General features: G+C 37.7%; 1 protein-coding gene across 1 annotated transcript; it reads right to left on the bottom strand.

Moving 5' to 3' along the window:
* Positions 1–98,031: 98,031 nt before the first annotated feature.
* On the bottom strand, positions 98,032–102,125 carry LOC108471377 (uncharacterized). The gene is made up of 4 exons (XM_017773006.1): positions 101,812–102,125; positions 100,967–101,110; positions 98,299–98,335; positions 98,032–98,193 (listed from the first exon to the last, which is right to left on the bottom strand). The coding sequence occupies exons 1-4, from the start codon at positions 102,123–102,125 to the stop codon at positions 98,032–98,034; spliced, it is 657 nt and encodes a 218-aa protein (XP_017628495.1).
* Between the last annotated feature and the right edge of the window lie 42,054 nt (positions 102,126–144,179).

Here is a 144,179-nt window from a genome sequence, read left to right as displayed (position 1 = left end):
TATCAAATAATAAGATTCAAAGCAAACAGAAAATAGTCAAACACCTATCTAGATAATCGCTAAAATTTAGCATCACTCTACCTAGGGTGAGCTCCTAGGGTTTACTAAATGAGGTGGGGTTCTAAAGAAAAGGGTACCTGAACCAGTAGATTCCTCAATCCTCACCTATTATATGCTCATATGGATCGAGTTCAATTCAGGGGAATACATTTCTCTATGACCATATGGAGATGAAAATCTCACGAAGACACGGTACCAAAAACCACACATAATATACAAAACAATATGGAAACTAGGAACCAATAAAACAGTTTAAAAACTATATGAAAAATTTGCAAATGAATAACTCATGCTAAAATTTGAAATAATTTACATATATAAAAAATAAAAACACCAATAATATATAAATGAGTATTAAAATAGGTATTATGAAAGAAGAAATTTGGAGTAAATAATGTACAAAATATTTTAAAAACAAGACATGTTTATTTAAAGTTGATAATACATATATAGTAAAAAAATTCATAAACAATATATAATAGGATAATAGTACATGAAAGAATTTTTAAATAACAAAAATATAATAAAATATGTTTTTAAAGCATAAACTATACACAATAGATTTAAAAGGAAATATATATATATATATATATATATATTTAAAAAGATTATGTATATAAAATAACATAGGATTAATAATGTATGTAGAATAAAACTGGCTTTATCATAAACTATATATATAATAATATATACGGGTAATTTAAATTAAATGTTATACAAAATTTTAAAACAATATGATATAGAAGAGAATTTTAAAATAATAATTTTATAATTTAAAAAAAACAAAACAAAGTAAAATTATCAAAATAATTCAAAATGTATAATTTTTTTAAAAGAAAAGATGAATGTTAAGTGAATTAGAAAATAAACTTTACAAATTGGAATAAAAACTCAAGTGAAATAAAATCCAATTAAAAGGATAATTAATAAATTAAATAAACTACTGAAATTATGATAATGACTAAAGTTTAATACGCATAAATGTACAAGGATCAAAACCGGAAATATTCTAGATCCCAAAACACAGCGTTTAGGCACGAACCAAATTGCGTTTATTTACAAATTACAGAGATAAATTAAAAAACGAAGAAAATACAAATAAGGCCCAATTGAATGATAGCACGAAAGGGAATGGTTTATTACGCAAATATTCTGTTTAAGCAAAATGCGTGGATCCTCATGGGTAACTGAGTTGGGTCGGATGTGGCCTATTTGACACCGTTCTGGAGCCACTGAAACAGGCTCAAAACGACACTGTTTTTGGTCCTTTATAAAGGCTAAACAAAGCCAAATAAACTATTCGGCCGAACCAAACCCTAGCCCCCATTTTGATTCTCCCTCAACCGATCCCAAACCCTTTCTCCTAAATGCCAAACCACCATCATCAACAGCGACCAGCAAGTTCAGGCTCCAAGGAATGACATTTTCGGCCATGAAATCCCATCTAAGCTCCAATCTCAACGAAGTAGACGAAATCTCACAGCTTATTTGTAAGGTAATTGTAACACCCCAAACCCGACCCAGACGTTATGGCCGAATCTGACGTGCCACATTGGAGTTGAAAACCCACGTTTCGTTTTAATGTTTTAAAAACCATATATTTTATTGAGTTAACAAAGTGTATGGAAGTCGGGCACCGTGTAGGTATCCGAGACAGAGGAGGTGAGCCATGAAGGCTGCTTAAGTACCAAGCTCTTTGATTGGAACCAATCCTAGACATGCCCACAACCATAGCCACACTTTGTTATATCGAGTTTAAATTTGTTTAAGTGGACGTCTTTGATAATCGATTAATCGTGATGTTGAGATATTTTAAAAACAAATATCGTTTTGAAAACACGTCCTAAGTCTAGCCCATTTGAATAATTATTAACCAATTTTTTTAAAGTTATTAAAATTAAAATAATCCCGAAAAAAAATGAAAGGAAAGTTAAAATTGGCCTTATTACAACCCAAAAGTAAATAATAATTAAAGTAATTAAAATGAAAACCAATACTTGTTTAAAAGCCCAAAGATGATCACCGTGGCCACTCCGAATCCTCTCCGGCCCAAGTCCTCACATCAAGGCTCACCTGCAAGGTTAAGGAAGGGGGGTGAGTTTGGAAACTCAGTGTGCAACAAGCCCCTTTCAGAGCCCAAAACAATAACGGCCTATTGGGTCTAAGCCCAAATCCAATCTCAATCATGCATCGGGTCAGTAGTCTTTTCGTATTTCATATTTCATAATACTGGGCCGAAGCCTTTTCATGTTTCATATTTCATAATACTGGGCCGAAGCCTTTTCATATTTCATATTACTGGGCCGAAGCCTTTTCATGTTTCATATTTCATAATACTGGGCCGAAGCCTTTACTGTAAACGGTATGGCCCTTAGGCCCATTTCAATGTCACATATAATTTCAATGAAAGAATGCAACCCATTTGGGGAGACTACTCAACCCACCATCCGCTACTCTCCACCCGTACCAACCAACACACCATGTGGGGATTAACTCGACCCACCCTCCAAACTCTCCATGGCGGCAAAGATGCTTTATCATATAACCGAGGCCTAGCCTCTTTTAATAATCAGGGCCAAAGCCCTTTCAATAATCGGGGCATAAGCCCTTTTATAATCAGGGCATAAGCCCTTTTCACTTCCTCCATCCATATAAAACCCAACCCAATGCATTTATGATTACCTCATGTGCATATCATACATATCATGTGCGTATCATACATTTCATGTGCATATCATACATACCATATTTATCAAAATCCCATGTATTAAAATCATACATAAACCCTAGGGGTATAATGGTCATTTTTACCTAGGGGCAAACGGTCATTTTCATATTATAAGGGTAATCTTGTAATTTTACCAAAATTAGGGTTTCCATGTTTATTAATGATTACTTAACAATTCATGGGTGCAACCAAATGATTCGGCCCATTTTTTTAAAACGAGTTATTGGGCTTAAAACCCTTAATGAGCCCTACTTAGCCAATTTCGTCATCTAGGCCCATTTAGCCTATATTCCATAATGGTTTTATCAGTCTCGATGCGCAATTTAACTAGTTTTCATATTCTACCAATTTTACCCAAATGGGCCCGAAAGCCCAATGGGCCCCACTTCGACCCCTCGAGGCCCAACTTACCAAGAACGCCAAAAATCACACTCTTACCGTTTCCATCGTTCTCGATCATTGTCTCATCGATTCTAACTAACTAGTGAGCGTTTGCTTGCTCACAAGTCCTCGAAATGCCAGAATTTCGGCATTTCAGCTTTTCGGCATTTATCGCTTTAAGCTATGAAAAAGGGTTCGTTACACACCTGATTTGCGATATTCCTTGACGAGATCTCCTACACGATTTCTCCTATAATCAATTGTTAAATAGATCAGCTCGCAATAATTGAACCAAAATAAGAACTTTCCAATATTAACACTTACACATTCGCCACCATCCATAATGGCCTTAGGCACCTTACCTTTGTCGCGATTGATGACTAGGCCTAGCTACTCCGTGATCCAAGCTACTCCAAAACGACACTACACCTTGCTGCTCCTTCAATAAATAAACCAAAAATATTAAAAGAAGACCCCATAAAGTCTATGCCCATATTCGCCATCTCCCTAAATTAGAGAGGTTTCGCTTTTCTTAAACTCCCTAATATTGAATTGATTAAAGCTACGAGCACTTACCAAGGTTCACTTACCCAAACGGTTTCAATCTCGTGTTAACTCCGATTCAACGCAATGCAGACTCTAAAACACTAGCGTAACCTGTACCACAAGGATCCTACGAATCGGCCACCAAGTCACCCAAGGGTACTGTGTTTTTGGCTTTTGGGTCTTTCAAGAAAAGTGGTTATGGACCAAAAGGGTGTTGACAAAAGAGTTGAAAGGCTTTTAAAATAACAAAAATCGCTAAAAAGAAAAAGAACAAGTGTATACCTTTATAGAGCAATCGACTTCCTTTGACTCCTTGGATTTGGCTTATTGATATTCGGTTAGAAACGAGAAGAATGATAGGTTCGGCTTTTACTATAAACGAAAGAGAGGAAGAATAAGAAGTAGAGAGTTTGTGGAAGAAATAACGAAAGAGAAAAGAGAGGATTAGCTTAAGAACAATCGGCAAGAGGAGAAAGAAAAGAGAAGAAGGCTACATACCAAAGAAGAAATCGGCACACTCGGACCCTAATGCCGAAATTAACTAGCCTCGATACCCTTCTCAGAAAATCCCTCTCAAATCTCCCTTCCAAACGGCTATGCTCTATCCTTCTCTCAAATCCCTAAAATCTCTCCCTTATCCCTCCTTAATTTATGCATTTGACTTGATCCAACTCTCCTCTTACGTAATCCACTTAGGTTCCAACACTTACCCTTCCCGCACATAAAAATAAATCCTCTTATTTGCCAACACAGGGAATCGAACCCAGGACTTCCCTTATGCTCCACACGCCACCTTTTTAGGAGCTTAGTGGCGTCACCCTTGCCACTTTACCAAAGCTCTTTTTTGTGATACATTTTACCCACAACTTAATATAAGGGCACCTAGCCAGAACCCCTAACTCCTAAGTCCAAAATTTTAAAAATTCTAGGGTTTTGGCCAACTCATGGGCCTTCCATAAGCCCATTAACATACCCACATTATGAATTCCATAATCACATACCAAATTTTAGAAATTTACTTAAAATATCAAGATTCGCGAAAACCCGAAAATCAGGATGTTACAACTCCACCCTCCTTAAAGAAATTTCGACCTCGAAATTTACCTGGTCCAAACAGTTGAGGGTATCACGACGATTGCCTCTTCGGTCTCCTAAGTAGCTTCTTCCTTGCCATGGTTCCTCCAAAGTACCTTCACCAACGGATCGGCCTCCTTCTCAACACCTTGACATCACGATCAAGTATTTGCACAGTTCCTCTTCAAAGGTCAAATCCGACTGCACCTCAATTTCTCGCAATCGGCACGATATGAGTTGGGTCGAACGATATCGCCTTAGCATGGACACATGGAAGACATCGTGAATGCGATCCATTTCGAGGTAACTCTAGTTGATAAGCCACCGCCCTATCCGCTTAATGATTCGATAAGGTCCAATAAACCGTGGGCTCAACTTACCCTTCTTTCCAAATCTCAAGATCTTCTTCCAAGGCGAAACTTTCAAAAAGACCATGTCTCCTACCGCATATTCAATATCCTTACGCTTCAGATCGGCATAAGACTTTTGTCGATCCGCCGCCTCTTTAACCGCTTCTCGATCACCTTAATCTTGTCTTCAATATCATCACCAACTCGCCCAAGTATTTGCCTTTCCCCAATTTCGCCCAACAAGTAGGCGGCGACACCTTCGCCTATATAGTGCCTCATATGGAGCCATCCGAATACTTGCTTGGTAGCTGTTGTTATACGCGAACTCCGCTAAGGGCAAATGGTCCTCCCACCGCCTTTAAACTCAATAGCACAACCCTCAACATATCCTCTAAAATCTGAATAACCCTCTCGATCGCCCATCCGATTGAGGGTGAAAAGCGTCTTGAAATCCAATCGCGTTCCCAATGCCTCATGCAACTTCGCCAAAACCGAGATGTAAACCTTGGGTCTCGATGCGAAATTATCGACTTGGCACACCATGCAATTGCACTATTTCCGCCACATACAATCCGCCAACTTCAAGTGAGTAATCGGTTCAGAAGGTATGAAATGAGCAGATTTCGTGAGTCTATCCACAATCACCCAAACCGAATCCTTCCTAGAAGGTGTCAACGGCAACCCACTTACAAAGTCCATAGTTACCCTTTCCCACTTCCAAAGTGGTATCTTTACCTTGTAACAATCCGAAGGTAGTTGATGCTCGGCCTTCACTTGTTGACATGTCAAACATCTCCCAACAAATTCGGTCACTTCGCTTAAGCCCGGGCCACCAATATTGTTCTCGCATGTCTCGATACAACTTACTCCCTCCCGGATGCATAGCACAAGGTCCATTATGTGCCTCTTTCAAAATCATCAATCTCAACTCGAGTCTTTCGGCATACAAATTCTTCCTCGAAAACAAAGAACTCCCTCACTATTTAACCCAAAGTCGATTCTCCCCTTCTCAACTTGTCAACCCGAGCAACCAACGACTCGTCCTCCAACTGCTGCTTTTTAATCTGTTCTACCCAAGTCGGTCTTACCAGAACTCCGCCAATAAACTTCCGTCATCATACAAACTTAGACGAGCAAACATCGCTTTAATTACGCCACCGTCCTTCGACTTAGCGATCATACCACACATTCGCCTTACGGATGATACTCGATCGAGCAGTCATAATCCTTTAACAACTCTATCCACCTTCACGCCTAAGATTCACTTCTTTTGAGTCGCAAGTACTTAAGACTCTTGTGATCCGTATAGATGATGCATTTCTCCCCATACGTAATGCCTCCATATCTTAAGTGCAAAGATTCTGCTGCCAATTCCAAGTCATGAGTAGGGTAGTTCACCTCATGTGGCTTAAGTCTGCCGTGAAGCATAAGCGACCACTTTACCCTCTTGCATCAACACGCACCCAAACCTACATGTGACGATCATTTACACAAGTGAAATCCTTACCAGACTGGTGAATCAAAAGCTGGCGCTAGTCAAAACCTTCTTGATCTCTCAAAGCCTCTTGTCGCTTATTTGTCCAAACAAAAGGTGCTCCCTTCCTTATAAGTTTAGATTAAGCGGTCGCCAACACGTAAAATCCTTCCATGAATCTCCAATAATAACGCCAACCCCGTAAAACTTGAATCTCCGTTATGACTTGGTGGCTTCCATTCCGAATTGCTTCAATCTTTCGAGGTCCACCTTGATCCCTCGGCAGACACAACATGCCCCAAGAAGGTAACTTCCTTCACCAAAACTCGCACTTACTAAACTTTGCATATAGTTGCTTCTCCCTTAACACTTGCAAGACTACACGAAGATGCTCATCATGCTTCTCTTCCGTTTCGAATACACCAAGATATCATCAATAAAACGACTACGAACCGATCCAAGTATGGTGGAATACCCGATTCATCAAATCCATGAATGCCGGTGCATTAGTCAACCCAAATGGCATTACCGTAAACTCGTAATGTCCGTATCGAGTCCCGAACGCCGTCTTATGAATATCCCCTCTTTAACTCTTAATTGATGATATCCGGATCGAAGGTCGATTTAGAAAACACCGAGGCTCCTTTTAGTTGGTCGAACGGATCATCAATTCTTGGTAACGGATACTTGTTCTTAATAGTCACTTATTCAACTGCCGATAGTCAATGCACATGCGCATAGTCCCATCTTTCTTCTTCTGAGCGAACAAGAATTGTACCCACGGGAAACACTTGGTCTTATAAACCCTCTATCCAAGAGCTCTTGAATCTGAGCTTTCAATTCTACCAACTCCTTTGGTGCCATCCGATAAGGTGCAATGGACACAGGAGCTGTTCCCGGTAGTAAGTCGATTCCAAACTCGACTTCTCTATTCGGGGGTAATCCAGGAAGTTCATCTGGGAATACATCCTGAAATTCCCTAATAGTCCTAACCGATTCCACCGTTATCTCCTCAAGTCCCGTTTGACTCACAAAGGCCAAGTACGCTTCACAACCTTTCCGGATCAACTTCTTGGCTCTTAACGACGAAACAACATTGGATAAATAATCCCTTCGTTCCCCTATGACCATTATCTCCTCATCTTCGGTAGTTCTTAGTACCATCCTCTTTGCCGCACAATCCAATGTCGCCTTGTGCTTAATTAACCAATCCATTCCCAGAATAAGATCAAAATCCCGAAATGGCAGCTCCATCAAATCTCCTTCAAAGATTTTATCTTGTGTCCCTAACTGATCGCCTAAAAATTTTATCTACCTTAACCGAATGTCCTAATGGACTTATTACTGATACCCCACTCACAGTCTTCTCAGGAAGCACATCCAAAGCCCCGATACATCACAAGCAACATACGAGTGGGTGGAACCCACATCAATCAAAGCGATGTAAGGCATGCTATGAATGAAGAACGTGCAGCTTATAACATCGAGCGTCACCCTCCTCACGACGTCGTGCGGCATAAACTAACGCCGGTTGTCGAGCTTTGAGAATGACCAGCACCTCTCGCCAGGGCCCCACGTCCTCGTCCATTACCATTGCCACCTCTACCTTGCCCACGACCCTCCGTGGTGGTGGTCCTCCTCGCCGTGGTTGGACATCCCTTTGCTCTGCCAGACTCCCGAGCTGTCCTCCGAGGACACTCTCTGAACTTATGCTCTTTTGACCCACATCGAAAACATGCTCCAGTTCGTTTCCAGCACTCCCCCATATGCACCCTACCACAGTCCCTGCAAGCCTGCGGTCTATAAGTATTTACTGGAACTGCTCGAACCGGTTCCTCCATCCTTGCTCTTTTAACACTTCGATTCGTGGCACTTGAGGGTCTGAAATCCCTCTTGAATCTGGGTCGATCCTTCTCACGATTCTGTCGCTCACTCAGCTTCACCTCCTCGGCTATCTTAGCCTTTTCTACCAACGCAGCAAAACCACGCTCCCTCTGTGGAGCTATCAATATCCTAAGCTCATCGCGGAGACCATCCTCAAAGCGGACACTGCGCTCATATTCGGTTGCCACTATACCACTAGCATATCGACTCAGCCTCAAAATTACGCCTCATACTGCTTCACAGTCTTATCACCTTGAGTCGATTCAAGAATTCCTTCGACGAGCATCCACATAGCTTGCTCTAACATACCTCCCTTTAAAGGCAGTTTTGAACAATTCCCAGGTTACTTGCTCAATTGGGGTACTCTCCCTTACGGTGATCCACCATCGAAATGCCTCGTCACGTAGCAGCGACACAGCTCCCCTCAGCTTTTGCTCCACTGAGCAGTCTAGGTCGTCCATGATCCGTTCTGTTGCCTCTAGCCAATATTCTGCCACATTCGGGGCCACTCCAGATACACCCCTAAATACCTCCGCTCCGTTGGCCCGGAGTCGCTCTGATATAGACCCCTTATTCACCGTCCCAGTACTAGCTCCAGCCACTCTTTCTAAAACCCTTAACATGGCTTGGGATAAAGCGTCATCCCCCATGACCGATCATAAGACCCGGTCTCCATTGCTTGCAGCACGGTGGCTCCTCGGCTAGCCTATGCCCCGAGGATGAAGATTCAACTTGCACCCTTCCGCGACCACGTCCGCGGCCTCGTCCACGAGCTCCTCTAGTACTCATATCGAATTATCTGATTTATGAATTTTATGAAATTAGTATAACGTTCCTTGTTTATTAAGAAAATGTCTTATGTAGATATAGCGTTCAAGGATTTTTCGTATCATCGTAGCCTAGCTACGGTCTCATTCCTACCGTTCTGACTCTACCCTAGCTAAAGTCTTATAGTAGGGTCTCAGCACTATTCATAATATCAATATCATATATTGTAAGGAAAATATACTTACAGACTTGGTGCCGAGGATTCAGTGCGCCACTTCTTTCTCCAATCCATTTAAAAAACATGTTTTTGATTATCGAAAATAGTAATTCGAAAACTTTGATTTGAAAACTCCCTTTATTTTGAACTCTTGATTTAAAACAGAAAAATTGGTACCCTTTTTACCTATATTTCTCCGCAACCATATTTAAAATGAACTTTTCAAAAATTATTTTCAAAAAAATACCCTTCTTAGGCCTAAGTTTTCGAAAACATTTTTGGACCCGATCCACAGCCGAGTTGTTGCAACCTAGGCTCTGATACCACTAAATGTAACACCCCAAACCCGGCCCAGACGTTATGGCCGAATCTGACGTGCCACATTGGAGTTGAAAACCCACGTTTCGTTTTAATGTTTTAAAAACCATATATTTTATTGAGTTAACAAAGTGTATGGAAGTGGGCACCGGTAGGTATCCGAGACAGAGGAGGTGAGCCATGAAGGTCGCTAAGTACCAAGCTCTTTGATTGGAACCAATCCTAGACATGCCCACAACCATAGCCACACTTTGGTATATCGAGTTTAAATTTGTTTAAGTGGGCGTCTTTGATAAATCGATTAATCGTGATGTTGAGATATTTTAAAACAAATATCGTTTTAAAAACACGTCCTAAGTCTAGCCCATTTGAATAATTATTAACCAATTTTTTAAAGTTATTAAAATTAAAATAATCCCGAAAAAAATGAAAGGAAAGTTAAAATTGGCCTTATTACAACCCAAAAGTAAATAATAATTAAAGTAATTAAAATGAAAACCAATACTTGTTTAAAAGCCCAAAGATGATCACCGTGGCCACTCAATCCTCTCGGCCCAAGTCCTCACATCAAGGCTCACTGCAAGGTTAAGGAAGGGGGTGAGTTTGGAAACTCATGTGCAACAAGCCCCTTTCAGAGCCCAAAACAATAACGACCTATTGGGTCTAAGCCCAAATCCAATCTCAATCATGCTTTGGTAGTAGCCTTTTTCAGTATTTCATATTTCATATCTTGGGCGAAGCCTTTTCATGTTTCATATTTCATAATACTGGGCCGAAGCCTTTTCATATTTCATATTACTGGGCCGAAGCCTTTTCATGATTCATATTTCATATCTTGGGTCGAAGCCTTTACTGTAAACGGTATGGCCCTTAGGCCCATTTCAATGTCACATATAATTTCAATGAAAGAATGCAACCCATTTGGGGAGACTACTCAACCCACCATCCACTACTCTCCACCCGTACCAACCAACACACCATGTGGGGATTAACGCGACCCACCCCTCCAAACTTTCCACTGGCAGCATAGCTGCTTTATCATATCTTGGAGGCCTAGCCTCTTTTTAATAATCAGGGCCAAAGCCCTTTCAATAAGCAGGGCATAAGCCCTTTTATAATGGGGCATAAGCCCTTTTCACTTCCTCCATCCATATAAAAACCCAACCCAATGCATTTATGATTACCTCATGTGCATATCATACATATCATGTGCGTATCATACATTTCATGTGCATATCATACATACCATATTTATCAAAATCCCATGTATTAAAATCATACATAAACCCTAGGGTATAATGGTCATTTTACCTAGGGGCAAAGCGGTCATTTTCATATTATAAGGGTAATCTTGTAATTTTACCAAAATTAGGGTTTCCATGTTTATTAATGATTACTTAACAATTCATGGGTGCAACCGATGATTCGGCCCATTTTTAGCGAAAACGAGTTATTGGGCCTAAAACCCTTAATGGGCCCTACTTAGCCAATTTCGTCATCTAGGCCCATTTAGCCTATATTCCATAATGGTTTTATCGGTCTCGATCTTAATTTAACTAGTTTTCATATTTTACCAATTTTACCCAAATGGGCTGAAAGCCCAATGGGCCCCACCGACCCTCGAGGCCCAACTTACCAAGAACGCCAAAATCACACTCTTACCGTTTCCATCGTTCTCGATCATCGTCTCATCGATTCTAACTAACTAGTGAGCGTTAAGCTTGCTCACAAGTCCTCGAAATGCGAATTTGGCATTTCGCTTTTAAGCATTTATCGCTTTAAGCTATGAAAAGGGTTCGTTACACACGATTTGCGATATTCCTTGACGAGATCTCCTACACGATTTCTCCTATAATCAATTGTTAAATAGATCAGCTCGCAATAATTGAACCAAAATAAGAACTTTCCAATATTAACACTTACACATTCGCCACCATCCATAATGGCCTTAGGCACCTTACCTTTGTCGCGATTGATGACTAGGCCTAGCTACTCCGTGATCCAAGCTACTCCAAAATGACACTACACCTTGCTGCTCTTTCAATAAATAAACCAAAAATATTAAAAGAAGACCCCATAAAGTCTATGCCCATATTCGCCATCTCCCTAAATTAGAGAGGTTTCGCTTTTCTTAAACTCCCTAATATTGAATTGATTAAAGCTACGAGCACTTACCAAGGTTCACTTACCCAAACGGTTTCAATCTCGTGTTAACTCCGATTCAACGCAATCATGACTCTAAAACACTAGCGAACCCGTACCACAAGGATCCTACGAATCGGCCACCAAGTCACCCAAGGGTCTTTGTGTTTTTGGCTTTTGGGTCTTGAAGAAAAAGTGGTTATGGACCAAAAGGGTGTTGACAAAAGAGTTGAAAGGCTTTTAAAATAACAAGAATCGGCTAAAAGAAAAGAACAAGTGTATACCTTTATAGAGCAATCGACTTCCTTTGACTCCTTGGATTTGGCTTATTGATATTCGGTTAGAAATGAGAAGAATGATAGGTTGGCTTTTACTATAAACGAAGAGAGGAAGAATAAGAAGTAGAGAGTTTGTGGAAGAAATAACGAAAGAGAAAAGAGAGGATTAGCTTAAGAACAATCGGCAAGAGGAGAAAGAAAGAGAAGAAGGCTACATACCAAAGAAGAAATCGGCACACTCAGGACCCTAATGCCAAAATTAACTAGCTTGATACCCTTCTGAAAATCCCTCTCAAATCTCCCTTCCAAACGGCTAAGCTCTATCCTTCTCTCAAATCCTAAAATCTCTCCCTTATCCCTCCTTAATTTATGCATTTGACTTGATCCAACTCTCCTCTTCTGTAATCCACTTAGGTTCCAACACTTACCCTTCCCGCACATAAAATAAATCCTCTTATTTGCCAACACAGGAATCGAACCGGGACTTCCCTTATGCTCCACACGCCACCTTTTAGGAGCTTAGTGGCGTCACCCTTGCCACTTTACCAAAGCTCTTTTTGGTGATACATTTTACCCACAACTTAATATAAGGGCACCTAGCGTAACCCCTAACTCCTAAGTCCAAAATTTTAAAAATTCTACAGGGTTTTGGCCAACTCATGGGCCTTCCATAAGCCCATTAACATACCCACATTATGAATTCCATAATCACATACCAAATTTTAGAAATTTACTTAAAATATCAAGATTCGCGAAAACCCGAAAATCAGGATGTTACAGTAATTCCTTTGTTTCTTTTTATTTTCAAATGCTTTAGAATTCTAATGAAAAAAAAAAGAAATAGAATCAAGAGAAAAACACCAAATCTAGAAAAGTTGAATCTAAAAATCACCTTTAAAAATCCTTTTGCACTCGATTCTTTCTATTGATGTTGGGCCTGTATCCGTATATCTATCCTCCTTTACATATTTCACTCGACCTATATTTATAGCCGATTTTCTAAAATAATAAAATAAATAAAAAAACTAATTTTGTAATACATTTACTGGCTATTCTGGTATTGCTTAGCTATTTTCCTCTCGCAGGTTCGATTGACGTGGATGTACGAAGGCTGTACGAAGGTAACACATGGGGTGTACGGCGTATGGAGGTGCTGGAGACTACTGCTGAAGAAGCTACAGCGCTGTCCTAGGGTTTCAACTTTTGAAACCACATTTTGGGCCATTTGGTCTCATTTTAAGATTGGGCCCGTAGATTTGGGTCAGATTGGCTTTTTTTTTGTAAAATTGGTTCTAAAATTTGGGTTGTAATTTGTACTTGGGCTAGTGAAGGTTGTAAATGGACTATTTGGACTATTTTAATTTGGACCTTATTTGGTTTTTATTTTAATTTATTTTTGGTTTATTTATTTGGCTTATTACAAACAAATTTAATGGGCCCAGGCAAATTGGGCTAATTACAATTTGTTTAACAATTTAAGATGGTACAAAAGATATATTTAATTTTTGTTGATGAAATGTTATTGAATTTTGATGTTTGGATCGAATTGAACTCAGGGAGAGTACAATCGAGATATGGTTTGTTATGGGGGTTTGGAATGGAGATTGTTGTGGAGACTATTTCTCGAGTGGATCGAGGTTCAAAATTTGTTGCGAACTCTCGTGTTATACTCCCTGTTTTGGTGTGTTTTGGTTGGACTAGCTCTTTTGAACATGGTGTGCTTCGAAGGGATTCACTCTTATAAGCATTTGTGTGTCTTTGAGGGATTATGTAACATCCTGATTTTTGGGTTTTTCGCGATTCCTGATATTTTAAGTAATTTTCTAAAAATTGGTATGTGATTATGGAATTCATAATTTGGGTGTGTAAATAGGCTTATGGAAGGCTTATGAGTTAGCCAAAACACAGTTGAATTTTTAAATTTTGGACTTAGGAGTTAGGGGTTACGGCTAGGTGCCCTTATATTAAGTTGTGGGTAAAGTGTATCACAAAAGAGCTTTGGTAGAGTGGCAAGGGTGACGCCACTAAGCTCCTAAAAGGTGGCGTGTGGAGCATAAGGAAGACACAGGATCGATTCCTGTGTTGGCAAATAAGAGTATTTATTTTATGTGCGGGAAGGGTAAGTGTTGGAACCTAAGTGGATTACGTAAGAGGAGAGTTGGATCAAGTCAAGCGCATGGATTAAGGAGGATAAGGGAGAGATTTTAGGATTTGAGAGAAGGATAGAGCTTAGCCGTTTGAAAGGGGTTAGAGAGGGGAATTCGGCAGAAGGGTATTAGGTTAGTAATTTCGGGATTAGGGTCTTAGCTGTGCCGTTTTCTCCTTTGTTTTAGTTTTTCTCTTCTTTTCTTCCCTAGCCGAATCTACCATCCTTCCTCTCATCTTTTCTCCCTTTTCTTTTTCAAAATCCAGCCTATTACTTTCCTCTACTCATTTATTATTTCTTTCTTTAATCTCTACTTCTGCCGAAATACCGCAAAAAGTCGAAATCAGTGAAGATAGGTGGGTGCCGATTCTTTGTGACCAGCAACCTTTTCTTTCCTTTTCAATAGTTGGCGTTCAATTCCTTTACCTTTTAGGCATCCGGATTCAAGAGGAGGAAGGCGTGGTAAGTGTTCAAACTCTAAACAATTCCTAGTGTAACTATGGCCAAAAGCCGAAACCCCTCTAGTTTAGGGAGGTGGCCGAATGTGGGTGTAGGCCTTATGGGGTCTTCTTTTAATATTTTTGGTTTATTTATTGAAGGAGCAGCAAGGTGTAGTGTCGACTTGGAGTAGCTTGGATCACCGGAGTGGCTAGACCTAGTCATCAATCGCGACAAAGGTAAGATTCCTAAGGCCATTATGGATGGTGGCCGAATGTGTAAGTATTAGTATTAGATGATTTGAGGTTTGGTTCAATTAATGGGAAGCTGATTTATTAACGATGGATTATAGGAGAAATCTTGTAGGAGATCTCGTCGAGGAATATCGCTAAACAGGTGTGTAACGAACCCTTTTTCATAGCTTAAAGCGATAAAATGCCGAAAAGCCGAAATGCCGAAATTCTGGCATTTCAAGGACTTGTGAGCAAGCGAACGCTCACTAGTTAGTTAGAATCAATGAGATGATGATTGGGAACAATGGAAACGGTAAGGACGTGATTTTGGCGTTCACAGGTAGGTTGGGCCTCGAGGGGCTGAATTAGGGCCCAATAAGCTTTCGGGCCCATTTGGGTAAATTTGGTAGAAAATGGGAAATCTGTTAAATTGCATGATAAGACTGTTAAAACCGTTATGGAATATAGGCTAAATGGGCCTAGATGACAGAATCGGCTAAGTAGGGCCTATTAGGGGTTTTAGGCCCAATAACTCGATTTCGCTTAAAATGGGCCAGGATCACTGTTTGCACCTATGAATTGTTTGTAACCATTAATGGACATGGAAACCCTAATTTTTGGTAAAATTACAAGATTACCCCTATAACATGAAAATGACCGTTTTGCCCCTAGGTAAAAATGACCATTATACCCCTAGGGTTTATGTATGATTTTAATACATGGTATGTATGATATGCACATGACATGTATGATATGCACATGATATGTATGATATGCACATGATGTAATCATAAATGCATTGGGTTGGGTTTTATATGAATGGAGGAAGTGAAAAGGGCTTATGCCCCGCTTATTAAAGGGCTTATGCCCAGCTTATCAAAAGGGCTTATACCCAGCTTATTAAAGGGCTTATGCCCTGATTATTAAAAGGGCTTTACTTGATTATTAAAAGAGGCTAGGCCTCAGATATATGATAAAGCAACTATCTTTGCCAAAGGAGAGTTATGGCGGGGTGGGTCGAGTTAATCCCCACATGGTGTCTTTGGTTGGTATGGGTGGAGAGTAGCGGAAGATGGGTTGAGTAGTCTCCCAAATGGGTTACATTCTTTCATTGACATTACATGTGTTATAAAAATGGGCCTTTGGGCCACACCGTTTACAGTAAAGGCTTCGGCCCAGTAATATGAAATATGAAAAGGCTTCGGCCCAGTGTTATGAATTATGAAATATGAAAAGGGCTATGACCCAATACATGTTTGAGATTGATTTTGGGCTTAGACCCAATAGGTCATTATTGTTTTGGGCTCGAAGGGCTTGTTGCACATCGAGTTTCCAAACTCACCCCTTTCCTTAACCTTGCGGTGAGCCTTGATGTGGGGACTTGGGCCGGAGGGGATTCAGTGTAGCCATGGTGATTGTCTTTGGACTTTTAAATAAGCGTTGGGTTTCATTAGATTTCCTTTGATTATTATTTATTTTGGGTTGTAATAAGGCCATTTTAACTTTCTTTTTATTTCTTTTCGGGATTATTTTAATTTTAATAACTTCAAACCTGGTTCATAATTATTCAAATGGGCTAGACTTAGGACGTGTTTTCAAAACGATACTTGTTTTCAAAAGAGTTCAACACCACGATTAATCGATTTATCAAAGTCGTTCACTTAAACAAATTTAAACTCGATATAACAAAGTGTGGCTATGGTTGTGGGCATGTCTAGGATTGGATCCAATCCAAGAGCTTGGTACTTAAGCAGCCTTCATGGCTCACCTCCTCTATCTCGGATACCTACCTGGTGCCCAACTTCCATACACTTTGTTAACTCAACAAAATATATGGTTTTTAAAACACTAAAATAGAACGTGAGTTTTCAACTCCAATGTGGCACGTCAAATTCGGCCATAACGTCTGGGCCGGGTTTAGGGTGTTACATTTAGTGGTATCAGAGCTAAGTTGCAACAACTCGACTGTGGATCGGGTCTAAAAATGTTTTCGAAAACTTAGGCCTAAATAGGGTATTTTTGAAAATGGTTTTTTTTTTAGATGTTTTGCGGGGAATATATGTTAAAAAGGTACAAGTTTTTCTGTTTTAAATCAAGAGTTCAAAATAAAGGGAGTTTTCAAATCAAAGTTTTTAAATTTCTATTTTTGGTGATTAAAAACATGGTTTTTCAAGTTCTGGATTGAAGAAAGAAGTGGCGCACTGAATCCCCGGCACCAAGTCTGTAAGTATATTTTCTTTATGATATATGATATGATATTATGAATAGTATTGAGACCCTACTATGATACTTTAGCTAGGGTAGAGCTGTAAACGGTAGGAATGAAACTATAGCTAGGCTACGATGATACGAAAACAATCCTTGAACTGCTATATCTCCATAAGACATTTTCTTAATAAGCGGTGGAGCGTTATACTAATTTCATAAAACTCGTAAATATAAAATTCGATATGAGTACAAGAGGAGCTCGTGGGCGAGGCCGCTGGACGTGGTCGCGAAGGGTGCAAGCTGAATCTTCATCCTCGTGGCATAGGCCGGTGAGGAGCCATCGTGCTACAAGCAACGAAGACTGGTCTTATGATCGGGTGCGGGGATGACGCTTTATCCCAAGCCATGTTAAGGGTTTTAGAAAGAGTGGTGGAGCTAATCTTGGGACGGTGAATAGGGGTCTATATCGGAGCGACTCAAGCCAACGGGCGTAAGTATTTAGGGGTGTATCTGGAGCACCCCAAATGTGGCGTAATATTGGCTAGAGGCAATGAGCGGATCATGGGCGATCTAGGCGCTCGATGGAGCAAAAAGTGAAGGAGCTGTGTCGCTGCTACGGGACGAGGCATACCGTTGGTGGATCACCGTAATGGAGAGTACCCCAATTGAGCAAGTAACCTGGGAATTGTTCAAAACGGCTTTTAAAGGGAGGTATGTTGGAGCAAGCTATGTGGATGCTCGTCGGAAAGAATTCTTGAATCTGACTCAAGGTGATAAGATTGTAGCAGAGTATGAAGCAGAATTTTTTAGGCTGAGTCGATATGCTAGTGGCATAGTGGCAACTGAATATGAGCGCAGTGTCTGATTTGAGGATGGTCTTCGCGACGAGCTTAGGATATTAATAGCTCCACAGAGGGAGCGTGGTTTTGCTACATTGGTAGAAAAGGCAAAAATAGCAGAGGAGGTGAAGCTGACTGAGCGACAGAATCGTGAGAAGGATCAACCCAGATTCAAGAGGGATTTTAGACCCTCAAGTGCCGCGAATCGAAATGTTAAAAGAGCAAGGATGGAGGAACCAGTTTGAGCAGTTCCAGTAAATACTTATAGACCGCAGGCTTGCAGGGACTGTGGTAAGGTGCATATGGGAGAGTGCTGGAAACGAACTGGAGCATGTTTTCGATGTGGGTCTAAGGAGCATAAGTTCAGAGAGTGTCCTCGGAGGACATTTCCAGAGCTAGCGGCAGAGCAAAGGGATGTCCAACCACGGCGAGGAGGACCACCACCACAGAGGGGTCGTGGGCAAGGTAGAGGTGGCAATGGTAATGGACGAGGAAGTGGGGCACCTGGCAGAGGTGCTGGACATACTGAAGCTCGACAACCGGCGTTGGTTTATACTGCACGACGTTATGAGGAGGGAGACGCTCCTGATGTTATAACGGGTATGTTCTTCATCCATAGCATGCCTTACACTGCTTTGATTGATGTGGGTTCCACCCACTCGTATGTTGCTTGTGATGTATCTGGGGCTTTGGATGTGCTTCCTGAGAAGACTGTGAGTAGGGTATCAGAGATAAGTCCATTGGGACATTCGGTTAAGGTAGATAAAATTTTTAGGGCGATGCAGTTAGTGACACAAGATAAAATCTTTGAAGGAGATTTGATGGAGCCGCCATTTTGGGATTTTGATCTTATCTTGGGAATGGATGGTTAACTAAGCACAAGGTGACGTTGGATTGTCTTTGCAAAAGGATGGTACTAAGAACGCCAAGATGAGGAGATAATGGTCATAGGGGAACGAAGGGACTATTTGTCCAATGTTGTTTCGGCTTTAAGAGCCGAGAAGTTGATTCGGAAAGGTTGTGAGGCGTACTTGGCCCTTATAAGTCAAATGGGACTTGAGGAGATAACGGTAGAGTCTGTTCCCAGATGAACTTCCTGGATTACCCCCGAGCAGAGAAGTCGAGTTTGGAATCGACTTACTACCTGGAACAGCTCCTGTGTCCATTGCATCTTATAGGATGGCACCAAAGGAGTTGGTAGAATTGAAAGCTCAAATTCAAGAGCTGTTGGATAGAGGGTTTATAAGACCAAGTGTTTCCCCGTGGGGAGCACCGGTACTGTTCGTAAAGAAGAAAGATGGGACTATGCGAATGTGTATTGACTATCGGCAGTTGAATAAACTGACTATCAAGAACAAGTATCCGTTACCAAGAATCGATGATTTGTTCGACCAATTAAAAGGAGCCTCGGTGTTTTCTAAGATTGACCTTGGTCGGGATATCATCAATTAAGAGTTAAAGAGGGGATATTTATAAGGCGACGTTCGGGACTCGATATGGTCATTACGAGTTTACGGTAATGCCTTTTGGGTTGACTAATACCGCAAACATTCATGGATTTGATGAATCGGGTATTCCAGCCATACTTGGATCGGTTCGTAGTCGTTTTTATTGACGATATCTTGGTGTATTCGGAAACGGAAGAGAAGCATGATGAGCATCTTCGTGTAGTGCTGCAAGTGTTGAGGGAGAAGCAACTTTATGCAAAGTTTAGTAAGTGCGAGTTTTGGCTGAAGGAAGTTACCTTCTTGGGGCATGTTATGTCTGCCGAGGGGATCAAGGTGGACCCTCGAAAGATTGAAGCAATTTTGGAATGGAAGACATCAAGTCGATATGAGAGGTTCGAAGTTTTACGGGGTTGGCGGTTATTATCGGAGATTCGTGGAAGGATTTTACGTGTTGGCAAAGACAGCTTCTGAAACTTATAAGGAAGGGAGCACCTTTTGTTTGGACAAATAAGCGACAAGAGGCTTTTGAGGGTTGAAGAAGGTTTTGACTAAGCGCCGATTTTGATTCACCGAGTCGGTAAGGATTTCACTGTGTCTGTGATGCATCACATGTAGGTTTGGGCTGCGTGTTGATGCAAGAGGGTAAAGTGGTCGTTTATGCTTCACGACAGCTTAAGCCGCATGAGGTGAACTACCCTACGCATGACTTGGAATTGGCAGCGGTAATCTTTGCACTTAAGATATAGAGGCATTACCTGTATGGAGAGAAATGCATCATCTATACGGATCACAAGAGTCTTAAGTACTTGCTGACTCAAAAGGAGCTGAATCTTAGGCAGCGAAGGTGGATAGAGTTGTTAAAGAACTATGACTATTCGATCGAGTATCATCCAGGTAAGGCAAATATCGTGGCTGATGCGCTAAGTCGGAGGGCTGTGGCGGAATTAAAGGCGATGTTTGCTCGTTTAAGTTTGCATGACGACGGAAGTTTATTGGCGGAGTTGCAAGTAAGACCGACTTGGGTAGAACAGATTAAGAAGCAACAGTTGGAGGACGAGTCGTTGGTTTCTCGATTTCAGCAAGTTGAGAAAGGGGAGAACCCTGACTTTGGGTTAAATGGTGAGGGAGTTCTTTGTTTTCGAGGAAGAATTTGTATGCCGAAAGACTCCGACTTGAGATTGATGATTTTGAAAGAGGTACATAATGGACCTTGTGCTATGCATCCAGGAGGGAGTAAGTTGTATCAAGACTTACGAGAGCAATATTGGTGGCCTGGGCTTAAGCGAGAAGTGACCGAATTTGTAGGGAGATGTTTGACATGTCAACAAGTGAAGGCCGAGCATCAACTACCTTCGGGATTGTTACAGCCAGTAAAGATACCACTTTGGAAGTGGGAAAGGGTAACTATGGACTTTGTGAGTGGGTTGCCGTTGACACCTTCTAAGAAGGATTTGGTTTGGGTGATTGTGGATAGGCTTACGAAATCTGCTCATTTCATACCTGTCCGAACCGATTACTCACTTCAGAAGTTGGCCAAATTGTATGTGGCGGAAATAGTACGGTTGCATGGTGTACCAGTATCGATAATTTCAGACCGAGACCCAAGGTTTACATCTCGATTTTGGTAGAAGTTGCATGAGGCATTGGGAACGCGATTGGATTTCAGTACGGCTTTTCACCCTCAGTCGGATGGGCAGTCGGAGAGGGTTATTCGGATTTTAGAGGATATGTTGAGGGGTTGTGCTATTGAGTTTAGAGGCAGCTGGGAGGACCATTTGCCATTAGCGGAGTTCGCGTATAATAACAGTTACCAAGCAAGTATTCAGATGGCTCCATATGAGGCACTATATGGGCGAAGGTGTCGTTCGCCTACTTGTTGGGAAGAATTGGGGGAAAGGAGAATACTTGGACCAGAGTTGGTAGCTGATACAGAAGACAAGATTAGGGTGATCAGGAAGAGGTTAAAAGAGGCGGTGGATCGACAAAAGTCTTATGCTGATCTGAAGCGTAAGGATATTGAATATGCGGTAGGGGACATGGTCTTTTTGAAAGTTTCGCCTTGGAAGAAGATTTTGAGATTTGGTAAGAAGGGTAAGTTGAGCCCACAGTTTATTGGGCCTTACCGAATCACTAAACGAATAGGGCCGATGGCTTATCAGCTAGAGTTACCTCTAGAACTGGATCGCATTCATGATGTCTTCCATGTGTCCATGCTAAGGCGATATCGTTCTGACCCAACTCATATCGTGCCAGTTGCAGAAGTTGAGGTACGGTCGGATTTGACCTTTGAAGAGGAACCTGTGCAAATACTTGATCGTGATGTCAAGGTGTTGAGAAGGAGGTCAGTCCCGTTGGTGAAGGTACTTTGGAGGAACCATGGCAAGGAAGAAGCTACTTGGGAGACCAAGAGGCAATGCGTCGTGATACCCTCAACTGTTTGGATTAGGTAAATTTCGAGGCGAAATTTCTTTAAGGAGGGTAGAGTTGTAACATCCCGATTTTCGGGTTTTAGCGATTCCCGATATTTTAAGTAATTTTCTAAAATTTGGTATGTGATTATGGAATTCATAATTTGGGTGTGTAAATGGGCTTATGGAAGGCTTATGAGTTAGCCAAAACCGGTTGAATTTTTAAATTTTGGACTTAGGAGTTAGGGGTTACTGCTAGGTGCCCTTATATTAAGTTGTGGGTAAAGTGTATCACAAAAGAGCTTTGGTAGAGTGGCAAGGGTGACGCCACTAAGCTCCTAAAAAGGTGGCGTGTGGAGCATAAGGGAAGACACAGGATCGATTTCTGTGTTGGCAAATAAGAGTATTTATTTTATGTGCGGGAAGGGTAAGTGTTGGAACCTAAGTGGATTCAGTAAGAGGAGAGTTGGATCAAGTCAAACGCATGGATTAAGGAGGGATAAGGGAGAGATTTTAAGGATTTGAGAGAAGGATAGAGCTTAGCCGTTTGGAAAGGGTTAGAGAGGGAATTGACGGAAGGGTATTAGGTTAGTAATTTGGGATTAGGGTCTTAGTGTGCTGTTTTCTCCTTTGTTTTAGTTTTCTCTTCTTTTCTTCCCTAGCCGAATCTACCATCCTTCCTCTCATCTTTTCTCCTTTTCTTTTCAAAATCCAGCCTATTACTTTCCTCTACTCATTTATTATTTCTTTCTTTAATCTCTACTTACTTAGAAATACCGCAAAAAGTGAAATCGGTGAAGATAGGTGGGTGCCGATTCTTTGTGACCAGCAACCTTTTCTTTCCTTTTCAATAGTTGGCGTTCAATTCCTTTACCTTTTAGGCATCCGGATTCAAGAGGAGGAAGGCGTAGTAAGTGTTCAAACTCTAAACAATTCCTAGTGTAACTATGGCCAAAAGCCAAACCCTCTAGTTTAGGGAGGTGGCGAATGTGGGTGTAGGCCTTATGGGGTCTTCTTTTAATATTTTTGGTTTATTTATTGAAGGAGCAGCAAGGTGTAGTGTCGACTTGGAGTAGCTTGGATCACCGGATTGGCTAGACCTAGTCATCAATCGCGACAAAGGTAAGATTCCTAAAGCCATTATGGATGGTGGCCGAATGTGTAAGTATTAGTATTAGATGATTTGAGGTTTGGTTCAATTAATGGGAAGTAGATTTATTAACGATGGATTATAGGAGAAATCTTGTAGGAGATCTCGACGAGGAATATCGCCAAGCAGTGTGTAACGAACCCTTTTTCATAGCTTAAAGCGATAAAATGCGAAAAGTTTAAATGCCAAATTTCGGCATTTCGAGGACTTGTGAGCAACAATGACGCTCACTAGTTAGTTAGAATCGATAAGATGATGATTGGGAACAATGGAAACGGTAAGGACGTGATTTTGGCGTTCACAAGTAGGTTGGGCCTCGAGGGGCTGAATTAGGGCCCAATAAGCTTTTGGGCCCATTTGGGTAAATTTGGTAGAAAATGGGAAATCTGTTAAATTGCATGATAAGACTGTTAAAACCGTTATGGAATATAGGCTAAATGGGCCTAGATGACAGAATCGGCTAAGTAGGGCCCATTAGGGGTTTTAGGCCCAATAACTCGATTTCGCTTAAAATGGGCCAGAATCACTGTTTGCACCTATGAATTGTTTGTAACCATTAATGGACATGGAAACCCTAATTTTTAGTAAAATTACAAGATTACCCCTATAACATGAAAATGACCGTTTTGCCCCTAGGTAAAAATAACCATTATACCCCTAGGGTTTATGTATGATTTTAATACATGGTATGTATGATATGCACATGACATGTATGATATGCACATGATATGTATGATATGCACATGATGTAATCATAAATGCATTGGGTTGGGTTTTATATGAATGGAGGAAGTGAAAAGGGCTTATACCCCAGCTTATTAAAGGGCTTATGCCCCGATTATCAAAAGGGCTTATGCCCAGCTTATCAAAAGGGCTTATACCCCGATTATTAAAGGGCTTATGCCCTGATTATTAAAAGGGCTTTTGCCCTGCTTATTAAAAGAGGCTAGGCCTCGGATATATGATAAAGACTATCTTGCCGGTGGAGAGTTATGGCGGGGTGGGTCGAGTTAATCCCACATGGTGTCTTTGGTTGGTATGGGTGGAGAGTAGCGGAAGGTGGGTTGAGTAGTCTCCCCAAATGGGTTACATTCTTTCATTGACATTACATGTGTTATAAAAAAGGGCCTTTGGGCCACACCGTTTACAGTAAAAGCTTCGACCCAGTAATATGAAATATGAAAAGGCTTCGGCCCAGTGTTATGAATTATGAAATATGAAAAGGGCTATGACCCAGTACATGTTTGAGATTGATTTTGGGCTTAGACCCAACAGGCTGTTATTGTTTTGGGCTCTGAAAGGGGCTTGTTGCACACTGAGTTTCCAAACTCACCCCCTTTCCTTAACCTTGCAGGTGAGCCTTGATGTGGGGACTTGGGCCGGAGGGGATTCAGTGTAGCCACGGTGATTGTCTTTGGACTTTTAAATAAGCGTTGGGTTTCATTAGATTTCCTTTGATTATTATTTATTTTTGGGTTGTAATAAGGCCATTTTAACTTTCTTTTTATTTCTTTTCGGGATTATTTTAATTTTAATAACTTCAAACCTGGTTCATAATTATTCAAATGGGCTAGACTTAGGACGTGTTTTCAAAACGATACTTGTTTTCAAAAGAGTTCAACACCACGATTAATCGATTTATCAAAGTCGTTCACTTAAACAAATTTAAACTCGATATAACAAAGTGTGGCTATGATTGTGGGCATGTCTAGGATTGGATCCAATCCAAGAGCTTGGTACTTAAGCAGCCTTCATGGCTCACCTCCTCTATCTCGGATACCTACCTGGTGCCCAACTTCCATACACTTTGTTAACTCAACAAAATATATGGTTTTTAAAACACTAAAACAGAATGTGGGTTTTCAACTCTAATGTGGCACGTCAAATTCGGCCATAACGTCTGGGCCGGGTTTGGGGTGTTACAGATTAGCTCTTATGAGCATTGGTGTGTTTTAGATGGATTGGCTTTTACAAGCCTCTGGTGTGTTTTGGGTGGTTTGTCGATGTACTCTTATTCGTAAGTTGTTTATCGGATTGAAAATCTCGGTAAGGTAACTTGTTGAGTAATTTTGATAGATTCATCATATATTTGAGTTTTGAATTGAACATTTATGATTTATCGATTGAGATTGTGGATGTCAGGGAACATTCTTGGTTGTATTATTACTTTTGAATTGTTATACTTGCTTCAGTAAGATATATTGTTATAATACCTCGAATTTACTAAGATTCTTTAAACTTGTTCTATTATATGTTCTTGTAGATACTTGGAAGGTTGGATGATCAGATCAACACTCAAGTCACACTATCCATAAATTTTGGTAGTTTTTTGGAATTTTTATTTCAGATTATATGGCATGTAATAGGTTTGTATGTCATTATAAATGTTTTGGATGCGTATAATGTTATGTATGACTTTTGTAGAAATTATTAACTTATAAGTTATATATGAGTGAGGTAGATGTTTCAATGCAATTAGGAATGGTATATGCTAATGATATGTTGTATTTGAGGTACCTATGATAGGTACATTGGGTTCGGTGTTTGATTTAATGAAGTGATAAATTGTGTTTGAGGTTTTATTTTTAGGTACAATTGTATATACTTGTGGTATCAATGAGGATACATTGGTTAGGCACTTAGGATGTTGATTTGTCATGTATTTTGGCATTTTTAATGTCACTTTGAATAGGTACTTTGGTTGGTAAATGGTTTACTTAGGGTCCAAGTCAATTTAAAATGGTAAACTTGTTGTTTAAAGCTTATCTTAGGTCTACACGGCTTGAGACACGGCCGTGTGACTCAGCCGTATGTGACACACGGCCTTGTGACACAGCCATGTGTCCCCTGTAGGTTTTAATGCATGCAAGTCAGGCAGTTACAAAGCCTAGCACACAGCTTGGCGCACGGGCATATGACATGGCCATGTGACCCTTCTCTGTGACTTACACGGGTGAGGACACAGGCTGGGACACGGTGTTGTGTCCCTAATACGATTATTACATGGCTAAAAACATGAGTGTGTGTCTCAACCGTGTGAGGCACACGGCTTGGCCACATGGTCGTGTGACCCCTACAGTCAAATTTTTCTAACTTTCTCTTGAACTTTCTAATTGCTTCCAATTTGGTCTCGAATTGTTTCTAAGGTGATTCTAGGGCCTCAAAGGCTCGATTAAGGGATGATACATATGGGAATGAATGTATTTTAATATGTTTGTAATGATGTATGAAATGTATGTTTAATGTTACGTTTGTATAGTAATACTCTGTAACCCTAATCTAACGATGGAATGGGTTAGGGGTGTTACATGAGGTTGCAGGCTTAAAAGTTAAGAGGATACTTTTCGATAAGGGCAGGGTGGTGAAAGTCCTGTCTTGGGGAGCATATAAGAAAATGGGCTAAAAGAGCAGTTCTTATCCCCAGTCATCCCTTTATGCGGCTTCGCAAACCACTTTGTTGAGGTAAAGGGCTCCATCACGTCGCTGGTCACTCTAGGTGAAGGAGATCATACGACTACGGAGTGTGTCAAATTCTATGTGGTAGACCATCTAATGGTAGATAACGCCATCTTTGGTAGACCAATCATGCGAATGGAAAAGATGGTGATGGCAACCTATTGTATGAGGATCAAGTTCCCGTCAAGTACCGACATCGACTTCTTGTGATATGACCAGCATATGTTGTCTGTCAGGCAGGGAAAGTAGCCTCTGACCAATAAGTAGACTTCACTAGGCCAAGCTATCGACTTGGACAATTTGGATGTAAGGAAAGAGCATAAAGATAAGAAACTAAAGGTAGCAAAGTACATCGAGACCTTGCAGCTATTCTACGACAATAAAAAAAGGATAGTTAAGATCTCATCGGTGCTGAGTGGGGAAGAGAAGAGGCTGCTAGTCGAATGCTTGAGGGGGAACTTGGACGTCTTTGCATGGTCTGTAATGGATATGCTAGGCGTGGATCCATGGGAAATAGTGCACAAATTGAACGTACTCCCAGAAGCGAAGCCTATAACAGTCCGGTTTAGACCCTAGAAGGAATTGTGGTTTTGGGACCACAAATTCGTGTCAAAAAATATTTAAATATTATTTTCTATGCTTAGTATATGTGAATTAGTATGTGTGAAAATTTCGTATGAAAATTTGATCATTTGTGTGCTCAATTTGTTAAAAGGACCTAATCGCATAAAATGTAAAAGTGGAATTTTGTTTGTTAAAGTGCTTATTTGTTATGTCTTTGTAAATAAGAGGTCTTTATGTTGTGAATAAACCATTTGAATAATGGATGGACATAAATTCCTATAGTTAATGGAATTTAAATGTTGTTTCATTAAGGGCAAAATAGTAAAATGTGTATTTATGTTAATTAAATTAAATAAACGCATGAAATTGGTTATTTGGTGTTTTTTCTTGCCGAAAATATCAAAGAAAAGAAAATAAAAATGTTTGCTAGGTTTCGGCACTTGATCACTTGATTAAGGTATGATTTTTGTTTGGTTTTTGATAATTTCTACGTTTTTGTGATCGTTGCTTAGTGTTCTATCAAGCCCATGTTTGAATTTTTGAAATTTTTGATGATTTTGAGTTATGCCATTATTGATAATGTGAGCTTTGTGAAGTTTGCTGATAGTATATGAAAGATATGTTTTGGGTTAACATATATTGCCTTTGAATTTTTGATGAATTTGAGTAAAATGGGCTAAATTGTTAAATTTGTAAATTGAGGGACTAAAATGTGAAATAAATGAAATGTGTAGATTTTTATGAGTACCATGAATATTCGGCTAAGTATAAGTATAAAGAAATTTTTGTATTTTGTGATTTTATGAATTAGGGACTAAATTGTCAAAATGTGAAAATGTGAGGTCTAATTTGTAAAATGCCCTAAATATCTGTTTGTGGATTGATTTGAATGATTTTTTGAATAAAAGGGTTAAATTTTAATTTATATAGATCAAGAATTAAAGAAAACCGAATTAGATCGAGAAAAGTCAAAAGTCGTAGAGTAGTCGATTCCGTCTATCCGAATCTGTACGAGGTAAGTCTATATACAAATAAATGCATTTTGAATTGAATTACTATTAATTATATGCTATTGTACTATGATGAATGAATATATGAGTTGAGAAAAATGAGACATCCGAGGAAGTATCGACAAAGTTCTGACGTCCGAAAAGCCCCGTACGAACCTTAGGAATAGTTAGGATTCATATGTCATGACATAGAATCCGATATGTGTTATCGTGTAATACCACATCTGGAATGTTGGCATCGACTTATGATTTACATGTAAGACCATGTCTGGGATGTTGGCATTGTATTTGATTTCGTGTAAGACCCTGTCTGGGACAGTGGCATCGATATTTGATTATATGTAAGACCACGTCTGGGACGTTGGCATTGTACGAGCTTTCTGAGATATCCATGTATCCTTCTGATTCCGAACGATTCAGCGAGTATTCTGAGAAATGAATGATAATATGAAATGTGTATCTGATTCAGGTATGTTTGAAGTTTTATATCATATTTGATGTTGAAAGGTAAATATATGTATCCTTATGATCAAGTGAGTATATGTGAAAAAAGTATAATAAAATATGCATTATCTGCAAATGAATGAGGAAAATGTGAAATGTATTTGAGCTATGTGTTTTGTGATAGCATGAGGTTAAAGATTATATGTATATTATGATGCTTATATGTTTATATTGTTAAGCTTATTTGTATATGGCTTACTAAGCTTTTGAAAGCTTACTCTGTGTGTTTTTCAACTATTTTTTGTTTAGATATCGAAGCTACTGGGAGCTCGGGGATCATCAAAGATTATCACCACACTATCGAACCTTATTTTTGATACCTTTTGAAAATGTATATATATTGAAGTATGGCATGTATAGGCTAGAAGTGTGTGATTATGTTTGGTAATGTATATATTTAGCGATGTGACTTTGCTTGGTTTTGGTTGTGTATTTGAATGTGTTTTGGTATGAATTATGTGATGTAATTATGCTAATATGATATGTTTTTGTATGGCCAAGAGAATAGGTTATTTGGCTAAGTTTGTGGTAAGTGTTTATTTTGGAGTTTGGTAAGTTTTGGCATGAGATTGAATGAAGTAAATTTAAGATTATGGATCATATGTTTTGGCATCATTTTTGGCTCATGATTTGGTATGATTTGGAATTGTGAATAAGCATGAATTTGATTGGTAATTATATGACATTATTAGTGTATATTTTGTTTGTGAAATGGTTGAGAATTTGGTTTAAAATGATGCTGTTTTGATGCTTGTAGGGAGGACCCTTTATGGGTGGCAATTTGGCCTTGCAAATGGCCTATTTTTGCCCACACAGGTAGGGACACGGGCGTGTGTCTCAGCCGTGCTACTCAAGGGCAATTTCAAATTGAGCCTGAGTAGACCACATGGTCGCACACACGGGTGTGTGCTAGGCCGTGTGGCCAAGTTAGTTTCGACCACGAGCGTGTGACTGGCCGTGTGATCCAAGTCAGTAGCCTTCTAAATTTTCACACGGCCTGGCACATGGACGTGTCTTGTGGTCGTTTGGACAAGTCAGTATGTATCCCTGTTTTGACACAGTCTAGGTACAGAAGCATGTCTAAAGTCATGTGAGGCACATGGCTTGTTCACATGTGCGTGTGACATGTAAGACTTTGAAAAATGTTTAAGTTTTGAAAAATTTAGTATGAGCTCGATTTAGTCTCAACCTTTTTCTAAAGCATGTTTAAGGTCTCGATGACCTAAATAAGGGATACTATATTGATATTTGGTCTTTGATGCTATGATGTTTGTGTAATGAATGCTAAATGTTCCGATATGCCAAGTAACGCCTTTAACCCTAGCCTGGCGACAGGTACGGATTAGGGGTGTTACATTTTATTGGTATCAAATTTACGGTTTAGTCGATTCTAGGACTAACGTAGCGTAAGTGAGTCTAGCTATACATCCCATATTTTTGAATTGCGATAGTGTGGTGAATCCTGACAATGAAAATTTGTTTTTATATAGCAAATGGATCCTGAACGAGCCGTAGCTGATGATGTCGAGAGTAATATGCCTGCTCCCGCACAAGGGACAACGCCATCTGACTCTAGACCGGCTACGAGTAGCCATGATGGAGAGGCTAGACAAGCTTTCTATCAAATGATGAATGGTTAGTTCACCCAATACATTAGAACTAATCCGGTTGTTCAACAACCTCCAACCTCGGCTAATCCTTCTCAAGTTCCTACTATGTCACCAGCTAATTCGAATCATTTGATTAAGCCTCCGATTGACAAAATTAGAAAATATGGGGCTGAAGAATTCAGTGCTACAACTAATGATGATGCTGAAAGGGTCGAGTTTTGGTTAGAGAATACAATATAAGTATTTGATGAATTGTCATTGAATTCTGATGAATGCCTAAAGTGTGCCGTTTCGCTTTTGAGAGATACGACCTATCATTGGTGGAAGGCTTTGATATTAGTGGTTTCGAGAGAGTGAGTCACCTGGGATTTCTTTCAAGCTGAATTTCAAAATAAATACATCAGTTAGAGATTTATCGACTAGAAACAAAAAGAGTTTCTTGAGCTTAAACAAGGCCGTATGTCTGTTACAGAATATGAGCGAGAATTTGTAAGACTGAGTCAGTATGCTCGAGAATGTGTATCTACTGAGGCAATAATATGCAAAGATTTGAAGATAGCTTGAACGAGGATATCTGTTTGTTAGTTGTGATTCTTGAGATCAAAGAATTCGTTGTGCTTGTTAAACGAGCATGCAAAGCCGAAGAACTTGGAAAAGAGAAAAGAAAAGCTGATTCAGAAGCTAGAGAAGTGAGAAAGAGATCATCGAGCAAGTCTGTAACATCCTGATTTTCGGGTTTTTCGCGAATCTTGATATTTTAAGTAAATTTCTAAAATTTGGTAGGTGATGATGGAATTCATAATTTGGGTGTGTAAATGGGCTTATGGAAGGCCCATGAGTTGGCCAAAACTTGGTGGAATTTTTAAATTTTGGACTTAGGAGTTAGGGGTTCTGGCTAGGTGCCCTTATATTAAGTTGTGGGTAAAGTGTATCCCAAAAAGATCCTCTCGCAAAGTGGCTAAGTGACGCCACTAGGGAGCTTTAAAGGTGGCGTGTAAGTGTTGGGGAAGACACAGGATCGATTCCTGTGTTGGCAAATAGGAGTATTTATTTTGTGCAGGAAGGGTAAGTGTTGGAACCCGAGTGGATTACGTAAGAGGAGAGAGTTGGATCAAGTCAAATGCATAAATTAAGGAGGGATAAGGGAGAGATTTTAGGGATGTGATATGGAGATAGAGTTGGCGAATAAGGGAGTTTGGAGAGGGATTTTCGGCAGAGGGTATTAGGTTAGTAATTTCGACATTAGGGTCTTAGTTGTGCCGATTTTGTTCCTTGGTGTGTAGTTTTCTCTCTTTCTTTTCCAGCGAATCTACCTCCCTTCTACTCAATTTTCTTCCTTTTCTTTCTTTCAAAATCAGCCCACTATTTCCTTTCATTCACCATTGTTTTCCTTATCTCTATTTTTGTCAAGTGGACCTAAAAAGCGAATCGATGAAGATAAGGGTGCCGATTCTTTGTGACCAGCAACCTTTTCTTCCTTCTCAATAGTTGGCGTTCGATTCCCTTACCTTTTAGGCATCTGGATTCAAGAGGAGAAAAGGCGTGGTAAGTTTTCAAACTCTAAACAATTCCTAGTGTAGCTTTGGTCAAAAGTCAAACTCCAAGTTTAGGAGATGGCGAATATGGGCATAGACTCTATGGGGTCTTCTTTTAATATTTTTGGTTTATTTATTAAAGGAGAAGCAAGGTGTAGTGTCGATTTGGAGTAGCTTGGCTTGTCGGAGTAGCTAGGCCTAGTCATCAATCGCGACAAAGGTAAGGTGCCTAAGGCCATTATGGATGGTGGCGAATGTGTAAGTGTTAATATTGGAAAGTTCTTGATTTGGTTCAATTATTGCGAGCTGATCTATTTAACAATTGATTATAGGAGAAATCGCATAGGAGATCTCGTCAAGGAATATCGCAAATCGGTGTGTAACGAACCCTTTCATATATTAAAGCGATAAAATGTCGAAAAAGAAATGCCAAATTACGGCATTTCGAGGACTTGTGAGCAAGTTTAACGCTCACTAGTTAGTTAGAATCGATGAGACGGTGATCGAGAACGATGGAAACGGTAAGAATGTGATTTTGGCGTTCTTGGTAAGTTGGGCCTCGAGGGGTAGAAGTGGGGCCCATTGGGCTTCGGGCCCATTTGGGTAAAATTGGTAGAAAATGGAAATCTGTTATATGGCATGATAAGACTATTAAAACCGTTATGGAATATAGGCTAAATGGGCCTAGATGACGAAATTGGCTAAGTAAGGCCCATTAGGGTTTTAGGCCCAATAACTCGATTTCGCTAAAATGGGCCGTAATCCTTGCTTGCACCCATGGATTGTTAGTAATCGTTAATGAACATGGAAACCCTAATTTTGGTAAAATTATGAGATTACCCTTATACCATGAAAATGACCGTTTTGCCCCTAGGTAAAAATGACCATTATACCCCTAGGGTTTATGTATGATTTTAATACATGGGATTTTGATAAATATGGTATGTATGAGATGCACATGACATGTATGAGATGCACATGATATGTATGATATGCACATGAGATGTTCATAAATGCATTGGGTTGGGTTTTTATATGGATGGAGGAAGTGCAAAAGGGCTTATGCCCCAGTTATCAAAAGGGCTTATGCCCCAGTTATCAAAAAGGGCTTATGCCCGCTTATAAAAGGGCTTATGCCCTGATTATTGAAAGGGCTTTTGCCCTAATTATTAAAAAGAGTCTAGGCCTCGGTTATATGATAAAGCTATCTATTGCCGATGGAGAGTATGGCGGGGTGGGTCGAGTTAATCCCACATGGTGTGTTGGTTGGTACGGGTGGAGAGTAGCGGATGGTGGGTTGAGTAGTCTCCCCAAATGGGTTGCATTCTTTCATTGAAATTATATGTGATATTGAAATGGGCCTAAGGGCCATACTGTTTCTGATAAAGGCTTCGCCTAGTAATATGAAATATGAAAAAGCTTGCCCAAAGATTATGAAATATGAAATATGAAAAGGCTACTGACCAAAGTGCATGATTGAGATTGGATTTGGGCTTAGACCCAACAGCCGTTATTGTTTTGGGCTCTGAAAGGGCTTGTTGCACTCTGAGTTTCCAAACTCACCCCCTTTCCTTAACCTTGTAGGTGAGCCTTGATGTGGGGACTTGGTAGGGAGGATTCAGTGGCCACGGTGATCGTCTTGGGCTTTAAATAAAGTGTTGGTTTCGTTTAATTTCCTTTAACTATTATTTATTTTTGGGTTGTAATAAGGCCAATTTTAACTTTTCTTTTATTTCTTTTCGGATTATTTTAATTTTAATAACTTTAAAATTGGTTAATTATTATTCAAATGGGCTAGACTTAGGGCGTGTTTTCAAAATGATACTTGTTTTCAAATTATCTCAACACCACGATTCATCGGTTAATCAAAGACGCCCACTTAAACGAATTTAAACTCGAAATGACAAAGTGTGGCTATGGTTGTGGGCATGTCTAGGATTGGATCCAATTAAAGAGCTTGGTACTTAGCGACCTTCATGGCTCACCTCCTGCCTCCGATACCTACGGTGCTTAGCTTCCATACACTTTGTTAACTCAACCAAAACATATGGCTTTTAAAAACTCTAAAACGAAACTCAGATTTTTAACTCCGATGTGGCACGTCAAATTTGGCCATAACGTCTGGGCCGGGTTTGTGGTGTTACATTTAGTGGTATCAGAGCCTAGGTTGCAACAACTCGGCTGTGGATTGGGTCCAAAAATGTTTTCGGAAACTTAGGCCTAAGAATGGTATTTTTGGAAATGGTTTCTGAAAAGTTCATTTTAAAGATGTTTTATGGAAAATATATGTTAAAAAGGTACCGATCTTTCTGCTTTTAATCAAGAGTTCAAAATAAAGGGAGTTTTCAAATCAAAGTTTTAATTTCTATTTTCGATAATCAAAAACATGGTTTTTGGAGAAAGAAGTGGCACTTGAATCCCCGACACCAAGTCTGTAAGTATATTTTCCTTACAATATATGATCTTGATATGATATTATGAATAGTCTTTGAGACCCTACTATGATACCTTAGCTAGGGTAGAGTCGTAAACAGTAGGAATGAGGCTGTAGCTAGGCTATGATGATACGAAAACAATCCTTGAACTGCTATATCTACATAAGACATTTTCTTAATAAGCGGTGGAGCGTTATACTAATTTCATAAAATTAAGTAAATCGATAATTCGATATGAGTACTAGAAGAGCTCGTGGGCGAGGTCGCGGACGTGGTCGCGAGCGTGGTGCGCGAAGCGCAAGAATCTTCATCCTCGGGGCATAGGCCGGTGAGGAGCCAGTGTGCCGCAAGCAACGGAGGCGGGTCTTATGATCGGGTCATGCGGGGATGACGCTTTATCCCAAGCCATGTTAAGGGTTTTAGAAAGAGTGGTGGAGCTAATCTTGGGACGGTGAATAGGGGTCTATATCGAGCGACTCGCCAACCGAGCGGAGGTATTTAGGGGTGTATCTGGAGTGGCCCGAATGTGGCGTAATATTGGCCGGAGGCTCTGAGCGGATCATGGACGATCTAGGCGCTCAAGAGAGCAAAAAGTGAAAGGAGTTGTGTCGCCGCTACGTGATTTAAGCATACCGATGGTGGATCACCGTAAGGAGAGTACCCCAATTGAGCAAGTAACACAGGAATTGTTCAAAGCGCCTTTAAAGGGAGGTATGTTGGAGCAAGCTATGTGGATGCTCATCGAAGGAATTATTGAATCGACTCAAGGTGATAAGACATGTAGCAGTATGAGGCGTAATTTTTGAATTTGAGTCGATATGCTAGTGGTATAGTGGTAAGCGAATCTGAAGCGATTAAGGTCCGCCGAGGATGGTCTCGCGATGAGCTTAGGATATTGATAGCTCCACGGAGGGAGCGTGGTTTCTTTGCTTTGGTAGAAAAGGCTAAGATAGGTGAGGAGGTGAAGGTGAGTGAGCGAGAATCGTGAGAAGGATCAACCCAGATTCAAGAGGATTTTAGACCCTCGAGTGCCACGAATCGAAGTGTTAAAGAGCAAGGATGGAGGAACCGTTCGGCAGTTCGATAAATACTTATAGACCACGTGCTTGCGGGACTGTGGTAGGGTGCATATGGGGAGTCTTTGAAGCGAACTGGAGCATGTTTTCCATGTGGGTCAAAGGAGCATAAGTTCGAGAGAGTGTCCCCGGAGGACAGCTCAAGAGCTAGCGGCAGAGCAAAGGGATGTCCAACCACGGCGAGGAGGACCACCACCACGGAGGGTCGTGGGCAAGGTAGAGGTGGCAATGGTAATGGACGAGGGCGTGGGGCACTGGCGAGAGGTCTTGGTCATCAAGCTCGACAACCGCGTTGGTTTATCTTTGCACGACGTCGTGAGGAGGGTGGCGCTCGATGTTATAACTGCACGTTCTTCATTCATAGCATGCCTTACATCGCTTTGATTGATGTGGGTTCCACCCACTCGTATGTTGCTTGTGATGTATCGGGGCTTTGGATGTGCTTCCGAGAAGACTGTGAGTGGGGTATCGATAATAAGTCCATTGGGACATTCGGTTAAGGTAGATAAAATTTTTAGGCGATCAGTTAGTGACACAAGATAAAATCTTTGAAGGAGATTTGATGGAGCCGCCATTTCGGATTTTGATCTTATTTTGGGAATGGATTGGTTAGCTAAGCACAAGGCGACGTTGGATTGTCTTTGCAAAGAGGATGGTACTAAGGCGTCGAAGATGAGGAGATAATGGTCATAGGGGAACGAGGGATTATTTATCCAATGTTGTTTTGGCGTTAGAGCCGAGAAGTTGATCCGGAAAGGTTGTAAGGCGTACTTGGCCTTTGTAAGTCAAACGGGACTTGAGGAGATAACGGTGGAGTCGGTTAGGACTATTAAGGAATTTCGGGATGTATTTCGGATGAACTTCCTAGATTACCCCGAACGAGAGAAGTCGAGTTTGGAATCGACTTACTACCGAACGACTCCGTGTCCATTACGCCTTATCGGATGGCACCAAAGGAGTTGGTAGAATTGAAAGCTCAGATTCAAGAGCTGTTGGATAGAGGGTTTATAAGACCAAGTGTTTCTCCGTGGGACTATGACTGTTCGATTGAGTACCACCCAGGTAAGGCGAATGTCGTGGCTGATGCGCTAAGTCGAAGAGCTGTGGCGGAATTAAAGGCGATGTTTGCTCGTCTAAGTTTGTATGCCGATAGGAGTTTGTTGGTAGAGTTCTGGTGAGACCGACTTGGGTAGAACAGATTAAACAGCAGTTGGAGGACGAGTCGTTGGTTGCTCGGTTTACGCAAGTTGAGAAGGGGAGAATCGACTTTGGGTTAAATAGTGAGGGAGTTCTTTGTTTTCGAGGAAGAATTTGTATGCCGAAAGACTCGACTTGAGATTGATGGTTTTGAAAGAGGCACATAATGGACCTTGTGCTATGCATCCGGGAGGAGTAAGTTGTATCGAGACTTGCGAGAGCAATATTGGTGGCCCGGGCTTAAGCGAAGTGACCGAATTTGTTGGGAGATGTTTGACATGTCAACAAGTGAAGGCCGAGCATCAACTACCTTCGGGATTGTTACAGTAGGTAAAGATACCACTTTGGAAGTGGGAAAGGGTAACTATGGACTTTGTAAGTGGGTTGCCGTTGACACCTTCTAAGAAGGATTTGGTTTGGGTGATTGTGGATAGACTCACGAAATCGCTCATTTCATACTGTCCGGACCGATTACTCACTTGAAGTTGGCGGATTGTATGTGGCGGAAATACTACGGTTGCATGGTGTGCGATGTCGATAATTTCGCATCGAGACCGAGGTTTACATCTCGATTTTGGCGTGAAGTTGCATGAGGCATTGGGAACGCGATTGATTTCGATCGGCTTTTCACCCTCGATCGGATGGGCGATCGAGAGGTTATTCAGATTTTAGAGGATATGTTGAGGGGTTGTGCTATTGAGTTTAAAGGCAGTTGGGAGGACCATTTGCCCTTAGCGGAGTTCGCGTATAACAACAGTTATCAAGCAAGTATTCAGATGGCTCCATATGAGGCACTATATGGGCGAAGGTGTCGCTCGCCTACTTGTTGGGCAGAATTGGGGGAAAGGCAAATACTTGGACCAGAGTTGGTAGCAGATACTGAAGACAAGATTAAGGTAATCAGGAAGAGGTTAAAAGAGGCGGCGGATCGAAAAAAGTCTTATGCCGATCTGAAGCGTAAGGATATTGAATATGCGGTAGGAGACATGGTCTTTTGAAAGTTTCGCCTTGGAAGAAGATCTTGAGATTTGGTAAGAAGGGTAAGTTGAGCCCACGGTTTATTGGGGCTATCGAATCATTAAGCGGATAGGGCGGTGGCTTATCGCCTAGAGTTACCTCGAGCTGGATCGCATTCACGATGTCTTCCATGTGTCCATGCTAAAGCGATATCGTTCGACCCAACTCATATCGTGCAGTTGAAGAAATTGAGGTACAATCGGATTTGACCTTTGAAGAGGAACTGTGCAAATACTTGATCGTGATGTCAAGGTGTTGAGAAGGAGGTCGATCCGTTGGTGAAGGTACTTTGGAGGAACCATGGCAAGGAAGAAGCTACTTGGGAGACCGAAGAGGCAATGCGTCGTGATACCCTCAACTATTTGGACGAGTAAATTTCGAGGCGAAATTTCTTTAAGGAGGGTAGAGTTGTAACATCCCGATTTTCGGGTTTTCGCGATTCTTGATATTTTAAGTAAATTTCTAAAATTTGGTAGGTGATGATGGAATTCATAATTTGGGTGTGTAAATGGGCTTATGGAAGGCCCATGAGTTGGCCAAAACACTGGTGGAATTTTAAATTTTGGACTTAGGAGTTAGGGGTTACGGCTAGGTGCCCTTATATTAAGTTGTGGGTAAAGTGTATCACAAAAGATCCTCCGCAAAGTGGCTAAGTGATGCCACTAGGGAGCTTTAAAGGTGGCGTGTAAGTGTTGGGGAAGACACAGGATCGATTCCTGTGTTGGCAAATAGGAGTATTTATTTTTGTGCGGGAAGGGTAAGTGTTGGAACTGAGTGGATTCTGTAAGGAGAGAGTTGGATCAAGTCAAATGCATAAATTAAGGAGGGATAAGGGAGAGATTTTAGGGATGTGATATGGAGATAGAGTTGGCGAATAAGGGAGTTTGGAGAGGGATTTTCAGCAGAGGGTATTAGGTTAGTAATTTCGGCATTAGGGTCTTAGTTGTGCCGATTTTGTTCCTTGGTGTGTAGTTTTCTCTCTTTCTTTTCCAGCAGAATCTACCTCCCTTCTACTCAATTTTCTTCCTTTTCTTTCTTTCAAAATCAGCCCACTATTTCTTTTCATTCACCATTGTTTTCCCTTATCTCTATTTTTGCCAAGTGGACGCAAAAGTCGAATCGATGAAGATAAGGGGTGCCGATTCTTTGTGACCAGCAACCTTTTTCTTCCTTCTCAATAGTTGGCGTTCGATTCCCTTACCTTTTAGGCATCTGGATTCAAGAGGAGAAAGACTGTGGTAAGTTTTCAAACTCTAAACAATTCCTAGTGTAGCTTTGGTCAAAAGCCGAAACTCCAAGTTTAGGGAGATGGCCGAATATGGGCATAGACTCTATGGGGTCTTCTTTTAATATTTTTGGTTTATTTATTGAAGGAGAAGCAAGGTGTAGTGTCGATTTGGAGTAGCTTGGCTCGTCGGAGTAGCTAGGCCTAGTCATCAATCGCGACAAAGGTAAGGTGCCTAAGGCCATTATGGATGGTGGCCGAATGTGTAAGTGTTAATATTGGAAAGTTTTTGATTTGGTTCAATTATTGCGAGCTGATCTATTTAACAATTGATTATAGGAGAAATCGCATAGGAGATCTCGTCAAGGAATATCGCAAATCAGGTGTGTAACGAACCCTTTCATAATATTAAAGCGATAAAATCTTGAAAAGCGAAATGCCAAATTCGGCATTTCGAGGACTTGTGAGCAATAACGCTCACTAGTTAGTTAGAATCGATGAGACGGTGATCGAGAACGATGGAAGCGGTAAGAATGTGATTTTGGCGTTCTTGGTAAGTTGGGCCTCGAGGGGAAGTGGGGCCCATTGGGCTTTCGGGCCCATTTGGGTAAAATTGGTAGAAAAGCGGAAATCTGTTATATGGCATGATAAGACCTATTAAAACCGTTATGGAATATAGGCTAAATGGGCCTAGATGACGAAATTTGCTAAGTAGGGCCCATTAGGGTTTTAGGCCCAATAACTCGATTTCGCTAAAATGGGCGAGAATCTTTGTTTGCACCCATGGATTGTTAGTAATCGTTAATGAACATGGAAACCCTAATTTTGGTAAAATTATGAGATTACCCTTATACCATGAAAATGACCGTTTTGCCCCTAGGTAAAATTGACCATTATACCCTAGGGTTTATGTATGATTTTAATACATGGGATTTTGATAAATATGGTATGTATGAGATGCACATGACATGTATGATATGCACATGATATGTATGATATGCACATGAGATGTTCATAAATGCATTGGGTTGGGTTTTATATGGATAGAGGAAGTGCAAAAGGGCTTATGCCCCGATTATCAAAAGGGCTTATGCTGATTATCAAAAAGGGCTTATGCCCCGCTTATAAAAGGGCTTATGCCCCTGATTATTGAAAGGGCTTTTGCCCGATTATTAAAAGAGGCTAGGCCTCGGTTATATGATAAAGACTATCTTGCCGATGGAGAGTATGGCGGGGTGGGTCGAGTTAATCCCCACATGGTGTGTTGGTTGGTACGGGTGGAGAGTAGGGATGGTGGGTTGAGTAGTCTCCCCAAATGGGTTGCATTCTTTCATTGAAATTATATGTGATATTGAAATGGGCCTAAGGGCCATACACATTTCTGATAAAGGCTTGACCCGATAATATGAAATATGAAAAGGCTTGACCCGATATTATGAAATATGAAATATGAAAGGCTACTGACCCGTGCATGATTGAGATTGGATTTGGGCTTAGACCCAACAGCCGTTATTGTTTTGGGCTCGAAAGGGCTTGTTGCTGTGAGTTTCCAAACTCACCCCTTTCCTTAACCTTGCGGTGAGCCTTGATGTGGGGACTTGGTAGGAGGGATTGAGTGGCCACAGTGATCGTCTTGGGCTTTAAATAAAGTGTTGGTTTCGTTTAATTTCCTTTAACTATTATTTATTTTTGGGTTGTAATAAGGCCAATTTTAACTTTTCTTTTATTTCTTTTGGGATTATTTTAATTTTAATAACTTTAAAATTGGTTAATTATTATTCAAATGGGCTAGACTTAGGACGTGTTTTCAAAATGATACTTGTTTTCAAATTATCTCAACACCACGATTCATCGGTTAATCAAAGACGCCCACTTAAGCAATTTAAACTCGAAATGACAAAGTGTGGCTATGGTTGTGGGCATGTCTAGGATTGGATCCAATTAAAGAGCTTGGTACTTAAGCGACCTTCATGGCTCACCTCCTCTGCCTCCGATACCTACGGTGCTTAGCTTCCATACACTTTGTTAACTCAAACAAAACATATGGCTTTCAAAAACTCTAAAACGAAACTCGATTTTTAACTCCGATGTGGCACGTCAAATTTGGCCATAACGTCTGGGCGGGTTTGTGGTGTTACATTTAGTGGTATCGAGCCTAGGTTGCAACAACTCTTTGTGGATTGGGTCCAAAAATGTTTTTGAAACTTAGGCCTAAGAAGGGTATTTTTGGAAATGGTTTCAAAAGTTCATTTTAAAGATGTTTTGAGGAAAATATATGTTAAAAAGGTACCGATCTTTCTGTTTTAATCAAGAGTTCAAAATAAAGGAGTTTTCAAATCAAAGTTTTAATTTCTATTTTCGATAATCAAAAACATGGTTTTTTAGAAAGAAGTGGCATGCTTGAATCCCCGGCACCAAGTCTGTAAGTATATTTTCCTTACAATATATGATCTTGATATGATATTATGAATAGTCTTTGAGACCCTACTATGATACCTTAGCTAGGGTAGAGCATGTAAGCAGTAGGAATGAGGCTGTAGCTAGGCTATGATGATCTGAAAACAATCCTTGAACTGCTATATCTACATAAGACATTTTCTTAATAAAGCGGTGGAGCGTTATACTAATTTCATAAAATTAAGTAAATCGATAATTCGATATGAGTACTAGAGGAGCTCGTGGACGAGGCGGCGTGGTCGCGGACGTGGTCGTGAAGGGTGCAAGTGAATCTTCATCCTCGGGGCATAGGCCGGTGAGGAGCCAGTGTGCCACAAGCAACGGAGGCGGGTCTTATGATCGGGTGCGGGGATGACGCTTTATCCCAAGCCATGTTAAGGGTTTTAGAAAGAGTGGCTGGAGCTAATCTTTGGGACGGTGAATAGGGGTCTATATCGGAGCGACCGCCAACCGAAAGCGGAGGTATTTAGGGTGTATCTGGAGTGGCCCGAATGTGGCGAGAATATTGGTGGAGGCTACTGAGCGGATCATGGACGATCTAGGCGCTCGATGAGAGCAAAAGTGAAAGGAGTTGTGTTGTCGCTACGTGTGAAGCATACCGATGGTGGATCACCGTAATGGAGAGTACCCCAATTGAGCAAGTAACACAGGAATTGTTCAAAGCGCCTTTAAAGGGAGGTATGTTGGAGCAAGCTATGTGGATGCTCATCGAAGGAATTCTTGAATCGACTCAAGGTGATAAGATTGTAGCAGAGTATGAGGCGAAATTTTGAAATTTGAGTCGATATGCTAGTGGTATAGTGGTAAGCGAATACGAAGCGTAGTGTCCGCTTCGAGGATGGTCTCGCGATGAGCTTAGGATATTGATAGCTCCACGGAGGGCGTGGTTTTCGCTTTGGTAGAAAAGGCTAAGATAGCCGAGGAGGTGAAGGTGAGTGAGCGATGAGAATCGTGAGAAGGATCAACCCGATTCAAGAGGGATTTTAGACCCTCGAGTGCCACGAATCAAGTGTTAAAAGAGCAAGGATGGAGGAACCGGTTCGGCGGTTCGATAAATACTTATAAACCACGAGGCTTGCGGGGACTGTGGTAGGGTGCATATGGGGAGTCTTTGAAGCGAATGGAGCATGTTTTCGATGTGGGTCAAAGGAGCATAAGTTCGAGAGAGTGTCCTCGGAGGACAGCTCAGAGCTAGCGGCGAGCAAAGGGATGTCCAACCACGGCGAGGAGGACCACCACCACGGAGGGTCGTGGGCAAGGTAGAGGTGGCAATGGTAATGGACGAGGACGTGGGGCACTGGCGGAGGTGCTGGTCATCTTGAAGCTCGACAACCGGCGTTGGTTTATGTTGCACGACGTCGTGAGGAGGGTGGCGCTCGATGTTATAACTGCACGTTCTTCATTCATAGCATGCCTTACATCTGTTTTGATTGATGTGGGTTCCACCCACTCGTATGTTGCTTGTGATGTATCGGGGCTTTGGATGTGCTTCACGAGAAGACTGTGAGTGGGGTATCGATAATAAGTCCATTGGGACATTCGGTTAAGGTAGATAAAATTTTAGGCGATCTGTTAGTGACACAAGATAAAATCTTTGAAGGAGATTTGATGGAGCCGCCATTTCGGATTTTGATCTTATTTTGGGAATGGATTGGTTAGCTAAGCACAAGGCGACGTTGGATTGTCTTTGAAAGAGGATGGTACTAAGAAGCGTCGAAGATGAGGAGATAATGGTCATAGGGGAACGAAGGGATTATTTATCCAATGTTGTTTCGGCGTTAAGAGCCGAGAAGTTAATCCGGAAAGGTTGTAAGGCGTACTTGGCCTTTGTAAGTCAAACGGGACTTGAGGAGATAACGGTGGAGTCGGTTAGGACTATTAAGGAATTTCAGGATGTATTCCCAGATGAACTTCCTGGATTACCCCCGAACAGAGAAGTCGAGTTTGGAATCGACTTACTAGCTGGAACAACTCCTGTGTCCATTACGCCTTATCGGATGGCACCAAAGGAGTTGGTAGAATTGAAAGCTTCGATTCAAGAGCTGTTGGATAGAGGTTTATAAGACCAAGTGTTTCTCCGTGGGTGGGATCTAAAGAAGAAAGATGGGACTATGATGTTCGATTGAGTACCACCTGTAAGGCGAATGTCGTGGCTGATCGCTAAGTCGAAGAGTCGTGGCGGAATTAAAAGCGATGTTTGCTCGTCTAATTTTGTATGCCGATGGGAGTTTGTTGGCGAGTTCTGAGTGAGACCGACTTGGGTAGAACAGTTAAAGTAATAGTTGGAGGACGAGTTGTTGGTTGCTCGGTTTACGCAAGTTGAGAAGGGGAGAATCGACTTTGGGTTAAATAGTGAGGGAGTTCTTTGTTTTCGAGGAAGAATTTGTATCTTAGAAAGACTCCGACTTGAGATTGATGATTTTGAAAGAGGCACATAATGGACCTTGTGCTATGCATCCGGGAGGGAGTAAGTTGTATCGAGACTTGCGAGAGTAATATTGGTGGCTTTGGGCATAGCGAGAAGTGACCTGAATTTGTTGGGAGATGTTTGACATGTCAACAAGTGAAGGCCGAGCATCAACTACCTTCGGGATTATTACGGTAGGTAAAGATACCACTTTGGAAGTGGGAAAGGGTAACTATGGACTTTGTAAGTGGGTTGCCGTTGACACCTTCTAAGAAGGATTCGGTTTGGGTGATTGTGGATAGACTCACGAAATCGCTCATTTCGAATATAGGCTAAATGGGCCTAGATGACGAAATTGGCTAAGTAGGGCCCATTAGGGTTTTAGGCCCAATAACTCGATTTCGCTAAAATGGGCCGAATCACTGCTTGCACCCATGGATTGTTAGTAATCGTTAATGAACATGGAAACCCTAATTTTGGTAAAATTATGAGATTACCCTTATACCATGAAAATGACCATTTTTCCCTAGGTAAAATGACCATTATACCCTAGGGTTTATGTATAATTTTAATACATGGGATTTTGATAAATATGGTATGTATGAGATGCACATGACATGTATGATATGCACATGATATGTATGATATGCACATGAGATGTTCATAAATGCATTGGGTTGGGTTTTATATGGATGGAGGAAGTGCAAAAGGGCTTATGCCCTGATTATCAAAAGGGCTTATGCCCCAATTATCAAAAAGGGCTTATGCCCTGATTATAAAGGGCTTATGCCCCAGCTTATTGAAAGGGCTTTTGCCCTGATTATTAAAAGAGGCTAGGCCTCGGTTATATGATAAAGCGACTATCTTGCCAAAGGGAAAGTATGGCGGGGTGGGTCGAGTTAATCCCACATGGTGTGTTGGTTGGTACGGGTGGAGAGTAGCGGATGGTGGGTTAAGTAGTCTCCCAAATGGGTTGCATTCTTTCATTGAAATTATATGTGATATTGAAATGGGCCTAAGGGCCATACCGTTTACATAAAAGAAAGGCTTCGCCCAAGAATATGAAATATGAAAAGGCTTCGCCCAAGATATGAAATATGAAATATGAAAAGGCTACTGCCCAAATGCATGATTGAGATTGGATTTGGGCTTAGACCCAACAGCCGTTATTGTTTTGGGCTCGAAAGGGCTTGTTGCACATCTTGAGTTTCCAAACTCACCCCTTTCCTTAACCTTGCGGTGAGCCTTGATGTGGGGACTTGGGTAGGAGGGGATTGAGTGGCCACGGTGATCGCCTTGGGCTTTAAATAAATGTTGGTTTCGTTTAATTTCCTTTAACTATTATTTATTTTGGGTTGTAATAAGGCCAATTTTAACTTTTCTTTTATTTCTTTTCGGATTATTTTAATTTTAATAACTTTAAAATTGGTTAATTATTATTCAAATGGGCTAGACTTAGGACGTGTTTTCAAAATGATACTTGTTTTCAAATTATCTCAACACCACGATTCATCGGTTAATCAAAGACGCCCACTTAAACGAATTTAAACTCGAAATGACAAAGTGTGGCTATGGTTGTGGGCATGTCTAAGATTGGATCCAATTAAAGAGCTTGGTACTTAAGCAGCCTTCATGGCTCACCTCCTCTGCCTCCGATACCTACGGTGCTTAGCTTCCATACACTTTGTTAACTCAAAGAAAACATATGGCTTTTAAAAACTCTAAAACGAAACTCAGATTTTTAACTCCGATGTGGCACGTCAAATTTGGCCATAACGTCTGGGCCGGGTTTGGGGTGTTACAAAGTCATTTCAATCTGTATCAAAGAAGTTTTGAGATGATTATAGTCGTTCAAAGGCTAATGTGGGACATTCGAGTAGAGATCGTACTAGATCACATTCGAGTTTCAGAGCTCCCGCTACATCTGTTGCCAGTGTTGGAAATGTTCAATTTGATCTCCCTGAGTGCAAACACTATGGTAAAAGACATCTCGGCAATTGTAGACTGTATGATCGGGTTTGTTTCAAATATGGATCATTAGACCATTTCATTCGTGATTGCCTCGAATCTATCGAGCAAGAGATTGTGTAAAATCTGAGGTCAAGTGGCAACGTATCTCGTGGTAGACCTCCCAAAAATACGGGAAATGTGAGTAGCAGTCAGAGAGGAACAAAAGACACTACTGTTAGATCCGAGGCTCGTGCATCTGCTAGAGCTTATGCCATTTGAGATCGTGGGGAAGCTTCATATCCAAATGTGATTATGAGTACTTTCACACTTTATGATACTTCTGTGATTGCTTTGATGGATCTTGGATCAACACATTCTTACATATGCATGAATTTAGTGAATAGTAAGACTTTGCTTGTAGAGACTAATGAATTTGTAATTAAAGTATTGAACCCCCAGGTAGATGTGTTTTGGTTGATAAAGTCTAAAAGAATTGTCAGTTAATGTTTTGAGACATTTGTTTTTTGGCTGATCTGATGTTATTACCATTTGATGAGTTTGATATAATTCTGGGTATGGATTGGTTAACATTGCATGACGCTGTTGTGAATTGCAAAGGGAAAACTATTGATTTGAGATGTAAGAATAATGAAATAGTTTGAATTGAATCCAGTGATTTAAAATGGATTAACGGCTGTGATGTCTTCGATGAAAGCTCTAAGTAATGTGAGAAAGGGTTGTGAAGCCTACTTTGCTTATGTGATTGATTCGAAAGTGTCAGAAAAGAAAGTTGAATCAGTGCCTGTTGTCTGTGAATTCCCTAATATGTTTCCTGAAGAACTTCTGGGATTACCTTCGATTCAAGAAGTTGAATTTGGTATTGAATTAATGACTGGAACTACTCCGATTTCGATAGCTCCGTATAAAATGGCTCCGTCTAAACTAAAAGAATTAAAGTCTCAGTTGCAAGAGTTGACCGATAAGGGATTTGCAAGACAAAGTTTCTCACTTTGGGGTGCACCAGTTCTATTTGTGAAAAAGAAAGATGGTACGATGAGAATGTGCATTGATTATCGTCAGTTGAATAAAGTGACTATCAAGAATAAATACCCTCTACCTTGAATTGATGATTTGTTCGATCAATTGAAAGGAGCTATCGTGTTTTCGAAGATAGATTTGAGATCAGGCTATTATCAGTTGCGAGTAAAAAACTCAGACATTCCAAAAACTACATTTAGAACGAGGTAAGGCCACTATGAATTATTAGTCATGCCTTTTGGATTAACAAATGCACCTGCTATCTTTATGGATTTGATGAACATAGTTTTTAGACCGTATTTAAATCGATTTGTTGTCGTATTCATTGATGACATATTGATTTATTCGCATGATGAATTTGAGCATGCCGAGCATCTGAGAATAGTATTATAGACTTTTCGTGATAAGAAACTATATGTGAAGTTTAGCAAATGTGAATTCTGGTTACAAGAAGTTAGTTTTATGGGCCATATTGTATCAGTATCAGATATCCGAGTTGATCCGAGCAAAATGTTTCTGAAGTCCACAGTTTTCTGGGACTTGCTGGCTATTACCGAAGATTTTTAAAAGGCTTTTCTATGATTGCAACTCCATTAATGAAACTGCTTCAGAAAGATGTGAAATTTGAGTGGTTGGAAAAGTGGCAGAAAAGCTTTGATCAATTGAAAGCCCTATTGACTGAAGTTCCGATATTAGTACAAACCGAATTGGGTAAAGAATCTGTGATTTATAGTGATGCTTTGTTAAATGGTCTGGGATGCGTTTTGATGAAGGAAGACAAAGTCATTGCTTATGTTTCGAGATAATTAAAGCCGCGTGAAAAGAACTATCTGACTCATGACCTTGAGTTAGCTGCAATCGTATTTTCTTTAAAGATTTGGCGTTACTATCTGTTTGGTGAGAAATGTCATGTATATTCTAACCATAAGAGTTTGAAATATCTAATGGCTCAGAAAGATCTGAATTTGTGACAAAGAAGGTGGTTAGAATTGCTAAAAGACTATGAGCTTGTGATTAATTATCATCCGAGAAAAGCAAACGTTGTTGCTAATGCTTTGAGTCGAAAATCACTGTTTGCTCTGCGTGCCATGAATGCTCATTTGGTTGTGTCTGATGATGGTTCGATTTTAACAGAATTGAAAGCCAGACTTTTATTCTTATAGTAGATTATTGATGCTTAAAAAGTTGATAATGAGATTTTAGCAAAACGAGCTCAAAGTGATTTAGATTCTGATTCAGAATTCAGAGTTGATAAAGATAATTGTTTGAGATTCTGATATCGAATTTGTGTTCCGAGAAATCTAGAGTTGATTCAGATGATTTTGAATGAAGCTCACAACAATCGGTTATCTGTACATCTGAGTAGTACGAAAATGTATAATGATTTAAGATAGCATTACTGGTGGATTGGAATGAAAAGAGGTATCTCTGACTTTGTTTTGGGTTTGCCTCTATCTCCGAGAAAGAAAGATGCTATCTAGGTCGTGGTAGACCGATTGATGAAATCAGATCATTTTATTCTGGTACAATTTGATTATTCACTTGATAAGTTAGCTGAGTTATATATTTCCAATATTGTGAGATTGCGTGGTGTGCCATTATCTATTGTGTCAGACAGAGATCCGAGATTCACATCGCAATTTTGGAAGAAATTACAATATGCTTTGGGTACGAAATTGCATTTTAGTAGTGCTTTTCACCTGCAAACGAATGGTCAATCCGAACAGATTATTCAGATTCTCGTGGATATGTTAAGATGTTGCATTCTTAAGTTTGAAGGTACGTGGGAACAGTATTTGCCTTTGATTGAATTCGCCTATAATAACATTTTTCAACCGAGCATTAAAATGGCACCATACGAAGCCTTATATGGTCGCAAATACCGTACACCTTTGTATTGGACTGAGCTTAGCGAGAATAAGATTTACAGGATTGACTTGATAAAAGAGACTGAACAGAAAGTAAAAGTGATTCGAGATAGTTTGAAGACAGCTTCTTATCGTCACAAATCATATGCAGATTTGAAACGAAAAGACATTGAATTTGAGATTGGAGACAAAGTGTTTTTAAAAGTCTCACCGTGGAAGAAAGTACTCCGATTTGGAAGAAAAAGCAAATTGAGTCTGAGGTTTATCGTGCGGTATGAGATTATCGAGCGTATCAGATCGGTTGCTTATAGATTGTTTTTGCCACCTAAGCTAGAAAAGATACACAATTTATTTCACGTATCGATGCTTCGATGATATAGATCTGATCCTTCGCATGTAATTCCTCTGTCTGAGATTGAGATTCAATCTGATATGACCTACGATGAAGAACCAATCCGTATCCTAGCTCGTGAGGTTAAAGAATTACGAAACAAGAAAATTTCATTAGTAAAAGTATTGTGGCATCGACATAGTGTCGAAGAGGCTAACTGAGAGCTTGAAGATGTTATGAGACAGCAATATCCGAATCTGTTTAACGGTAAGATTTTCAGGGAAAAAAATCCTTAAGGGGGAGAATTGTAATAGTCCGGTTTAGACTTCAAGTAAAAAAATATTTAAATATTATTTTCTGTGCTTATTATATGTGAATTAGTATGTGTGAAAATTTCGTACGAAAATTTGATCATTTGTGTGCTCAATTTGTTAAAAGGACCTAATCGTATAAAATGTAAAAGTGGTCTTCTATCTGTTAAAGTTCTTATTTGTTATGTCTTTATAAATAAGAGGTCCTTATGTTGTGAATAAACCATTTGAATAATGGATGGACATAAATGCCTATAGTTAAAGGAATTTAAATGTTGTTTCATTAAGGGCAAAATAGTAAAATGTGGATTTATGTTAATTAAATTAAATAAACGCATGAAATTGGTCATTTGGTGTTTGTTCTTGCTGAAAATATCAAAGAAAAGAAAAGAAAAAGGTTTGCTAGGGTTCGGCACTTGATCACTTGATTAAGGTATGGTTTTTGTTTGGTTTTTGATAATTTCTACGTTTTTGTGATCGTTGCTTAGTGTTCTATCAAGCTCATGTTTGAATTTTTGAAATTTTTGATGATTTTGAGTTATGCCATTATTGGTAAAGTGAGCTTTGTAAAGTTTGATGATAGTATATGAAAGATATGTTTTGGGTTAACATATATTGTCTTTGAATTTTGATGAATTTGAGTAAAATGGGCTAAATTGTGAAATTTGTAAATTGAGGGACTAAAATGTAAAATAAATGAAATGTGTGGACTTGTATGAGTACCATGAATATTCGGCTAAGTATAAGTATAAATAAATTTTGTGTATTTTGTGATTTTATGAATTAGGGTCTAAATTGTCAAAAAGTGAAAATTGAGGGCTAATTTATAAAATGCCCTAAATATCTGTTTGTGGATTGATTTGAATGATTTGGTGAATAAAAGCGTTAAATTGGAATTTATATAGATCAATAATTAAAGAAAATGGAATTAGATCGGGGAAAGTTAAAAGTCGTCGAGTAGCCGATACCATCTATCCGAATCTATACGAGGTAAGTCTATACACAAATAAATGTGTTTTGAATTGAATTACTATCAATTATATGCTATTGTATTATGATGAATGAATGTATGAGTTAAGAAAAATGAGACATCCGAGGAGGTATCGACAAAGTTCTGATGTCCGAAAAGCCCCGTACAAACCTTAGGAATAGTTAGGATACATATGTCATGACATAGGATCGGATATGTGTTATCGTGTAAGACCACATCTGGGACGTTGGCATCGACTTATGATTTACGTGTAAGACCACGTCTAGGACATTGGCATCGTATTTGATTTCGTGTAAGATCCTGTCTGGGATAGTGGCATCGATATTTGATTACATGTAAAACTACATCTGGGACGTTGGCATTGTACAGGCTTTCCAAGATATCCGCGTATCCTTATGATTCCAAACGGTTCAACAGGCATTCCGAGAAATGAATGATAATATGAAATGTGTATCCGATTCAGGTATGTTTGAAGTTTTATATCATATTTGATGTTGATAGGTAAATATATGTATCTTTATGATCAAGTGAGTATATATGACAGAAGTACAAGAAAATATGCATTATGTGCAAATGAATGAGGAAAATGTGAAATGTATTTGAACTATGCATTGTGTGATAGCATAAGGTTAAAGATTATATGTATATTATGATGCTTATATGTTTATATTGTTAAGTTTATTTGTATATGGCTTACTAAGCTTTTGAAAGCTTACTCTGTGTGTTTTTCAACACTTTTTTTTTAGATATTGAAGCTACTGGGAGCTTGGGGATCATCGAAGATCATCACCACATTATGTAGACAACATGCTTGTAAAAAGTGAATCCATGAAACATGTGCGTAACCTCTATGACACATTCACAATATTGAGGGAACATAGCATGATCTCGGTTCATAGGCGTATGTGCACGCACCACCACCCATGGTGGCCAAAATTGGGGCTGAATTTTAAAACTGTTTGAGATCTGATTAAATTATGGAAAAATACCTTTAAAATTATTTAAATTCCTCCAAATTCTAGATCTAGAAATTTAGGTTTTGAATCGACAAGATTAATTAAGAAATTGAAGAGAGAAGAGAACTTACCCAAGCTAGTCGAGAGAAATTACAATGGCACTTTCTTGGCAATGTTCAAGATCGATCTTGGAGTTCAAGATTTCATATTAGGGGCTGATTTTAATGAGAAAAAATGAAAGCAATAGGGTGGAGAATATGTTAAAAAATCTTCTGGAAAAAAGAAAAAGAAGAAAGAGATGGTAAAACTAGGTGTAGGCGACGAAAACAATGGGAAGAAGAAAGAAAATTGAAGAGAAATGAAGAGAGGAAGAGGGTAAACGACTTGGGTAGGTGAAAGTTGAATTAAAGGCTGAAAAATAAAATCAAAATTTATATTTATACTTATAGTTCAAGGGTATGATGGCACACACATTAAAAAAATAAGGGATTTTGTTAATTATTTCGCAAGGGAAGAGATTCAAACTTGGGACCTCATTTAATTTCCATGCTTTCTCATATTTATTTTAACCATTAGGATTTTTTCTCATTCTTGAAATAATTTTGCAATATTTATTTTAAAAAACAAGGATCAGCTCTTATGAGCTTCTGTTAAGCTCTTATGAGCTTCTATTAAGCTCTTTTGAGCTTTTGTTCAACTCTTATGAGCTTCTTTTCAGCTCTTATAAGCTTTTGTTCAGCTCTTATGAGCTTCTGTTGGCGTGTTTGGGAGCACTAGCTCTTATGAGCTTTTGTTGATGATGTACTCTTCTTACCCGTAAGTCATTCATCGAATCGAAAATGTCGGTAAGGTAATTTGTTTAATGAATTTGAAAGATATGTTTTTTATTTCACATTGATCTGAACATGGATGAATGCATCGATTGAAGTTGAGAATGACAAAGAGTTCTCTTGGATGATTATTATTGTTTGAATTATTATAATTAGTTCGGTAAGATTTATCATTTAATACGTCAAACTTACTATGCTTCAGTAAGTAATGATCACAAAACTAACTAAAATTTATGACAAAGGTAAGCGCACCTATCGAATAATAGTATAGCTATGGTGAGTCAGGAATATCGTATCCATGAGGACTAAAAGTACTAGTAATTGCTAGCTTTCTAGTATCTAGCCGATAAATTGAAGGAATTATTTTTAATTTAAAATTAACTAAACTAATTACTAAGATTGCAACAGAGAATGAATTAAGAAAATAATCGAATAAACCAATGAGATAAACAATACCCAAGAAAGAATCCACCTAGACTTCACTTATTATTCTGAATCTGAATTAAATGATTTATTCACTTGCTCCTTGATCCGTAGAAATCCCTGAATTTTGTTAATATCTCTTTAAAGAATAAGAACAACTGACTCTGGGTTGATTAACTGAAATCTCTTTCTAATTAAAAATCCTATTTTCGCATTAACTCGATCTATGGATTCCCCTATTAGATTTGACTCTAATCCAGTAGATTTATCTCATCCTATTTCTAGGATTGCATGCAACTCCACCCAATTATACTAGATCTACTCTTAAATAGGGACTTTTGCTCCACTGAATAAGCACATTTAACATGAATCAATATCCTGAAAATATCAAAACACGAAATAAGCATACATAATTGAGAACAAGAAATCAAATGTTTATCATGTAAATCAGAAATTAAATAACAAGATCCATCATAGATTTCATCTTTTTTAGGTATCTAGGGAATTTAGTTCATAATCTGGGGTGGAAACATCTCAAAATTAGAATAACAACAAGACATAAAGAAACCCAATAAAACTTCTGAAGAAATTGAATGGAGATCTTCAATCTTGAAGGAGATCTACTTCTGAGTTGATTCCAATGGTGTTCTTCGAGTAATTCCTTCGTTCTTCTCTGCGTGTTCACTTTAGTCCTATAGTAATATGTATTTATAAACTTTAAAATGCTCAGAAACCCTAAAAATTGGGTTTTTTCGTGTATAAGACAAGTAGGGTTCGAAACTGACATGGGCTGGCACATGGGTGTGTGGCCAGCCCACACAGGCGTGTACCCAGCCTGTGTGGCTCACACGAGCATATGCCCAGCCCGTGTGGCTCACACAAGCGTATCCCCAGCCCGTGTGGAAATGTCCAACCTGTGTGATTCCTAAAAATAATTTTTGGTCTAATTTTAGCTCGTTTTTCGCTCCTTTCACTTTCCTATGCTCACCTAAATATAGAAACATAAATTTAAAGGATTAGGAGCATCAAATTTATTAATTTACCTAATAAATTATCCAAAAATGCATCAAGAATGGGACTAAAACATGTTACTTTTATGGCTTATCAGTAAGCTTACTTGTGTTTTTAATGTCATTGTAGATTCTCGGAAGGTTGGACAACCAGATTGACACTCAAGTCACACTATCCAACACATCTCGATAGGTTTTGGAACATTTACTCTAAATTATATGGCATATAATAGGTTTGAATGTTAATATTCATGTTTTGGTTATGGAAATAGTTAAGTATGAATTTGGTCATGTAAGTTGTTTGGACGACACCACTTTGTTACTTTTGATATCTTAAAAAATATGTGTTAAGTGGTTATGTGATGCATGTTAAGGTTACAAGTTAGTATGTTATAAAGTGAACTTAGTATAGCTAAGATATGGTATTGAATCTATAATGGTTTAGTTAGAAATAAGTTAGCTGATGAATGGTTAAGAATGTGTATGTTTTGGTATATTTATTGGTTATATTTGAGGTGCCAAAATGGAATATTGGCTGTATGGATTATTAGTTTAATGTATAGATCATTTTATGTAGGTTTTAAGCATGTTTTGAAGCTTTGATCATGTGTACAAGTGTACTTAGGTTGGTGCTTAAGAAAGGTGAGAGAAATTGCTTAATTTTGGCCGTTTTATTGTCTATATAGCCTAAGACACGGGTGTGTGTCTCAGCCGGGTGTGGCCCATGGCCATGCGACATGGCCGTGTGTCCCTTGTAGGTCCAAGGCATACCAGTCAGGCAGTTACATGGCCTAGCACACGGCCTGGCACATGGGCATGTGAGGCCATTTCGAGGGTGACATGACTTGGCACATGGGCTTGTAGGTTCAAGGCATACCAATCAGGCAGTTACACGGCCTAGCAAAAGGCTTGGTACACAAACGTGTAAGGCCATTTTGAGGTTGACACAGACTAGTACACAGGCCTGTAGGTTCAAGGCATACCAGTCAGGCAGTTACACGGCCTAGCACACAGGTAGGCACACAAGCGTGTAAGGCCATTTCGAGGGTGACACGGCCTGGCACACGAGTGTGTGGCTTAGCCATGTAACCTAAGTCAGTGAGTTACATGGGTATGGACACGGCCTGGGACATGGCCGTGTGTCCCTATTTTGAATGTCCACACGGCCTGAGACACAGGCATGTGTCTCAGCCATGTGACCCCTACAGACCAAAATTTTCAACTTTTTCCTAAAATTTTCAAATATTTCTGATTTAGTCCCGAATTGTTTCTATAGCATTTTTAAGGCCTCGAGGGCTCGATTAAGGGACATTATGATTGTATTTGATTATAATTAGATTATGTTCACATTGATGTATGAATTGAATGATTTATTATTCCATTTGTTCGGTAATGCTCCGTAACCTTGTTTTAGCGACGGATACGGGTTAGGGGTGTTATATTTTTAGTTATGAATGAGATAAGTATCAATTAGTCTAAGTTTATATGTACCATGTAGGTTGAATCTGAGTTATTTGGTATCCGCCATATCTGAACAATATCATGTTTTCTTCTGAAATATTATGGAATCTAAATCATCATATTTCTGAGTATTTAGGTTCTATAATAAAATTGTGTGGAATTCGTTTGGATGATTTGTATAATTCATTATCTGAGTGAGCTTGTAAGGTTTCAAACAAGAATATGATTTGACTAGTTAACTGATAGTATTCAAATCTGCGTGAGTATCTGGCAATTGTGTATGTATGAACTAGTGAACAATATCTATGATCAACCATTTTGAAATTAGTGTATGTATAAAGATATGGTCTTTATGTAATGGGCTCTGAAGAGATATTCTTTTAAAATTACTTTTCTGGTTCTAAGAAAAAAAAGAGATTAAGGTAATGTCTGGAAAGATCTTAAGTTAGTCAGGTAGTTAAGAAGTAATTAGTACGATTAAGAGTATAGTAGTTGGCATGTCGGTGTAAGCATGAAATTGTGATAGTATCCACCCAACAGAAGTAAGTGGTTAAGAAGGGTAGCTGGCATACAGATGTTTTTAAAATATTATAAAAGAATCTGCTAAGGTATTCTGTATTTATTCTCACTAAGTTCTCTTGAACTTACAGTGTTTGTTATTATTTCAAGTGATGTGGTAAGAGAATGCGTCAAGAGGGACTACGCTAGGAGTATGCCAAGGTAGCAACGAAGTAGGTTGTTATGCATACAATAGAAAAGTGTCGTATTGTAGTATCATACTCTAAGAGTTAGACTTTAGTAAATGTTTGTATTGTAATAAGTTGCAATTGTTTTGATGTAATATTTTATTTCTATAATACATTCATTAAGTCTTTAAATGAAATGATAATGAAAATTGTTTTTAAGCAATGAGTGCTTGTCTACTGTTCAAAAAATTTGTTAACTATTATGTGATTTAACACCCAAGATCTGGACCCGATGAATCAGGTCGGGTTGAGAGCATTACAATACTAATATTGAAAACAAGTTATTGATAAATATTTTTTTCTTAATATAGGTTGTTATATCTAGTTGATGTTGGTTACACAAATTGTGAGGGACTTCTTGCACCTTTTAGTGAACAAAGATATCATTTGAATGAATGGCGCCAAGGTCACAAACCAAGTACTCCAGAAGAAATTTTCAGTATGAAACATGCATCAACGCATAATGTTATTGAAATATGTTTTGGTTTATTAAAACTTTGATGGGGTATACTTAGGAGTTCGTCATTTTATCCTATGAGGGTGCACGATTGAATCATTATTGCCTGTTGCTTGCTTGATAATTATATTCGAACTGAAACGAGTCTTGATCTTATTAAAGCAGCGTTGAGAGAAGGTTTAAATAGTAATGTGATAGAGGATGATGAACCTAATATAATCAATATTGATCCAATTGATGCATGTGCAAATTGGGGGGCAGAACTAGAAAATCAAATGTTCAATAAAGGACAAGCATCTAGAAATTAATAGGGCTAAAAGTGTTGTTTGAAAGAATTTATGTTATTTTATTTATCTTTGATGTTGTGTTTATGGTAATTTTGTATTGTATTAGACTTGTATTAATTGATTGTTTTTATCTATTAATTGATTTTGTGCAATTTTCTTTAAAAATATGTTAGACTTTTCACAATCAACTGCAACTTCTTCCTAAAATTATAGAGGAACCAAAAGGAAATGGGTTCCAAAAGAAGATGTTGCATTGATTTCATTTATGGTATACTTGCACAATGTTGAAAATTTTAATGCAAATACAGGATTCAAGCTAGTTATTTACCTGAATTGGAAAGAATGATGGAAAAAGTTTTACCTCATGCAATACTAAAGGCTAAACCTAATCCTGAATCAAGGATTAGGACATTGAAAAGGGATTAGACAATCATTTACAACATGTTCAAAGGAAAAGAAAATAGTGGATTTGGTTGGGACGAGCATAGGCAAATTTGTTGTTACTGAAGATGCAGTGTGGGACTCATATAACTGTAAGAAATTTTTTTGTATTTCTTTTCCAGTTTTGACTTACTTATATCGATATAGTATATAACGCTTATGAAATCATTTTTTTTAATAAAGTCATAAAGAATTTGGGCAATTTAGAACTTGAAGTTTTTTTTATTATGAGCAACTTAATTTCATATATGCAAAAGATCGAGCCATAAGTAAAGATGCTTGAATAATTATTGATATTGTTAAAGAATTACATGTTGAGGATGTTGCTAATGAAAGGAATCCTGAAGAAGGAAGCAATTACAATGGATGCGAAGTTGATATTTCATTAGATGAGATAGATGTCTCGGCTACACAATCACAACCGTCTAATCCAAACAAAGTTAATTCTACATTTGTAAAGAAGAAGAAAAATAGTTCTGAAACTAGTGAACCAATTTCTTCTACTTCACTTATTAATGATGCCATGTTATTGGGGGATAATATTAGGACAGTTGTCCTTGAATTAAGTAGGAGCATTGCCTCCAAAATGCTCATTCAAGATAAGTTAGAAATGATCATTCGAAAAAAGGTACAAACTCTATATGTGTCTTTAGGTGAAATAGAAGGTTTAACAGATAATGAGCAAGATGATGCATTGATCAAAATTCCTAATCATCCAACGCAAATGCTCATTTTTCTAAGTGTACCACCTTCTATGTGGTTAGCATAAAGGTAAAAAACCTCTATGTGTCTTTAGGTGAAATAGAAGGTTTAACAGATAATAAGTGAGATGATGCATTGATCAAAATTCCTAATCATCCAATGCAAATGCTCATTTTCCTGAGTCTACCACCTTCTAAGTGATTAGCATGGGTGAAAAAAATTATTTTTACCCATTAAAGATGTGGTTGTGGTGGTAGATGAATATAAATTTTCTATGTCATAGAGGGTTGTCACTTTTTGCATGTGTAAATTGGTATGGTGGTGAACTAATATAGTTTTTTGTATGTAATTGTAGATTGTCACTTTTTGTATATGTAAATGGGTGTGGTGGTCGACTAATATCACTTTTTGTACGTAATTGTAGGTTGTTACTTTTCGTATGTGTAATTGGGTGTGGTGATGGAGTAATATAATTTTTTTGTATGTAATTGTAGGATGATATAATGACATGGAAGTATGTAATACTAATATTGTCACTTTATGTATATATGTAAATAAGTTTTGTTGTAACACCCCTCACCTGTATCCAACACCGGGACAGGGCTCAAGGCATTACTAAAGCTTTAACATTCATAAACATTCAAAACTAGGTCACCAATTTTGCCCAAAATTTAAAACTTCTGGAACATAAGCATATCGTCCCTTATACAGGCTGTCGAGGCCTATAACCTACATTAAGGCAGTTCGGTACAAAACAGAAAACATTCGGTAAACTTTGGGCGACTTAGTAAATTTCTAGCTTTGGAATGTCACACGCCCGTGTAGGTGGGCCGTCTGGACTCACACGCTTGTGTGACCTAGGACACGCCTATGCCTTTAACCCGCCGGTAACACTAACTTTTGGGCACGACCAAGACACACGCCCGTGGGCTCACCCCGTGTCCAAAACTTGAGCATTTTGTTAAAATAACATGGCCCAGACACACGCCCGTGTGTCCTACTCGTGTGCTAATTTGACTTAAAGTTTTAGGTACAGGGGACACACGGCCTAGACACACGCCCGTGTGTCTAACCCTGTGGACCTTAATAGGCTATTTCCCAAGCCTTTGGTCACCCCTTTCTACTACTCGTACCTAATGGTTACCAGGTTTGAGAGAAACCATAATTATACACTTGTAAATAATCTCAATGAAAATAGTTGTATGGAAACCTCATATCATTGGTTTCATACATAAATGGTTATTTCCTATTTAATATCATGGGTTCCCATATTACATTAATCCATCTGAAATTGGCTCATTCATGTGATTCATTGCCAATTGATAGCAACCCATTATTTGTAATTAAAACCATGCATAAAATCATAAGTCATGGCCTACTTAAATTAAGCCAATTTTCATGGCCATATACAAAGAGATAAACATAATTTTTACATGCCTTTACTGGGCAAATCAAATGACACATATAAAAAAATACTCAAAATACTATACATGCCATTGAACAAAATAAACAGAGTCTTTATACCAAAGCTTGTTTAGTTAATAGTGTGTTGCTTCTCCAACCGTCTTCCAATCCTTATGAGTCCTCGAGCTCTATAAAACAGGGAAAAAGAGAGGGGTAAGCATTTTCATACTTAGTAAACTCAAATAACCGAAGAGTAAACTTACTGAGTAATTAGCATACATCCATACTTAAATCATGAAATCATCCAATATGAAATGATTTCCTATCACATGCACTCAATCAATGAGTTAGTCACATAATCATGTATCATGTAATTTAACTAGATGAGCTCATCAATCAACATTTCATTCATACATGTATCCTACGTTAATCTCGTTGTGTTTCTAGGAAATCTCGATGGAATACCCAATATCCGTGAATTCATTCAAATGATCTTCCCATATATGTACCCCCGCGAACCTCATATCATATGGCGGGATTATCAGTCCAGGCTAAATCCCCCATTGTATGGACTCATAAGGTAATGTCGGGATTGCCAGTCCAGGCTAAATCCATTATAGATATACACCCTTATTGAGCTCAGATCTGAATTACCAGTCCAAGCTAAATTCAGATCCTAATCGGATTACCTATCCGGGCTAAATCCACAATGCACTCATATTCTTTGAGAGGCATGATCATTCAATGAACACCAGTCCAGGCTAGATCCTTTTCATACTTGAGATCACGGATTACCCGTCCGGGCTAAATCCTTACTCCAACACATGCAGGATCTCCTTCTACATGTAAAACATGGTTTATCCATCGAATTTCATTTTAACCTCAACCGAAACGGTTATCATCAAGTCATTATCAAAGACGCATTTCATGCATTTCCATTAATAATGCATCATCATGCATTCATAAATCATACAATCATGCATATTAAGGGTTTACTTTAAGTTATCCGAACTTACCTGGTAACAGTTTTAGAGTTATGTTTCGGTTATTCCGAAACCTTGCGTTTACCTCGATCGACCTCCGAAATTTGTTCCTAGGGGTCTATAACAATAAAATTAGCTCATTAATACTCCACATAATACATTTCAAGTTTAATATCTACCCTCGGTCCAAATGACCGTTTTGCCCCTAACCTTTGGCATTTTCATGATTTAGTCCCTAGGCTCATATAATGAAACACATGCAATTTCTAACTTACCCAAGCCTAACTGAACATTTTCCTCTCTTATGGCAGCCCAAAATTTTCATTATTTTTCCCATTTCTACCACACATTTACATCTTTTGCAAAATAGTCCCTATAAGGGTTTCTCATGAAAACCAACTTGGAAAAGATTGTTTAACACACATTTATCTTTCATATTCCTCCATAATCCATCAAAATACCAATAAATCATGCATGGGTAATTTTTTAAACATGAACCCTAGCATGAAATATGGGTAGAAATGGAGAGAACAAGCTACCGGGATTTCAAAAATACAAAGAAACCCTAGCTATGATGTCCTCCAAATTTTAGCAGCTATGGGAAGAAGATGAGCATATTTTTGCTCCATTTTTCCCTTTTTATTTTATTAAAATGACAAATGACCAAAATGCCCTTATACCCTTTCTTTAAAATTTTATTCATGCAAGCCCATTTTTGTCCAAAAATTTAAAAATTGGGCAAATTATCTCCAAGACCTTCTAGTTCATAATCTATAGCAATTTCATACAAATTGCTTCTAGAATCCAAGTTTTGTAATTTATTCAATTTAGTCCCTAATTTTCAATTGGACACCTTATACTTAGAATTTCTTCATAAAACTTTAACACATGCATATAATCATATTCTAGGCTTCATAATAACCATAAAAAAAATATTTTGATGTCAAATTTGTGGTCCCGAAACCACTATTCTGACTAGGCCCTAATTCGAGATGTTACATTTCTCCCCCTTAGGGACTTACCAGAAAACATATTCGGATATTGACTTCTCATGGTTTCTTCCGGCTCCCATGTGGCTTCTTCTACACCATGTCGATGCCAAAAGACTTTTACAAAGCCACATCTTTATTTCTCAACTGTTTAACTTCACGAGCCAATCTCTTAACCAGTTCCTCTCCATAGGTCATGTCTGGTCGAATTTCAATCTCAGTCAGTGAAATTACATGAGAGGGGTCTGATCGGTATCTCCTTAACATGGATACATGGAACACATCGTGAATATTTTCCAGTTCGGGTGACAATGCCAAACGATAAGCTAACGGTCCAACTCTTTCAGTGACCTCGTATGGTCCGATAAATCGTGGACTCAGTTTACCTTTCCGACCAAATCTCAATACCTTTTTCCATGGAGATACTTTCAAGAATACTTTATCTCGAACTTGGAACTCAATTTCCTTTTTTTTCAGATCAGTATAAGACTTTTTTCTATCTGATGCCGCTTTTAAACAATCTCGTATCATCTTAACTTTATCTTCAGTTTCTTTAATCAGATCAACTCCATGAATCTGATTTTCCTTGAGTTCTGTCCAGTACAATGGAGTTCGACATTTCCTACCATACAAGGCCTCATAAGGCACCATCTTCAAACTTTTTTGGAAACTATTGTTGTAGGCAAACTCTACCAATGGCAGGTATTTTTCCAAACTACCCTAAAATTCAAGGATGCAACAACGCAACATGTCCTCGAGAATCTGAATCATCCGCTCAGACTGACCATCAGTCTGAGGGTGAAAAGCTGTGCTAAAGCTCAACTTTGTACCCAAGGCTTCTTGTAACCTCTTCCAGAATCTCGAAGTGAAGCTCGAGTCTCTGTCTGAAATAATCAATAGTGGTACTCTGTGCAATCTTACTATCTCAAAAATGTACAAATCATCCAATCTATCAAGGGAATAATCTGTCCTTATTGGGATAAAATGAGCCTACTTTGTCATTTTGTCCACTATAACCCATATGGCATCTTTCTTTTTTGGAGTCAAAGGTAATCTTGTCACGAAATCCATGGTAACTTTGTCCCACTTCCATTTGGGGACCGTTACAGGCTGTAACAGACCTGAAGGCACTTGATGTTCAGCTTTAACTTGTTGACATACCAGGCATTTCGATACAAATTTGGAAACATCTCTTTTCATGCCGCTCCACTAGTACATCTTCTTTAAATTGTTGTACATCTTGGTACTTCCCGGGTGAACTGAAAAATGACTGTTATGTGATTCTTGTAAAATCTTCCGAATAAGTTCATCGTCTTTGGGTACACAAACCCTATCTTTGAACATCAAACATCCATCAAGACTAATTCAGAAATCGGTCTCAATACCAAACTCACATTGAGCCCTTTCTACTTGCAAGTCATCATTAAACTGAGCCTCATAAATTTCCTACAGAAATGTCGGCCTAGCCTCTAGCTCGGCCAAAACTGAACCATCACCAAGCAATGTCAAACGAGTATCCATGGCTCTCAAGGCATACAGGGATTTTCTACTCAATGCATCGACGACCACATTCGCCTTTCCCGGGTGATAGTCGATAATCAAATCATAATCTTTAATTAATTCTAACCATCTCCGCTGTCTCAAATTTAATTCTTTCTAAGTCATCAAGTATTTCAAACTCCTGTGGTCTGTGAATATACGGCAAGTCTCACCATACAAATAATGTCTCTAAATTTTTAAGGCAAAAAAAATGGTAGCAAGCTCTAGGTCGTGGGTTGGATAATTCTTCTCATGAGGCTTCAATTGCCGTGAAGCATAGGCTACCACCTTGTCATCTTGTATAAGCACACAACCCAATCCATTTAAGGATGCATCACTATAGACCACAAATTGTTTTCCTGGTTCAGGTAGCACTAAAATAGGAGCTTCGGTCAGCAATGTCTTTAACTTTTCAAAACTTTGCTGACACTTCTCCGTCCATTCAAACTTAACGTCTTTCTGTAGTAACTTCGTCATCGGAGTTTCTATCATGGAAAATCCTTTTACAAACCTTCGATAGTAACCGGCTAAGCCCAAAAGCTTCTAACCTCGGTTACATTCTTAGGCAATTTCCATTCAACAATTGCAGAAATTTTACTTGGATCAACTTAGATGCCTTCACCCGAAACTATATGACCCAAAAATCCAACTTCCTGGAGCCAAAATTCACTCTTGCTAAACTTAGCATACAGTTTCTTTTCTCACAAGGTCTACAACAAAATTTTCAGATGCTTCGCATGCTCTGTCTCATCTCTAGAGTAGATCAAAATGTCGTCAATAAACACAACGACAAACTTATCCAAATATGGCTGAAAGATCCTATTCATTAGATCCACAAACACGGCCAGTGCATTCTTTAGCCCAAACGGCATGACAAGAAATTCATAATGGCCATACCTCGTTCTGAAAGCTATCTTGGGTAATTCGAGTCTTTAACTCGCAACTGATAATAGCAGGACCTTAAGTCTATCTTGGAGAATATGATGGCTCCTCTCAATTGGTCAAACAAATCATTGATCCTTGGCAAAGGATACTTATTCTTGATAGTCACCTTATTCAGTTGCCGATAATCGATACATAACCTCATCAATCCATCTTTCTTCTTCACGAACAACACGGGGGCACCCCAAGGTGAAAAACTTGGCCTTGCGAATCCTTTATCCATCAGCTCTTGCAATTGTGCCTTCAACTCTTTCAACTCGTTGGTGCCATTTTGTACGGAACAATAGAAATAGGAGTCGTCCCTGGCATCAACTCAATACCAAACTCTATCTCCCTTTCAGAAGGTAGTCCAGGTAATTCTTCTGAAAATACATCTGGATACTCACATACTATCGGCACAGACTCAATCTTTAATGCAATTTCCTTAATGTTCATCACTAAAGCAAGGTAGGCTTCTTATCCTTTCCTCATATATCTCTGAGCAACCATTGCTGTGATTACAACTAGCAACAAACCCAATTCTCTTGATTCGACTTGTAGAACCTTACCATCCGGGCATCTTAACTTAATATACTTACCACCATAATTCACAGTTACATCATGAAGGGCTAACCAATTCATACCAAGTATTACATCAAATTCATCAAATGGTAACAAAATAAGGTTAGCCGGGAAACAACGACCTTGAATCGTCAAAGGACAATTCTTACAGAATTTATCAACTAGGACTGATCTACCTAGTGGATTAGACACTCTAATAATATCTTCCGTGTGTTCAACAGGTATGTTCATACTAGACGCCAATCTCATGCAGATATATGAATGCATCGACCCCTGGTCAATTAAAGCAACAACACTTATATTAAAAAGAAAGAAAGTACCCGTAATAACATCAGGAGCAGTGGCTTCCTCTCGAGCACGTATCGCATACGTTCTTGCAGTGTCTTCAGTTATGACTCGACTGCCACTAGCACTCCCAGGGTATCTCGGACATCTACCTCAAAGAATAGGAACGCTCAATTTTGGGGTTACATCCACTTCTTTTTCAACTCGCTCTAGGCAGTCCTTGAGGAAGTAATCAAGAGAACCACATCTAAAACATGCACCGCTCTTCATTCGGCACTCTCTGAAGTGAAATTTATTGCAGCTCTTACACTTTAATTTTTGATCATCTACACTCCCCACACTAGTTACCATCAGGGAGGAAGACTTTTGACCTCGTCGCTTAGAGCTTCTTGATCTACCCGAATATCCCACTGACGAGGTGGAGCGTTAATGCAAGCTCCTGGCCTTCTTCGTGGAGAAGGAGAGTGTTTTACCACTAGACCTCTTGCTCGCAACTCTAGCCTCTCTCTTAGCTTGTTTTCTTTCATTATTAAGTTCTTCGGCCTTCTTGGCTCGATCGGCCAATGTGGCGAACTCCCATATTTCCAAGATCCCAATCAACAACTTGATATCCTCATTCAGACCTTCCTCGAAGCGTTTACACATTTCCAATTCCGTTTGGACCCATTCGGTTGCGTACTGACTTAGTCGTATGAACTCTCTCTTGTATTTCGCTATAGTCTTGTTACCTTGTTCGAGTTCCAGGAACTCCTTTTGCTTCGAGTCCAAAAACTGTTGGCTAATATATTTCTTCGTAAACTCTACTTGGAAGAAATCCCAAGTAATATTTTCCTTTGGCACTACCGAGGATACGGTTTTCCACCAATTGTATGCAGTGTCCTTCAAAAGGGACACAACACACTTCAAACATTCCTCGGGTGTGCATGACAAATCATCTAACACCCGTGTAGTATTTTCGAGCCAGAACTCGGCTCTTTCAGCGTCATCATCAACTTTAGCTCTGAATTCTTTAGCCCCATACTTTCTGAACTTATCTACAGGGGCTTAACCGATTCTCACCAGTGCCATACCTCGTGGCACATCCTCATCAGGTTGGTTAGGGGGCAGGGGGTGGTCTTGGTATATTGGGTCGATTTCTTAGATAATCCTTAAACCAGTCATCCATCATATCAAAGAAGGCAACTCGGGCCTCTTCTCGGCCTTCTAACATCAGCCTTCTACTACTACTAGATACAGCTCATTGTACAGAAGCTGGAGCATGGCTCTCGGCTCCCTCGGACTCATCTTGTGCTTGATTGGAAGACATTTACTATATTCAAAACAATTTAAACAATTAGGAGACGTCACACTATCAACATTCGAGTAATGGCATGTATAGCGAACCTTTAACATCCTCTACAGTAGTCTTAGAACCGACTAAACTGTAGCTCTGATACCAATAAATGTAACACCCCTCATCCATATCCAACATCGGGACAGCGCTCGAGGCATTACCAAAACTTTAACATTCATAAACATACAAAACCAGGTCACCAATTTTGCCCAAAATTTAAAACTTCTAGAACATAAGCATACCGTCCCTTATACAGGCCGTCAAGACTTATAACCTACATTAAGGTGGTTCGGTACAAAACCAAAAATATTCAGTAAACTTTGGGCAACTTAGTAAATTTCTAGCTTTGGAATATCACACGCCTGTGTAGGTGGGCTGTGTGGACTCACACGCTCGTGTGACCTAGGACACGCCAATGCCTTTAACCCGTGGGAAACACTGACTTTTGGGTACGACCAAGACGCACGCCCGTGGGCTCACCCCGTGCCCAAAACTTGAGCATTCTGTTAAAATAACACAGCCCAGACACACATCCGTGTGCTAATTTGACTTAAAGTTTTAGGTGCAGGGGACACACGGCCTAGACACACGCCCGTGTGTCTAACCATGTGAACCTTAATAGGCTATTTCCCAAGCCTTTGGTCACCCCTTTCTACTATTCGTGCCTAATGGTTACCAAGTTTGAGAGAAAGCATGATTATACACTTGTAAATAATCTTAATAAAAATAGTTGTATGGAAACCTCATATCATTGGTTTCATACATAAATGGTTATTTCCTATTTAATATCATGGGTTCCCATATTACATTAATCCATCTGAAATTGGCTCATTCATGTGATTCATTGTCAATTGATAGCAACCCATCATTTGTAATTAAAACCATGCATAAAATTGTAGGTCATGGCCTACTTAAATTAAGCCAATTTTCATAGCCATATACAAAGAGATAAACATAATTTTTACATGGCTTTACTGGGCAAATCAAATGACACATATAACAAAATACTCAAAAATACTATACATGCCATTGAACAAAATAAATAGAGTCTTTATACCAAAGCTTGTTTGGTTATTAGTGTGTTGCTTCTCCAACCGTCTTCCAATCCTTATGAGTCCTCGAGCTCTGTAAAACAGGGAAAAAGAGAGGGGTAAGCATTTTCATGCTTAGTAAGCTCAAAAAACCAAAGAGTAAACTTGCCGAATAATTAGCATACATCCATACTTAAATCATGAAATCATCCAATATGAAATGATTTCCTATCACATGCACTCAATCAATGAGTTAGTCACATAATCATGTATCATGTAATTTAACTAGATGAGCTCATCAATCAACATTTCATTCATACATGTATCCTACGTTAATCTCGTTGAGTTTCTAGGAAATCTCTATGGAATACCCAATATTCGTCAATTCATTCAAATGATCTTTCCATATATGCACTCCCACGAACTTCACATCATATGGCGGGACTATCAGTCCAAGCTAAATCCCCCATTGTATGGACTCATAAGGTGATGTCGGGATTGCCAGTCCAGGCTAAATCCATTATAGACATACACCCTTATTGAGCTCAGATCTGAATTACCAGTCTAGGCTAAATTCATATCCTAATCGGATTACCCGTCCAGGCTAACTCCACAATGCACTCATATTCTTCGGGAGGCTTGATCATTCAAGGAACACCCTTCCAGGATAGATCCTTTTCATACTTGAGATCACGAATTACCCGTCCAGGCTAAATCCTTACTGCAACACATGCAGGATCTCCTTCCACATGTAAAACATGGTTTATCCATTGAATTTCCTTTTAACCTCAACCGAGACAGTTATCATCAAGTCATTATCAAAGATGCATTTCATGCATTTTCATGCCATTAATAATGCAATCATCATGAATTCATAAATCATACAATCATGCATATTAAGGGTTTACTTTAAGTTATCCGAACTTACTTGGTAACAGTTTCAGAGTTATATTTCGGTTATTCCGAAACCTTGCGTTTACCTCGATCGCTCTCTGAAATTTATTTCTCTGGGCCTATAACAATAAAATTAGCTCATTAATACCCCACATAATAAATTTCAAGTTTAATATCTCCCCCGGTCCAAATGACCGTTTTGCCCTTAACCTTTGGCATTTTCACGATTTAGTCCCTAGGCTCGTATAATGAAACACATGCAATTTCTATCTTACCCAAGCCTAACCGAACATTTTTCTCTCTTATGGCAACCCATATTTTTCTTTATTTTCCTCATTTCTACCACACATTTACATCTTTTGCAAAATAGTCCCTATAAGGGTTTCTCATGAAAACCAACTTGGAAAGGATTGTTTAACACGCATTTATCTTTCATATTCCATCAAAATACCAATAACTCATGCATGGGTAAATTTTTGAACATGAACCCTAGCATGAAAAATGGGTAGAAATGGAGAGAACAAGCTATAGGATTTCTGTAACACCCCGAATTTGGGCCTAGAAGTATTGGGCCTTGAGTGGGGGTCCGTAAGGAGGTTGTATATAGGTATTTAATTGTGCAATGAAATGAAACAATTAAATGTTTGCTATTAGTGGTTAATGGCTTTGAGAAGTGTTGGAGAAATCTTGGGTTCAAACTTGGGCTTTAGCAAAAATTTTGGTATTAAGTGAAAAAAAAAACCTGGATGCTTGGATGAGGGTTTTTAAATTATTGTGTTAAATAAATGACACAAGGAAGCTTGTAGTCTAGTGGTTGTGGTGTCATTAAGGTTGTATGGGAGCCTGGGTTCAAGCCTTGGCTCTTGCAATTTATTTTGTTTTTTTTAAAGGGAACCTAGACTTTGGCCTTTAGACCTTATAATTAATTGGGGATAAAATATGACACAAAAAGCCTTGTGGCTTAAGGGCAAGTAGCGTGTGGAGCATTTAAGGGGAGGCATAGGTTCGAATCCCATGGCAAGCAAAGAGCATTTATTTTGCTAAAAGGGGGCGGCAAGAGTTGGTGTTGAATTTAAACTCTGATGTTGGAGGGATCCCACATCGGGAAGCTAACATAAGAGTGGATACAAAGCTGGCTTTAAATAGAGGGAACCATGAGGAGAGTAAATGTACCTTTCTTGGTGATCCTTTCATTTGTATGGCGTGCTCATTTGGGTTGGGCGTCGGCTAAAAGTGCTCGGAGCGTGGATTAACTCCAGTCTCCTATCAAGTGTGTATTTCTCACTACTCTAGCTGTAGGATGGCTACTTCGGGCCTTGATGGGCCGAAAGGGGCCATGTAGGCCCAATGGGCCTATAGGCCCAATTGGATAAGTTGTTTGATTGTGTAGTAAATATTGGACTAGGCTAGGTGAATCGCATATCTGTGGCTAGGTTTGGGCTAAAAGGGCCACACGAGCGTGTGGGCCCATTTGGGCCGAGAATAGGCTTTAGGCCCATTCGTATTGTTATCCATGTTTAGAATACTTTAGTTTACCAATTACTGAAATGCCCTCGACTTGTAAAATTACCAAAGTACTCCCGATTTACAGAATTACCGTTTTACCCTCAGGTTATAGAATTACTGTTTTACCCTCGATTTGTAAAATTACCGTTTTACCCTCGATTTACAGAATTACTGTTTTACCCTCAGTTTACAGAATTACTATTTTACCCTCGATTCTGAATTACTGTTTTACCCCAATTTACATAATTATCGTTTTACCCCGATTTACATAATTATCGTTTTACCCTCGATTCTGAATTACCGTTTTACCCTCGATTTCTGAATTACCATTTTACCTCGATTTATAAATTCTTGTTTCACCCTTGATTTCTGAAATTCTTGTTTTACCCTCGATTTACAAAATTACTAAAATACCCTTGGTTTGTAAAATTACGAAATACCTCAATTTGTAAAATTACCAAAACACCCTTGTAGGATGAAATGACTAAAATACCCTATTAGGTAAAAAGATAGTAAAGCCCTCAGTAGGGTAAAGTGACCGTAATACCCTAGTATGGTAAAATGACGAATATGCCCTTATGTTCCGTATGGTGATGTGCTTAGGATTTACATATATTGATATTGGAATAGTTGAGTTTGAGTGATGTGGTGGTTATCGTAGGTGATTGATTATGGAAGCGTTTCAACTTCAACCCGTAATGTGTGTACTAACCTCGTAATAGCTTAGATTAATATTTGATGAAAAGCGAAAGCTTCATATTTTAGTGATTCAGAATTAATATTTAGATCTATTTTCTACGCACGTTTAAGTTGGATTCACAATGGATATGGGGTAGGAAGGTATTTGGAACGTTCTTCAACGAGTAGATCTCTTGGTAAGTATTGAACCTTCTTTCCATTTGTATCTTGTGGTTTAAGAAAAGTGAAAACCCTCTCGTCGACTAAGGCTAAAAGGGTTTTTGGTGTTATTTGGTTTGTTGGTGCTAGTAAGGATTAAAGGCTACCGATCGAGGAGTGTGTGAAAAGCTTGGATCATCGGAGTGACTAAATCTAGTCATCAACTTGCAAAGGTATGAACCCAAGGGCCATTGTGGATGGTGGCGAATGTGTAAGTGATGATAATAGGTAGTTTTCGATTTGGTTTAATATTAACATGGTCTAATCTATAAGTGGTTGATTATAGGAGAAATCGCATAGGAGATCTCGTCAAGGAATATCGCAACTCGGTGTGTAACGAACCCTTTTCATAGCTTAAAGCGATAAAATGCGAAAAGTCGAAATCCAAATTCGGCATTTCGAGGACTTGTGAACAATGACGCTCACTAGTTAGTTAGAATCTATGAGACGATGATCGAGAATGATGGAAAGCGGTAAGAATGTGATTTTTGGCGTTCTTGGTAAGTTGGGCCTCGAGGGCCAAAGTGGGGCCCATTGGGCTTCGGGCCCATTTGGGTAAAATTGGAAGAAAACGAAATATGTTAAATTGCATGTTAAGACTATTATCTTGTTATGGATATATGCTAAATGGGCCTAGATGACAAAATCAGCTGAGTAGGGCCCATCAAGGGTTTTTTGGCCCAATAACTCGTTTTCGCTAAAAGTGGGCCAGAATCACTGTATGCACCCATGAATTGTTTGTAACTGTTAATGAACATGGAAACCCTAATTTTTGGTAAAATTAAAAGATTACCCTTATAATATGAAAATGACCATTATACCCCTAGGGTTTATATATGAACTTAATGCATGGGATTTTGATAAACATGATATGTATGATATGCACATGACATGTATGATATGCACATGATATATGTGATATGCACACGAGATGTTCATAAATGCATTGGGTTGGGTTTTTTATATGAATGGAGGAAGTGAAAAAGGGCTTATGCCCCGATTATTAAAGGGCTTATGCCTCAGTTATCAAAAGGGCTTATGCCCGATTATCAAAAGGGCTTACGCCCGATTATTAAAGGGCTTATGTCCCGATTATCAAAAGGGCTTATGCCCCGATTATAAAAAGGGCTTTTGCCCGATTATTAAAAGAGGCTAGGCCTCGGTTATATGATAAAGCAACTAAGCCGCGGTGGAGAGTTATGGCGGGGTGGGTCGAGTTAATCCCACATGGTGTGTTGGTTGGTACGGTGGAGAGTAGCGGATGGTGGGTTGAGTAGTCTCCCAGATGGGTTTGCATTCTTTCATTGACATTATATGTGATATTGAAATGGGCCTATGGGCCATACCGTTTCATCGTAAAGGCTTCGCCCAAGAATATGAAATTTGAAAAGGCTTGCCCGGTGTTATGAAATATGAAATATGAAAAGGGCTATGGCCCAGTACATGTTTGAGATTGGATTTGGGCCTAGACCCAACAGGCTGTCATTGTTTTGGGCTCTGAAAGGGGCTTGTTGCACACTGAGTTTCCAAACTCACCCCCTTTCCTTAACCTTGCAGGTGAGCCTTGATGTGGGGACTTGGGCCGGAGGGGATTCAGAGTAGCCACGGTGATTGTCTTTAACCTGGTTGATAATTATTCAAATGGGCTAGACTTAGGACGTGTTTTCAAAACGATACTTGTTTTCAAAAGAGTTCAACACCACGATTAATCGATTTATCAAAGTCGTTCACTTAAACAAATTTAAACTCGATATAACAAAGTGTGGCAATGGTTGTGAGCATGTCTAGGATTGGATCCAATCAAGGAGCTTGGTACTTAAGCAGCCTTCATGGCTCACCTCCTCTGTCTCGGATACCTACCTGGTGCCCAGCTTCTATACACTTTGTTAACTCAACAAAATATATGGTTTTAAAACACTAAAACGGAACATGGGTTTTCAACTCCAATGTGGCACGTCAGATTCGGCCATAACGTCTGGGCCGGGTTTGGGTTGTTACAATTTCAGAAATACAAAGAACATGAAAAACGGGGCTTGGGAGCACTTACTATTGAGCTTGAAAATTGAAGAAACCCTAGCTATGGTGTCCTCCAAATTTCAGCAGCTATGGGAAGAAGATGAGCATATTTTTGCTCCATTTTTCCCTTTTTATTTTATTAAAATGACAAATGACCAAAATGTCCTTATGCCTTTTCTTTAAAATTTCATTCATGCAAGCCCATTTTTGTCCAAAAATTTAGAATTTGGGAAAATTATCTCCAAGACCTTCTAATTCATAATCTATAGCAATTTCATACAAATTGCTTCTAGAATCCAAGTTTTGCAATTTATTCAATTTAGTCCTTAATTTCCAATTGGACACCTTATACTTAGAATTTCTTCATAAAACTTTAACACATGCATATACTCATATTCTAGGCCTCATAATAACCATAAAATAAATATTTTGATGTCAGATTTGTGGTCCTGAAACCACTATTCCTACTAGGCCCTAATTCAGGATGTTACATTTGTACTGTAATTGGACTCCTAAAAGCCGACCATGGTTTATTATGTTATTTAGATGCTGAGATGATTGTTTGATTATGTTGGTGCTACTTCTTTAATAATATTTTTATTTTGATAGTAGCACTGTTTGACAATACTAGTGGTGTTACTAAAATGAAATATAATGTTATTATAATGGAATATAATGTTGGATATTTGGTAAACATATTTAAGTGGTATAATTGAATCTTCAATTTATAAAACATAAGATTATGTGAAAATACAAAAATAATAGTATACAATAAAGTATATTAGTTTCACTTTTTTTTGCATTTTAAAAAATTATTAAATGGTATATTAGTCATTTGATTTTTTATGATCTCTACATTTTTATAAAAAAATTAAAGGGTATATTGGTCATTTCAACATTTAAAGCTTTTGGTTTTAAAATTTTTACAAAAATAAAAACATAATTTAATTTATTAAAGGGCATATTTGTCATTTGAGTATTTGTTTTTTGCTATTACATATTTATTTCTTTCAACCAAACGCATGAATACTATTATAGTACCCATTCCATTCCATCCAACCAAACCATTGTTATATCTATTCAATTCTATTACAGTCCTATTTCATTCTCACAGAATGACTATTTCATAACAACTCTATTCCATTCCAATGAACCAAATGTGCCGTAAGTATTGTACCAATAAGCGTATTATTTATTGGTGCATGGGGATAAAAATAAACTTATGAAAAATTTAATGAATGCTTCAAGAAGTGAATCAATGCTACTTTTTTTAAGGTTCTATTCACTCTCTCCTTTTTTATGGTGTGCAAAAGAGTAATGAACTTCAGGGATATAATGAAACCCAATAACTGTCTACGTTTTGCATAGTCCACTAAGCACTGAATGGAGCATGACAAAGATATTAATTTCTTTAAAGTATTTCTGCAATAATTCTTTATAGAACAATCCAAGAATATAAAAGATGGTGACAAAATAGAAAGGAACTTTGTATCTATATATTTTTTTGTGTCATGCAAATGAAAATTCACTCTTATTTATAAGAGGTCTCATGTCTCTTTATAGGGACATAACTACCCAAAATGGGTAGTCATATCTTTAGCAATAAATATAATTATTCAATAGATGTATCCTTGAAAAATCATGATTAATTATTAATAATAAAGTGATATCATTTTGAATTTAAGAGATATAACTCATCATTATAAATAGTGACAATTTTTGGTTAATAACTAAGTAACATAACTTTTAGTTACTTATAATTTTCCATTTGCAACTATTGGAACACTATATATATATTTTAAAATATTCCAACATTATTTTTGTGTATATACCGATATAGGTGTATTTCAATGTACTATTTCGCGTTTATGAAATGACTCATGTGTACATGCAATAAGTCTATAGTTGCAACAAGTTATTCTTAAAATAGCATCTTAACCATTGCTCTTAACAAACATATTTATTATAACAGCTCGATTTTAGCTAAATCGGAACAGTGATTTCGGAACCACAAATTCAAGGTTGTAAAATTCTTTTAATATTACTTTTGGTGTTTATAGCATGTGATTATATATGTGTGAAAGTTTCGTGAAATAATTTTATCGTTTAAATGGTTAATTTGAGAAAAAGGATTAAATCGTGTAAAATGCAAAAGTAGAATGCTATAAGTTAAAAGTGTCTAATTTCTATGGTTTGTTAAATTTGAGGTCCTTGTGATGTAATTAGACCATTGATAGTGGGAATGAACATAAATGGTTATTATTTGATGAATGAATGGTTTAATAACCAAGGTTGAATTAGTAAATTGGTTATTAATGTATAATAATTAAAACAAAAGCCATATCATCTTTATTTCTTCATCTTAGCCGAATTTGAAGAAGAAAAATAAAGCTTTCATGCTTCCTTAGGGTTTGGCACTTGTGAGCTTCATTTGGTAAGTGCTTTGAGCTCGATTTTTAATGATTTTTACATTTTTGTGATCGTTACTTTGAGTACTAGCTAGCCCGTACCCTAATTTCTGAATTTTTTTTGGTGATTTTGAAAAATTCCATTGATGAATCCATGAGTTTTATGATGTTTGATGATGAATTATGCAAGCTTGGTGTTTGATATACATGTTTTGTAAAGTGATTTTTGACAAAAATGTCAATTAGGGATTAATTTGAGAAAAGTGTAAATTGATGGCTTAAATTGTCAAATAAATGAAAAGTATGGGCTGCTAAGGACCTATAGAGAATTCGGCCAAGCATGGGTCTTATTGAATTTTGAGTAATTTGTGTTTTTATGAAATAGGGACTAAATTGTTAAAATGTAAAAGTTTAGGGCCAAAGTGTAAATTGGCTAAAATTATGTGTTTGTGGATTAAATTGAATGAATTGGCGATTAAATGGGTTAATTTTGAATACATATAGATCAAGAAAGAAAGAACTGGGATATAGATCAGGGAAAATCGAAGGTTATCTAATAATCGATCCGATTCGTTAATTCCGAGTATGAGGTAAGTTCTTACGTGATAAACATTGTTACAACTATGTTTTTAATACTTTAATATTTTTTAAATTGTATATGTGCAGCTACAATTGTATGCTACGACAAATCGGCTATATTTGGCACTTAGTGTATCGAGATAGCTTCAGCTATATAAAGCACTTAGTGTGCGAATCAGAATAGCTTCGGCTACATATGACACTTAGTGTGCGAGATGAGATAGCTTCGACTATGAAAAGCACTTAGTGTCTGGGACTGTGACAGCTTCGACTATGAAAGGCACTAAGTGTGAGGGATTACAATAGTTTCGACTATGCTTTGGCACTTAGTGTGCGAGATATTGAGTATTCAACAATATCATGTAAAGGTATGAGTTCGAATTTGTACAGGTATGTACATTTAAAGCATGAAATCTAAATAGAAAAAGTTATGAACTTGTTCATAAACTCTTGAGCAAGTATAAGAAAGGTTTGTTGGTTAGCATAAATTAGATATCAATTTGTACGATTTGATGATTTGTTTATTTTGAACTGTTGAGTATAATAAGTACGAACTTACTAAGCTGTGAAGCTTACTGTGTGTTTTTTTGTTTATGTTTTATATATTATCGAAGCTAGCTTGGACTCGGGGATCGTCAGGAAATGTCATCACACTATCGATCATATTGTTGGTACTTTTGGAAGCTTTATATATGGTATATGGCATGTATAGGCTAGTGTCATTTTGGTATGTTTTGAATTATGAATTTAGCCATGTGAGTTGGCTTGTAAATGGTTATATTGATGGGTTGATGAATAAGTATTTATTAAAGTGTTAATGATTTCTTGTGTTTTGAGAAATGGTAAGCTTTGGTATAATTGAAGATGATGTTTGGATGCCATTTTGGTTTAGAAAATGTTTGATGATTTGGGTTATGTCTAAATGTGGATATTAGTTAAAGTATCAAATTGATTTGGCATGTTTTTGGTTGTGGAATTAAGTAGTGAAAAGGGTAATGTATAAATGGCATGAAATGTGTATGAAATAGCATGATTTGGTTGTCTATTAATGTATTAAAATGATATCATTTTGATGGCTAGGTGTGCATGAGAAAAGGGTGGAAAATTGGCTTTGTAAATAGCCTATTTTTTTCCACACGGGCAAAGACACGGGCGTGTGTCTCAGCCGTGTGTGACACACGGTCATGTTACACGGCCATGTGTCCTTTGGGTACCTTTTCGAATTAAGTCAGTATACCCTATAGTTTTGACACATCCTAGACACACAGGCGTGTCTATTGGCCGTGTGTGGCATACGGGTTGACACATGAGCGTGTGGTCGGACGTGTGACCTAGGTCAGTAACCTCCCTAGTTTTCCCACGGTCATGGCACACAGGCGTGTCCTCGGCCGTGTGGAGCAAGTCAGTATGTATGTCCTGTTTTCACACAGCCTGTGACATGGGCATGGCTGATAGTCGTGTGAGGCAAGCGGCCAGTTCACATGGGCGTGTGACCTTTAAAAGTTTGAAAATTTTCTCTGTCTCCTGAAGTTTGCAAATGTTATCAGTTTAGTCTCGAGCTACTTTTAAGCATGTTTTAAGGTCTCATAGAGCCTTATAAGGGACAATATGAATGGTTTTGATTTGTTTTTGACAATGAATGCATGAATATATGATTTATGTTGTGATTGATAGGTAATGCCTTGTAACCCTATTCCAACTACGAATACGGGTTAGGGGTGTTACGTTTATACTGAACTGACTTGCTTGCTTATTTGATTTTATTTTTGGTAATGATGAGCTGACTTCGGGTTTCAATGAACCCTCTATTTATACTTCTAAGGCTTGAGAGCCCATGGGCTATAAGCATCATAATATTTTGCTGTAGGTTTCACAATCATTGTTGCTTTTAACTTTTAATCTTCTTCTCATTTGTGGGTGTATTAGCAAATTTCTATGTTAGGTTGACTAAATTTATCTGGTCTCCTGGACCTGGCTATCTCATTTAAAGGAACCACGACAGTAATCTCTTTTAAATCTTCTTCTATGAGCTTTAATCGTACAGCATCGATGTTGCTATCGAGAATTTTTATCTTGGTTGTTCCTACTGTAACATCCTGATTTTCGGGTTTTTGGCGATTCCTGATATTTTAAGTAAATTTCTAAAATTTGGTATGTGATGATGGAATTCATAATTTGGGTATGTAAATGGGCTTATGGAAGGCCCATGAGTTGGCCAAAACCCAGTAGAATTTTTTAAATTTTGGACTTAGGAGTTAGGGGTTCTGGCTAGGTGCCCTTATATTAAGTTGTGGGTAAAGTGTATCACAAAAAGAGCTTTGGTAGAGTGGCAAGGGTGACGCCACTAAGCTCCTAAAAAGGTGGCGTGTGGGCATAGAGGAAGACCTGGGTTCGATTCCCTGTGTTGGCAAATAAGAGTATTTATTTTTGTGTGCAGGAAGGGTAAGTGTTGGAACTTAAGTGGATTCTGTAAGAGGAGAGTTGGATCAAGTCAAATGCATAAATTAAGGAGGGATAAGGGGAGAGATTTTAGGGATGTGATAGGGAGATAGAGTTGGCCGAATAAGGGAGATTGGAGAGAGGATTTTCGGCAAAGGGGCATTAGGTTAGTAATTTCGGCATTAGGGTCTTAGTTGTGCCGATTTCTTCTTTGGTGTGTAGCCTTTTTCTCTCTTTTCTTTTCCAGCCGAATCTACCTCCCTCCTATTCATTTTTCTTCCTTTTTCTTCTTTCAAATCAGCCCACTATTTCTGTGACATCCCAAAATTGACCCTAGTCGGGATGTGGTTTCGGGACCACAAAACTGAGGCATAAAAATAATTTATAATTTATTTTGATGCCTATAATATGTGTTAATTCATGTGTGACATTTTTGATGTTTCGATTTAGAGTTATAAATGTGAATTTCACTAGAAAGGGCCTAGTAGTAAACATTGAAAGTATGATGGGGAAATGTAGGATGACTAGTTGATAATACATGCAAAAATAAGGGATTTGCATGTCAAATTTCCCCTCCTAACATGAAGTGGCCGGCCATGACAAGGAATCATGGGCTAAACATGTCATGAAACATGTTTTGTTGGTGCACTAGGGAGAAACAATAAACAAATGAGTATGGGTAATAAAGAAAGAAAAAAAAAATGAATGTGTGTGTGTGTGAGTGAAACCCCCCCCTTGCCGTGCATTGTGGAAGAGAAAAAGAAAAATTTTGTTCATCCATTTTTCTCTTCTTTGGCCGAAAATACTAAGGAAAAGGGAGGATTTTGCTTCATGCTTGGTTTAGAAGAGAACTAGAAGGGATTTGGCTATACTTGCATCAAGATTAAGGTATGTTTGAGGTTGTGTCATGAGATTCATGCTTGTTTTGGTTGCTAACTTGATGTGCATGTTAGCCATGGTTCAAATCCTTGTTATGCCATGGAAATGGTATTTGGCCAAGGTGGATTTTGTGTTAATGCCATTGCATGTTAAATATGAAGCTTGTTAATGGTGTACGTGATGGGGATTGATGGCTCTTGGACTTTCTTTTTAGTATTTTTGAGTGAGACATTAAGTTCTTTGCTTAATCATGACCAAAATGATGGTGTTGTGATGTATTCGGTCATGGTATATCCACAAGTATGATTCATGCATGTTGCATGGTAGGTAAGATTTGAGCTTTGAATATGTGTTTGCACATGATGAATTGGTATGACATATATACTATTTCAAGGTATATATTTGCTTGGGATGATGTTTTCGGTTATGTAGTACATGAGAGATGTGTATTGAGCTACAATATGTAATCGTTAGTTAGTAAAATGCATGCTGTTTTGTGTGGTATTAAGTGCATAATCGGCCTCAACATGGACATGCATATTCGGCCACATGAGGGAAATTGGTGTGCATGCATTCGGTTAGAGGCAAGCATATTGATGCCTATTCTTGGCTTAGAAAATTCGGTTAAGAGGAATACTAACTAAGGTGTTGAGTTCGATTCATGATTTTGTACATATGCGACTTTGATGCCTAATGAGTAGATATTTATATATTGGCTAGGCATCTTGAATTCCTCTTCCGATGCTCAATTGATAAAACCAATTTATTTGTTAAATTTAGCTCAAGAAGCTAGAGGTGGAGAATCAAGCAAAGGCAAAGGAAAGATAATCGAGTAGTCGATTGGAAATCGTTTCATCCAATATAAGGTAAGTCATTAAGCATATATTTGGTGTTGATGTAAATGACCATAATATATACACAATTGTGTTTAAATGAATTGATGTGTAAATGGAAATGTATGTGTATGGAATGATGCCATTGTTGAATGTATAAAGGCAGCAAAATGCATAAGGTATTGGTCTCGGCACTAAGTGTGCGGGTATAAATGGACACGATGACAAGATTGGCACTAAGTGTGCGGGTTTAAATTTGTACAGCACTAAGTGTGCGAGTTTGATTATATAGCACTAAGTGTGCGAGCTGAAAATTTTATAGCACTAAGTGTGCGAGCTGAAAATGTATAGCACTAAGTGTGCGGATTCACTATATGCTCTTGTATTACAATTGGCACTGAGTGTGCGACATTATCGAGTTAATCCCGGACAGCGGATCGGGTAAGTACCTCGAGCTCATGATGAATAGAGAATACGTTCATGCTTGGGGTTGAATTTGGTAAGCCTTAAATCTATGTGATGATTGAAATTGTATGGTTGTGCTGGAAATTGAGTTAATGTGTAAAAATGCTTCGATTATCTTGTTGTGTAGAATATGAAATGTGGATGTATGAATTAGTACGAGATTGGACCGAAAGGTTCGAGGTATTATGGTATAGATTCGATATGGACGAGTACCTAGCCTCATTTGTTGTACATGTAGTAGTAACTTTATCAGTGGATTGACGAATGCTTATGACTTACTGAGTTGTAAACTCACTCGGTGTTTTCTTGTCACCCATTTTAGGTCTCTTGGACTCGTATTGTTGCGTGCTCGGAACCGTCGTTGAAGTCATCACACCGGCTGAAATCTTGTGGTATTGTTTTTTGTTGTTGAAGAACATTTGGCATGTATAGGCTATTATATTTTGTCGAATTGTGGGTTGTAAACTTTAAGCCATGTGAAAATGGCCTATGTGGTCGTCGAGTGGGATGCTAGAACCTATAGCCACGAGTCTTAGAAACTCAAATTTTGTTAAGGTGGCCATAATTTGTGTCATGTATGATGGATGATTAAGGCCAAGGAAAAATTCATGAAATTGGCATAGTCTACTGCAGTAACTGTTGCGGACAGCAGCAGTGAGATGAGATTGAAAAATCACTAAAAATAGTAGAAGTAGAATTAAATAGTGAGTAAATTATGGAACTGAACCTTGATGAATCTATTTTTATATGGACGAAACGAAACGACCATATGAGCAGTATACTGGGAAATATTAAAGTTCTCGTGAGACAGGGCCAGAACGATTTCTGGGTTCCCTGTCGCGACTTTGAAAATTTACCATAAATTATACAGAAAGAATTAGGAGTCATGCCTTATATGTACAGATTCCATTTTGAGTCTAGTTTCATTAGAAGCAAACGGCACCAGTATTAAAGCCCTGTACAAAAAGATATTCAAGTTGTAACGCGCGGAGGTCAGAGCAGTCGATCCCTGTAACATGGGTGACTTTAACTAATAAACTGTACCAATTGGCCCAACCAAAAATTATAAAAATAAATCCATGGATGGGTATATGAGTCTAAATTCAGGGAAAATTTACGAAACCAGTTTCCGAGTTTTGGAACTCGAGATATGATTTTAAGGCGACGGTGACGCAGTTTTCCAGCCTGTCCAGAAATGCCAAATTGGTCGGTACTTTAAGAGGATTTGTCTCGTTAACCCTCGTGTCCGACACGGCGTCGGTCACGAGTTAGGGTGTTACAATTTTATTGGTATCAGAGCTATGGTTTAGTCGGTTCTAGGACTACCATAGCGCGTGCGTAGTCTAGCTATACATGCCAAATTGTTAGTGCTTAAAATGTGATGACTTGACGGTTGAAATTTTTGTTTTGATTAGTAAATGGAACCCGGGTAGAGACCCTTGGCGGATGACGTTGAAAGTGTAGCGGCTGCTCCGCGCAAGGGACACCGCCTGTTGAGCCTCGGTCATCCGCGAATAATCAAAATGAAGGGCGAAACAAGCCTTCTTCACCATGATGAATGAGTGGGTCGCATAATATGCCCGAACCAACCCGGCTGTCCAACCATTCCGAATTTAAATACTCCACCCCAAGAGCCCGTAATGCCTCCGATTCTCGATCCGTGAGGCTGAGTAAACCACCGTGGACTTGATTAGGAAGCGTGGGGCGAGGAGTTCAAGGCCATAGTTCTTGATGATGCCGAAAAGGCCGAGTTACGCTCGATAACACCATTAGAGTGTTAGATGAATCGTCATGCACACCGACGAATGTCTTAAGTGTGCTATATCCTTGTTAAGAGACTCGACTTACTATTGGTGGAGGACTTTAATTTCCATAGTCCCAAATGAACGAGTTACTTGGGATTTCTTCCAATCCAATTTCGAAAGAAATACATTAGTCAACGGTTCATCGATCGAAGCGTAAGGAATTCTTGGAACTCAAGCAAGGCCGGATGATCAGATCTCGAATCTGAACATGAGTTCGTAAGACTTAGTCGGTATGCTCGGGAGTGTGTGGCTGATGAGGTTGCGATGTGCAAAAGATTTGAAGAAGGATTGAATGAAGAGTTAAAGTTACTAGTGGGAATTTTGGAGATAAAGGAGTTCGTGACACTAGTCGAACGAGCACGCAAGGCGGAAGAACTTGGGAAGGAGAAGAAGAAGGCTAAATTTGAAGCAAGAGATTACCGTAAAAGATCGTGAGTAAAGCTCCGTTCTCGGCTGTAAAGAGGTTCGGGGAGGACACCGAAGAAGTCGAGGACGATGCGGGAATTTCCATTAGAGCCCAACCAGCGACGGACTCCCGAGCTACTTGAGTAGCTAGTGTGGGCAATAATCGTCAAGAGAGACTGAATGCCCCCAATGTGGAAGACGACACCTAGGTGAATGTTGGGGTAAGTCTGCATTAATAGGGCTGTTATGGATGCGGTTCAAGGACCACTTCATTAGAGATTGCGGAGCTAGATGAGAGGAATAAGACGCAAGGTGCAAGACCTAGTGGAACGACGGTGGAGGTAGGCCCCGAGAATCTCTGGAGGTAGGGGTGGTAATCGAGAGGAGCCTCTAATCTGGCTGTCCGATCCGAGACCCGTACTCTGCTAGAGCATATGCCATCCGCGCACGAGAGGAGGCATCCTCCCCGACGTTATCACTTGGTACTTTTACTCTCTTTGATACTATTGTGATTGCATTGATTGACCCCGACTCTACTCACTCATATGTATGTGAAACCTTAGCATCCAGTAAGACTCTACCGTTGAGTCTCTTGAGTTCGTAATTCGAGTGTCAAACCCTTTGGGTCAATACGTGCTTTCGTTGATAAAGTGTGCAAGAGATGCCCCTAACAATTCGAGAATCTGCTTTTCCTACCGATCGATGCTTCTACCATTTAATGAATTCGATGTTATTCTTGGTATGGATTGGTCGATGTACATGATGCAATGGTGGACGCAAAAGAAAAACCATTGATTTGAGGAGTGCAAATAATGAGGTAGTCCGAGTCGAGTCTCTTGATTTAAAAGGCGCCACGATAATATCTTCTATGACCGCTCGGAGGTATGTGAAAAGGGTGTGAAACATACCTTGCGTATGTGTTTGGAAGTAAAGAGACGGAAAGGAAACTCGAATCGGTACAGTGGTTTGTGAGTATTCGGATGTTTTTCACGAGGAGCTACCGGATTGCCACCGGTTCGAGAAGTGGAATTGACATCGAAGTTGTACCGGTACTACGCCGATTTCAATAGCCCGTATCGTATGGCATTAACGGAATTAAAGGAATTGAAGGTTCAATTGCAAGAATTGACGGATAGAGGTTTCGCTCGACCGAGTTTTTCTCCATGGGCGCTTTGTATTGTTTGTGAAGAAGAAGGACGGAACCATGAGGTTGTGCATCGACTATCGTCAACTCAATAAAGTGACGATAAAGAATAAATATCCATTGCCACGAATTGACGATTTGTTTGATCAAATAAAGGGAGCCTCGGTGTTTTTAAAGATAGATTTGAGGTCGGGTACTATCGGTTGAGGGTCCGAGAATCGGACATACCCAAAACCGCTTTTAGAACGAGGTACGGTCACTACTGAATTCTTGGTGATGCCGTTTGGGCTCACTAATGCCCTACGGTGTTTATGGATTTAATGAATAGAATTTTCAGGCCATACTTGGATCGGTTCGTAGTTGTATTTATCGATGACATTTTGGTCTATTCGAGAGATGAAAGCGAGCATCTTTGAACACTTGAGGCTAGTGTTGCAAATCTTACGAGATAAGCGATTATACGCAAAGTTCATAAATGTGAATTTTGGTTGAAAGAGGTTAGCTTTTTGGGGCGCGTGGTGTCCGTGATCGGTATCGAGGTGGACCCGAACAAAATTCGCCATAGTCGATTGGAAACCACCAAGGAATGTTACCGAAGTTAGGAGCTTTTTGGGGCTTGCGGTTATTACCGACGATTTGTAAAGGTTTCTCGACAATAGCCACGCCAATGACAAAGCTACTCCAAAAGGATGTTAAGTTGAATGGACGGAGAAATGTCGAAAAGTTTCGATCAACTGGAAGCTTATTCGATGAAGCCCCAATTCTAGTGCAACCCGAATCGGGCAAAGAGTTTGTCATTTATAGTGACGCATCCCTACTTGGGTTGGGTTGCGTATTGATGCAAGAAAGGCGAGTTGTGGCCTATCGTCGAGGCAATTAAAGCCACATGAGAAAAATTACCCGACCCATGATCTCGAATTGGTCGCCATCGTATTCGCCTTAAAGATATGGCGACATTACTTATTTGGTGAGAAGTGCCACGTGTATTCGGATCACAAAAGTCTCAAATATTTGATGACCCAAAGAGACTTAAATCTGCGACAAAGGCGATGGCTCGAGTTGTTAAAAGATTATGAGCTCGTCATTGATTATCACCGGGAAGGGCTAATGTGGTTTGCGGATGCCTTAAGCGAAAATCACTATTTGCTTTGCGAGCGATGAATGTACACTTATCTATCCTACCCGACAATGTGTTAGTAGCTGAATTGAAAGCCAAACCATTATTGATACGTCAAATTCGTGAAGCTCAGAAAGTCGACGATGAGTTGGTTGCAAAAGCGGGATGAGTGTGTTCGAACAAGGACTCGGAATTTCAAATCGATGATGACGATTGTTTGAGGTTGAAGTCGTCTGTGTGTCCCAAAGAATTGAACTTATTCCAATAATTTTGAACGAAGCCCTTTGTAGCCGAATGGCAATCCACCCGGGAGTACGAAGATGTACAACGATTTGAAACGTCGGTTTTGGTGGCATGGTATGAAACGGGACATCTCCGACTTTGTTTGAGATGTTTAATATGTCAACAAGTGAAAGCGGAACATCAAGTGCCTTGAGATTGCTTCACCGATCACGATACCCGAGTGGAAATGGGATCGAGTCACAATGGACTTTGTGTCCGGCCGCCATTGTCGACTAATAAGAAGGATGCGATTTGGGTTGTTGTTGATAGGTCGACTAAGTCGGCTCACTTTATCCCCGCGTCACGGATTTTCATTGGATAAACTAGCCAATTGTACGTTTCTCAGTTGTGAGATTACACGGGTCTTGATTTCTATTGTGTCGGATAGAGATCCGAGATTTACCTCGCGATTTTGGAAGAAATTTCAAGAAGCTTTGGGTACCAAGTTGCATTTCAAACCGGCTTTCACCCCAAACCGGTGGTCAATCCGAACGGATAATTCAAATACTCGAGGATATGTTGAGATGTTGTATCCTTGAGTTTAGTGGTTCATGGGAACGGTATCTGCCTTTGATTGAATTCGCTTATAATAATAGCTTTCAATCAAGTATTAAGATGGCGCCTTACGAGGCTTTATACGGTCGTAAATGCCGTACCCCATTATTCTGGACTGAACTTAGTGAAGGTAAATTCTTCGGGGTTGATTTGGTTAAGGATGCCGAGCAAAAAGTTCGAGTGATTCGTGAAAGTTTGAAGGCTGCTACGGATCGCCAAAAGTCATATGCGGATTTGAAAAAGGAAAGACATTGAATATCAGGTTGGAGACAAGGTATTTCTCAAAGTCTCACCCTGGAAGAAGGTGCTTAGATTTGGCCATAAGGGCAAATTGAGTCCGAGGTTCATCGGTCCGTATGAAGTATCTGAACGAGTTGGGCGATGGCGCATCGATTAATTTTACCCCCGAGCTCGAAAAGATTCACAACGTTTTCCATGTTTCGATGCTTGACGATATAGGTCGACCCGACGCACGTAATTACTCCATCCGAGGTCGAGGTTCAAACCTAATTTGAGTTATGAAGAAGAGCCGGTTCGCATTCTGATGCGTGAAGTAAAAGAGCTACGAAACAAGAAAATCCCATTAGTGAAAGTGTTGTGGCATAAACACGGAATTGAAGAAGCCACTTGGGAACTTGAGGACTCTATGAGAGAGCGATACCGAGCCTATTCTAGGTAAGATTTTTGGGACGAAAATTTCTAAGTGGGGAGAGTTGTGACATCCCAAAATTGACCCTAGTCGGGATGTGGTTTGGGACCATTAAAAGCGAGGCATAAAAATAATTTATAATTTATTTTGATGCCTATAATATGTGTTAATTCATGTGTGACATTTTGATGTTTCGATTTAGAGTTATAAATGTGAATTTCACTAGAAAGGGCCTAGTAGTAAACATTGAAAGTATGATGGGGAAATGTAGGATGACTAGTTGATAATACATGCAAAAATAAGGGATTTGCATGTCAAATTTCCCTCCTAACATGAAGTGGCGGCCATGACAAGGAATCATGGGCTAAACATGTCATGAAACATGTTTTGTTGGTGCACTAGGGAGAAACAATAAACAAATGAGTATGGGTAATAAAGAAAGAAAAAAAATGAATGTGTGTGTGTGTGAGTGAAACCCCCCTGCAGTGCATTGTGGAAGAGAAAAGAAAAATTTTGTTCATCCATTTTCTCTTCTTTGGCCGAAAATACTAAGGAAAAAGGGAGGATTTTTGCTTCATGCTTGGTTTAGAAGAGAACTAGAAGGGATTTGGCTATACTTGCATCAAGATTAAGGTATGTTTGAGGTTGTGTCATGAGATTCATGCTTGTTTTGGTTGCTAACTTGATGTGCATGTTAGCCATGGTTCAAATCCTTGTTATGCCATGGAAATGGTATTTGGCCAAGGTGGATTTTGTGTTAATGCCATTGCATGTTAAATATGAAGCTTGTTAATGGTGTACGTGATGGGGATTGATGGCTCTTGGACTTTCTTTTTAGTATTTTGAGTGAGACATTAAGTTCTTTGCTTAATCATGACCAAAATGATGGTGTTGTGATGTATTCGGTCATGGTATATCCACAAGTATGATTCATGCATGTTGCATGGTAGGTAAGATTTGAGCTTTGAATATGTGTTTGCACATGATGAATTGGTATGACATATATACTATTTCAAGGTATATATTTGCTTGGGATGATGTTTTCGGTTATGTAGTACATGAGAGATGTGTATTGAGCTACAATATGTAATGCGTTAGTTAGTAAAATGCATGCTGTTTTGTGTGGTATTAAGTGCATAATCGGCCTCAACATGGACATGCATATTCGCCACATGAGGGAAATTGGTGTGCATGCATTCGGTTAGAGGCAAGCATATTGATGCCTATTCTTGGCTTAGAAAATTCGGTTAAGAGGAATACTAACTAAGGTGTTGAGTTCGATTCATGATTTTGTACATATGCGACTTTGATGCCTAATGAGTAGATATTTATATATTGGCTAGGCATCTTGAATTCCTCTTCCGATGCTCAATTGATAAAACCAATTTATTTGTTAAATTTAGCTCAAGAAGCTAGAGGTGGAGAATCAAGCAAAGGCAAAGGAAAGATAATCGAGTAGTCGATTGGAAATCGTTTCATCCAATATAAGGTAAGTCATTAAGCATATATTTGGTGTTGATGTAAATGACCATAATATATACACAATTGTGTTTAAATGAATTGATGTGTAAATGGAAATGTATGTGTATGGAATGATGCCATTGTTGAATGTATAAAGGCAGCAAAATGCATAAGGTATTGGTCTCGGCACTAAGTGTGCGGGTATAAATGGACACGATGACAAGATTGGCACTAAGTGTGCGGGTTTAAATTTGTACAGCACTAAGTGTGCGAGTTTGATTATATAGCACTAAGTGTGCGAGCTGAAAATTTTATAGCACTAAGTGTGCGAGCTGAAAATGTATAGCACTAAGTGTGCGGATTCACTATATGCTCTTGTATTACAATTGGCACTGAGTGTGCGACATTATCGAGTTAATCCCGGACAGCGGATCGGGTAAGTACCTCGAGCTCATGATGAATAGAGAATACGTTCATGCTTGGGGTTGAATTTGGTAAGCCTTAAATCTATGTGATGATTGAAATTGTATGGTTGTGCTGGAAATTGAGTTAATGTGTAAAATGCTTGATTATCTTGTTGTGTAGAATATGAAATGTGGATGTATGAATTAGTACGAGATTGGACCGAAAGGTTCGAGGTATTATGGTATAGATTCGATATGGACGAGTACCTAGCCTCATTTGTTGTACATGTAGTAGTAACTTTATCGATGGATTGACGAATGCTTATGACTTACTGAGTTGTAAACTCACTCGGTGTTTTCTTGTCACCCATTTTAGGTCTCTTGGACTCGTATTGTTGCGTGCTCGGAACCGTCGTTGAAGTCATCACACGGCTGAAATCTTGTGGTATTGTTTTTTGTTGTTGAAGAACATTTGGCATGTATAGGCTATTATATTTTGTCGAATTGTGGGTTGTAAACTTTAAGCCATGTGAAAATGGCCTATGTGGTCGTCGAGTGGGATGCTAGAACCTATAGCCACGAGTCTTAGAAACTCAAATTTTGTTAAGGTGGCCATAATTTGTGTCATGTATGATGGATGATTAAGGCCAAGGAAAAATTCATGAAATTGGCATAGTCTACTGCAGTAACTGTTGCGGACAGCAGCAGTGAGATGAGATTGAAAAATCACTAAAAATAGTAGAAGTAGAATTAAATAGTGAGTAAATTATGGAACTGAACCTTGATGAATCTATTTTTATATGGACGAAACGAAACGACCATATGAGCAGTATACTGGGAAATATTAAAGTTCTCGTGAGACAGGGCCAGAACGATTTCTGGGTTCCCTGTCGCGACTTTGAAAATTTACCATAAATTATACAGAAAGAATTAGGAGTCATGCCTTATATGTACAGATTCCATTTTGAGTCTAGTTTCATTAGAAGCAAACGGCACCAGTATTAAAGCCCTGTACAAAAAGATATTCAAGTTGTAACGCGCGGAGGTCAGAGCAGTCGATCCCTGTAACATGGGTGACTTTAACTAATAAACTGTACCAATTGGCCCAACCAAAATTATAAAAATAAATCCATGGATGGGTATATGAGTCTAAATTCAGGAAAATTTACGAAACCAGTTTCCGAGTTTTGGAACTCGAGATATGATTTTTAAGGCGACGGTGACGCAGTTTTCCAGCCTGTCCAGAAATGCCAAATTGGTCGGTACTTTAAGAGGATTTGTCTCGTTAACCCCTCGTGTCCGACACCGGCGTCGGTCACGAGTTAGGGGTGTTACAATTTCCCTCCATTCACCATTGTTTCTTTCCCTTATCTCTATTTTTGCCGAAGTGCCGCAAAAAGCCGAAATTAGTGAAGATAGGGGGTGCCGATTCTTTGTGACCAGCAACCTTTTTCTTCCTTTTCAATAGTTGGCGTTCGGTTCCTTTACCTTTTAGACATCCAGATTCAAGAGGAGAATGACTGTGGTTAGTGTTCAAACTCTAAACAATTCCTAGTGTAGCTTTGGCCAAAAGCCAAACTCCAAGTTTAGGAGATGGCGAATATGGGCATAGACTCTATGGGGTCTTCTTTTAATATTTTTGGTTTATTTATTGAAGGAGCAGCAAGGTGTAGTGTCGATTTGGAGTAGCTTGGATCACGGAGTAGCTAGGCCTAGTCATCAATCGCGACAAAGGTAAGGTGCCTAAGGCCATTATGGATGGTGGTAGAATGTGTAAGTGTTAATATTGGAAAGTTCTTGATTTGGTTCAATTATTGCGGTGATCTATTTAACAATTGATTATAGGAGAAATCACATAGGAGATCTCGTCAAGGAATATCGCAAATCGGTGTGTAACGAACTCTTTCATAGCTTAAAGCGATAAAATGCGAAAAGCAAAATGCGAAAATTCGGCATTTCGAGGACTTGTGAGCAATTACGCTCCACCGTTAGTTAGAATCGATGAGGCGGTGATCGAGAACGATGGAAGCGGTAAGAATGTGATTTTGGCATTCTTGGTAAGTTGGGCCTCGAGGGGTCAAGTGGGGCCCATTGGGCTTTTGGGCCCATTTGGGTAAAATTGGTAGAAAATGGAAATCATTATATGGCATGATAAGATTTGTTAAAACCGTTATGGAATATAGGCTAAATGGGCCTAGATGACGAAATTGGCTAAGTAGGGCCCATTAGGGTTTTAGGCCCAATAACTCGATTTCGCTAAAAATGGGCCGAATCACTTGTTTGCACCCATGGATTGTTAGTAATCGTTAATGAACATGGAAACCCTAATTTTGGTAAAATTACGAGATTACCCTTATAATATGAAAATGACCATTTTGCCCTTAGGTAAAATGACCATTATACCCCTAGGGTTTATGTATGATTTTAATACATGGGATTTTGATAAATATGGTATGTATGAGATGCACATGACATGTAAGATATGCACATGATATGTATGATATGCACATGATGTAATCATAAGCGCATTGGGTTGGGTTTTATATGGATGGAGGAAGTGAAAAGGGCTTATGCCCCGCTTATCAAAAGGGCTTATGCCTCGGTTATAAAAGGGCTTATGCCCTGATTATTGAAAGGGCTTTTGCCCCGATTATTAAAAGAGGCTAGGCCTCGGTTATATGATAAATGACTATCTTTGCCGATTGGAGAGTTTGGCGGGGTGGGTCGAGTTAATCCCCACATGGTGTGTTGGTTGGTACGGTGGAGAGTAGCGATGGTGGGTTGAGTAGTCTCCCAAATGGGTTGCATTCTTTCATTGAAATTATATGTGACATTGAAATGGGCCTAAGGGCGTACGTTCTGATAAAGGCTTGCCCGAGAATATGAAATATGAAAAGGCTTCGCCCGATAATATGAAATATGAAAAGGCTTGCCCAAGATTATGAAATATGAAATATGAAAAGGGCTACTGACCCGTGCATGATTGAGATTGGATTTGGGCTTAGACCCAAGAGTAGTTATTGTTTTGGGCTCGAAAGGGGCTTGTTGCACATCTGAGTTTCCAAACTCACCCCTTTCCTTAACCTTGCGGTGAGCCTTGATGTGGGGACTTGGTAGGAGGGATGCAGAGTGGCCACGGTGATCGTCTTGGGCTTTAAATAAAGTGTTGGTTTCCGTTTAATTTCCTTTAACTATTATTTATTTTTGGGTTGTAATAAGGCCAATTTTAACTTTTCTTTTATTTCTTTTCGGGATTATTTTAATTTTAATAACTTTAAAATTGGTTAATTATTATTCAAATGGGCTAGACTTAGGACGTGTTTTCAAAATGATACTTGTTTTCAAATTATCTCAACACCACGATTCATCGGTTAATCAAAGACGTCCACTTAAACGAATTTAAACTCGAAATGACAAAGTGTGGCTATGGTTGTGGGTATGTCTAGGATTGGATCCAATTAAAGAGCTTGGTACTTAAGCAGCCTTCATGGCTCACCTCCTCTGTCTCGGATACCTACCTGGTGCCCAGCTTCCATACACTTTGTTAACTCAATAAAATGTATGGTTTTAAAACACTAAAACGGAACGTGGGTTTTCAACGCCAATGTGGCACGTCAGATTCGGCCATAACGTCTGGGCCGGGTTTGGGGTACTACATTTAGTGGTATCAGAGCCTAGGTTGCAACAACTCGGCTGTGGATCGGGTCCGAAAATCTATTTGAAAACTTAGGCCTAAGAAGGGTATTTTTGGAAATGGTTTCTGAAAAGTTCATTTTAAAGATGTTTTGCGGAAAATATATGTTAAAAAGGTACCAGTCTTTCTGTTTTAATCAAGAGTTCAAAATAAAGGGAGTTTTCAAATCAAAGTTTTCGAATTTCTATTTTCGATAATAAAAAACATGGTTTTTTTTGGAGAAAGAAGTGGCGCACTGAATCCCAGACACCAAGTCTGTAAGTATATTTTCCTTACAATATATGATATTGATATGATATTATGAATAGTGCTGAGACCCTACTATGATACCTTAGCTAGGGTAGAGTCTGTAAACAGTAGGAATGAGACTGTAGCTAGGCTATGATGATACGAAAACAATCCTTGAACTGCTATATCTACATAAGACATTTTCTTAATAAGCGGTGGAGCGTTATACTAATTTCATAAAATTAAGTAAATCGATAATTCGATATGAGTACTAGAGGAGCTCGTGGGCGAGGCCGTGGGCGTGGTCGTTGAAGGATGCAAGTGAATCTTCATCCTCGGGGCATAGGCCGGTGAGGAGCCAGTGCCGCAAGCAACGAGACTGGGTCTTATGATCGGGTCTGCGGGGATGACGCTTTATCCCAAGCCATGTTAAGGGTTTTAGAAAGAGTGGCTAGAGCTAATCTTGGGGACGGTGAATAGGGGTCTATATCGGGCGACTCGGACAAGCGAGCGGAGGTATTTAGGGGTGTATCTGGAGTGGCCCGAATGTGGCGAGAATATTGGTGGAGGCTGAGCGGATCATGGACGATCTAGGCGCTCGATGGAGCAAAAGTGAAAGGAGTGTGTCGCCGCTACGTGATTTAAGCATACCGATGGTGGATCACCGTAAGGGAGTACCCCAATTGAGCAAGTAACACGGGAATTGTTCAAAAGCGCCTTTAAAGGGAGGTATGTTGGAGCAAGCTATGTGGATGCTCGTCGAAAGGAATTCTTGAATCGACTCAAGGTGATAAGATGGTAGCAGTATGAGGCGAGAATTTTTGAATTTGAGTCGCTAGTGGTATAGTGGTAGCGAATCTGAGCGCAGTGTCCGCTTCGAGGATGGTCTCCGCGATGAGCTTAGGATATTGATAGCTCCACGGAGGGAGCGTGGTTTTCCGCTTTGGTAGAAAAGGCTAAGATAGCCGAGGAGGTGAAGGTGAGTGAGCGGCAGAATCGTGAGAAGGATCAACCTGATTCAAGAGGGATTTCGGACCCTCGAGTGCCACGAATCGAAGTGTTAAAAGAGCAAGGATGGAGGAACCGGTTCGGCGGTTCGATAAATACTTATAGACCCAAAGGCTTGCGGGACTGTAGTAGGGTGCATATGAAGTCTTTGAAACTAAGCTGGAGCATGTTTTCGATGTGGGTCAAAGGAGCATAAGTTCGAGAGTGTCCTCGGAGGACATTTCGAGAGCTAGCGGCAGAGCAAAGGGATGTCCAACCACGGCGAGGAGGACCACCACCACGAGAGGGTCGTGGGCAAGGTAGAGGTGGCAATGGTAATGGGCGAGGATGTGGGGCACTGGCGGAGGTGCTGGTCATCTTGAAGCTTCGACAACCGGCGTTGGTTTATGCTGCACGACATCGTGAGGAGGTGACTCTCCGATGTTATAACTGCACGTTCTTCATTCATAGCATGCCTTACATTGCTTTGATTGATGTGGGTTCCACCCACTTGTATGTTGCTTGTGATGTATCTGGGGCTTTGGATGTGCTTCACGAGAAGACGTGAGTGGGGTATCGATAATAAGTCCATTGGGACATTCGGTTAAGGTAGATAAAATTTTTAGGGCGATCAGTTAGTGACACAAGATAAAATCTTTGAAAGAGATTTGATGGAGCCGCCATTTCGAGATTTTGATCTTATTTTGGGAATGGATTGGTTAGCTAAGCACAAGGCGACGTTGGATTGTCTTTGCAAAGAGGATGGTACTAAGAACGTCGAAGATGAGGAGATAATGGTCATAGGGAAAGAAGGGATTATTTATCCAATGTTGTTTGGCGTTAGAGAGAAGTTGATCGAAAAGGTTGTAAGGCGTGCTTGGCCTTTGTAAGTCAAACGGGACTTGAGGAGATAACGGTGGAGTCGGTTAGGACTATTAAGGAATTTCGGGATGTATTCCCGGATGAACTTCTGGATTACCCCGAACGAGAGAAGTCGAGTTTGGAATCGACTTACTACGGAACGACTCTGTGTCCATTACGCCTTATCGGATGGCACCAAAGGAGTTGGTAGAATTGAAGCTTCGATTCAAGAGCTGTTGGATAGAGGTTTATAAGACCAAGTGTTTCTCCGGTAGGGTGCCGCATCTGTTCAGAAGAAGAAAGATGGGACTATGCGAATGTGTATTGACTATCGGCAGTTAAATAAGCTGACTATCAGGAACAAGTATCCGTTACCAAGAATCGATGATCTGTTCGACCAATTAAAAGGAGCCTCGATGTTTTCTAAGATCGACCTTGATTGGATATCATCAATTAAGAGTTAAAGAGGGGATATTTATAAGACGGCGTTCAGGACTCGATACGGTCATTACGAGTTTCTGGTAATGCCATTTGGGTTGACTAATGCACCGGCAGTATTCATGGATTTGATGAATCGGGTATTCCAGCCATACTTGGATCAGTTGTAGTCATTTTTATTGATGATTTTGAAAGAGGCACATAATGGACCTTGTGCTATGCATCCAGGAGGGAGTAAGTTGTATCGAGACTTGCGAGAGCAATATTGGTGGCCTGGGCTTAAGTGAGAAGTGACCGAATTTGTTGGGAGATGTTTGACATGTCAACAAGTGAAGGCCGAGCATCAACTACCTTCGGGATTGTTACAGTCGGTAAAGATACCACTTTGGAAGTGGGAAAGGGTAACTATGGACTTTGTAAGTGGGTTGCCGTTGACACCTTCTAAGAAGGATTCGGTTTGGGTGATTGTGGATAGACTCACGAAATCTGCTCATTTCATACCTGTCCGGACCGATTACTCACTTCAGAAGTTAGCCAGATTGTATGTGGCAGAAATAGTATGGTTGCATGGTGTGCCAGTATCGATAATTTCAGACTGAGACCCAAGGTTTACATCTTGGTTTTGGCAAAAGTTGCATGAGGCATTGGGAACGCGATTGGATTTCAGTACGGCTTTTCACCCTCGATCGGATGGGCGATCGAGAGGGTTATTTAGATTTTAGAGGATATGTTGAGGGTTGTGCTATTGAGTTTAAAGGCGTTGGGAGGACCATTTGCCCTCGGTGAGTTCGCGATATAACAACAGTTATCAAGCAAGTATTCAGATGGCTCCATATGAGGCACTATATGGGCGAAGGTGTCGCTCGCCTACTTGTTGGGCAGAATTGGGGGAAAGGCAAATACTTGGACCAGAGTTGGTAGCAGATACTGAAGACAAGATTAAGGTAATCAGGAAGAGGTTAAAAGAGGCGGCGGATCGACAAAAGTCTTATGCCGATCTGAAGCGTAAGGATATTGAATATGCGGTAGGAGACATGGTCTTTTTGAAAGTTTCGCTTTGGAAGAAGATCTTGAGATTTGGTAAGAAGGGTAAGTTGAGCCCACGGATTATTGGACCTTATCGAATCATTAAGCGGATAGGGCCGGTGGCTTATCAACTAGAGTTACCTCCAGAACTGGATTGCATTCACGATGTCTTCCATGTGTCCATGCTAAGGCGATATCGTTCTGACCCAACTCATATCGTGCCAGTTGTAGAAATTGAGGTACAGTCGGATTTGACCTTTGAAGAGGAACTGTGCAAATACTTGATCGTGATGTCAAGGTGTTGAGAAAGAGGTCGATCCGTTGGTGAAGGTACTTTGGAGGAACCATGGCAAGGAAGAAGCTACCGGGAGACCAAGAAGAGGCAATCGTCGTGATACCCTCAACTGTTTGGACGAGTAAATTTCGAGGCCGAAATTTCTTTAAGGAGGGTAGAGTTGTAACATCCGATTTTCGGGTTTTCAGCGATTCACGATATTTTAAGTAAATTTCTAAAATTTGGTATGTGATGATGGAATTCATAATTTGGGTATGCAAATGGGCTTATGGAAGGCCCATGAGTTGGCCAAAACCGGTAGAATTTTTTAAATTTTGGACTTAGGAGTTAGAGGTTACGGCTAGATGCCCTTATATTAAGTTGTGGGTAAAGTGTATCACAAAAGAGCTTTGGTAGAGTGGCAAGGGTGGCGCCACTAAGCTCCTAAAAAGGTGGCGTGTGGGCATAGAGGAAGACACAGGTTCGATTCCTGTGTTGGCAAATAAGAGTATTTATTTTTGTGTGCGGGAAGGGTAAGTGTTGGAACTTAAGTGGATTACGTAAGAGGAGAGTTGGATCAAGTCAAATGCATAAATTAAGGAGGGATAAGGGAGAGATTTTACGGATGTGATAGGGAGATAGAGTTGGCGAATAAGGAGATTGAGAGAGGATTTTCGGCAAAGGGCATTAGGTTAGTAATTTCGGCATTAGGGTCTTAGTTGTGCCGATTTCTTCTTTGGTGTGTAGCCTTTTCTCTCTTTTCTTTTCCAGCCGAATCTACCTCCCTCCTATTCATTTTCTTCCTTTTCTTCTTTCAAATCAGCCCACTATTTCCTCCATTCACCATTGTTTCTTTCCTTATCTCTATTTTTGCGAAGTGCATAAAAAGTCAAATCAGTGAAGATAGGGGTGCCGATTCTTTGTGACCAGCAACCTTTTCTTCCTTTTCAATAGTTGGCGTTCGGTTCCTTTACCTTTTAGACATCCGGATTCAAGAGGAGAATGACTGTGGTAAGTGTTCAAACTCTAAACAATTCCTAGTGTAGCTTTGGCCAAAAGTCAAACTCCAAGTTTAGGAGATGGCGAATATGGGCATAGACTCTATGGGGTCTTCTTTTAATATTTTTGGTTTATTTATTGAAGGAGCAGCAAGGTGTAGTGTCGATTTGGAGTAGCTTGGATCGTAGGAGTAGCTAGGCCTAGTCATCAATCGCGACAAAGGTAAGGTGCCTAAGGCCATTATGGATGGTGGCGAATGTGTAAGTGTTAATATTGGAAAGTTCTTGATTTGGTTCAATTATTGCGAGCTGATCTATTTAATAATTGATTATAGGAGAAATCGCATAGGAGATCTCGTCAAGGAATATCGCAAATCGGTGTGTAACGAACCCTTTCATAGCTTAAAGCGATAAAATGCGAAAAGCAAAATGCCTAAATTCGGCATTTCGAGGACTTGTGAGCAATAACGCTCACTAGTTAGTTAGAATCGATGAGGCGGTGATCGAGAACGATGGAAAGCAGTAAGAATGTGGTTTTGGCGTTCTTGGTAAGTTGGGCCTCGAGGGTAGAAGTGGGGCCCATTGGGCTTTCGGGCCCATTTGGGTAAAATTGGTAGAAAGCGAAATCTGTTATATTGCATGATAAGACTGTTAAAACCGTTATGGAATATAGGCTAAATGGGCCTAGATGACGAAATTGGCTAAGTAGGGCCCATTAGGGTTTTAGGCCCAATAACTCGATTTCGCTAAAATGGGCCGAATCACTTGTTTGCACCCATGGATTGTTAGTAATCGTTAATGAACATGGAAACCCTAATTTTGGTAAAATTATGAGATTACCCTTATAATATGAAAATGACCGTTTTGCCCTAGGTAAAATGACCATTATACCCCTAGGGTTTATGTATGATTTTAATACATGGGATTTTGATAAATATGGTATATATGAGATGCACATGACATGTATGATATGCACATGATATGTATGATATGCACATGATGTAATCATAAGCGCATTGGGTTGGGTTTTATATGGATGGAGGAAGTGAAAAAGGGCTTATGCCCGGTTATCAAAAGGGCTTATGCCCTGTTATCAAAAGGGCTTATGCCCCGCTTATAAAAGGGCTTATGCCCGATTATTGAAAGGGCTTTTGCCCCGATTATTAAAAGAGGCTAGGCTTCGGTTATATGATAAAGCAACTATCTTGCCGATTGGAGAGTTTGGCGGGGTGGGTCGAGTTAATCCCACATGGTGTGTTGGTTGAATACGGGTGGAGAGTAGCGGATGGTGGGTTGAGTAGTCTCCCAAATGGGTTGCATTCTTTCATTGAAATTATATGTGACATTGAAATGGGCCTAAGGGCCGCGATTTCTGATAAAGGCTTCGCGAGAATATGAAATATGAAAAGGCTTGCCCAAGAATATGAAATATGAAAAGGCTTGCCCAAGATATGAAATATGAAATATGAAAAGGGCTCTTGCTTGATGCATGATTGAGATTGGATTTGGGCTTAGACCCAAAGAGGCCATTATTGTTTTGGGCTCGAAAGGGCTTGTTGCACTGCGAGTTTGAAACTCACCCCTTTCCTTAACCTTGCGGTGAGCCTTGATGTGGGGACTTGGGCGGAGGGATTGAGTGGCCACGGTGATCGTCTTGGGCTTTAAATAAAGTGTTGGTTTCGTTTAATTTCCTTTAACTATTATTTATTTTTGGGTTGTAATAAGGCCAATTTTAACTTTTCTTTTATTTCTTTTGGGATTATTTTAATTTTAATAACTTTAAAATTGGTTAATTATTATTCAAATGGGCTAGACTTAGGACGTGTTTTCAAAATGATACTTGTTTTCAAATTATCTCAACACCACGATTCATCGGTTAATCAAAGACGCCCACTTAAACGAATTTAAACTCGAAATGACAAAGTGTGGCTATGGTTGTGGGCATGTCTAGGATTGGATCCAATTAAAGAGCTTGGTACTTAAGCGACCTTCATGGCTCACCTCCTCTGTCTCGGATACCTACACGGTGCCCGGCTTCCATACACTTTGTTAACTCAATAAAATGTATGGTTTTAAAACACTAAAACGGAACGTGGGTTTTCAACTCCAATGTGGCACGTCAAATTCGGCCATAACGTCTGGGCTGGGTTTGGGGTGTTACACCTACAAGAAGGGTCAAAAATCATATTTCTAATACAACATCAGAGAAAACAAGGGTCATACAGGATGTGTATTTATACAATATTTCCAATCAAATCATTCTGATGTGATGTACTTGAAAGACTTGTATTATCTGATATCAAAGAAGCAAACTCGATGTTGAAAATAAGGAAAGTCACTCACCAGGAATAGGTGCTACATCATCCCGTTGATGAAGAACCCAAGAAAGTGCTAGTTGTGAAGGAGTACATCCATGCTTTTGAGCCAACTTCTCTATTTGAAAATACAATTTCTTCTTCCTCTCCAAGTTTTCTCCTTGAAACCTTGGGTGAAATGTCTTAAAGATGTTGGAAAGAAGTACAAAAAAAAGCTACCAATTAGAAGGATTGTTTCTATGCAAATCGAGTATAGATTAAAGCAATAAACAATTGAGTATCCATACCAGATAACTATTTTTAGGCACACTTTCCGCAATGGTCCTACCACAAAAGAAACCACGACCGAGAAGGGCTATATGAAACTATTCCAATCCCAAGTTAAACATGTTCACATGCATCATTTCACGCATACAAACCTAATCCATTTAGGTACTAAAACATACCACATTGAACCATTTCCAGACCAATCAAAACAACCATAAAGAGCCTTATAAACATGCACAACAAGGTAACCAAAATGACATAATTTGACAAGGCATAAAATGGTATCAAACCAACATAACTTCAAAACTTATACATGCCCAAAAAAATATCACATTCATCAAAATAGTATTACAACACACCCTATACATGCCATTATAAACATTGGCCAAAATACTCAAAAACTATCGAAATTTTTGCTGGATAGTGTGATAGGTCTCCGACGGACTTCCAACCAAATCGAGCTTCCCATAATCTATAAAACAAAGGAAAGAAACTACGTAAACAATGAGTGCTTAGTAAGCTCGTATAAACCAAAACATAACTTACCATTTCATTTGTATAATTTATATAGCATAAGTGAAATATCAATTAAAACCATAAGCTTGACATAAGCCTATACAACATCACCAAATTCACAAGTTAGTACTCTTGTACATAGTTCAAATGAATTCATCCATAAACAAGTAAATTTACACATGTAATCACATCATTTAGTTCACAAATCCTTTTCATAAGTTCATGATACATTCCATTTGAACACTTACCAATTCGTTTCCTTTTCAAACATGTTGAACCATCTAGAATTACATCGGATACTCGGGAAAGCTCACACGAAGTGTGCCTATACATATATTTGTAACCTTTCCTTTACATCATAGCTCACACAAGCTGTGAAATGGGCCTACTCACACGAGCTATGGGTCAAAATGTAAGCTACACGATGCTGCTCACACGAGCTATGGAGAATTCGCAACAAATGCAAGACCTTAGCCATCGATAGGACATTCAAGACCAGCATCCAAAACATGAAATCCTTAATGACATGTCATTTGTATCCTAAGAATTCCTAAGGTTCAACTGGGACTCAATATCCGTCAACTCATCATAGCATTGATACATTTATATATCGATCATTTACATTAAACATAACATAGTAAACGTTATTTAAATAACATTAACACGATAATTGTTCATACGAACTTACCTCGATAACTAGGGGCGTAAAAGTTGGATTGAGCTAATCCGAAGCTTTGCTTTTCCTCGATCTAAGTCTAAACGTGGTTTATCTTGATATAATAGGTAATTTCAATAAATTAAGCACTTATAGTATTCAATTTAATCCACATTTTATATTTATACAAAACTACCAATTTGCCCCTAACATTTTAACTATTCATAATTTAGTCCTTAAGCTTATACCTTAAAATCTAACCATTTTAATCCAAATCCATATTAACCATAGATGCAAGAGACTTTAAAACAACCCATAAAACCATCATGTCACAAAAAACCTAGAATTTACAACTTTAACAATCTAATCCCTAACTCCAAAATTCATTAAAAGTCACTTAACAAAAATTGTTTATTTTTCAACAAATTTTCATAACCTATCATTTAACATCAAAACCCACTCAAAAACATCCATGGCATAACCCTCAACCTTTAACAGTTTTACAAATTAACCCCCAGGCTAGCTAGATTAAGCTAAAATGAACTCAAAAACATAAAAATCATTAAAAACGGGGCTTGAATAAAATTATATGCAAGGAAATAAGCTTGACCGAATGCCCTAGCTTGTTTTAATGATCAATTTTAGTTTTAATAACTAAATTACTATTTTAACCTTAAAAATTTATCATAATTTCATCAAAACCATATCCATAACTATCCATTAATTCATCCAAAGGTCTAATTACCATTTAAGTCCATTATATTTCCTTTCCATAGCCTTATAGTCCTTTTAACTAATAGAAATCAACTTTTATACCTTTTAGGATTTAGTCCTTTTTACTTAATAAATCCAGCAAACATCAAAATTTCTCAATGAAATTTTAATGCGACCTTAATATAATCTTGTAAAAATTAAAGTAATAATAAAATAATAACTCGCTCTTTGGATTTGTGGTCCCAAAACCGCAGTTTCTAACATCACTGAAAACGGGCTGTTACAAAGCATCCTCCCAACAACGCACATTATTACCATTACCCACTAACCATATCAAATTATCAAAAAGCAAAGGCCATACCTTAGAGATGGACTTCCACAAAAAAGAGTTTCTGATTCGTGAAATACACTCGGGCAATTTTTTCGTTATCCTATACTTTGCTATAAGGACTCGAACCCATAAAGCTTCAGTTTTGGTGATGAAATAAAAGCCAAGCTTCATCATAAAGGCAGTTTCTGATCACTAAAATATCGTATCCCAAATCCTCTAAGTTGTCATATAGCTTTCCAACCCACTAATGTCATTTTCCTTTTACCATTAGGAGATCCTAAAATAAATTGTTGCACTATTCCTTCAACGTAGTCACAAACACCCTTCAGAACCATTAAGGACCGCATAAGATAATTTGGAATTGAAACAACTACTGATTGTGAAAGAGTAACCCTTATAGCAAAGGATAATTTATTAACCTCCCAACTAGACCGCTTCCTTTGAACTCTATCTACCAAAAAACTTAGCATACCTTTGGTGTAGAAGAAGAACTCCCAAATAATGTCCAAGATCATAGACATGTTGGAAATTGAGTATGTCTGCAATCTCCTCCACTAAATCCTTCTTAACTCTTGTAGAAAAGAAACCATTAGTTTTCCGTGCATTAACCTTGTGTCTTGAGAATTCACAGAAACTCCCAAAGAAGTCTTTAAGAAGGTTAATGTACTTCAACTCTATTTTACTAATCACTAGATCATCCCCAAAAATAAATGTCAGAGATCAAGTCCTCATCGAGATAGCCGAATAGGACTTAAATCCCCAATAGAGATAATAGAATGAAAATGATGGTTCAACAATTTCATGCACAACATGAATAGATATGGAGACAGAGGATATCCTTGATGAATCCCTCTAGTAGGTTTAAATTTGTTGGTCGGAACTCCATTCCACAATACCTGCATAGTGGATGTTGAGATGACCGACATGATAGCTTATATCAAGAAGTTAGGAATATTTGTCACCTTAAGAGACACTTTTACAAAATCCCATCGCACTCTATCATAGGCTTTCTCCAAATCTATCTTGACGACCATTCATTGCACTGTACTTTTACGTCTAATAATGTGCAACACTTCTTGCGCTATTAGCACATTATCAGTAATATTCCTGCTTGCAATAAACCTCGCTTGTTCTTAGTCAATGATTTTGGGTAAACAATTTTGAAACGATTCGCTATCACCTTTATAACCAGCTATATGACACAGAATAGAGACCGATTGGTTAGAATTGTGAGAAATTTTTTAGATTCGGAACTTTGGGAACTAAAATAATAATAGTGTTGCTAAGCTCTAAATTTATAGCACGATCGTAAAAAACTTCCTTATCCATTCATAGATTTCCTTTCCAATGGTTTCCCACTGTCTCTGAAGGAATAAGGCATGAAGACTATCGCTGCCTAGTGCCTTAAGAGGGTCCATGCCAAAAAGAGTGCACTCAATCTCCTCATTTGATACAGGTCTTCTAGGAAATTTAATATATTTAGCCTCAAGTTGTGAAAAACCACTTGTAGGTAAACTCCTCATAAGACTAGGAACCTCACCATACAACTTTTGAAAGAAAGCAATAGCCTCTGATTTTAAAACTTTAGGTTCAAAAGTCCGTTCACCATCGGAGCTACGGAAAGCCGTCATACTATTGTACTTCCTTCTTTAGATCTTACATCTATGAAACTACTTAGTGTTGCGATCACCCAAACTCAACCAATAAATCTTGATTTCTGCTTCCAGAGAAATTCCTCATGTTAAAGGATGTCTTCCAGCTCCTCTTAAGCCTTTAATTCCCTCTGTACCAAACTATTAGAACTGGAAAGATCCATTGCTCATTGAATATTAGACAACTTGTGAAACAACTATCTTTTACGAGTATTAATATGGCCATAGACATATTTTACCAGTCTCTAAGTCTTTCAGTAAAATGATTTAGAGTACCCAACATGTCCCCATCAAACCTCCAATTATTTGAGACAAAGTCGAAGAAATTTGAATGTTCCAACAACCCAACTAAAAACCAAAATGGCCTGCCTTTAGGTAAAGAGAAATTCGACTGTAATATGAGCAGAATAGGTCTGTGATCCAATTTTATCCTTGGAAGATGCCTCACTGAATAGTTAGGAAAAAATTCCATCCAAGCATCATTACACGAATCCCTATCCAACCTTTCAGAAAATGAGCCACGATGCCAAGTAAAAGGGGGACCTCTATATCTAGATCATCTTAGGTTGTATCCACAAACTCACCAAAGAAAGAACATCTTTGACCTGCCATATGACCACATTTTTTTTTTCTCTGTTGAGAGAATAGTGTTGAAGTCCCCAATTGCCATCCAAGGAAAATTCCTTGAGGGAATAAACAACCTCAAATCCTTCTAGAGAATCCTCATCTTCTATCTATCAGGACTACCTTACAAAAAAGCAGCAAAAATCGATTGTGATTGAAAAGTAGACTAAATGCGAATCCGAATAAATTAGGGGTGACTCTTAATCACCTAAACATCAATAGACTCATTTAGTCTTAACCAAATGCCTTCAAAAAACCAACCACTTCCACTCGGTAGGACCTTTTCAACCCTAATTTTTCAATGATAACATCAGCATTAAAACCACTAGCTCTTGGTTCAAGCAAACTGATAATGTTTGGATTGTACTCCTTACTATATTCTCGAAAGATTTGAAAGTTAAAGTAATATTACTAAAATTTATAACAACATACTCAAGCCTTCTATACATTCCATATGTCCAAAATGTTTTTACAAAATACCAAAAGGAAGGATGGATAGCGTTGGTGAGCTTCCGACAACTTTTCCCCGAATCACGAGCAAACTTGATTTCACTATAAAATAAAATAAGAAAGGAAGAGGAAGCAAAGTAAGCTAAAATCTTAGTAAGTAATATGTAAATAATAAATATAAAAAACCAATAATGGCATTTATAGATCCCAAAATATGTATCCATAATTACACAACCTTTTTTTCATATGCATTTATCATTTATTTCAGTTCAGTACAAATTGTTCATTCGAGTCCCAGTCACTAAATTATTTTTATCTGAAGCATTGGAACTCCAAATTAAGATCCATAAATTTTCTAAGAAACTAGACTCATATGTCTTCTTATCATAAAAATTTCATGACTTTTGGTTGGGCCAATTAATACAGTTTATTCCTTGAAGTCTCCCATGTTTTTCGGTTCAATAGCTCTGACCACTCTTCACTAAAATTTAATTATATTTTTCTGCCAAATTCTAATGAGATTATAGTTTCTTTATTCTGAAAATAAATTAAATAAGGAATCCAACCATATAAATTATGTTCCTTAACTATTTTTTTTTACAGTTTTTAATGATTTTTACAATTCATAACAGGGGATCACGAAATCAGTCTGAACCAGTCTTACAAAAATACAAATACCTCAAAATATAGAATTCCTTTGTTTGCTCTGTTTCTTTATATGAAAATAGATTCAATAAGATTTAATTCCATATCTCATTCCACTTCTAGTTCAACATATACCATTTTTGGTGATTTTTCAAAATCACTCCCCTGCTGCTTTTTAGACTGTTTATCCCAAATTTCATTCCTTCACTAAAATTTCTTATTATCAACTTTCAAGAAAATCCTTATTCATATTCATCTTATAAAAAATTCATTCACATATCTAACTCATAATTCAAAACTCGTATATTCATATTCCGGTATTATCCCACATAATTTCTCCCGGTGAACACTTCGGAAAGTAACAATATCCGGTGGTTTTAGCACATAGCTCCACCTTCTATAATTAATGCCCAACTTAGTGGTATATGCACATAACACCACACTATTGGGCTAACATGTAATTGTGGCATATGCACTTAGTGCCACTTTTCAAATTAACATGTATAACCGTGGCATATCCACTTAGCACCACGTTACATGTTTAACCGTGGTATATCCACTTAGCACCACGTTAATGAATCAATATATGTAACTGTGGCATGTCCACTTAGCACTATGTTACATGTATCAATATGTATAATCTTGGTATATCCACTTAGCACCATGTTACACGTATAACCGTGGTATATCTACTTAGCACCACATTTTTCCATTCTGAAGGTTTAACCGAGATTTCCTCATTTAATCTCAATTCATCAACCACAAATCACCGTTTGTGTCCATTAATTGAACAATACTAAAACCTATTTCACATGTCACAAAATAAAATATTATAACATAATAAAACAATACATTATTTACATATAAACTTACCTCGGTGCAAAATAAAGAAATTTTGCAATTTAGTCCACAATCTTTTCTTTTCCCCGATCAAGGTCGATTTCACGTCTTTCCTGATATAAAATAACACATTTAGCTGATTTAATACTCACATTTATCAACATAATCCTTAATTCTAACTTTTTAAAAATTATAATTTTGCCCCTAAACTTTTGCATATATACACTTTTCCCCAAAGCTCGAAAATTAAAAATTTTCCCAAATTATTATGTTTTATGACATGCTGGTCATTTTTCCCTTCTATGGCAACATCAAATTCTCACTCTAACATGTAGTTATGAACATTAGGTATTTTAAACGATTATGTCGTTTTACTCGTTTTCACGTAAAATCGCTTAGCAAAAGTTGTTTAACACAATTTCAAGCTTCATATTCTACCATAAAACATCAAAATAAAGACATTTCACCTTTGGGTATTTTTCCAAATATAAACCCTAGGTTAAATTATTGCTAGAATAAGCTAAATCAAGTTACCGGGACTCCAAAAACGTAAAGAACATTAAAAATGAGGCTTGGAATCACTTACTATGGAGCTTGAAAGCTTGAAACAAACCCTAGCTATTGATAACCCTTGAAATTTCATCGTAATGAAGAAGATGGACATATTTTGCCATCTTTTTCCTTTTTTTTAATCTTTTAATTACCAAATGACTAAAATACCCTTCATTAAAAACTTTGGTTATTTCCACCTATGTATGTCCATTTTTGTCCATGAAAACCTAATGGTATAATTCCATTTACGGACCTCTGCTTCAATTATGCTCTTCAATTAAATCCTTTAACATCTAGAACTCATATTTATCAACTTTTCTAATTAAGTCCTAATAGGCAAATTAGACATGCAATTCATGAAATTTTCTATCGATATTCTAACACATGCATCTAATCACTCGATAAATTATAAAAAATTAATCGTAATAAATTTTTATACTTCAAAATTATGGTTTCGAAACCACTATTCCATTTAGGCCCTAATTTGGGCTGTCACAACTCTCCCCCCTTTAAAGATTTTCGTCCCTGAAAATCTTACCGTTGAAAAGGTTTGGGTCCTGCTTTCTCATAGCTTCTTCTGGTTCCCATGTTGTCTCTTCTACTCCATGTTTTTTCCACAATAGTTTTACTAACTTTATCTTTTTATTTCTGAGTTCTTTAATCTCCTGTGCCAATAACTTAACTGGTTCTTCACTGTAACTCATATTTGGCTGAATTTCTACTTCTGTAAGAGAAAGAACATGTGAATGATCTGATCGATATCGTCGTAGCATAGGTACGTGAAAAACATTATGAATTCTGTCGAGTTCTGGTGGTAATGACAATCGATAAGCAATCGGTCCAATTCTTTCTATGATTTCATATGGTCCGATGAATCTTGGACTCAATTTACCCTTTCGACTGAACAGGAGAACTTTTTTCCAAGGAGATACTTTCAGGAATACATTGTCACCAACCTGAAATTCAATCTCTTTTCATTTAAGATTGGTATATGATCTTTGACGGTCAGAAGCTACTTTCAAACTTTCCCGAATCACCTTCACTTTTTCTTCTGTTTCCCGGATCAAATCACATTAATATAAAAAAGGGAGAAAATAACATAATTACTGTCGACCAAAGACATGACATTTTGAACGTTCTTTTCCTTTTGTCACCATCTCTTGGATAGCATACCCTTCCAGTTCAGAAGTGATGAGAACTTTCGCTTTTAATATGGACCCCACGAGAGAAACCCGTGTGCTGTTCAATGCCTTAAATCGATTACTTGACCCTTTTAGAGTTTTCTTGATTTTTCAGCCTCCCTTAGAGCCAACAACGTTTCCTCCATTACCTCAACCTTTAGTCAGGGTAGTCGAGTTTCCAATATTGTTTGCTACATTATCATTAGTCATTCTAACCAAGTTTGACTTTGAATTTTCTTGGAATGAAACACCCCATAACCCAACCTAGACGTTATAGCCGAATCTGGAGTGTTACATCGGAGTGCTTTTCAAAAACTGATCTTTTCGGTAAAAAAATTCGTTACTGAATTTAAATCATTTTATTATTATTTAACAAAAGTTCTCATCAAAATGTTTACCAATTTATTTGCCTTTGGTTTATTAATTCCACTTAAACCACGGAAGCATTTTGAAAACTTTGTTGTTGAAAGCTCGTGTTCTTTAGAAAATCGTAACTACTTTGAAAACTCGTGTTTTCCTAAACTAGCAGTTTAATAAAAGAAATCAAAAGCCCAATTAAAACTTAAACCCAAAAATGGCCTTATTACATATTCAAAAACCCAATATGAAATTTAAAATAAATAAAGTCAAGCTACAGATCAATTGCAGTCGTGTAGCCACCTCCGAGTCCCTCGCGGCTCCAAATCTTCTAAGCCTGGGGATTACCTAAAGAGTTAAAAAAAGAGGTGAGTTTACAAAAACTCAGTGTGTAATCCCAATAAAAAACAAACAATGAATAACATAGTGCAGGCCTAAGCCCGTGTTAGTAATGATCGGGCCTTAGCCCTATGCGATGAGATGTGGGCCCAAGCCTAATGCGATGTCGACAAAGTGTAATCCAATTATGCATCCCACCCAAATCCAGCCAGCACACCACCCGTACCAACTAACACATCATGTGGGGATATAAATCGACCCACCCAGCCAGCACACCAAAATCGCAACAAAGCTACCAGTAATAATAATAATGCAGCATAGCTGCTAGAAACAGTAATGTGGCAAAGCCACCAGTATCAATAATTGTGGCATAGCCACCAGTAACAATGAATGTGACATAGTCACCAGTTCAATACTTTCTCCATATCAAAATCCCGACCTTATGCAGTGTGTCATGTCATAAATATTACATATATGCAAAGTCATACTCAGTACAATCATATATGTAAATCATAAACACATCAGTCATACAGAACATAAGGGCATAATCGTCATTTTACCCAACAGGGGTATTACGATCATTTTACCCTACAGGGGTATTACGATCATTTTACCCTACAAGGCTTTTATGGTCATTTTACCCTACAAGGGCATTACGATCATTTTACCCTATAGGGGCGCTACAGTCATTTTACCCTATAGGGGTATTACGGTTATTTTACTCTACAGGGGCATTATAGTCATTTTACCTATTTTGGGGTTTCATCTTAGATAACGACCACTCTGAACGTCTACAGTCGCTTCAAGCGACACCGATAACCTAAACGACCATAACAGTGTAAATGGGCCCAAGGCCCACTACTCGACCCAAGTGGGCCCACACGTTCGTGTGGCCTATTTAGCCCAAATTCAGTTACGGCTATGTGACCTACATAGCCCAGTCCAATATTAATCACTTACGGCGGATTTAATCTGTGTGGGGCCCACGAGCCTATTGGGCCCACACAGCCCATTTAGGCCAACGTGGCCCATAACGGCCCAAGTCCACGAAAACGCTCGTGGTGGCCTCTACAGTCTATCGCCCATGCTTTGTGGGCTCAGCTCACCATACAAGCGATCGCACGCTCGTGAGGCCTCAAATGCTGAAGTTTCGGCTTTTCGGCTTTTGCCGATTCACAGTAAAGAGGGGTGTGAATACACACCTTTTTGGCTTTTGTTAGTAACAAATTGGTGTACGATTGGACACCTTTTTACGCAATCGCTTCAAACTCCTTAAGCTCCCAACCTAAAACTGTCCCAACATACAATCAATCCATCATTTATCAGTGTTTAAAACACTTAACCTAAATAGACAATACTACAAACCTCGATTGTACGAACTATGACTTGTTCCTTTATATCATAATTTAAATTGATCACGCCATTCTTTGCTGAGAAACTACGATAACAAAAGGTCTTAATAGGTAGAATCGATTATAGTTGAGGCTTAAATTCATGAATAATAACCTTATAGAAAAAATAGGGCCATCTGACCTATGCCCATAAGGCAGGGTACCGAAATTACCTTAATCGATTAGTGGGTGACAGGGTTTCAGTAGCTAGAGAATTTCTGCACTTTCACTCCTTGGAAATACCGATTCGTCAGAACACTTGCAGACCAAAATGATTTACCAATACTAGATAAGAATAATATTCAGCCAACCACTACCCAAACTGCTTGAGAAAGATCAAAGAAGAATAACTTTCGGTTTAGAAGAAGAGCAGAAGAAAAAGGGGGAAAAATAAATGAAGGGGGAAGAAGAAGGAAAGTTGGCTATGAAACAAAATTGAAAGAATAATGGGGAAGAGGAGGAAGATGTGTTCGACAATGTCAAGAAAGCAGCAAAAGAAGAAGAACAGTGTTTGGTAGAGAATGAAAGGTGACTAAAAGATGAACAATGTCATGAGAGCACAACCCGAAACAACTAAATGCCAAAATTGACTAAAAGAATTCGACTACCACTTGCAAAAAAAGAGAGAAAAGAACCCTCTTCCAAAACACACACAAATACTGAAAATGGTCAGTTTTTTTCCCAATGCCGAATTGGAGATACCACATGGCACCAACATCCCCACACTCATCAAACTCCTAATTCCACTCCACAAATCTCTCCCCAATCCTCTCCATGATTTCCTCCTTAATATCCTCCACCTATCACTCCACCACTTATCCATCAGAATTTTACTGCAACACAACCACTGGCCGAACCAAGCTGCAAAATAAATACCTCATTTACACTATGCCAACACTCGAACCTCAAACTTCAAGGTTCCTTTACATGCCACCTTGCCACTAGACCACAAGGCTTTATGTGACTTAAAACAAGCACTATTATTTATAAAGCCTATGTATTAGAGTTCAGATTCAATTAGGAGCTAATTTAAAAAAAAATTCTGCAAAGGCTAAGACTTGAACCCAGGCTTCTCAAACATACCTAAATCACTTTAGCCATTAAAGCAAACACGCAAATTTGTGTCCCTTCATTGCTTAACTAAAATATTTATGAGTAGTCTCCTAACTGCTCCCATGCTCAAAGCCCAATACTTCTAGGCCCAATTTCAGGGCATTACATGGAAAATGACTACTGTGTGTTGTTTTGTGTCAAGAATCCCTTCATTCACGACTACAAACATTATCTAAAAGTATTCAAATGCGAGGTTGAAATTAATAGAGGCCACCTTATCTCCAACATCATTATCTGCCCGACCAAGAGCATTAGAAAAACAGCAAAACCTGACTTCTCTAAACCTACAAACTTTCAGATTTTCCCACTAAAACCTAAAGAGCCACAAGTATTACCACATTCCAATGGATCATTAGAAACCCCATCAAGCCCCAAAGAGCCATTCGACCCAATGTTCTGCCTATCACTTTGCTCGCCCAAACAATTTAGGCCATTATTAGTGATAATGAACCTGAGCCATTCACGTTGGTTAGAATTATTACCATTAACCACAATTCCTATTACAATGGCTAACAACTAATTTTCCCTTCAATGGAATATTCCCTAAATTAACCTTCATTATTTCTTTTCCATTCCTTTTTAAAATTATCAAATCATCATCCTTCACCAAATCACCCCCATCTCATCAAAATTGATAGGATTTAAAGGATTAAATCTCGAGCCCCTAGATTTCTCCCTATTTCCAAACTTTTCAAAGTTACTTTGGTCATGTGGGGTATGTTTGGCATTTCTCTCCACTAACATCCAAAGGTCATACTCATCTGTTCCAGCCATCGAGCCATCAAATGCGCGGGAATTTTTAGTCACCAAATCCTTCTCCTTCGATGAGTTTGCTGCTATAGAAGCCTACATAAAAACTTCCTTGCAATGACTATATTGTCCACACGGAAGATACGCATCACCGATGGGAATTCATACTCCATGTGCTGGAGTTTCCATTAATTAGAACTTGTGAGATTAATGTCTTTTCCAAATTGATATAAACTATCATATACGTGTATTGTCCTCTCGATCTACTATCTGTATTGAAATCCAACTCGGTCACCTTCCCAACCATTCACCCAAATTCCCATAAAGCCTCATTTTTATAAGGGTAGCTAGGAAGTCTTGGAAATCTAATTCAAGCAAGAATAGTAGTAGGGTGTGGATTCAAAGGATTAAAATCAATTGTCCATGGCTGCGCCGTTTGATACTATCCAAAGAAAAGCCAAGGTCCCTATGATAAAACCTTTTCATAATTATTAGAATTCTAGAACTTTGCTAAAAAATAGTTGTTTTCTAGATCCATAAGCTAAAAAGGTTGAAATGGTCTCCATAACACATAAACCTTATTCTCCAAAGCCACAACACTAATATTCTTTCCTAATAGCTTAAGGGTCACGGAGGTAGACATGTCATTTACTAAAAGTTTTTGAACTCTATCCAAAAATTCAATAGCATAGGTACCATTGATGAGTGACTTCTTGACATCACCTTCAAGAAGGGAGAAATTCCCATCAGTAGAGTGAACATTACTCGGCCCTTTTGATTTAGTAAAACCTTTCCCCAAAACCATATCTTTCCATGACAAGGTAGGAGCCAGCGTTGATTCAACAACCATCTCAACATCTGAAATAGGCTCTGAGTCCTTGAATCGCACCTTCTTGGTGCTTGGGTTCCTAGGGAGATATTCCCCTTACTGTTGCTTTCACAGAGAGAACACATTGCCATATTTCGATTTTAAAATTAGTTGTTGGGATGAATTACACTATAAACATTTTTTGGTGAATTACAAGAGGAGGGCAAAGCCCTAACAGCAATGCAACTAGCGCAACTAGAACCCAGGCCACTCCTGGGGCGGTGAACACCCTAACCATCAAGCCAACACACCTGAGGGCGGTGCATACATAAATTGTAACATTAATGCCATTAAAATTTTAACAATTCAATTAACTTTATAATAAAAATATTAATTTAATTAAATGTTGTTAAAATGATAAAAGATTTATGACAAGAGTAAAAAAAAAAACAATTAACATCAAAGGATAACTTTATGTTTGTGCCATATTATTGATTTATTTCATTTGAGTATATGGTTGAAGTTGAAGGTTGTACTTAAATGCTATTTCACAGGGTCAGTGCCGCTAACATTGGGTAATCTCACCAAACTTGATATTATGTCTCTTAAATTAAATAATTTTACAGGTGAGTTACCAGGAAACCTTTTGAGTTTTGTCTTTGTTTTCTTTTTTCTTTTTCAAGTTTGACTAATCATTGTTTTTTAAAATCTAACAGGTTTTATTCCTTTTGAGCTTACCAACTTGACCCAACTCACTTCTTTGAATCTACTCAGGAACATTCTACATGGATCAGTCCCAAGCTCAATCTCGAGACTTGAGAAGCTTAAATTTTTTTACTGTGATGACAATAGATTTGGTAGCACTCTAGAGATGGATGCATTTTTGGAGCTAAAAGATATGCAACATTTGTTTCTGTCCTTGAATAATTTCTATTTAGTTTCTCCAAGTAATGGTAATGCCACCCGTCATCAAGCTCATATTGTTGATATAGCATTTAGGTACTGCCATCTACAAGAGTTTCCATATTTCTTGCACAACCAACACCAATTACAACTTCTTGATCATTCTTTAAACAACATTCAGGGCCAGATATCGAAGTGGATGTCCAAAGTGAACATTGAAAACCTGTTGTTTTTAGACCTTTGATAATACCCTAAAATGATATATTTTTATATATGAATTACACATTTATTTTGAGTCTGATCCTACTAATTTAGGCTATTTACGGTTTTTTATCTTATAAGGACTAAATTGAAGGCAAAAGAAAATTTAGGGCGAAAGCATGCGAAATAGGAAAGAAGTGGTGCCGAAAATACAAAGTGTGAAAGACTCGGGGGGAAAAATTCAATGAAGAGATTTATAAACATAAGACTATTTAAATTTGAATTTTATTAGGATTATTATTTAGATTTAATTTTAGCTTCTATCTTTATTTATCTTTTAGAGTTTAAATTGGAACAAACTAGTTTTTCTGTATACTATAAATAAGGGATGATGTAACACCCCTAACCCGTAACCGAAATCGGATTAGGGTTACGAGGCATTACCAGACAGACAGAACATTTCGGACCAATTCAGAATCACAGATATTATTTAACATCATTTCATAAGCAATCATCTCCAAATATAGTCTACGTGACCTAAAATATACATTTAAGGAAAGGTCGGAACTAAACCAAACCTATTTAGAATTTTCAAAACTTAACCAATTCTTTCAAACTGTTAAAGTCACACGCCCGTCCGACTAGGCCGTGTGTCACACACGGGCACTAGACACGCCAATGTGAACCAGCCTTGCCAAAAAATAAGTCTTATATTGACTTTTTCACACGGCCAATAGGCATGCCCGTATACTATGGCCGTGTGATACTTAGCTAGCTACTGACTTTATCCCATAGCCATATGACACGCCCGTGTGTCAAGACCGTGTGGTTCTTAGGAGAATACTACTTTTCTTACACGGCCACAAGGCACGCCCGTGTCCCCTGACTGTGTAGCACTAAGCAGGCTTGGTTTAAGCCAAATTTGCCACCCCTTTTTGGGTCCAATCCTACAAGCAATAATATAAAACATTCATACCAAAATTTCCAACCAATTTCATGCTCAAAATATGCTTCATTACAACTATTTCATCATCATTCAACAACTCATTCAAACCATACCAAAACTTAACACAAACATACCATTTGATAGCCAACTTTCATTACATAACCTATATTTACAATTCAAAACTTAATACATAAACCTTCTAGCCTATACATGCCATACTTTAAAATATTTATACTTTCAAAAGTACCAAAATGAGATCGATAGTGTGGTGACGATTCTCGACTATGCCCGAGCCTTTAGTAGCTACGATAACTGTAAAATAGACAGTAAACACACACAGAGTAAGCTACAAAGAGCTTAGTAAGCCAAATACAATTGGTTAGTAAGCCAAAGACAATTGGTTTAATTACAAAAGCATATAAGTACAATTCAACCATAAGATTTATAACCATTTCATAGAATAATTCATACTTAACCATGCACCCTTGTTTGCATATATGTCATGCTTCCTTTCCATACATATTTCACAGTGACAAAGTTTTTCATATTTAGAAATTTAGTACGATAAAAACGTACCTGCATAGATTATACATTTCATATACTCAGTCTCAGATTTCGTACGCTATCAACAGAGGGGTCAGAAAGGATATAGATGCTCATAAACAAGTACAATGCCGACGTCCTGGACGTGGTCTTACATGTAATTCAATATTGATGCCTCTGTCCCAGATAGGGTCTTACACGAAATCGGATACGATGCCAATGTCCCAGACATGGTCTTATACATAAATCTCAATCCACTCCTGTGTCCCAGACACGGTCTTACACGATATTTCAGATCGAAGTTAACGTTCCTTTGGAAGTATACAAACACTTTTTAGATACTAACATATTATCAGAATCTACTCAGAGTTCATTCATTAGGCTCTCAAGGCCGTCCAATACAGATTATAGTTTATATGCGCAAAATTTAGTCAATTTAACACGTAATTGTAATTTGACTTACCTCGTACAAATTTCAGACGGAATAGTCGACTATTCAACTATTTTGGACTTCCCTCAATCTAAGTCCGATTTTCTTTGTTCTTGATCTAATACAATACAAATTCAACCACTCAATCATTCATTTCATTCAATTTAATCCATATACACATATTTAGGGCAATTTGCATTTTAGCCCTTACATTTTCATACTTTGACAATTTAGTCCATTTTTCACAAAATCACCAATATGCAAAATTCACCAAGACTATAGCTTAGCCAAATATACATGACTTCCATACAAGCCCAAATAACATATTTAATTCACAATTTAGTCCTTCAAAGCCTTATTTTCACAAATTAGCTCAATTAGCTCTATTTCATCAAAATTGAAAGGCAAAGCTTAATAATCTCACACATATCTTTCATAATCCATATAAAAACACTACAAAACTCATATAATCATCAATGGCACATATCATAATCTTCAACAAAATTAGAAATTCAAACATGGGTTTTGAAGAACACGAAGCAACGATCTCAAAAACGTAGAAATTATCAAAAACTGATTAAAAGAACATACCTAATTGATACTTGCAAGTGTCGAAACCCTAAAGCTCTTTTTCTTTTATTTTTCTTTTGATTTTTGGAAAACATCCCACATTATGAACACATTTCATGTTTTATTTTTATTTAATTATACATTATAAGCCATTTTCCAATTTTGCCCTTTAATGACATAACATTAATTCCTACCAACTCATGTCCATATTTGTCCATGCATTCGTACAATGGTCCAATTGACATACAAGGACCTTTATTTTAAAAGCCGAGCCAAATAGGTGCTTTAGCATCTAGCACTCAACTTTTACACTTTACGCGATTTAATCTTTTTTCATAATTAAGCACAGAAACAGATAAATTAAATCACAAAAATTTCACAGATGTAAATTCACATATCACAGACACAGAAAATAATATTAAAATATTTTTCAGACTCAAATTTGTGGTCCCGAAACCATTATTCCGACAAGGGTCAAAACCGGACTATTACAATTCTTCCCCCTTAGGGATTTTCGTCCCCGAAAATCTTACCATTAAACAGATTCGGATATTGCTGTTTCATTAGATCCTCGGGCTCCCACGTAGCCTCTTCTACACCGTGACGATCCCACATCACTTTAACTAGAGGAATTTTCTTGTTTCGCAACTCTCTAACCTCACGAGCTAAAATACGGATCGGCTTTTCTTCTAAGTCATATCAAACTGAATTTCAATCTCAGACGGTGAAATTACATGTGAGGGATCAGATTTGTATTGTCTAAGCATCGATAGTGAAACACATTATGAATCTTTTCTAACCCAGATGGTAGCATCAATCTATAAGCAACAGGTCCAACTCACTCTATGATTTCATACGGCCTAATAAACCTTGGACTCAACTTGCGCTTTTTTCCAAATCGGAACAGTTTCATCCACGAAGATACTTTCAGAAACACTTTATCACCGACCTTAAATTCGATATCTTTTCTTTTCAAATCTGCATATGATTTCTGACGATCAAAGGCAGCTTTCAAACTATCTCGGATTACTTTCACTTTCTGTTTTGTTTCTTTTATCAGATCAATACCATAAATCTTATTCTCATTAAGCTCAGACCAGTATAACGGAGTTCTACACTCTCTACCATATAAGGCTTCGTACGGTGCCATTTTAATGCTCGACTGAAAACTGTTATTATAAGCGAATTCAATTAAAGGTAAGTATTGTTACCATATACCTTAAAACTCAAGAATACAACATCTTAACATATGCTCGAGTATTTGAATAATCCGTTCAGATTGACCATCTGTTTGCAGATGAAAAACGGTGCTAAAATGCAATTTAGTACCCAGAGCATCTTGCAATTTCTTCCAAAATCGCGATGTAAATCTCAGGTCTCTATTGGACATTATTGACAATGGCACACCATGCAATCTCACATGATCAGAAATATACAACTCAGCTAGCTTATCAAGCGAATAATCAAACTGAATTGGAATAAAATGAGTTGATTTCGTCAAACAATCAACTACAACCCAAATTGCGTCTTTCTTTTTTGGAGACACAGGCAAACCCGAAACAAAATCCATGGTCACTCGATCCCATTTCCACTCCGAAATCATAACCGGTTGTAATAACCTAGATGGCACTTGATGCTCAGCTTTAACTTGCTGACAAATTAAACGTCTTGAAACAAAGTCAGAAATATCTCTTTTCATTCCTGGCCACCAATATAGTTGTCTCAAATCGTTATACATTTTTGTAGTTCCCGGATGTACAGAAAATCTACTACTGTGAGCTTCTCTCAAAATCGTTTGAATCAAATCCAAATTTTTTGGAACACAAAGTCTATTTCTGAACCTCAGACAGTCATCATCATCTATTCAGAATTCAGAATCAGAATAAGAACTACACTGAGTTCGTTTAGCCATAATCTCATTATCAATCTTCTGAGCTTCAATAATTTGTTGTAAAAACAAAGGTCTCACTTTTAATTCAGCTAAAACTGAACAATAATTAGACCGAACTAAACTGAACAATAATTAGACCGAACTAAACGAGCATTCATTGCAAATAATGATTTTTGTAACGCCCCTAACCCGAATCCGTCACCGGAATAGAGTTACGGAGCATTACCAGAGTTACCGATTCATTTATCAGATATTTCATTAATCTGATATCTTTTCTTTTCCACGTTCAAGTCTCGTATTCAAGTCATCCGGATCTTTATAAAGAAATTTGATCGTCGTTTTCATTTATTTCATGTTATAATACATTCAACTAATGCTCTAAACAAAATTATCAATTTACCCCTAAACTTTTAATTAATGACGATTTCATCCTTAGGTTAAAATAAAATAAAATTATTGCAATTTAATCCTTATTTCCAGCCATTATTCTCATACAAATTGATAACAACCTATGAATTCTATAAAATGTCAGAATTTTCCATAATTTTAACATTTTTCAATTTAATCCTTAAAACATGTTTTTCCCTAATCTTGAGCTAAATTAATAATTTCATTCAATTTTGTAATTTAAATAATAAAATAATCCATTTCATGCAAATTGGTCATTTCTAACTTTTTTTTACAAAATTGCCCATAAAATTTTACTTTTATTCAATTTAGTCCATGAGCCTAAAACATACAAATTAGCCATACTAGCTGAATATTCATACATATTTTCCTCCTCCTCCTCTCCATTCCACATCCTTAATTTATATAACATGCAACAAGTAACATTATCAATAATTTCACTATTTACTTATGTATATTCAAAACTGTCCATTTGCATCATAGTCACTAAATTATTTATATCTTAAGTTACAGAATTCGAAATTAAGATCTGCTAATTTTCCTTGAAACTAGACTTACTTATCTTATTACCATAAAATTTTCAGAATTTTTGGTTCAGCCAATAAGTACAGTTTATTCTTTAAATTTTCCCCTGTTCTGCTGTCTGACAGTTCTGACCCTTCTTCACTAAGAATTAATTATCTCATTGTACGAGATTCTGATGATGTTCCTGCTTATTTCTATTGAAAATAGACTCTTTAAGGATTTTAAACATATAAATTTAATCCCTTAATTATTTTTCTCCAATTATTTATGATTTTCCAAAGTCAGAACAGGGGAACCCGAAATCATTCTGACATTGTCTCACAAAACTTATTATATCTCATGATTTACAATTCCATTGCTTACACCGTTTCTTCTATAAGAAACTAGACTCAATAATATTTAATTTCATGTTTTATTCATCCTCTAATTAGATTTATAAAATTTTTGGAGATTTTTCAAAGTTAGACTATTGCTGCTGTCCAAAACTGTTTTAGTGCAAAATGTTGATTTTCATTTTGCCCCAAATTTCACAGTTCATACAATTCAGTCCTTACTTAATTAACCCCTCAATTAAACTAATTTCTCAATTAATACTTTTCCTAGACATTAAAAGTTATTTCATAACTATTGAAATTCAGAATTTCCACATAAAACTCTAACTTCAAACTCTTTTACAATTTAGGTCCCAAACATTCACTTTCTATTCAATTCTTTCAATAAAATCAGCATATATACAATTTAAAGCTCTAATTCTATATCAAATCATCATATACTTCCAGCACATATTCATAGAAACTTTCAATTTCTTTCATAGAATCAAGAACTAATGAATTCAACAAATGGACCTAGTTGTAAAAGTCACAAAACACAAAATTTCAAGAAATAATCAAGAATTGAACTTACTTGCAGTAAAAATATGAAAAACAGCTTAAGGGAACCCTTCCATGGTGTTTTTGCTGATGAGAATGCAGAAAAATAAAGAGAAATCTAGATAATTCCACTTTAGTCCTAGCATTGTTAAGTAAATTTTGCAATTTTGCAATTTTGCCCTTATTTTCTTGGTGATTTCATGCTCTTGGCGTCCAGCCCAAATAGACCTTGGGTCTATTTGGCTTTTAAACCCTCTTTCTTTTATCATTTAAGCTATTTAATTATTTCCCACAATTTTGCATTTGATACAATTTAGTCCTTTTTGTTCAATTAGCTATCAGTACTTTAAAACTTCTTGACGAAACTTTAATACTAACTTATTAACACTCCATAAATATTTATAAAAATATTTATGACTCGATTTAAAATTTTCGAGTCTCGATACCTCGTTTTCAATTCTAATTATTTTAATATATATATATATATTTTTTTTTGCACATTTCACTATTTCAAAATTTTTCCTAACTTCACATTTAACTTATACTCACTAAATTAATAATATTTCCTACTCATTTGTCGGATTTAGTGATCTCGAATCACCGTTCCGACACCACTGAAAATTAGGCTGTTACAACTCTCCCCCCCTTTAGGGATTTTCGTCCCCGAAAATCTTACCAGAAGAAGTTGCTTTCAACACTCATAAAACACCTTTACTAACTTCTCAGAATCACAATTTGATTTAACCTCGAATATCTTTTTCCATTCACCTTTGAACTTTAGAACACAATGTTGGAACATACTGTCAAAATTCTAAATTACCCTCTCAGGGATACATATACTCAGCTGATCTGTCAAATGAAAACTCTGTACCTACTGAAATGATCGTACAGATCTTTATTTGTCAAATGAACAACCATAAACTAAATAACATTTTCCTTTCCGATGTTAATGACAATCCCAATTCGAAATTATAGTCATTCTATCTCATAACACACTAGTATTATCATTGACTGCAATAATCCTAAATGTTCTTAATGTTCGGCTTATTTGCTAACAAATAGACATCTGAACATGAACTCAAAGATATTATGTAATGCTCGTGCAATCACTAGTACATCTAACTCACAAGAAGATAATAAAGATCTTGATAATTTCTCAAAGAAAGCCAGAAGAAAAACACGCTTCATCGACTCTGGACTTCCATCATAACAGAGATAATATATTTCCCGCATGTATAAAACAAAATCATAATCAGTAGAAACATAAGAATAGTCTCACATAAATTTTTACCATTAACTTCATTTCCAACATATTAAAATAGAATTCCAAGAAGATGAATAAATGACGATCATAAACCGACCAGACCAATAGGGCTTTCGTCTAACATCATAATTAACTAGCATTCTCAAAACATCAGAACTCCACCAAAGACTGAACAACCACACACACATATCTCTGAGGATAAAAGAATATATAGAATACCCAGAAAAGATGATCATATTTGTTTCAACTGTAACTATCACACACAGACATCTTTACTACTCAATTATCATTTTTTTTTACTAATTCTGTCATCATGAATCCCGTATCATTCCATTCACTAACGAAAACCAATTCGGGAAAAATTTCAGCAAACGCATACTTCAGACATTGTATCTGAATAAGTCGACTAGCCGAGGTTAAGTTTTTCTTTAACCGTGACATTACGTAATCTGAATGATCTTTAGAATAATCTGATATCTTTTTTTTTAAACTGTATTCACTTTGTAACGCCCCAATTTTTGGGAATTCTGTGAATGTTGGCATAGGTTTAATTATGTTAGTGGGCCTCTAGAAGGCCCAAGCTTAAATAGAACCCGACAATTTTAGTTAATTTTTGTTCCATAAGAAAAAGGGGGTGAAATTATGAAATAGGACCTATGTGAAAATGTTTGAAAATGCTATAGGCTAAATTGAAGTGGCCAAATAAATAGGAGTGCAAAATAGGAGGATTTGCATGACAAACCTCCCATTTTACATGAAGTGGCCAGCCATCATGTTGTTGTAGACAATATGAGCACTTGATATCCATAATTTATGGTACAAATTGATAATGGGTTAGGTAAATGTTCCATGATAATGGATTAGGTAAATATTCCATGATAATGGGTTAGGTAAATGTTCCATGATAATGGTTTAGGTAAATGTTCCATGATGGGCATTTCATGTCTTTTGTATTAAAGAATTAAATGGATAAAATATGAAATTTTATTAAAAGAAAAAGGGGTGAAAAGAACAAAGTTTTGTCCATCTTTGTTCACCATAGCTGAAAGTTAGAGAAGAGAAAGGAGAGGAGAAAGCTCTTGAATGTTCGGTCACTTGGGGAAGAAAATTGAAGGTAAGTTCATGGTAGTTTGCTTCTATCTTGATGTTCATGAGTTCTTCTTGATTCTACCTTAACTCTTGAAGCATATTTTGGTTTTTAGTTGTGTTGTGAGCATTTAGACATGAATTAAAATGAAGGAAATGGTTGTTGTTTCATGTTCTTTTGATGAAAAATGGAAGATAGGTGAAGTTGAGCCAAACAAATGAACATGCATGTGCCTTAGATGCTAAAGGGAAAAATCGGCTAACATGTTGTGATTTAAAATGATGAAATGGAGATTATACTTAAGTAAAATCATAGATATGTGATGATTGATTGGTGATATACATGTTTAAATAACATGCATGCAAGTTATGTGTGAAAGAGTGAATTTGGTAATAAATCGCTTGGGACAAAGAAGAAGAACGTGACTTTGGAAAATCACCATAAATTGTGGGAGATGAATTAGAAACTGAATAAATTATGTAATTAAATCTTGTTGAGTCTAGTTTCAAATGAAATAAACGAGAACATATTTTGAATTCTGTACAATGAGAAATTTGATTCGTAATGAAGAGTGGTCGATTAGTCAAACAGTGAAACATGCGAAACTTTGAGAAAAATCTGGTATTGATTGGCCAAACCAAAATTCGAAAATTTTATGGATATAAGATATATGAGTATTTTCAGGAAAATTAACGGCACTTGATTTGGAGTTTCGTAGCTCGGTTATAAATGATTTAGTGATTTGTTGCTCGGGAAGACGACTTGCGGTGAAATTATGATTATGTGGTAAACATTGACAAAAATTTGTTAATGAGTTGCTTATTGATTTCTTATAAGCTTACTATGATCTCGTAGGTGTGGTTGGCTGAATATTGTAAGGGGTTAATACGTAGTTTGTATTTGAATAGTTAGATTAACGTGTTAGTAATCCAATTGTAGGCGATGACGTGTGTGGATCTCATCAAGATATCGTCGCAAGCATGTGTGTAACTAACACCCTCTTTCTTAGTCTAGATCGGCAAAAGTCGAAAAGTCGAAATGCTAAAACCAGATTTTGTAGATTTGCGAGTGTGCGAATGCTCGTGAGGTAAACCGATTAATGTTTTTGGTAAGCTGCAAAATTTGGACGCAAAGTGCATGATTTACGTGCCCTCGATATTTTTGGGCTTAATGGGCCAAAATTGGAATGATGGGCCAATCGGCCCAATTCGGTAAGAACCCTCGGTACATGATTACATTAGTACGTGAAAAGTAGGAATATGCATGAAAACCCTAAAATAGATAAATTCTTGAAATACCTTTAAAAGTGGAAAATTTACGTTTTACCCCTAGTAGATAAATTACCGAAATACCCCTAGGGTTAAATTGACCTAAATGCATCTTTGATCGTTGTTATTTCTTGCATGCCATGTTGTTATTATCGATGCATGGGATTGGGATATTTGAGGAAGTCTTGAAAGTGGCTTGTCCACGTCTTGGAGGCTTTGCCTCAATTCTATCGATAAGCTGAGCAAAGGTCAGCTGTGGAGTGTTAAATTTGGGTGGGTTGAGCTATTCCCACATGGAGTGTAGGGCTGATACGGGTGGAGTGTAGTGGTTGGTGGGTTGAGTAGTCTCCCAAATGGGCTTGCATATGTTATTGATGTTGCATGTATTTTGAAATGGGCCTATGGGCCATCTTGTTATCTGAATAAGGGGCTAAGGCCCGGTTTATTGTAATCTGAAAGGGCTCGTCCATTACCATTATTACTGAATGGGCTTAGGCCCAATAGGCTTCAGTGACTTGGGCTTTGAATGGATTTTCCTTACACACTTGAGTCTCCCAAACTCACCCTTTTATTTTCATCCACGCAGGAAATCCCCAACCATAGTGGGCTTGGAGCTGTGAGGGAATTCGGAGTGGCCACCCGTTCTGAAAGTTTGGTTTGCTTCTGGTGAACTGGACATCCTATTATTTACGTTGAGGTTTGGGTTTTTAAATGTAATAAGGCCACTTAATTATTTTTGATGGTTTTAATATGTATTACGAAGATAGGTATTACTTATTTTAAATGTTGAAATTGGATAGCTTTAGGGCGCGTTTTCAAAAAAAAAAAACAACAATTGATTTCAAAATAACACGACAACAAGCAAAGCTTCCGTAATGAAAGTATTTTCCAAAATTAATCACTTTTCCTAAAAATGACTTAATCAAATCGGTTTCCTAGAAATATCCATGACGTTAAGGTGTGGCAATGGCGGTATGCATGTCTAGGATTGGATCCGAAGGAGCTTGGTATAGCAATCAGATGGACTCACCACCTCTTTTCCGGTTTCCTACCGGTGCATGACTTCCATTCACTTTAACCTAAAATGAAATTATCTTTTAAAACACTAAGTAAGTTTTTCTGGATCAACAATATAAAATATTTTGAACGCTTCGATGTGGCATGTCGGATCCAGTCATAACGTCTGGGCCGGGTTTGGGGTGTTACACACTTGTCAAACTATTTTCAACTCCGTTTGCATTATTAATTATTCCATTACTGTACTCATTAGTTTCACATTTGTGAACTTATTCAACATTTTTTTTTTGTAAATTTTCATTATAAAATACTACATTGGTAAGAGGGTGAGGTCGTAAAGCCTCTAACTGAGTTCTCATAAATACACACATATAACTTAGCGTTTATCATCAACATCATATCATCACAATTACATAATTCACTTCAAACAAATTAACATACATGATTATGTTACACGAACTTTTCAATTATCCATTTCAAACTAGTGTACTTAAACATACATTCCATGAATTTTTGAGTAAATTTACTCATAGCATTTACTTAACCAAACAAGTCAGACACATAATATCATATGAATGCTACACAAACATAGATAAGTTTATCACAATATAAACTTTCATTTCATTCACGTTTCATCATTTCTCAACCTTTGATTATCTCATTTCGTACATTGTCACATGCATATCATGAACTTCTATTCTTACATTTCTAAGTTCCTTCTCATCATAAACATATTTCAAATATCTCAATATCACTAACTCATACTTCTCTTACCATATACATAATTTAACATTTAACATTTAATAATAAATAATTTGAATTATAGTAATATAATCGTACGTTGAGTATGTTTGTACTCAGTGGTATTACCATAATTCAATTTGTAAATACTATAATAAATAATAGACATCAAACATGTAACAATATAAGTCATATGTGTTAATTATGCTTTAATTTCACATCTCGGCAATAGTCTTTCATCAAATGACATCATATATCATCTATATTATCTTTAATCAATTCATGAACCTTTGGTTCAAGCTTTCAATCTCATATCTCTATTTCAATTCACAATTCACATTTCTTTTCATAATTCCACTTTTTCACACTTTCTATAGTTTAATCGATCAAATTCATTCGATTTTCTCATTTCATTTACTGAACCCTATTAACATAACTCGGACTCAGACGGATACACGGATCCAACCAAACACACCAGTAAGGCACATTGTGCCTAAAACGGTACATAGTACCTGATTAGAATACGAAACATAAGTGCCTGAAATACGACACATAAAGTGCCTAATCAGTAAAGCCGACAAATCCTGTACACTTTCAGTTCCTATGGCATGCCAATTATATCCGACTAGTCCGATAAGTTAATAGGGAATTCAATTCTCATTTCAATTTCACTTAATATTCATATTTACCCCTATTAACAAGACTCAGACTTTGGCGGATACACAGATTCCATCCAAACACACCAAAATGTCCAACCAAAACACACCAATATAATCCTCCAAAACACACCAGTATCATATAATCCTCCGAAACACACCAGAATAATATAATCCATCCAAAACACACCAGAATAGCACAAAGTGCCTCTTCGGATAAATCCGAAGAATATAAACATCAAGATATCCAAATCTCATCTCCAAATCCCTTCTTAAAATCCTATGGCATGCCAACTATATCCGACTCATCAGAATGCAGTTAATAGGGTATTCAATTCACTTTCCAGTTTCCAATCAATACACATTTCAATTAATCACATATTCATATCAATTTCATCACATTCCCAATCAATAAAACTTTCAAATATAACATATATCCAAAATTCTATTTCCACATCAATCACATATATCCATACAAATTTAATTCAATATTTATACTTACCTTAAAATTTTACTTACTATACACATAAATTTAAATATAACATTTATTCATACCTTTATGAGTTCCGACTCATCATAATCTACTTTTGCTCACATATTTGGGTATCGCTTTCAACATTATCGTAATTAGCTCGGTTGGGAAAGTATCTCTATCTTTAAGTAAAATAAATCTCATCAGAGCTGGAAGATATTAAATTATCTTATCACAAGTTATATAATGGCATGTATTTCTAGACTTTACATATGCTACGTTCGGTCCGAGAACCGACTAAATCTTAGCTCTGATACCATTAAAACTAACGCAAAACATACTTAATCATTACCATAATTTACCATTTGAACATGTGAAAATAAAATAAAATAAAATAAAGAACACACAAATTTTTACGTGGAAACCCTTTCAGGAAAAAAACCACGGGCAAATGAGAAGAAAATTCACTATGTCGAATTCGAATAATAACAAGAGAAATAGACTATGTCTATTTATAAGCTTGTAAAGCTATATTCTAGTAAGACTGAAATACCTTATTCTAATCAATATCAAATAGATCGAATTTAATAAGGTTTAAAAAACCTTATTCTAAAATAAAATAAAAGAAGTGAAATTCTATATGGATTCTTCTTTTATTTTATTTTATCACTATATTTTATTTAAATAAGGATTCGGGTCACTTAATTCTAACAATCTCCACCTTGACACGAATTCTTAACGAACAAGTTCTTCACCGCGAACTCTCAACGAACAAGTTCTCCACCTCTTCCATAAAACCCCTTAAGGGTTTAACCTCAACAATGAACACCAACCAAGTCTAAGCAATGCTCAAACTTGGTTATAGGAAGTGACTTAGTCATCATATCTGCAGGATTTTCATGAGTACTAATTTTGCTCACAATAATATCACCATGAGCAATAATTTCACGAACAAAATGATACCGAACTGCAATGTGTTTTGTTCTCTCATGAAATATTTGATCTTTTGTAAGAAAGATGGCACTCTAACTGTCACAAAATACTGTGCTGATTTGAAGGTCTTCATTGAGTTCACTAAAGAGTCCCTTCAACAAAATAGCTTCTTTACAAGCCTCAGTAATCGCCATGTACTCAGCTTCAGTGGTAGATAAAGCGGCTGTAGATTGCAAAGTGGCTTTCCAACTGATTGCACAACCTCTGATTGTAAAGACATAACTTGTAAGAGATCTTCTTCCATCAAGGTCTCTAGCAAAATCAGCATCAACATACCCAATGACTCCATCTCTAGTTCTTCCAAACTGTAAGCAAACATCATTAGTACCTCGTAAGTATCTTAAAATCCACTGAACTGCTTTCCAATGTTCTTTATCGGGGTTCACTATGTATCTGCTAACTACACTGACTGCATATGATAAATCTGGACGTGAACAAACCATAGTATACATGAGAGATCCCACTGCACTAGAGTATGGAACATGTGACATGTATTCAATCTCATCATCTGATTGTGGAGACAAAACCAATGAAAGTCTGAAATGGGCTGCTAAAGGAGTACTAACAGGCTTAGCACTCTATATATTGAACCTGCAAAGAACTTTCTCAATGTACCCCTTTTGACTTAGGTACAATTTACTTACTTTTCTATCTCTAAAAATCTCTATTCCAAGTAAATTCTTTGCTGGTCCTAAATCTTTCATCACAAATTCTTTACTTAGTTGGGCTTTGACTTTCTTATCTCTCCTTTATCTTTTGCTGTTATCAACATGTCATCAACATAAAGAAGTAGATACATAAAAGAACCATCACTGTTTTTCTTAAAGTAAACACAACTGTCAAAACTACTTCTTTTGAAATCATGAGAAGTCATAAAGGAATCAAACCTCTTGTACCACAGTCTTGGTGACTGTTTCAAACCGTAAAGGGACTTTTTCAGCAAGCAAACGTAGTCCTTTTTTTTTCTGAGACTATAAAACCCTCTGGTTGTTGCATGTAAATGTCATCCTCAAGTTCTCAATGCAAAAATATAGTTTTTACATCTAACTGCTCAAGGTCCAAATCATGGAAGGCCACAATACCAAGCAAAGCTCGAATCGAACTATGCTTAACAACTAGGGAGAACACATCTGTGAAGTCCGCTCTTAGAATTTGACTGTAACCCTTTGCAACAAGCCTTGCTTTATATTTGAGTTCTTCAACTCCTAGAGTCCCTTCTTTCTTTTTAAACACCCATTTACAACGAATAGCCTTTTTACCTTTAGGAAGTTTCACAAGATCCCATGTTCTGTTTTTGTGGAGTGATTCCATCTCCTCTTGCATAGCAAACCTCTAATTTTCTGAGTCTTCACAACTAATCGCCTCAGAATAATTAGATAGTTCTTGATTTGCATCTATATCTTCAGCTACATTTAAAGCATAAGCAACTAGATCAGCCTCGGCATACTTCTTTGGAGGTTTAATTTCTTTTCTAGTTCTGTTTTTGGCAATAGAGTATTGTGGTGAAGAAGCAACTCTATTCTCAATTTTTGTACTGGCTTGAGGAGTTGACTCTATATTAATCTGATGCTCCACCTGCTTTTTATTTTCTTTATTGGAAGAGTCTTTAAAAGATAAGTTAGGTAGCATAGCAGTTTCATCAAAAACAACATCTCTGCTAATCACAACTTTTCTATTTTTAGGACACCATAACTTATACCCTTTTACACCAGCTTTATAACCAAGAAAAACGCATTTAATGGATCTCGATTCCAATTTTCCATTATCAACATGAGCATACGTAGGGCACCCAAAAATCTTTAAATCAGAATAATTAGCAGGATTACCAGACCATACCTCTTGTGGAGTCTTTTTCTCAATGGCAAAGGATAGAGATCGGTTGATCAAAAAACATGCAGTAGAAGCTGCTTCGGCCCAAAATGACTTTGGTAAGTTTCCATTTGACAACATACATCAAACCTTCTCCATGATCATTCTGTTCATTTGTTCTGCAATGCCATTTTGCTGTGGAGTATGGCAAACTTTCAAGTGTCTCACGATCCCTTCTGACTTGCACAATCTACTAAACTCATCAGAACAAAAATCTAAGCCATTATCTGTGCGGAGGTATTTTATTTGTTTTCCCGTCTATTTTTCAATCATAATTTTCCAAGACTTAAATGCGAAAAACACATCACTTTTTTGCTTCAAGAAGAACACCCAAACTTTTCTAGAAAATCATCAATAAAGGTTAGCATATAATTAGCTCCACCTCTCGAAGGCACTCTGGATGGCCCCTACGGATCAGAATGAATATACTCCAATGTTCCCTTTGTATTATGGATTTCTCCAGTGAATCGAACTCTCTTTTGCTTCCCAAAAACACAATGCTCACAGAAATTCAGTTTGCAAATCCCTTGCCCATCAAGAAGTCCTCTTTTGCTTAATTCTTCCATGCCATTCTCACTCATATACCCTAGGCACATATGCCAAATTTTAGTAATATCATCATCTGACAAGGAAGAGGAAGCAAAAAATGCATCACCAGTAACAGTAGAACCCTGCAAAACATATAACTTGACAGTCTTTTTCTGTCCTTTCATCACAACAAGGGAACCTTTGAAAATCTTTAAAACACCACTTTCAGTTGTGTATCTGTACCCTTTTGAATCAAGAGTACTCAACGAAATTAAATTTCTTTTCAATTCTGGAACATGTCGTACGCCACTAAGTGTTCTGACAACTCCATCAAACATCTTAACTTGAATTGTTCTAACACCTGCGATTTTACACGAAGCATTATTTCCCATCAAAACAACACCTCCAGACACTATTTTGTAAGTTGTAAACCAATCCCGATTGGGGCTCATGTGGAAGGTGCAGCCTGAATCAAGTATCCACTCCTTGCTTACTTTAGAATCATTGACAGAAATGACTAGAAGTTCACCATCGCTGTAGTCTTCTACAACATCAGCTTCACTGGAATTTTCTTATTGTTTTCCCTTTTGATTCGCAGCCTCCCTTTTAATCTTATTCTGTAGCTTATAGCACTCAGATTTAATGTGCCCTTTCTTCTTGCAGAAGTTGCAAGTTTTACCTCTGTTTGAAGACTTTGATCTATCCTTAGATTTACCGAAAGGATTCCGTTCCTGTGTCTTTCCGCGATCATCATCAGCATTCCGATCTTGTCTCCCACGAACAATAAGACCCTCTCCCTGAGAGTCGGGCTTAATCACAAGATGCTTCATCTTATCATACGAGGTCAAAGAATCATAAACATCATCAACTGTGAGAGACTCACGACTATATAAAATCGTGTCTCTAAAGGTTGAATAAGACGAGGGCAACGAACAAAGTAGAATCAACCCTAGATCTTTCTTACCATACTGAACCTCCATGGCCTCCAAGTTTGAGAGAATTTCTTTAAACACTATTAAGTGTTCGTGTACAAACGCACCTTCCTCCAAATAATGAGCATAAAGACGCTGCTTCATATACAACTTGCTTGTTAGAGTTTTCGACATACATATTTGTTCTAGAATCTTCCATAATGCAGCGGCGGTCTTCTCTTTCATCACATCCTGCATAATTTCGTTGGACAGATACAGATGTAATTGGGTTAACTCCTTTCGATCCTTACACTTCTTCTCTTCATCTTTAAATGTTGAAGGCACCTTATCTATCCCTAGCAGGGCATCCTCCAAATCTATCTGCGCAAGAACTGCTTGCATCTTAATCTACCACAACGTAAATTTGGTGTTGCGATCCAATAGCAGAATTTCATACTTCAAAGATGTCATTACTATGATCAAGATAAACAACCTAGATGCTCTAATACCAATTTGTGAAAATAAAATAAAATAAAATAAAATAAAATAAAGAACACACAAATTTTTATGTGAAAACCCTTTTGGGGAAAAAACCACCAGCAGAGGCGAAGAAAATTCACTATGTTGAATTCGAATAATAACAAGAGAAATAGACTATGTCTATTTATAGGCTTGTAAAGTTATATTATAGTAAGACTGAAATACCTTATTCTAATCAATATCAAATAGATGGAATTTAATAAGGTTTAAAAAACCTTATTCTAAAATAAAATAAAAGAAGTGAAACTCTATATGGATTCTTCTTTTATTTTATTTTATCACTGTATTTTATTTAAATAAGGATTCGGGTCACTTAATTTTAACAAAACCCATACCAAAACAATCAACCAAAACAATCATAAAACATATTCATTACTTACCACTTAGCCACCGAACCTGTTAAGTTAATATATCATCATCCATCACTCTAATTATACCACATTCCATATTTCCAAAATGAGATAACTATTAAAACGACTACCAGAACCAAACTCATTAAGCATTTTAATTAAGAACATTTAAAACCAACTTAAGCATAATAAGCAAGCCATTTTTGCATGGCTTTAAATACATACTCATTCAAAATAATTAACTCCAAGATTAGCCTATACATGCCACATAACTGAGTCTGAAGATATTATTTACTGAAATGATAACCGGATAGTGTGATGTCATCTCCATCGACTTCCAACCCGAGCAGATCTCTGAAAATCTATAAACATAAGAAAAACACACAGAATAAGCTTTGAGAGCTTAGTAAGTTATAAGCAAATAAATAACTCGATGACAATAACAATTCAATTACTAAACCAATTTATACTATCATAATCACGTTTAACTTCAAACTTATAATTTCATATAATACATATACTTTCATTTTGCCAAATATCCATACAATTAAGATTAATATATCATTCAAATTCCCAAAGCCACAATATCAATAGTTAACTGAATATACATACACTCATATACATATATTCATGGATCATTTCATAATTATTCTTACTTTATATCATTAAGGCCGTACATAATCATTTATATAAGTTTGCACACAGGTCACAATATGATATCAGTATACTTAACCTTTGGACGAATGTACTGTATCTATTATCAAGGTAACATTCAATTTCAAAACCATAGTACCATTATATGATCGAATATATATACACCCATAAACATATATTCTTGAATCAAACTTTAATATCTCATACGTATACTTATCATGTAGCCGAATATACATATATCTATACCAAAGTATCATACACTATTAAAATCATAATATCAATGCATAAAGCCGAATCTTTAAACACTTGTTTACATATACTCATGTATTAAACCTTAATACCACATAATTACACTTAACTTATGGCTGAATATACTTCACAATTACTCAAAAATTCAAACTAACATCATACATATATTTGTATCACATAACAAATAATCAGCTTACATTATTTTCAAGGAAACAATAAGCTAACTCATACCTGATCATTTCGCTCGTTTAATGTATTCGATTACCACATCAGCATAAGGTCTTTTAGGCATAAACTTAGAATAATTCACCGGCATAAAGCCTGCTACGCCTAAGCCTGAATGTCACACCGGCACAAGGCCTGCTAAACTCAAAATCTGATTTTATACGCCGACAATAAGCCTGCTAGGCATAAGCCCTATTTAATTCACCAGCACAAGGCTTGCTAGGCTCAAAGCCTGACTATCACTATTATAAATTTGTCTCATAAACAATTCATATATCAAAAATTAGAGACATTCCATATAGTTCGTACGGACTTTCAAATGTTGTAACTCAGTCGAAACGAATGCATGAACATAGTTACCATGCTTATACACATTCGGCATTAGCATATATTAATTCCAGTATTTCATTTCAGCATATATACTTTGCATTTAATTAAAATTAAGTATGTCTATTTGCTTATAAACTTACCTTGGACGATGAAAAACTAGAACGGATTGGCTAGTCGACAACTTTAGTTTTCCCCTGATCTAAATCCGATTTTCTCTTTTCATGATCTAAATTAAAATAAATTAAACTTATTAAATCAAATATTCAACCAAATTCATCCTAAAACACACAAATTGGCAAATTACACCTTTACGCCTGATATTTCACATTGTTCACAATTTAGTCCCTATTGCATAAAACACAAAATATGCAAAATCTCACAACAACATAGTTAGGCCGAATTTTCCTTATGCTCATGCTAGTACTTATATTTCATTTATTTCACATTTTAGCCCCTCAATTTATTATTTTTGCACTTTAGTCCTAATTACTCAAAATCATCAAAAACTCCAATACAAAACATATCTTTCATATTTCATCATCAAACAACAAAAATCACAAGCTCTCATCAATGGCATAACTCAAAATATTCATCAAAATCAAAAATTTAAGCATGGGTCGGATAGTACGCGAAGTAACAATCTCAAAAACATAAAAATTATCAAAAATCGAGTCCAAAATGACTTACCAATTTAAAATGCAATTGCCAAACCTCATTTTGCAACCATGGATATTTTTCTTTTCTTACATCCAGCTAGATGAAGGAAAATGGACTAAAATCATGGTTTTTGGTTTTATTTAATATATCATTTACTAACCATTTACTTTTTTAACCTTTAAAATAATGCATAATTTCCTTTATGCCAAACCATTAACATCCACTAGCATATTAATGGTATAATTTCCATTTAAGGCCATCATATTTAAAAGCCAAAGCCAATTGACACAATTTATAAATAGAATGCAACTTTTGCATTTTATCCGATTAAGTCCTTTTTACCGAATTAACCACTTAAACGATAAAATTTCTTTACGAAAATTTCACAAAACTATAATATCATGTTATAAATATTAAAATAATAATAAAATAATTTTTTTGATGTCTATTTGTGGTCCCGAAACCACTATTTCGATTAACCCTAAAAACGGGCTGTTACACATGCCCATGTGTCTAGGCCGTGCTCGAGACTGACTTGAATAACTAAGTTATAGCAAACACACGGTTGAGACACACGGCCGTGTGCTCAACCGTGTGGGGTGAATTTAGGCTTGGTTTAAGCCACATTTTCCATCTATTTCAATCACACCAAAACCACAACATTTTTGCATCATTTATAGACAACCAAATCAACCATTTCGTACATATTCCATAACATCCAAATACCATTCAATTCACAACTCAATTCCACTACCTAAATATACCAAATCAATATAACAAAATCATTACAATTTATATGAATTACAAATGTATAAACTCATCATCTTATCACAATTTCATACCATAAATTTTATCATTTCAACATTTCATAATCAAACCATCACATAAGCAATACATACATCATATAACTTATTTAGCAAACACACCATTTAGGCCAACTTAAGAGGCCATACATATCAACAACTACAAGCCAATACTCATGGCTAATAATCACATCACAAAACATACCAAAATGACACTAGCCTATACATGTCATGTACCATATATACAACTCCCAAAATGGTACCAAATTGATGTCCGATAGTGTACATGAGTCGTTGACAATCCCCAGATCAGAGCTAGATTTATAACACTGTAAAAAGAGAACATTTCACACAGTAAGCTTTAAAGCTTAGTAAGTTCGTACTAAATTTAATCAATAGTTTATAAAATACAAAACACTAACTAATAAACATTTAGTAGTTCATATTCATCCTTCAGTTCTATTCCATCACATTTAACATGTTTATACAATTTCATCAAGCTTCATACACATAGTATCATCTACCACATAGCTATCGTACATACCTAAACTTTCTCATATTTATTCATTTCATTCTCACCTCTCGTTCAATTACATTAATTCATTCGGAAGCCTTTCCATGCTTCAAGAATTCGTACACTTGGGGCTTTAATGGTTAGCCAAAGCTATAATGATCCCGCACACTTAGTGCCATCTCAAATAACCGAATCTATCTCAATATCGCACACTTAGTGCCTCATATAGCCGAAGCTATTCCAATTCGCACACTTAGTGCTATTTTTAGCCGAAGCTATTTCAAATCGCACACTTAGTGCCGATCATAATAGATTTATCATCATGCTCAAACCATAGTCAAATATGTATATACAATTTATGCATTATCAAAGCATTAAAACATATCTATAACACCATTTATCACGTACGAACTTACCTCGTACTCGGAATGGATGATTCAGACCGTTTACTTGATAATATTCGATTTTCCTCGATCTAAATTCGAATTTCTCTTTTCTTGATCTATATGTATTCAAAATTAACCCTTTTATTCAAAAAATCAATCAATTCAATCCATAAACACATATTTAGGGCATTTTACAAATTAGCCCTCACATTTTCACATTTTAACACTTTAGTCCCTATTTCACAAAAACACAAATTACACCAAACTTCCATACACACTTGCTTATCCGAATATACATGGTGGTCATGTAAGCCCACACATTTCATTTATTTTACATTTTAGTCCCTCAAAATCTCATTTTTACAATTTAGCCCAAATTACTCAAATTCATCAAAAGTTCAAAGACAAAACATGTTAACCCAACATCAAACTTCCATATACTATTATCAAACTTCATAATACTTATACTATCAACAATAGCACAACTCAAATTCATCAACAAAATCAGAAATTGAGACATGAGCTTGATAGATTACTAAGCAGTGATCACAAAAACGTAAAAAATTATCAAAAACCGAGTAAAACTCATACCTTAATCAAAATTAACAAGGGCCGAATATCAAAACATAGCTTTGGCTCCTTCTTCTTTTAATTTTCAGCATGGATGAACACAAAAATGACTAATTTCATGCTTTTGTTTTGTTAAAAACTTAATAATTCATCATTTACTAATTTGCCCTTTATTATTTAACATACAATTCATGTTAATTAAGGCTATTAATATCCATTAATCATGTAAATGGCATATTAACCACATAAGGACCTCTCAATTAAAGAGACATAGCAATTAAGCACTTTAACAAACAACATGCAACTTTTACATTTTACCCGATTAGGTCTTTTATCAAATTAAGCACACAATTGATAAAATTAACACATGAAACTTTCACACATGCTTAAACACATACTGTAAACACGGAAAATAATATTAAAATATTTTTTTGACTCAGATTTTTTGTCCTAAAACCACTGTTTCAACTAGGGTCTAAATTGAGCTATTACAACTCTCCCCCGCTTAGGGATTTTCGTCTCCGAAAATCTTACCAGTGAATAGGTTTGGATATTGCTGTCTCATAGTATTTTCAGGCTCCCACGTAGTCTCTTCAATACCGTGACGATGCCACATTACTTTTACAAATGGAATTTTCTTGTTTCGTAGTTCTCTAACCTCGCGAGCTAATATACGGATCAATTCTTCTTCATAGGTCATATGGGACTGAATCTCAATCTCGGACGAAAAAATCACTTGCGAGGGATCAGATCTGTATCTTCGTAGCATCAATACATGAAATATGTTGTGAATCTTTCTAACTCATGTGGCAACAACAATCCATAGGCAACCAGCCCGATACGCTTGATAATTTCATACGACCCGATGAATCTTGGACTCAATTTGCCTTTTCTGCCGAATCGGATTACTTTCTTCCACGGAGATACTTTCAGAAACACTTTATCACCGATTTCAAACTCAGTATCTTTTCTTTTAAAATCTGTATATGGTTTCTGATAATCTGCAGCTGCTTTCAGACTATCTCGTATTACTTTCACTTTTTCTTCCGTTTCTCTGATCAAATCAACCTCATGTATCTTATTCTCACTAAGCTCTGACCAATACAATGGTGTATGGTATTTTCTACCATATAAGGTTTAGTACGGTGACATTTTAATGTTTGATTGAAAACTATTGTTATACGCAAATTCAATCAATGGAAAATAATGTTCCCACGTACCTTCAAACTCAAGAATGCAACATCTTAACATATCCTCGAGTATCTAAATAATTCGCTCGGATTGTCCATCTGTTTGTGGGTGAAAAGCAGTGCTAAAGTGTAGTTTCGTGCCTAAAGCATCTTGCAGTTTCTTCTAAAACCGTGATGTGACCCTCGGATCTCTATCTGATACAACGGAAATAAGTACTTCATGCAATCTCAAAATCTGAGAAATGTACAATTCAACAAGCTTATCAAGTGAATAATCTATACAAACTAGAATGAAATGAGCCGACTTAGTCAATCTATCAACAATAGCCCAGATTGCATATTTCTTACTCGGTGTCAGAGGGAAACCCGATACAAAATCCATTTTGATTTTGTCCCATTTCCACTCAGGAATCATAATCGGTTGAAGTAACCCAGAAGGAACCTGATGCTTAGATTTAACTTGCTGACAAATTAAGCATTTTGAAACAAATTCTGAGATATCTCGTTCCATACCATGCCACCAATAAAGTTGTTTTAGATTATTATACAATTTAGTACTTCCCAGATGAACAGATAAATGACTACTATGAGCTTCATTTAAAATCAACTGAATAAACTCTGAATTTCTCAGAACACAAATCCAACCTCGGAATCTCAAACAATCATTATCATCAACTCGGAATTCTAAATCTGCTGAATAAATAACAGTCTCACATTCAATTCAGCTAAAACCGGATCATCATCAGTCAAAGTTAACTAAATATTCATCGCACACAATGCAAACAATGATTTTCAACTTAGAGCATCAGCAACAACATTAGTCTTTCCCTGATGATAGTCAATTATAAGCTTGTAATCTTTTAACAACTCAACCATCTTGGCTATCGTAAATCCAGATCTTTTTGAGTCATCAAATATTTTAAGCTTTTGTGATCAAAATAAACGTGACATTTCTCACCGAATAAATAGTGATGCCAAATTTTCAAAGCGAATACAATTGTAGCTAATTCAAATTCGTGCGTTAGATAATTCTTTTCATGAGGCTTTAATTGTCTCGAGGCATAACTTTGCCTTCCTGCATCAAAATACAGCCTAAACCATTCAAATATGCATCGCTATAGATCAAAAATTCTTTACCCGATTCTGGCTGAACTAACACCGGAGCTTCTGTCAATAGGGTTTTCAACTGATCAAAACTTTTCTGACACTTTTTAGACCATTCAAATTTCACATCTTTCTGAAGTAGTTTCATCAACGGAGTCGCGATCATTGAAAAGCCACTGCGAACTTCAGAAACATTTCTCGGAGGCTCCCAATCCAAAATAGCAGAAATCTTGCTCAGATCAACTCGGATACCAGATGCTGACACAACATGTCCCAGAAAACTGACTTCTCGTAACCAAAACTCACATTTGGTAAACTTTACATATAATTGCTTATCTCGTAAAGTCTGTAGCACTATTCTCAAATGTTCGATATGCTCAGTTTCATCACGCGAATAAATCAAAATGTTATCAATAAATACGACAACAAATCGATCTAAATACAATCTAAAAATTTTGTTCATCAAATCCATTAAAATAGCAGGTGCATTCTTTAATCCAAAAAGCATAACTAAAAACTCGTATTGTCCATACCTCGTTTGGAAAGCAATTTTTGGCACATCAGAGTCTTTCAATTGCAACTGATAGTAACCTAATATCAAATCTATCTTTGAAAACACTATAGCCCCTTTCAACTGATCAAACAAATCATTTATCAGCGATAAAGGATATTTGTTCTTGATCGTCACTTTATTGAGTTGTAAATAATCGATACACATTCTCATAGCTCCATCTTTCTTTTTTACAAACAAAACCGGTGCATTCTAGGGAGAATAACTCAGTCATGCGAAGCCTTTATCTGTCAATTCTTGCAACTGAGCTTTCAACTCTTTTAATTCAGTTAGTGCCATTCTGTACGGAGCTATGGATATCTGAGTTGTTCCAGGCACTAACTCAATACGAAATTCAACTTCTCAGATCGGAGGTAAACCCGGTAACTCATCAAGAAACACATCTGAATATTCACAAACAACTAGCACTGATTCAATTTTCTTTTCAGTCACTTTCATGTCAAGCACCTAAGCTAAATAAGCTTCGCAACCCTTTCTCACATATTTCTGAGCTAACATCATTGAAATACTGCTGGCAGTCCATTCAAATCCTCTGATTCAATTCGAATAATCTCATTACTCTGACATCTCAAATCAATCATCTTTCGTTTGCAATTTACAACAGCATCATGCATTGTTAGCCAATACATACCCAGGATTATGTCAAACTCGTCAAATGGTAACAACATCAAATCGGCTAGAAAGCAATTATCTCGAATCATCAACGGACAATTCTTGTACATTTTATCAACCAGTACACACTTGCCTAAAAGGGTTCAATACTCTAATTACAAATTCAGTAGACTCTACAAGCAAAGTCTTACTGGATACTAAATTCACACATATACGAATGAGTAGACCCTATATCTACCAATGCAATAACTTTAGTATCATAGAGAGTAAAAGTACCGGTAATAACATCTGGAGATGACGCTTCTTCACGTGCTTGAATAGCGTAGGCTCATGCAGGTGCTCTAGCATCATATCTCGCTGTAGTGTCTCGTGTCACACCTCTATCACCACTCACATTTCCCATATTTCTCGGTGGTCTACCTCTAGCTGCAGTGTTACTCGGTCTTATGTTCTGAGCATTATCTTTTTCATCTAACTCTGGGCAATCTTTTATAAAGCAGTCTCATGAACCATAACTGTAACAAGCTCTATTATTACATTTCCCCCTAGCAATCTCTAAAATGTCGTCTTCCACATTGTTTACACTCAGGCTTTACATCCTTTATGTTACGAACACTAGATATTGAGGTAGTTAGAGCTTTAGGGTTGGTATATTGCTTCCCACAATCTCTATCCTGATATCCCGCTGAAGCTATCGATCAATCAATATAATCTTTGTATTTCTTTGATGAGGAATAATAAGATTTATTCATTGATCTCTTTCTCAAATCTCTAGCCTCTGAATCAGCTTTTCTCTTTTCTTTGCTGAGATCCTCTGCTTTACAAGACCTCTCAACCAATACTACGAATTCTTTTAGTTCAAGTATTCCTACTAATAGTTTTATGTCTTCGTTCAATCCATCAACAAATCTTTCACACATGATCTCTTCAGTAGACACATATTCCCGGGCATTTTTGCTTAAATGTATGAATTCTCTTTCATACTCATAATGGTCATTCAGCCTTATTTCAATTCTAGAAACTCTTGATTTTTCTAATCGAGGAATCTCTGGCTTATGTACTTTTTCTGGAACTCGGTCTAAAAGAATTCCTAGGTAACTCGTTCTCTGGGAACCACCAATGTCAACGTTTTCCATCAGTGATATACATTATCTCTGAGCAAAGATACTACGCATTTGATACATTCTTCTGGAGTACAAGATAATTCACCAAATACTCGGATAGTGTTCTCAAGCTAGAACTCATCCCTTTCGGCATCATCATCAACTGTTGCCCGAAAATCTTCATCTCCTTGTTTACAAATCTTACCAACAGGTGGCTTACTCAATCGAATTGGATCTATTACTTGTGGCACAACTGGGACATGTTGAGGAGCAGATGAGGGTGGAGGTTGTTGAGCAGCCAGATTCGTTCGTACGAATTATATGAACCACTCAGTCATCATTTGAAAGAAGGCTTGCTTATCCTCTCCTCTCTAACTACTAGATATCGGCCTAGCTTCGGCCGGCACTGCCTCTTGAGTAGAAGCGGATGCATTGCTCTCAACATCATCAGCTATCGCTTGTTCAGGATCCATTAGCTATATGAAAAACACATTTTAACTGTCCGGAACCATCACACTATCGCAATTCATATATATGGCATGTATAGCTAGACTCACATACTCTACATTAGTCATAAAATCGACTAAACTATAGCTCTGATACCAACCAAATATAACCCCCTAACCTGTATCCGTCGCCGGACTAGGGTTAAGAAGCATTACCAGACCTATCAAAACGTTTAACATTCATTTCACAATCATCGTAGCATCATAGTCATACATCAATACAGAGTCCCTTACATAGGTCAACGAGACCTTAAACTTGCTTTAGAAAAGAGTTGGGACTAAACCGAATGCATACAAATTTTTTTGGAACTTAGATATTTTTCAAAGTTATACATGTCACACGCTCGTGTGAATAGGCCGTGTGCCTCACACGGCATTAGACACATCTGTGTGTCTAGGCCGTGGCAAAACAGGGCATACATACTAACTTCACCACATGGCCACAAGACAAGCCCGTGTACCTTGGCTGTGGTCAAGACTGACTTGGGTCACACGACTGATCACACGTCCATGTGTCAAGCCCGTGTACACTTCGAAATGGCCACACACGCCCATGTGCCAAGGCTGTGTGCCTCATATGGCTACCAGACACGCCCATGTGTTTAGGCCGTGCTCGAGACTGACTTGAATAACTAAGTTATAGCAGACACACAGTTGAGACACACGCTTGTGTGCTCAACTGTACGGGGTGAAATTAGGCTTGGTTTAAGCCACCTTTTCCATCTATTTCAATCACACCAAAACCACAACATTTTTGCATCATTTATAGACAACCAAATCAACCATTTCAACATATTCCATAACATCCAAATACCATTCAATTCACAACTCAATTCCACTACCTAAATATACCAAATCAATATAACAAAATCATTACAATTTATATGAATTTCAAATGTATAAACTCATCATCTTATCACAATTTCATACCATAAATTTTATCATTTCAACATTTCATAATCAAACCATCACATAAGCAATACATACATCATATAACTTATTTAGCAAACACACCATTTAGGCAACTTAAGAGGCCATACATATCAACAACTACAAGCCAAAACTCATGGCTAATAATCACATCACAAAACATACCAAAATAACACTAGCCTATACATGTCATGTACCATATATACAACTCCCAAAATGGTACCAAGATGTCCGATAGTGTGAATGAGTCGTTGACAATCCCCGGATCCGAGCTAGCTTTATAACACTGTAAAAAGAGAACATTTCACATAGTAAGATTTAAAGCTTAGTAAGTTCGTACTGAATTTAATCAATAGTTTATACAATACAAAACACTAACTAATAAACACTTAGTAGTTCATATTCATCTTTCAATTCTATTCCATCACATTTAACATGTTTATACAATTTCGCTTAGTATCATCTACCACATAGGTATCGTACATACCTGAACTTTCCCATATTTATTCATTTCATTCTCACCTCTCGTTCAATTACATTAATTCATTCGGAAGTCTTTCCATGCTTTAAGAATTCGCACACTTAGTGCTTTAATGGTTAGCCGAAGCTATAATGATCTCGTACATTTAGTGTCATCTCAAATAATCGAATCTATCTCAGTATCACACACTTAGTTCCTCATATAGCCGAAGCTATTGCAATTCGCAAACTTAGTGCTATTTTTAGCCGAAGCTATTTCAAATCGCATACTTAGTGCCAAACATAATCGATTTATCATCATGCTCAAACTGTAGTCAAATATATATACAATTTATGCATTATCAAAGCATTAAAACATATATGTAACATCATTTATCATGTGCGAACTTACCTCGTACTCAGAATTGACGATTCGAATTGTTTACTCGATAATATTTGATTTTTCTCGATCTAAATCTGAATTCCTCTTTCCTTAATCTATATGTATTCAAAATTAACCCTTTTTATTCAATAAATCATTCAATTCAATCCATAAACACATATTTAGGGCATTTTACAAATTAGCCCTCATATTTTCACATTTTAACACTTTAGTCCCTATTTCACAAAAACACAAATTACACAAAATTTTCATACACACTTGCTTAGCCGAATATACATGGTGTTCATGTAAGCCCACACATTTCATTTATTTCACATTTTAGTCCCTCAAAATCTCATTTTTACAATTTAGCCCAAATTACTCAAATTCATGAAAAGTTCAAAGACAAAGCATGTTAACCCAACATCAAACTTCCATATACTATCATAAAACTTCATAAAACTTATAATATCAACAATGGAACAACTCAAATTCATTAAAAAAATCAAAAATTGAGACATGGGCTTGATAGATTACTAAGTAACGATTACAAAAACGTAAAAATTATTAAAAACCGAGCAAAACTTATACCTTAATCAAAATGAACAAGGAATGAATATCAAAACCTAGCTTTGGCTTCTTCTTCTTTTAATTTTCGGCATGGATGAACACAAAAATGACTAATTTCATGTTTTTGCTTTATTAAAAACATAATAATTCATCATTTACTAATTTCCCCTTTATTAATTAACATACAATTCATGTTAATTAAGACTATTAATGTCCATTATCCTTGTAAATGGCATATTAAAGACATAAGGACCTCTCAATTAAAGAGACATAGCAATTAAGCACTTTAACAAACAACAGGCAACTTTTACATTTTACGCGATTAGGCCCTTTTATCAAATTAAGCACACAATTGATAAAATTATCAGACAAAACTTTCACCCATGCTTAAAGACATACTGTAAATAAGGAAAATAATATTAAAATATTTTTATGACTCAAATTTGTGGTCTCGAAACCACTGTTCCGACTAGGGTCTAAACCGGGCTGTTACATTACGTTTTTTTTTAATTATATGCAATATTATAATTTAAATCTTGATCTTGTTAAATATTTCAACTATTTTATGTGTATTGCACATAATATGCCTAGAAGAATATTACGAGATCTAAGTATTATTCAAAATCCTTCAAATTTGGAAGAAACAAATAGTGATCAACAGACTGCTATTGGATCTTCGAATGTTTTGAATATAGTTGACGAACCTGTAAAAATTCAAAGTAATGTTAACTTTAATTTACATACATGTTGACTTTTATTCTTGATTTTTGTTTCAATTTTTTATATTATCTATACCTTTTTTTTTAGCTAAAAATGGTGGGAGGCGCAAAACTTGAGGACATATGCTATTAAAGGATTTATACAATCTAAATTCTGTGAAGCATGTCAAAGTATCTAGAAACAGTCATGCTCAGCCTATTGGATCAAAAGCTCAACTCTTAGCAGGATACTTGGGCATTATAGCACGAAATGCCAATCTGTTACCAATTAATACGAGTCATGGCATCATATGTCTGATAGTAATAAAAATCAAACTCTCGATAATATTAAGATAATAACATGAATGTAATTTATAATACTTTGGTTTAATTTTCATTTATATTTACTTTCCAAACTTGTGTTATTTGCAGGCGAGATTTGCTTTAGAGGTCTCGGTTAATTATGTGAAAAAAGCATTAGCAAAGAAATTGAGAGACCATAAAATTACTTTAAAGAAGGAATATTTTAAGAAAAATATAAGCCTCGAAGAGAAATTGCGAAATGTCCCACCGGGAATGCTGAGATACCAATGGGAAAATGCAGATAGATTTTGGAATTCAAAGAAAATAAGGGTATTACGTACTTCCAAACTCTTATAATTATTTTATTTTATAGTATTTACTATATACATAATAATAATTCCATAATGTAGGATCGTGAATGAGTTGGAACTACAAGTAGGCAAAAACAAAAAATTTATGCACACAGCTGGGTTGAAAAGTTTTGCTTCTGTAGCTGATGATGAAGTATTTTAATTTTATTAATTGTGTCAAATATTAATTACTTTCTACTAAATAATTTTTTTTATTACTATATTGTAGGAATTGTTGTCTGGTCGAAAAGTTAGGCTCATTCAACTTTTTGACATTGCACATAGAAAGAAAGATAGATCTCCTATGACTACTGAAGCTGTAAAAATTATGGTATATTTACTTAATAAAATTTGGATTATTTTAAATATTTATCATGTTTAATTATAATGGTTTAATTCGTCATTTGTAATGCAAATAATGCCAAGTTATGTTGCATTTGTTTGATTATATATTTTGTTTCTAACTCATTGATTAATTTATTAGGAGAAATTAAATGATAAAAGGGTGGAGTTTGAATCAATGACTTCAAGTGATAGTTATGTCAATCTGGACGACATTGATAACAAAATTATTACTGAAGTTTTAGATCCTGAAAGGTATGGTCGGGTTCGATTTCAAGGATCTTTTGTTACCTCAGCCCAATATTTTAGATCCAGCTCGCAGCAATACATGCCTTCAGCGAATCAGGCTCAAGCTGAAGTTTAGAGGTTAAGAGACCAAATGGCTCAGATGCAAGGAAGCACAGTTGAGCAAATTGCTCAACTTAAAACGGAGGCAGCATCGAGAGAAGCAGAGGCGCAAAGAAAATATGATGAACTCCAGCTACAACTTAAA

Source organism: Gossypium arboreum, chromosome 11, assembly GCF_025698485.1.
Source record: "Gossypium arboreum isolate Shixiya-1 chromosome 11, ASM2569848v2, whole genome shotgun sequence".
Lineage (NCBI taxonomy): Eukaryota > Viridiplantae > Streptophyta > Magnoliopsida > Malvales > Malvaceae > Gossypium > Gossypium arboreum.
This window is presented reverse-complemented; position numbering and strand designations above follow the sequence as displayed.

What these genes read in the sequence shown, in the direction of transcription:
- LOC108471377 (XM_017773006.1), bottom strand. Translation starts at nt 102,125, where the DNA reads ATGACGGCTTTCCGTAGCTCCGATGGTGAACGGACTTTTGAACCTAAA. An exon ending in ATCTATGAATGGATAAGGAA is followed by an intron (nt 101,111 to 101,811) that starts GTTTTTTACGAT and finishes TGAATTCTCAAG; the next exon opens with ACACAAGGTTAATGCACGGA. An exon ending in TGCCTAAAAATAGTTATCTG is followed by an intron (nt 98,194 to 98,298) that starts GTATGGATACTC and finishes AACATCTTTAAG; the next exon opens with ACATTTCACCCAAGGTTTCA.